This window comes from Castor canadensis, chromosome 3 (assembly GCF_047511655.1).
Source record: "Castor canadensis chromosome 3, mCasCan1.hap1v2, whole genome shotgun sequence".
NCBI lineage: Eukaryota > Metazoa > Chordata > Mammalia > Rodentia > Castoridae > Castor > Castor canadensis.
In genome coordinates, this window is record NC_133388.1 from 111342179 (window position 1) to 111486357 (window position 144179).

At 38.6% G+C, this 144179-nt stretch overlaps 1 protein-coding gene and 2 pseudogenes across 1 annotated transcript; all 3 read left to right on the plus strand.

Annotated features, from left to right (window-relative positions):
• The first annotated feature begins 30494 nt into the window (after nt 1-30494).
• Nucleotides 30495-30939, plus strand: LOC109684739 (non-histone chromosomal protein HMG-14 pseudogene; annotated as a pseudogene).
• Nucleotides 30940-35388: 4449 nt separating this feature from the next.
• On the plus strand, nt 35389-79924 carry LOC141421647 (carbonic anhydrase 5B, mitochondrial-like). The gene is given in 10 exon segments (XM_074068509.1): nt 35389-35556; nt 45859-46052; nt 53105-53320; nt 63223-63341; nt 64449-64544; nt 65875-65937; nt 66417; nt 67015-67169; nt 78607-78774; nt 78911-79924. Coding segments are annotated over 9 exon segments (975 nt in total). The 5' UTR covers nt 35389-35556; nt 45859-45910; the 3' UTR covers nt 78926-79924.
• A 4204-nt stretch (nt 79925-84128) lies between these two features.
• LOC109684753 (U2 small nuclear ribonucleoprotein auxiliary factor 35 kDa subunit-related protein 2-like) lies at nt 84129-106343 on the plus strand (annotated as a pseudogene).
• Nucleotides 106344-144179: the final 37836 nt, after the last annotated feature.

A 144179-nucleotide genomic window follows, 5' to 3' on the forward strand; every position in this document is an offset into this window, starting at 1 on the left:
TTGTTGTCTATTTTTGTCCTGAGTTCATTTATCCATTTATTCATTGTGTTCTCTCTTTCACTTTGGTGTTTATACAGTGCTTCTATGGTTTCCTTTATTTCTTCTTTTGCTTTTTCAAATTCTCTATTTTTATTGTCTTGGAATTTCTTGAGTGTCTCCTGTACATTTTGGTTGACCCTATCCAGTATCATCTCTATAAAATTCTCATTGAGTACTTGTAGTATGTCTTCTTTTAAATTATTCTTGTGGGCTTCATTGGGTCCTTTGGCATAGTTTATCTTCATTTTGTTGGAGTCTGGATCTGAGTTTCTGTTCTCTTCATTCCCCTCTGGTTCCTGTACTAACTTTTTGCTGTGGGGAAACTGGTTTCCCTGTTTTTTCTGTCTTCCCGTCATTGTCCTTGGTGTTGTTACTGTCCCTGTACTGTGTGTAATTAAGTATTTTCTAGCTTGTAATAATAACAATGGTAATATTTAGAATGGAAGAGTGAGCTGAGATGGAAAGCAAGAAGTTAAAGAAAAGGGGAAAACAAATATACAGACAAGAGGGAGAAAGCAGAACAAGGTATCAGACAAGAGAGTTTCAAAGGTATAAACAGGGAGTGTTAGTGTACTAATTGACAGTAAGCTGAACAGACATTAGAGAGACAGAGAGAGGATTGAAAATCAAAGATAAAAAAATAAATAAATAAAAATAAAAATAAAAATAAATAAAAAATAAGTAAATGAAAGTAATATCTATATATAAAAATGAATTAAAATAAAATGGAAAATAGAAAATTAAAAAAAAAAACTAAAAAACTTCCAAGTTTATATGTAATGCAGTTTCAGTCTTAATAATTTGGGTGTCCGTCTCAATCTCCAGTCCTGGAGTTGGTGCCTCAGATGTTTTTCTGTAGTTGTCTCATCAAAGGGGATGCATAAAGTAGAACAAAACTACACACTCACTCACACACACACTCACACACACACACACACACACACACACACACAAAAGCCCCACCAAGTGTCCTCAGTTCAAATGCAATACAGTTTCAGTAAGTTTTTCGGCTTGCAGGTGTAATTCGGTTGTTCTCTCATCAAAGGTAGGGAGAAAAAGAAAAAAAAGCGTCTGGAGGCAGTTCTGAGAGTGGTATCTGCAACTGTGGCTTGCCTGCCTGCTGCTCTCAGCCTGTAGCTGGCAGCGTTATTTATGCAGATCTCTGGGGTGAGCTAGCACTCACCTGGTCCCACAGGCTTTGTTTGCTCAGAGTTCTCCTGTGTGGGAGCCTCTGCTACAGGCTTTCCCCTTTCCAAGCACTGGGAAAGGTGCCACTGCCCCGCGTTGTCAGGCCTGCATGTTTATTTACAGTTCACGTGGGAGGTGGGTCTTCCCCCCTCTCCTCTGAAGTTTTCCTCCCACTGCCACTTTCAGAAGCTTTCCTGCTCCTGCTTACTGGGCGGTGCTACTGCTCCTGCCAGCCGCCATGTTTGTTTACAGTTCACGTGGGAAGTGGGTCTTCCCTCCTCTCACAAGCTTTCCCGCTCTTGGTTGCTGGGTGCACGTCCTGCTCCCGCCAGAGGCTCTTCGGCCCACCTGGCTTGTTTATTTACAGTCCCAGAAAGGATTCCCTTCCCCCAATCTTCAGCGCTCAGGGCGCCCCACCCTCTTTCCAGCGTGTCTTAACTGTTCTTATTGCTTATTACTCAGTTTCTCTTTTTTCCCCGGGTGGAGGTCAGTCTGTCCAGGGGGCTATGCTGCTCTGGCCCAGGCTTGTCTGTGGGGGTATCGCGGTACCGCAAAGCTCACCTGGTCCGCGTCTTCCCAAGCCGTATGGGCGCCGGCCACTGGTGGCCCCGGGGGCCCTCCTCGTTTCTCCATTTAATGTGAAGTGGAGACTCTCTGCGCCGGCTGGAGATGTGGAGGGGTCAAAATTATGCCTTTTCTCGGTGATTATGCCTGCAAAGTGTGTCTCCAGCGTCTCTCCAAGATTTCACTATAGGAGGGTCACTTTCTGCTTCCTACCTCTAGCTGCCATCTTGGGATTCTCCCCTCACCAACTTTAAATGATGTATTATAATCCAGAATGAAAAGATAGACCACTACAGTATTATTATTTGCCTTAAGAATGTTGGGATCAATGCAATGGTAAGATAAACAATACTTGAAATATAGGATTGTTACGAATATATTTTAAATGCTCTAAAACTGCTGCAACTACCACATGCAGCACTTGAGATGTGATTAATGCAATTGAAGAAAAGAAGTTTTAATTTTGTTTAATTTCAATTCATTTACATTTCAGTCTAAAAACTAATATTCAATTGAGTTGGAATTTTTTAAGAATGTTTATAACCACTTCGGTATGTGTATATACACTTTCAAGTGTGATTTTTTGAAATCTAAATACAGTTCAATATTTCTGATGAAAATTTAGCATCCAAATTGAGATGTGTTGTAAGTATAAAATATACAACAGATTTTCAAGACTTTGTATGGAAAAAATGTAAACTGTCACATTAATAATTTTTAATGTTGGAATAATTTTTTAGTATATTTGGTAAAGTAAAATAAATTATTAAAATGAATTTCACCTGTCTGGTTTTTTTTACTTTTCAATGTGGTTACTAGAAAATTTTAAATTACTCTTGTGGCTTGCATCTTATTTCTGTTTTTAAGCACTGGTATGAAAGGGGGAAGGCAAATATCTAAATAAATAAAGGCTAAAATGTGTCATTTCTAGGCTCAAGTGGTAGAGCTCTTGCAAAAGACCCTGAGTTCAAACCCAAAAAAAGAAAGAAAAACAAAAAAGAATGTATTTTCAGCAGAATGAAAGATAAAGGCAAACAACTGTGGAAAATGATCATCAAAGGTTGTAATATTTATGAGTGCTATATGACTCAATATTTGCTAAGTGCTTATTTTATCTTCCCAAGAGCTCTCTGATGGCAGTATTATTGTCTCCATTTTTCAGATGAAGAAAGTGAAGCCCTACAAGGTTAAGTGCTTTCCTGTCAGGTCACACAGCTAGCTAGCTAATGGAAAATTGCACATTCCTAGACCATACTCTTGTGGGGCTTCTGAGCTCCTGGCTGAGTGCTTTGCGGGCACTTGGGATTTGTATAATCAGGTATGGTAAAACATGCAGACGTGGGAATGACTGTCACAAAGGAAGGATTTTGTTTTACTCACAGATCCCTAGAAGCAGGAGGCATGGCATACCATGCAGGGCCACATGGAGGAGCACAAGGATTGGTCAGGAAGCAGAAGGAGCAAAGAGAAATTGTGGGCATCAGCCTTTCTTGTGGTCTCCATAACAAGGAACAGGCAAGACCATGTAAGCAGCTTTAGGATTTAGCTGGTTTTTAGAATTGCAGCCTTCTTTTGGGCATAGGACCCTTCCCCAGTTAATCTGATACCTGGCTTTCAGATGATTTAGGGGAAAGGAATAGGGCCAGGACTTGGATTGCATGTAAAAAGTGCACTCCCAGTTGTTTTTTCTCCAGGAGTTAGCCACCCTTGGGAGTGACAGTTTCCTCATTTATCAATAGGCCCCAAATGTGAAAGCATCAAATACAGGAGCTAAACAACTTAATTTTACCAAAGCTCCTGGAACATGCCTTTGAGTACTCCTGCCTGCAAGGAAGGCTGAGCCTTCCTGTACTTAGATTTGCTGAGGGATATGATACAGGAAAACAAGTGGAATTGCAGGCACCTTTGCCTACAGACATATCCACAAGCAGCCTGCTCATCTGTTTTGTGTCTAATTGAATTCAGCAATATTTATGACATCCTCTATAGCCAGTCTAAGTACATTAAGATTGTAATTTGTTTTTAGATAATCACCAGGTGGTTGATTTTAATTCACATTCCATTCCAAATCTACAGCAAGATGTCGATTGTTTTTAATAATTTCTCATTTGTTTTTCTTTACCTACATAAACAGCTAGAATACTTTGCCATCAATTAATCATTAGGTAATTTTTTTTGCTAAATCACTTGAAATATGTTTTGTGCTTCATCTCAGAGTAGAGCCATTAACAAGGCATGCTGAGTCAGTAAGTGTAATTAGGTGAACTATATTCAGGTTCTCTTTCAGCATTACTATAGAAGGAGACTTGCCATGCATGGTGCAGTGTTAAGAGAGCCCCTGGCCCTGGGTCACACTGTAGGGCACAGAAGTGATTGTGTTGGTGGGCACTGAGCTTTGGCTTTGCTGCCATGCTGCTGAGGACTTGGGGACTTAGGAACCTACTACTGCTCCTTTGTTCCTGACATAGGCTCCTTCTAAGTTGTGAAAACACACAGAGCAGCCCTCTTTCCTCTGGCTCCCTCCCACAGGTAGAGTGAGAAAAGTTCTATAGAAACTTGACCTGTCTGGCTGTAAAGAACATTTCTTCATATCCTTTGTCCAACTCCCAAGGTGAATTGTTTAATATTGAGAATCCCAAAGAGGGTACTCCATGGAAGTCTGTGTTCTTTTCTTTCTCCTTCTCTCCCTCCCTCCCTCACTTTGCAACTCTTCTTCTCACCCCCCAAATCTCTCTCTTTTTCCCTTTTTCACCTTAGTCCAAGGTTCTGGCTCCTCCTGATTCATACGGCATTTTGTTGCCTCTTTTTTTCTTTTTTGGCAATACTGGGGTTTGAACTCAGGGTCTTGTGCTTGCTAGTCAGGCACTCTACCCACTGAGCCATACTTTTATTATTTTTTGCCCTGCTAGGATTGGAACCCAGGGCCTCAATGATACTAGTCCAGGATGCTGGCAGCTCCTGGTTTGTACTGCATTTTAAAAGAATGTTTCTCAGTCTCTCTGAGACTGAGGATAAGCCTCCTTGTTCACGTAGCAGCTAGTACCTAATACCTACCTCCCAATAATCCTCAGAGAGAGCCTGCTGTGAACTCACTAGAACTGAAGGGAAAAAAATGCTTTTTGCTGTTTTCCCAGTGAGGAGTATCAGAAATACACAGCATGATTCTGCCTTAAACAGTAATGATTGTTCCAGAAGCTGCCAGGGTATCTAGAGCTCCCATGAACCATTGGACCTGGACACCCTCTGAGAATCATGGCCTATATTCTGATTCCTGGGTGACTAAATAATGCCTCTGTGACCCCTTTTCTTGGCAAGGATACCCTTGTGGAATTTGGGTCATTCAGCTCTTCCTGCCGGATTATATTGGACCTCCACAGGGTCTCTGACTCCCCTGCCCCTCTCCAAGTCTGTTTACCTGAATCATTAAGTAGCAGCTGGTAGAGGTTGATCATGATGGGATGTTTCCACATTTTCCATCTAAGAAAATTCTAGTCTACCTCCTTTAAGACAAGACTTGGCTCAAACTTTGACATCAGTTTTAATATCTTGTAATGCTTACACATTTTTATTAAAATGTGCTGATGTTTGGACATGAATTTGGCTGAGTCTTCAAATGAACTAAGAAGAATTAAAACCAGAATTTTTTACTTGTATTCTTGACAATGATCTATGTTTTACAATGCATGTACTGTGTAGAATCTATAAAAATTAGGACACATTTAAATGGAAGAGTGAAGGGTAGTAATGGATATGTTCAAAACCCTTTAAAATCCTGAAGGGAATTTTGCAGTAGAATTTCAGGCTAAAGAAATAATCCAGCCAGGTGCCAGTGGCTCATGCCTGTAATCCTAACTATTCAGGAGGCAGAGATCAGGAGGAACTCGGTTCCAAGCCTGCCCAGGCAAATAGTTTGTGAGACCCTATCTCAAAAAAAATCCCATCACAAAAAAAGGGCTGGTGGAATGGCTGGTGTAGGCACTGAATTCAAATCCAAGTACCACATGCACAAAAAAAGAATCCAGCAATGACTATACAGAAATTTTTATGTAAATCACTTGTTTTGTACTTGGGGTGGTGGTGATCACTACATCAACACACAAAATCCTGTTAATTCATAAAGTAAACTATAATAATAGCTGCTTTTATTTCTTCATGTTGGCTTTTATTGATTTTTTTCACAAGAACAAAAGCTTCCAAACTTTTATTAAGCCAACATAACATTCACCAAAGATTGTATGCTTCTGTTCAAAAAGTTAATATTCAACCACCATCTCTGAGAAATAATTACTAAAAAATAAAAGCTAAACAAGACATTAGAACCAAAATCCAGTAGTGTGTTAGAGAAATTCTTACTTTGTAACTTGGAATAAGTAACATTTACTCCAGTAATGCAAAGATGGTTTGGGTTCAGTTCTAAGAATCATATAATTAATATATTTTATCCCATCGGCAAATATGAAGAGAAAAAAATGGTATTATTATTACCATAGATTTCTGAAACATATCTGACAAAAATTTTCTATCCCTTTAAAAAAGTTTTAAGCTGGGATATGGCTGAAGTGGTAGAGCACTTACTTGCCTTGAAAGCGTGAACCCCTCAGTTCAAAACCCAATACTGCCAAAAAAAGTGTAAAAATTCGTTTAATACAGCTAGGCACGAGTGGCTCACACCTCTAATTCTCAGGAGGCAGAGATCAGGAGGATTGCAGTTCAAAGTCAGCCCCAGTAAATAGTTTGAGAGACCCTATCTCAAAAAAACCTGTACAAAAAAAGGGATGGTGGAGTGACTCCAGGTGCAGTCCCTTAGTTCAAGCACCAGTACCGCCAAAAAAAAAAAAAAAAATCACTTAATACAGTAGAAATGAGAGGAAAATTCTCTAACTTTTTAAAAATTAATCTCAGCTCAAATATTAAGATTGGTGCAGAAAGAATATAATAAATATTCAATTGAGTTAAATTCTAATTGGAGTCAAAGGTAGTTCAAAAAAGATAAAGAACATAAGCAAAAACAATGAAAACTGCAGAAATAAAATGGTTCAGCAACTAGTGGAGTACTTTGCTAACTTATGGAGAATGAATTCTTTTGACGTAACTCACAATTGAAGACATAATACAAGAAGGAAATTACAATGGAAACTGAAAAACTAAAATACCTTTCAGTAAACAATATGAAATGCAAATAAGAAAGCTAAAACACTCCTGATGAATACAAAAGATGAATTAACAAAATTCCTATCATGTTATTAGATATAAAAACATCATAAAGACACTTTTGGTATCAGTTTCCCTTGAGTTGTGATCTCATTGTAATACCAATTTAATTTTGACCTCTAGAGTCCATGTGGAAAAGCACAAATGGCCATAAATATTCATTGAAATTTAATTTTTAACCAATATAAAAAAACATAGCATTTGTAAATAGGTGGTACCATGCAGTGCTTTAATATGTGTATTCATTGTATGATGCTTAAATCAGATTGAACATATCTATGTCCTCAAACATCTATCATTTCTTGCTGGTCGGTGGTGGCTCAAACATTCTTTATGGTAAAAACATTCAGAATTCTTCAGCTTTCCATTAGCTTTACCTATGGTCACCCTACTGTGCAACAGCACACCAGAATATCTTGCTACTATTTAACTATAACATAGCCATTGAGCAAGCTTTCCCCATCCTCCCAACCCCCTACTCTCCCAACCTCTCATAACCCATTCTACTCTCAATTTCTATGAGATCAACTTTTTAGATTCCACATATGAGTGAGATTATATAGTACTTGTCTTTTGGTGTCTGGTATATTTCACTTATAATCTCCAGTTCCATCCATGTTGTCACAAATGACAGGATTTCATCCTTATGGCTGAATGTTATTCCTTGGTGTATGTGTACCACATTTTCTTTATACATGTATTCATTGAAGGCCACTTAGGTTGTTTCCATTTCTTGGCTGTTAGGAATATTGCTATAATGAAGATGTCTCTTTGACATCATGATTTCATTTCCTTTGGATATATACCCAGTAGTAAGATTACTGGATCATAGGGTAATTCTATTTTTAATTTTTTGAGGAGTTGCCATGCTGTTTTCCACAATGGCTATACTAATTTGCATTTCCACCAGCAGTGTGCAAGGGGTCCCTTTGCTCCACTTCCTTAACCAGCATTTGTCATCTTTAGTCTTTCTAATTTTAGCCATTCTTACTTGGATGAGGTAATGTCAGAAAAAAATGTAAAAAATAAAATGAGGCATGGTTAGACCCTCAGGTTATAAAGCCACAATAATTAAATAATATGGTACTGGCACATAAATGAAAACAAAAGAGAAAAATAGTAAGCTCAGACATAGGCCTAAATACATACATGAGCGTTTAGTTTACGAGAACACTCAGCTCAGTGTGGGAAAGATGGATTTAGTAAAAGGTGCTGGGAGACAATTAAGCAGGTTTGGGAGAAAGTATTATATACAAAAATATATTCAGATGGAACTAAACTTTAAAGGCAAAAAGTACCAAAAAAGTACTAGGATAAGCATAGGAAGATTGCTTCATAACTGCAAATGTAGAAAGCTTTTCTATAAATCAAAACTCATTAGTCATCAAGAAAACAACTAGCTATAATATATGGTGAGAATTTTTGTGAATGTCACAATGTACCCCCAGTACAACAATAAATGATAATAAAAAATCTAAGGAAAAAAGAATATTGTTTTTAGTGAAAAAAACTACCAAATTAGACTGCCTACAATGTTTTTTCTTAATCCTACATGATGAAAATCACCATATGCAAAAGACAAAATAAATGGGAAATATTTGCAACCCTGTTCACTTGTTCATGCACTATTATTGAGTGTCTATATATGCCAGCTACAGTTCTAGGTGTTTGGGACACTACAGTGAACAAAAGAGACAAAGGACTCATTGCCCTAATATACAAAGAATTCCTAGAAATTAGTTTTTAAATGATTAGCAACAAATTATATAAACAGTTTACAGTTAAGGAAACACAAGAAACTCACAAATTTGAAAACCATTTCAACCTCACTTATAAAAAGGGATGACACAAATGAAGTTACTACAATGAAATACCAACTTTTACCTGTCAGACTAACTGAGATTCCAAAATTTGATTGTGTCTGGTGCTGGTAAATTGTGAAGAACGGGCAGCCTTGTGCATTGTTCGTAGGTGCTAATCGCACATGAATAAAGATATAAATTATTGAATAATAAACTTAAAAAGTGGGTTGGGGAGCTGGATGTGGAGGAACACATCTGTAATCCCAGGTATATGGGGAAGCAGAGATGGAAGATCACACTTGGAGGCCAGCCCAGGTTAGGGGTAAAAAAAAAGGTACTGAAACCCTATCTCAAAAGCAAACGGGTCTGGGTGCCGGTGGCTCAACACCTGTAATCCTAGATATGGGCAAAGATCAGGAGGATCATGGTTTAAAGCCTGCCCAGGTAAATAGCTTGCAAGACCCTATCTCAAAATAAAAAAGCCATCACAAAAAGGGCTGGTGGAGTAGCTCAAAGTGTAGGCCCTTAGTTCAAACCCCAGTACCGCAAAAAAAAAAAAAAAAAAAGCAGAGCATAATGGTACATGTTGTAATCTAAGCTATAGAAGAGGCAGAGGTAGGAAGATTATGGTCAGAGGCTGACCCCAGTCAAAAAGTGCAAGACCCTACCTGAAAATAAACTAAAGCAAAAAGATTTGGGGGCATGACTGAGCAGTAGAGCACCTACCTAGCATGCTTGAGACCCTGGGTTGGATCACCACCACCACAAAAATAAATTCTGAGGTAATTTTTATCTCTAGCAATTACAATAACAAAGGAAGGTTAGATGCTAAATTGGCACTACTGCAGCAGCTACCAAATGGCATATAATCTTTGAAGAGCAGTCTGTCCTGCACTTAACTACTGACCTAAACAATGATATATATTGTTGCATCATTGTTTATAAACAACCTAAATACCAGTCATCATTATGGCATTCCTCACAGTAAATTTGTATCCTCAGTCTAAATCATGAGAAAACAGCAGACAGAACCAAACTGAAAAAGGACTTCTATAAACTGTCTAGCCAGCCCCCTTGAAAAGTATCAAGGTCTGAAAAACAAGACAGAAAAACTCAAGAGTGGAGGAGTCCAATGAGGGATAGATCTGGAACAGAAAGAGGACACTAGCAGGAAAACCAGGGTGATCTGAATAAAGTCTGGAGTTTACTTAATAGTATTGACTCAAACTAATTTCTTCCTTTGATGAATGCATCATTGGGTGAAGGGTCTCAATGTCAGGACCACTGACATCCCCTGCCAAATCATTGTCTGTTGTGGAGGCTGTGCTATGAATTGCAGGATCTTTAGGGGCACCCCTGGCGTCTACTCAGTGGAGGCCGTGGAACACCCCCCCCAGTGACAATCAAAAAATATCTTTAGACATTCTTTAATATACATTGTGAACTCACCTATGGCTGAACACCAGTGATATATACTAATCTTTAACATCAACTAACCAGTGAAATCCTTTTTCTCTTGGTGCATGAAAAGGAGAAGAATCAGATGTCTTCCAGGTCTGTGAGAACTTAATTAATCAATATATGATAGCAAGAACTGACAAGTGAAATTGCATCAAATTAAAAAGCTTCTGCATAGCAAAGGAAACAACGGAGTAAAGAGACAGTATACGGAACGGGAGAGAAATCTTTGCCAGTTATTCATCCATCTGACAGAGAATTGATATCCAGAATTCATAAAGAACTCTAGAAAATTCAACACCAAAAAATAGAGTTAATCAACATGTTGATCCACCAGTAGAAGATGTGTTTAGAGTTCATTCACTTATACTTCCGTGTAGGTCTCCGGAAGGCTGTGGTTTTTTAGAGGCTCTTTAGCTACAAACCAGAATGACACCCAGTAGGTTATATTGCAAAAAATATGTGGAAAATTCTATAGACATGGAAAGGAAAAATATATTTTAAGAAGTCCACACTCAATGGCATTAGACAGTTCACTCCAGTGCCATTACTATCTTAAAAAGACACCTCGCATTTGTATGAAAAGTCACTTCTATCTTGAAAACTGTCTTAAGAGAAAAATTATGCCATAAGAATATCTTTGTTAGACTGGCGCTGGTGGCTCACTCCTATAATCCTAGCTACTCAGGAGGCCAGAGATCAGAAGGATTGAAGTTCAAAGCCAGCCTGGGCAAATAATTTGCAAGACCCTATCTGGAAAATACCCAACACAAAAAGGGGCTGGTGGAGTGGCTCAAGTGGTGGAGCATCTGCCTAGCCAGTGTGAGACCTTGAGTTCAAACCCAGTGCCACAAAAAAGATTATCTTTGTTTTCAAAATCACATGGAGGAGGGGGGAACCATTCCTTAAACAAGGACTGGGCCAAAAACTGACTTCACCAAGGAGTGGGGGTGGGGTCATCACTGGCTGATCCCACCTCTGTGGCCCAAAACACTAGGCCCCTCAGAACTCAGAAATCTGATGCTTCCTTATTAAGCGCTGTAAGCTGTCTTCACCATTCAGCCTCCCACTTCAAACTGGGACCCCATCTTGAATTTGTTGCTGGCTTCTCCCTTTTGCACATTTACATTGTAGCATTCAGGACAGCTCACTAACTTCCTTATACACATGCTTTTGAAGGAAATGTTCTCAAGAAAAGATTGTTACCACCACCTTGAACAGACCTCCAAATTTAAGCACTTCAATCAATTACCCTAAAACCCTTGGACGCTATTTTTTTTTCTATGGTTTTAAAATCTTTTTTTTGTTGTTTATTTATTTACATGTGCATACATTGTTTGGGTCATTTCTCCACCCTGCCCCCCTCCCCCACCCTTACCCCCGGACACTATTTTTGAAGTTTACATTTTCAAATGTTAGTGGAAAGTGTGCCTCATTGGCATTAGTGTTCAGAGAAGAAACCACCTATATGTGAATGCATAAAGGCCGAAAATTATAGCAGAGTCCATGTGAAATCAACGATGCCAGCGCTGAACATAAATCCCGATGGCTTTCTCCATTTCCTAAACAGCTAAGTTGCAAAAAGTGGTGTTAACATCCATCCTGAAAAATGAACATCAGTCGCCTTTACTGAAAACAGTAAATGAGTTATTTGTTTTTCCATAAAAAAGCATCCAAGTGTATTATGTTCGTATTTACAATAATGAAAGAGAGCGCCCTTCTGTCAATAGCTGCCTGCAGAGTCCTCATATTTTCTCCCTCGCAGTGTCAAGTATGAAAGTCAAGGCAGGTGCCAGGCCCCTCTGCCCAAAGCTAGTGTGTGGGACCAGCAATGGGAAGGACAGAGGCTAGAGCTGACCCTGTTATCCAGATGGCATGGGGGAGCTCAAGCTGCCGCTGCGCCCCTTGCTGTCCTCATGTCCGCGGGGCGCGGGCCTGGTGGGTGCAAGACCCCGAGGGCAGAGGGTCCCACGTGTCCCGAGCCCCACGTGCTTTGCTTGCAAATCGATGCCAACCGTCACTCGAATCTTGTGAGCTTCACCTTCTGTCACGTCCACAGACGTCGAGAACGAGATACCCATTCGAAGGCTCCGACCCCGCCGTCACCGCGCTACCATGGGCAGCTACCTGAGCAGCTACCTGAACAGGTACCTGGGCACCGACAAGGCCCCGCGGCCGATCTGGCCCCAGAGGGCCCGCCCTCGGAAGCCCAGGCGTCGCAGGAGTCTCCTGGGCATCTACCTGGGCAGGTTTCAGAGGTGCTTCCTGGGCACACGCAAGGCCGCCCGGAAGCCCCGCTCTGTGAGGCCCAGGCCCACCCGCCGCAGCGCCATCCTGGGCAGCTTCCTGAACGCCTACCTGGGCAGCTTCCTGGGCCCACGCGAGGTCGTGCTGCGGTCCTCTACCCAGGAGCACCACTTTGCCAGGCCCGGGCGCCCCCAGGATCCCAAGCTCCTGGTGAGCACCCCACGCCTCCCTACCGTGCAGCCTGGCATGAACCACGCCAGAGCCTCGGGGTCACTGGCCACCAAGGCTCTCAGGCACCCTCTCCGCACCTTGCCCATCTGGCTCGTTGTGACTCCCGGTCCTCTGGGCAATCGCTACCATTTCCCGAAGCGCAGGCGTTGGGCAGCGAAGTACATCCGCGGGCACCAGCGCGGGATGAAAGGCCTATTCTCCTCTGGGTGCTCAGAGAGCCGCTTCAGCTGCCCACCCCCTGAGGAGAAGCCCGACCCCTGCGCCAAGGAGACTGTGCAGAAGGCGCTCAGCCAGTGCAACAAAGGGGAAAGGAAGTTCGACGGGCCGCTTTGGTTTGAGGTCCCTGACCCCAGTAAGCAGAGCCCTGCACCCACGCTATCTGCCTTCAAGCCCATAACCGGAGTTGGAGGGCCCAGGCCTTTTGTGCCCAGGCCTGGGCGACTGAAGAGAGGCGTCGGCTCCCCCTGGGTGAATGGAGTTCCTTCCAATAAAGACTTCCCTCAGCCTGCCCAGCCTGCTGCCCCACTGGCCACAGAACCCATGGCAACCCAGGAACCCAGTCTCAGAGCCTCAGCTGTGGAGCCAGCAGCAGATGCAACCCTGGACAGGGGCTCAGGCCCCTAGCTTCTGAGCACACCCAGCCTGCTGGCCCCTTTTGGCTTCTAGGAGTCAGCTTTGCCTCCTGACATTCCAAGCCACAGTCCTTGCAGCCTACTGACTGCTGCTTTACCACCCAGGAGTCACTGAGCCACCACTTCACTTCCTGCCCCTTCAGTTGGCGGGTCTGCCACCTCCCAGACCACCTCTCCTTACCCGGAAGAGCCCTTAGTGAAAAGACTTTACTGTTATCAAAAAACTTGCTTTGTCCCTGCCAGCCCACACCTGCCTTGTCCCTGGGAACAGACTTATCAGGAAGGTGGGCTTCCCTCACCCCATGTACCAGTTTATATAGTTAAATGTTTGTTCTTGTTTTATGTGATAATATAGACAGTTTGATTATTCTAGAGATTGTCATTTTCTTTCTCTTAAAGACTACACCACAGCTCTGCATGGGGCCCTTCACCGGTCATCCCAGCACTCTGGAGGCTAAGGCAGGAGAATTGAGAATTGGAGGTCAGTCTGAGCTAGGTAGGAAGACCTTGTCTCAAAAATCCAAGGGATGGGGGTGTAGCTCACAGGTATAGCACTTGCCTAGCATGGGCAAGGCCCTGGGTTCCGTATCTATCCCTGAAAAAACAAACAAACAAACAAATGAAAGACTACAAGTTGGTCTCTCCAATTTGGCACTGTTGATGTTTTGTCCAGATTATTCCTTTGGGTGAGGACTGTTCTCGGGAGTGAGGGTATAAACAGCAACCCTTGCCTCTGAGCAATAAGTGCCAGTAGCACACCCACAGTTGTGACCATCAGCAGTGTCACCAGGCATGGCTGAGTGTACCCAAAGAACAAAATTATCCTCCCACCCGCACACACACTCCACCCCTACATCCCATCCCAGTGGAAACCACTGAACTAGAGCTACATTTACAAAAGAAAAGCAAGTTAAATCTCAAAGACATAAAAAAATTATAAGTAGAATATTATGTGTAGCACAATGCCATTTGCACAATTATGTACTATATAATTATTAGAAAGAATAATATAATTTCATTCATACTTATATTTTATAACTACATTTATATAGTATAGGTATTATCCTATACTATACAGGTGTTGTCAGTTAAATATGAATTAAATTATTTATTAATAAATTGACTTAATTATTTTGAAATATTGATATATTAATCATATTTTGTTAAGTTTAATGCAGTTAGTAGTCTATTATATAAATTATATAAAAAGAAATACAACATAGCATTTCTATCATTGTTATTTATTATAAATTTTTTAGCATTTCTATCATAAGAGCAGGTCATGTGGACACTTGGCCTATGTTGTTCTTTCCATCTAAACCTCTTTACATACTATTCAAGGATGAATTTCATGGTATTCCCCATTAGAGAGTCAGAGAATACAGCTGGAAACAAAGCAAAGTCCCTTTTTCCATGGAGCTTGCTTTCTAAGTGGGTGAAAACAGAAGATAAGCAAATAAATGAATACCCTTGGGTGGTGGGGATGGCCAGTGCTCTAAAAAAAAAAAAAGTAGGCCTGAGAATGCAACTCAGTGGTAGAGTGCTTGCCTAGCATGTGCAAGGCACTGGGTTCCATCCCCTGACAAAAAACAAAACAAAACTCACCTATCTCTGGGATAGATCACTGTAGTGTAAATAAGGTGTAAGAAGGGACTTGAACTCTTGAGTGCATCAATGGGGATACTTTAGGCATTTCGAATGGGACCGTCCTGAGCCTTGGACCACATTATCTCTTCTGCCCATCCTCTTAAGTGCTATAGCATTTTGTAGTCATGGGTATAGCTCTAAACCCTACCTCCCCATTTCCCAACATTCACCGGTTGGAGTCAGTAGCACGCCCAGGTAAGAAAAACTTCTACCTCTTTAACATTTGTGTTCCCATTCCATTTGCCTACTTCTTACCAAAAATTGTATCTTTTTGGCCATATGTAATTAAGGAAGACCTGCCAATCATTCTCTCATTCATTTGTGTGGGCTTTGTATTACTTTCTTCTTGAGTATTATTTTACCTTTAGAAGTTTTATTCTTTGTGTAGCTTTATTTATGTACTTATTTATTTATTTTTGTAGCACTGGGGCTTGAACTCAGGGTCTACACCTTGAGCCACTCTTCCAGCCCTTTTCTGTATTGGATATTTTCGAGATAGGGTCTCACGGACTGTTTGTCTGGGGCTGGCTTTGAACTGCAGTCCTCCTGATCTTTGCCTCCTGAGTAGCTAGGATTACAGGCATGAGCCACTGGTGCCTGGCTTATTTATTTTTTTTTATTGTTGTGCTGGGTAGGAGTATATTGTGACATTTACAAAAGTTCTTATATCAAATATATCATACTTGAATTCACCTCCTCCACCTTTATTTTCCCCTCCCTTCATTCCTGGAATAGGTTCAACAAGTATCATTTTTCCATTTACACACGTGTGTACACAGTATTTGCACCATATTCACCCTCCTATACCCTTTCTGCACCTCTTCTCCCTTCCCACTGGTACCATCCCCCCCAGGCAGGACCTGTTCTGCCCTCCTGTTCTCCAATTTTGTTTTGTATTACTTTAGAGTTTACAAAGCAATTAGTTCTTTGAAATGCTGTCCTGCTTATTCATCCCGAAGTTCCCTTCTACAAGACTTACATTTCACTTGTCAACTGATTAAAATATAATAGGGTAAAGTTTAATTTCTCTCCCCTGGGTGTAAGGGCCTAGAGATTCCTTCTGTTACTATTTAAAAAGGGAAATGGGAGATGCTCCTGATCCAGGGGATCAATGTCTTGTGGACATAATGTACCCCTGACATCTGTGAATAGAAGTTCTCCAAAGAAACCACATTTATTGTATGACCATCACTGATTGGAGCATGGTGACCTCATAAAGAGATAGAATGCTATAGATCAAGAACTGTAAGTTACCCTGGACTATTTTTAGTTGCTTTCTTTTTTGTTTTTGTTGTTGTTGTTGACAGTCACTATATAGCCAAGACTGGCCGGGAACTTGAGATCCTCCTGCCTCAACCTCTTTACTTCTGAGATTACAGTGTATACCACTGTGCTCAGCCTCTAGTCCCTTTTGATTGCCATAGCCATTTATTATCAACCTCTGTATCTGACCTAGTATTTTACTAGCTAAGACTCTTGGAATGTATTTTAAGCATGACAGAACTCTGGCCTCTACCAACCCTAAAGCTAAGGATGTAATAAAGGTAAAGCTGAATCCTATAGAAGATCATACCTACTTGATGACCCCCACCTACTTCTTTTGTTCTGTGACTATAAAAGTTAGTGTATTCTCTTCCATGGCACCATGTCATTCAAGGATAACCATGTCATTCTGGATAACTTGAGCTCGTGTTACCAAGGCATGATCACTCATCTTTGCCTCTGAATAAACTATTTTCTTATGTAAGAGTTATTTTATGTTAACATACCATAGGTACTCAGAAGCACACTTCACCTCTCATTTTCTTCTCCAAAAATCCTTGTGCTTTGACTTAATTATGAGGAAAAAGAACTCCAAACACTGTCAAGTTGAGGACTTTTACACAATATCTCACCAGCCCTCTCCAAAAGCAACAAAGTTATGTAAAACAAGGAAAGCTTGAGAAACTGACACAGAGTCGGGGAGACTAATAAAGAATAAATCTTGGAGGCCTGACACCGGTGGCTCATGCCTGTAATACTAGCTACTCAGGAGGCAGAGATCAGAATGATCTGGGGTTCAAAGCCAGCCCCGGGCAATAGTTTGAGAAACCCTATCTTGAAACTATCCATCATAAAAAAGAGCTGGTGGAGTGGCTCAAGTGGTAGAGCACCTGCCTAGCAAGCATGAGGCTCTGAGTTCAAGCCCCAGTACTGCAAAAATAAATAAATAAATAAATAAACAAACAACTCAATCAGTCTTGGGGCTGAAAAAGGACATTAGCAACCTAGAAATTCAAATAAAGTCTGGAGTTTACTTAATAGTATTTATCCAGTGTTAATTTCTTAGTTTTGATAACTGCATTCATTAGGTAAAATAATAGCATTTGGGAAGGTTAGCATTGACATTTAGGGCTGACTTATTGCTGTGGAGGCCACCCCATACTTTGTAGGAAGTTTAGCAGCCTCTTAGGCCTCAACCCACTATGTGCCAGTAGCACCTCCCTTCCATAGGTCTCCCAACAATACCTCCATGTAATTTCAAAAGTCCTGTGGTGGAGTTGGGGTACAAAGCTGCCTCAAGTTAAGAAATAGTATAACACAGGAATTTTCTGTATGCCTGCAATTCTTTTTAAAATCTGAAATTATTTCAAATTAAAACATATATATGTATATGTATATATTCATAACTGGATATGTGGATATACTTTAGCAAGAGCTAAGCAGTTATTTTAAAAAGTTGCCTAGGCACTGTCAATAAACTACAGATATGACACAAAACAAAGCAATGGTTAAATTACAAGTTCTGATTGGCATTGATAATGGCATAACAGAAATACACTTTGAAAATAATGAGATGTTTTCAAATCCAAGATGTAAACACCCAGACATAAATTATAAGAATGGTCTTAATAATTATGTAAAATTTTTAAAGGCAGGCCATGGGGAGTTGTTTCTACCATGGCATTGAGTATCATATCTGCCGTGGGAGCATCTTCCCACTATACAAAGGTAGTTGAAAGGGAAGAGAGATGGGTGGGTAGGGCACTGTGTTCTTATGTCCACCATACCTCAACAGGCCCTTGGTTTAAAAGCCAAGATGTTAAGAATGTCCCATACACTGACAAACATTTACTAAGTGCTAACCTTGATTAGTCAACATGATTAGGGATGGTTAGGATGAATTTCTACTACAAGGGCAATTAGATTCCATGAACCTTCCCATAGTACCAGGTACAAGACTAGCAATGCTGACATCCTTGAAGTTCAAGGCCAATGTCTCAAGCCCACCAGAACATTAAAAACCAAAGTAGAAACCCATAATTCCCAACATGCCAGAATTTGCACATAGTTCCTTGCCCTATCTGAGAACAGACCTAGGACATAGGGAGGACAAAGAGCTTCTACAGTTCATGTGGCTTGTCCAAAGTCTTTGTCAGGAGGAACTCTAATCCATGCTCTGCTTTGAACTTCATGGTATCTGAGCAAAGAACACCCTTTTTAATTTTATTACCTGCTGATCAGCTGCAGGCTCATTAGGAAGACTATGAAATAGTTTCTCCACTCGCAACACAACAGACTTCTCTGGGTCTTGGGTCATGAGGGCAAGGAACAAGTTTGTCCTGTGCTATGAGTTCCTGTACTCTTGAAGGATGGCCCATGTGGTACTCGGTGATTGTGAAATGAGTAGATGGATGTAATGAAGCTAACATCTCATTGTTTCTGGCGTTTGTCTCTGAAAGACCCTGAGGGAGCAAAATTGAGTAGGGGCTACAATAAGAAATAAGAGATTGAGCCGTGGCTCAAGTGGTAGAGAGAGCACCTGCCTAATAAGTAGGAAGCCTGAGTTCAAACCCCAGTATCACCAAAAAAGAAAGAAGGAGGAGGAGGAGGAGGAGAAATAAGGGAGGGAAAGAGGAGAGAGATAATTTACCAAAACTTACCCTACCCAGATACAAATGTTCAGAGACATGATAGCACAAAGACTTTGAAGAAGAATCCTGAATATACTGTAAGATGAGAGAAGCCAAAGGAATTGTAAATGTGAGGAAAGTCAGTGATGAAAAGGAAGTAACATAAAGATTTATTGTAGAAGTTCAATAGTTAATTTACTAAAGTATCAAGGACACCACTTCCTTCCAATTATAGATTTGCAATCCTGTTAGCACAACTAAATACAAAATCTTCATTTCCAAGATGTTAAATGCAGATGGATCTGATGAACTCACTTCAGCAATAATTTTGACTAATTTTAATCAATAAATTATATTAATATCTACATTCACAAGTGGCTTCTGTCAGCAGATTACTAAAAAGCAGTAAAAATGTTCCCTGACTTTCCTCAAGTGTGAGAAGCCCTGGTCTGAAGGTAATTCTCTTAAGAATTGGCTCCACTGCCATTTGTCATCAATGGGACAGCCAGACAAGGCCAGCAGTATCCAAGGGGTAGTAAGAAACAGCCTCTTGTTTCTTGAAATCAAAAGGACTAAATGGGAGCTGGGCTGCTGTTTTACAAGCACAAGACTGCTAATCCCCTTAATTTACCATGGATAAAAGAGCATGTTGTTCCCTTTTAAATTGCAAAATTCATTCTTAAATAAATCAGCAGAGGAAAAATCCATTATATGATCAACACCATTTAACTCAGAAAGATAAAAGCACATCTGAGTTACACCTGTACCTCTTTACTGAAAGTGGTAAGTTATCTGAAGCTAATACATGACTAAACTACACAGATAAATTTCCCAGTTTGCCTGGGAAACAGACAAAACTCTTACAGTGTTTATAAGATGAAAGTCATAGTGTCTGTAGAAACTACTTTCAACTTTTTTTTTTTAGCAAGACTGGGGTTTGGACTCAGGTCTTGGCACTTGCAAAGCAGGTGCTCTACCGCTTGAGCCACATCTCCAGTCCATTTTGCTCTGATTATTTTGGAGATGGGGGGTCTGTGAATTATTTGCCTGAGCTGGCTTCCAACCCCAATCCTCCCAATTTCAGCCTCCTAAGTAGCTAGGATTACAGACGTGAGCCTCTGGCACCTGGCAACTTTCAACATTTTGAAATTCTCATGAAGTCTATGTAGGAGATTTCTTCTAAAACCTACTGTATATGGTTGAAAACACCTGGTTGCCATCTTTAATCCAAATCCCAAGAAAACCTCAAATACATGACCTATAAAAATCACAGCCTTCTATACTCTAAGTTTTTATCATCCATCTTATATTCTGCTTTAAAAAAATCAGCAAATAACAAGAGCATTTGATATCAAGATTTATAGCCAGGCACAATGGCGCATGGTTGAAGTCCCAGATTGAGAGGCTGAAATGGGAGGATAACTTGAACCCAGGAGTTCAGAACCAGACTGGCAGCATAGCAAGACTCCATATCACAAAAAAATAAATGTATTATAATTTCAAGGATATTGCCTTATTTCTGTCACATTTAGTTCATCTTCCTATAATTTTTATCTAGGCTAATTTCTTGGTCATAAGAATTGTGCAGTCACATGGATTTATTCCCTTAAGAGGGCTCCATCCCTGGGTTAATACTCGGCTGAAATTCTTTTCTTTTTTTTTAAATGGAACTGGGGTTTGAACTTCAGAGCTTTGCTCTTGCAAAGCAGCACTCTACCACTTGAGCCATATTTTCAGTCCATTTTGCTCTGGTTATTTTGGAGATGGGGGGGTCTCTCGAACTACTTGCCTGGAATGGCCTTAAACTGCAATCCTCCTGATCTCATCCTCCCAAGTAGGTGTGACCAATGGCATATCTACTTTGCTTCAAAGTACTTCACATATACTACTTAATTTCATTCAATAGCAAAATTATAGATACGTAGCTTTTTAAAGTCAGATGCACTCTACAGACTAAAAACATATATAACATTGCAGCTTAAAGATTTCAAAAACACACAACGTTTTATTGTTGAAATTAACTTTTATGACCTATCCCCTTGCAAGCCAGACTAAGCTCCTTTAGTGTGAGACCATGGCCTTTTGTAGAGGTCAAGAAACTTTTCCAGAAGGGCCAGATGCTAGAAATGTCAGGCTCTGAAGGCATGTGCCATCTGTTCAGACAATCCAACTCTGTTTGTAGCAAGCAAATAGCCATAGACAATAGATACACAAATGCCTAAGGCTGTATTCCAATGAAACTTTATATATGGACATGGAAATTAGAAATTCCCATAATTTTCAGGTATTGCAAATCTCTTTAATTTTCAAACTTTTTAAAATGCATAAACTATTGTTACCTTGGGAGCTGTATAAAAATAATCCTTAGACTGGTTTTGGCCCAACGCTGAGGTTTGCTGACATCTGGTCTTACCCATCACTTTGATCTCAGTATCCAGTACATAGCAGGCTTTCAATACAAGTTACTCAAATCTGTGGCTCCAATCACAGACAATGCAGCTCCACAGGTTGACTGCATAGAGCACAATGGAGGAAGACACTTATGGTCCTCACACCGTTGCCTTGGTCGCTCTGTCAGCTCCTTCCTCCTCACTTCTGACAGCATCTGGAACAGGTGGTGGAGCCTTCAGTCACTTCTGGCTACTACAGAGTACCTGCCAGTCTAGTCACACTGCTCTCCTGCCTCTGACATGCAACTGCTCTCCTTCCAGCTGTCTGACCCTAGTGGGGCCCCAAATGGTGGGCTCCAGCCTTTTGCCCTCTGTGCTGCATTTGCGCCCCATGCACCCTGCCCTACCCTATGCTTCATTCTTGCTCATCCTTAGATGGAAAAGGAGATGGAGGGATCAGACAGATGAGAAAAGGCAAAGTTCTTGTCCTTGGTTAGAGCCCTCTGGTTCCCCCTTGCTGTTAGTGGTCCTTGGTTGTGCAGGTGCCCAGATGCTCTGTGTTCAGAGTGCTCCTGAGGGGCTGTTGGGGGCCCCTCTGGGGACCTCGGCACTGCATCTTCCCTTGATATGAGTGATGCAGTCTGACTGACTTCTGTCAGTCTTGGCTCTGCCTCCAGCCTTAACTCTGCACGCCTATATCCTAATCTCCTCTTCCTATAAGAACACCTGTGATATTGGATTAGTGCCTACCCTCATGGCTTCATTTTGCCTTAATTACCTCATTGAAGACCCCGTCTCCAAATACAGTCACATTCTAAAGTACTGGGAGTTAGTACATCAACATATGAACTAGAAGGGGACACAATTCAGCCCATAATCCTAGAATGCACTCTGCACATATTGGCAAAGGGCCTCTAAAAGGCTGAAGATTTTAAAACTGACGCAGTTGCCATGTTGGGCAAGTGTATTCCATCCATCCACCATGTTCAAAAGAGGCAGCTTCTCTGCAGATATTTTCAATCCTATTTTGCCTTGTGTGGGTCCCTTTCCCACGGGAGAAGGCTGTGCTTCGGGGGATGCAGCCTCCTTTATGGCAGTGCATGTGGAATCCAGCCCAGCATTGAATTGCATTTTAAACACATCCTGCTTCATTTAACAGCCCTCATTACTCATCCCCTTGACAGCAGTGTTGCTGGACCCATCCAGCCTGGCAGCATGATCAGCAAGTCCCTCCATCCAGGGCATCCTGCCAAGAACCAATTCCTCCTGCCTTGAACATTTTTTGGCTCCTTGTTAATCCAGTGTCGGCTTAAACGGCACCCCCGCAGAGAGGCCTTCCCCTGACCACGTAGCAAGCCTCACCATAGCACAACATGATCAAGGAAGTCACTAGTTATTTTCCTTTATGTCTACCAGCAATCTTTCCATTGGTTTACAGACCCCATGAAGAGCATTTCCTAAGGATGTTCACAGTGGTCAACCAAGTGTTCCAATTTTGGCTGGGGAAATTTTGTGTGCCATATGCCTAGCAGCATGTCATTTATGTTTATGTTTCTGTGACCTACACAGTTTGCTGCTGCTTTTTCCTGAAATGTCACCCAAGTGAAGGTGTAAGTATGTAGATAGCAGTGGCCCCAAGGCATGGTCCGGGAAGTCTTTAGCCCATGATCATTTCCATCAGCACTGCTCTCACAGCTACTTCATGTAAATATGAGATCCCAGTAAAAGAGGAGCATCCTGTCAAAAAGTAATTTCAACACATGTCCCCTATAGCCTTCCTACCCATCAACAGAAAATCAGAAGCCATCACTGTATCTGAGATCTAAGGATAGGCACTCTGATTGACTTCTGGAAGCCAGAAGGAATGGCTCCTATATCCTTAATGGCCATTTTGCTCAGAGAGGGATTTTTTCGGTGCTGGGGACTAAACCAGGGTCTTGTGTACGCTAGGCAAGTACTCTAACACTTGAGCCATGCTCCCAGCCCTTTTGTTTGTATTTTGTTGTTGAGACAAGGCCTCGCTGTTACCTTTGACCCTACTGGCCTCAAACTATCCGAGCCTCTCAAGTAACTGGAATTACAGATGTGCACCACCATACTTGGCAAAAGAGTGATTTTTGAAAGTAAATTCTACTACAGTACAACAACTCCCTTGAGTGTGAAGGAAGAAATTGCTTTGGACAAACTCCCTTGTACTTTATAATAACCTCAGACAGGAAAAATATGCTGTGTTTGACACATAACAGGTACTCAGTAAATGTATAAAATTGAATTGAGCACAGCTCTATATTCCACAATTAAATCTATTAAATTTAATCTATGGACTAGATACTTGAAGCAAAACCATTTTATTAACACTTTACCTTTTAATCTATTATTACTTTAATGAAACATCAGAGTGAAGTTTTTCAGACTAATTTATTCAAGCTTAAGATAGCTATGCAAAAGGACCCATTAATAAAGAAAGCACACTGTTATTAGAAAAGAAATTTTTAAAATAAACATGCAAGTGCTCCATTTACCACTTTACCTCCCAGAGCTGGCCTAATACTAAGTAAGTCTCACTTTAAAAGCATTTTCTTGTAGGGACTTGGTTTTGCTCAGCCTTCATAATGTTGTGAAAGTCAACATTAATGATGTATAACAGTGCTAGCCAATGGAATTTTCTTCTGTGATGGAAATGTTCTATATCTGTACTGTCCCATATGGCAGCCACTAGACATAAGTGGCTACTGAGCCCAAGAAAGAGCATCAGATGATAACAAAATGTGCCAAACACAGTCAAATAAGTCCTAATATTTAATGCAACTGGAATGACTAGAGAACAGATCTACAATTATATGGCCCCAAATATTCCCAAAACTTGGCCTTCACTCATTTTAGATGGTTTAATATTTTCTTTCCAAACTTATGAAACAGTCACAGGATCAAATTTCAAGTGTCAATATGCCTGCAGACTTAGAGAAGTAACAAGTCCTTTAAGTCAAAGACTTGCACTCAAACGACAGAAAAGTGTTAATCAGCTTTTGGTTTCAAGACTATATATGAATCTGGTTGACAGAGTTCCACATAAATAGTAGTCACCAGAAAAAAGGCAGTGGGGGGGAAGGGCACAATATTCTTTCAGAGTAGAAACACAAGGCAAACAGAGAAAGAAAGAAAAACAAAACAAACCCTCCACTTAATGCTGCCTGACCCATTGTGTTGCACCATCTGAAAAGTTCATTAAGGAGCATCCATCACTTGGACTAATACCTTCATTGAAGTAGCCCATCTCCTGTCAGTTATTTGTGGAAATATACAGATTAGTTTTTTATTTCTTTTCCCCAAACTCTACCTCAAAAGAATGTTCTCTGTTGACTCAAAGTCAGATTCCTTCCCCCACTCCCCCTGCAGTTGTCTGATTAAAGGCATGGTGGAAAGATTTGAATCCTCTCTGGAAGTTTTTCTTGGCATACACTTTCTACCTTTTAGGGCAGAATTGTCTGGTTCAAGATAGGCTATCTTAATTTAGGGAGCCAATATCACTGCTTTCTATCTCTGGTTAACAAAGGGTGTCCTTCCTAGAATGTCCTCACCCGAGTCTCACCTTGGCAGGTAAACACCCTAGGACAGCTTCCACTTCGAACAAGGGGATGTGTTTGTTTAGCTCTGACATCTGACAGTTGTCTAAAATCAGAATTAATGATATGGAGCAGCGCTGCCCAGTGGACTATTTCATGATCATAAGAATGTTGTGCTCCCCAATATGGTAGCCACTAGATATATGTGACCCTTGAGCCAGTGTTAGTCATTGGCAGCAATGTCTTGAATTGGCTGTCCCTTTCCCAGCTAGACTGACTAACACTGGAACCTCGATCTCCACCACCCTGAGCCACCCTGCATTTCTGGTCCTCATAGTCAAAACTGAAATTCTAACAAAACCCAAAGATGCTCTGAGACTTAAGATAATGAGTGTAAAAGACTCTCTGCTGCTGGGCATCCCACCAATGATGCCAAGAGAAGCCCCCAGGGCTCCATGCTAGGGCTTTCCTGTCTCCCATGCTGCCTCTTCATGAATTCAGTCTCCAAATTCCACAAGACTAGATTGGGTGACCCTGATGTGAACTAAGAAATTTGCATCTTTAAGGCAGCAGTGAGGAAAATATCAAAGGACCTTTTGCAGCACCTTGAGAGATGTATCATTTTCCCCTCCTAGTAAGGCTGGGATTTTACTGAAGATGACCCATTTCTGTTAGCCAAACCCACCAGAAGAAGCCTTTTCTCGTTGCCTTCAACCTTGGTTGTAAGGACAGAGTCAGGAAAGGCTGTACTAGAGGGAGAGGCAGCCAAGTCAGCCTGGCGATTCTAGCTCTGTCACTGTTAGGTGCAATGGAAATTTCCTAAAAGGAAGAGCTCACTTAACTACTCTCTCCCTGAAAAAAAAGTCAGACTAGATGAAGTTATCTTGGGAAAGAAAAGTCAATACACACAGGTAGAGATTTAACAAACATTTTATTTGTGTTAAGGAACAAAGCCACATAGAAATCTGTTTCAGTATACTTTTAGCTTTACACTTCAAAAAAGATATCAAATATCTCTCTTTTGCTTTTATTTAGCTAGTTATATGACTAGGATGGAAGATAACAAAATACCGAATTTTAGGGGAAGTCGTCCATTTAAGAAGAAAACACAATCTCTTTTGAATTATGATTTCTCAGTTTGTAATCTCATTTTAAAAAATACTAGAGAAATTCTTTCTAGAAATTACCGAGAATCAAAAAGTAGAAAATACCTGGAACTCCACCAGCTTCACTAACCAGTGTTAATGCTTTCTAAATATTAGGAACATATTTTTAACCTTGTGTTTTCTATTATGTGTATGTTTCCAAATGCAGATACATTTCTTCTTTAAAATAAAACTGGGAGGGGAGATAAGAAAGAGTAATACAGATGAGTATGATCAAAGTACATTGTATGCATATATGGAAATATCACAATGAAACCCCTTTGTACAATTAATATATGCTAATGAAAAACTGGAAGCTGGCACCAGTGGCTAATGCCTATAATCCTAACTACTGGGAAAGCAGAGATCAGTAGGATCCCAGTTCAAGGCCAGCCCAGGGCAAATAGCTCGAGAGACCCTATCTCAAAAATATCCAACACAAAACATGACTGGTGGACTAGCTGAAGTGGTACAGCACCTGCCTAGCAAGCGTGAGGCTCTAAGATTAAATCCCAGTACCACCAAAAAAAAAACCCTGAATTTTGTTATCTTGCTTCTAGAACTTAAGGTGTATTTTGGATGTATTTTCTCATCGTTAAATATTCTTCTATAATATAGCTTTTAATGATTATTTAATATTGCATTCATTTTTGAATCACATTTCTTTTTCACTATAATAAACAGTACCATTATATTCTTGAATGGAACAATGTTTCAGACATTTCCATTAATACCTTTAGTATGACTTTATATTTGGGTTTAAAAGGTATGCAAAATGGTAAGATTTTAATACATAATTTTAAAAATTTAAGTAAATATTTAATTTTTTTGGTGAGACTGGACTGGGAACTCAGGGTTTTGCACTTACAAAGCAGCTGCTCTACCACTTGAGCCATACCTTCAGTCCATCTTGCTCTGGTTATTTTCAGGATGGAGGTTGTTGAGAACTATTTCCTCTGGCTAGCCTTGAACTGAGTTCCTCCCTATCTCAGTCTCCCAAGTAGCTAGGGTTACAGGCCTGAGCCACTGGCACTGGCAATTTTTTAAATAAATTTTTAAATTTTTTTCGAAAAGGCATGTCAGTGTGCATACTTTTTGCAGTATATGAGTGTCCATTTTCCAGTATTCTTCACTAGATGTAATTGATCCTCAAAACAATGGTACAGCAGTACATAACTCCTGCATTGATTCCAATTCTTTGTTTCATAGTAAAGCCGAACATTTTTGTATATTGAATGGCCATGTGCATTTCCTTTTTTTTCTACAAATTGCTCATTTTATCTTTTGCCCTTTTTTCTACTGAAGATTCAATGTTCTCATTTTTTATGTGAGTTTTTATGTGCACAGATATTTCTTGCCAGTTGTTACTTCACCTTTCAATTTGATGTATGATCATATCTTCCATTTTTCTAAAAAGCAATCCTGTATTTCATGTCATCTCTACATACTTTTAATCATCTATAATAATTGGCCCAATATTTTCTCAATAATTAAGGGATAACAAAATGATTCTACTCTCTTTTAAGTTATCATACATATGTTAAGGTGCAGTATTAATATACATTTTGTATTCACATTTTACCTCCTTTAAATAGCACCCCACCCTTTGGCAGTACTCAGGGCTTTGAGCGCTTGCTACGTAGGCACTTTACCACTTGAGCCAGGCATTCAGCCCTTTTTCTCTGGTTATTTATTCTATTTTTTTGGCAATACTGGGGATTGAATTCAGAACCTCACACTTGCTAGGCAGGTGCTCTACTACTTGAGCCACTCCACCAGCACCTTTGTGGTTATTTTTTGAGATAGGGTCTTACTTTTTTCCCCAGGCCAGCCCGGACCACGATTCTCCTATTTTAGGCTTCTGCTATAGCTGGGATGACAGGCATGTGCCACCACACCCAGCTTTTTTCTGTTGAGATGGGATCTCGCCAACTTTTTTCTCAGACTGGCCTGGAACTGCCCTCTTCCCCATCTCAGTCACTGGCATAGCTGGGATTACAGATGTGAGCCTCCAGCACCTGGCTAAATAGCCCCTCCTTAAATAAACATTTCACTGTTCATTTCAAAATAGAAGATAGAAATTCTTTATAAGAGAAGCCTAGCTGTTTACAATACTTTCGCCTTGGGAACAGTGGGTTGATTCCCACAAATATTGTGTGAGGAAGAAGCCACTCTTCCCCACCCACTGTCCCCACTAGGGTCCTACTAGCCCTCACTTTTCATGCCATTCTCCAGGTTATTATAATGCAGCTGTTTGAAAACTCCTTTAATTAATATACTTGGACACTTGGCAATATCATCCAGTCATCATCTTGCCCTAGTACCTAGCACTTAGCCCTTGAATGTGATAAGGGCTCAAAGATTATAATAATAAATATAATAATGTTAAATTACAGGTTTTGATGGAAATTTGGAATTTGTGTGGTGATGGATGGATCACATGGTTCCAAAAAATCTAATTAGAAAATAAGAATAATTGATTATGGAATTTAAAAATTCTTACTTATGTAAGACCTGCATTCATCTTAATCATTTTTTATTTTAAATAAGATTGGCAAGCTAGAGATGTAGTTCAGTGGTATGGCACTTACCTTGCATGTGCAAGGTCCTGGATTCAATCCCCATCACCACAAAAAAAATAGTAGCAATACCAATATTTGTTAAGTTTGTTAAAGGCTGAGTGACATATAATCTAAGTATGGGCATGGGTTGGCTATATAAGAGCTCTCAGAGTAACTTCAAGACAATAGAATCCAGGAAAAGAACTGCTTATCTCAGCTTCATGTGTGAGTGACCTGAGGAGTAGCCCTTCTTACAAAGTCTCGCTTGGTGTTACTTAACCTATGACATGGGGCTAATAACACTAGCTACTTCATAAGATTTTGTATCAAATGAGATCTGTATGCTATAAGCTTATATAGTTCCTGGCACATAGGAGGTATTCAATGAAAACTATGATAATATTAGTGATAAATTATACTTCACATTCTCAATCTAAAGGAAAAATGGAGAAAATTTTGGTGAGGAGTAGAAATCAAAGACAGACTAGTGAAAGTGAAGTCGTCAGTCTGCATATTTATAGCAAGGCACAGTGATCCAGGCTAAACATATAGATATGTGTAACAAAACCATCCCAGGGAACAGCGATCCCCACACAGCCAACTCCTGTTATTCCACCACAGGTAAAGAACTCCTGCAAGAACCCAAAGGAATAGACAGGCTTCTCTTCTGAAGTAGTAATCTACAGACTAAAACCTTGCTAAGTCCTGGGTTGTTCCCTTTTTTTTTTTCCAGCTGCTCCAATTTTGATCTCCTTGGTAAATGCAGAGAGCTAGTCATAATGCAAGAACTACTTTGATACAAAGTTAGGCTCGTTCTTATTTAAACAGTCATGATGACGTTCGGCTTGTTCATCATAGCCTCAAGCTTCTACTACTTTAGGTCTCACTCCAAGACCAATAGGCTCACATTGAGCCTCCATTATTAAGTATCTGATTTTGTCAGGCACTTACTCGGAGTGTTATACACGCTAACTGAATTTGATCGGAAATATTCACTTAGCATCTGCTACATGGTCAGAACCATTTCAGTCACATGGGGTGAATATCTTTGGGAAGCATAATGTATGAAATCCACAAATAAATAAGGACAATATGATTTTTATTTTTAAAAGTCTGGGACTGAGGGTGTAGCACTTGCCTAGCATGCTCAAGGCCCCAGGTTTGAGCCCTACCACCACAAAAGAAAAAAATCTGTCAAGTATCAAAGGAACACAGAAAATACAGTGTCTACCTTGGATTTTGGAACATTGGTGAAAATTTCTGAAGGAACTGATGGTCAGACTAAGTCTTGCAGGACAGGCCAACATAGGAGAAGAGGGGAAAGACAACCCAAAGGAGGACATGCATTGAGATACAGCATGCAACATCCATATGTTTGGGATGGCCTTGGCATGGGATTGGAGTGAAGCGACTGTGAGAACCTGGAGAAGCAGGGTGGGGCCAGGGGATGGGGGCTTTTACAGGCTCCACAAAGGAGTTTGGCCTTCATCTAGAGGCCAATGAAAAGCCAGTCGAGGTTTTAAGGGAAGAGAAACACACTCAGACTTGCTTATAGGACAGCACAGCACAGGTGGAGAAGGAGACTGGTGCCAAGCTATAGCCGTACCCAGTTGGAGAGAGTCCAGGAGAGGATGGTAGTGCCTGAGGAATGACAATGGCTTGTGCAGAAGCAAAGTCAGTCTGGAGAAACCTTTTGGAGGTAAATCCGCGGGACTGCCTGCTAGTGATAGTGGAGAAGAGAAAGCAATTAAGGACCATTGAGGTTTCTACCTCAGCTAAACTGAGTGAACAGAGACAACCCTACCTTGTTCTCGGAATACAGAAGAAGGGGCAGGAGGGAAAGGATTGCAGTGTGGCCAGTTGGAGACATGTTAAGAATGAAAGACTCGCAGGGCAGTGAGGTAGAAGGAGGCAGCTGGAATGCTCAGCTCTTCCTGTGGACTTTGAATCCACTCATCTATTCCAAGTCAAAACATGTTTCAGGCCGCGGATCTTAGCAGCCAGGCAGCGTAGCTCCCCAGACCCCAGCAATCGCACGCGCCTCCTGCACCGCCACCATGCCCAAGAGGAAGGCCAGCTGGGCCGAAGGCGCACAGCGCAGGGAGAGTCCAAGAGGAGGTCGGAGGTCGGCCAGGTTGTCAGCTAAGCCAGCGCCTGCAAAGGTGGAGTCGAAGCCCAAAAAGGCAGCGGGGAAAGAGAACTCTTCAGACAAGAAAGTGCAAGCGAAAGGAAACGGGGGGCAAAGGGAAAACAAGCTGAAGTGGCTAACCAAGAAACTAAAGAAGACTTACCTGCAGAAAACGGAGAAACTAAAAACGAGGAGAGTACAGCTTCTGATGAAGAAGAAAAAGAAGCCACGTGGGACTAACCACGAGCCACATCTCCCCAGCGCTCCTCGTCTCCCTTCTTGTACAATCCAGAGGAATATTTTTATCCATTTTCTAAATGCAAGTTTTGTAGTAGCTCTAAAACCATTTTTTAAAAGGAGGGAATCCCACCTCATCCCATTTTTTAAGTGTAAATGATTTTTTTTTTAAGAAGTGAAATCATTCGCTGGTTTATTTTTTGGTACAACCAGAAAACAGTGGGATATTGAATTGAGGAGGCTTTGGCTGACTGGGGTGTTGGGGTAACATTCCATAGGTGGGCGTTAGTTGTATATCCTACAATACAAAGCACACTAAATGGCAATTTGGGTCACAGTTGCGCATTTAATATGTCTTGAATATTTTAAACTCTGGTCCTGTGTTGTTTTCTGGTAGAACTGTTTCTTAAAGAAAATCAAGATCTTGGCTGTCAAAATTGTGTGTGCTCTGTAACATTTGGTCATGGCAGTCCAGTTTTCCTAATTTGTTAACGTGCTGTGAAAGATGGAAAACTTGAGTATGTGGTGCATGTGAAACAAAATTATGAATCAGTGGAAGTAAAGTAGCAGATAATCAGCATTTGAAGATACGGTATTGTCCTCAAGGAAAATTTGCCTCCAAGTTTGAAGCTGGAATGTCACTGGAATAAAGAAACAATACTTTTAAAAAAGAAACAATACTTGGCTTTAGATTTTTGGTACTTGTGTAAAAAATTGTGTACAAATTGAAAATGTGTGCTGATCCTCAACAATAAAATCTCAATTGTGAAAGAAAAAAAAAAAACACGTTTTAGAGTCTCCTGTATTGAAATTTTGTGGCTCTAGAGCCGGGCACTGGTGGCTCATGCCTACAATCCTAGCACTTGGGAGGCTGAGACGGGGAGGACCGCAGTTTTAGGCCAGCCCAGGCAACTCTTTCTTGAGAATCCATATCCAAAAGAACTAGAGAAAAATAGCCTGGAGGCATGGTTCAAGCAGTAGAGATCCTGCTTTGTGACTTCCATGTTCCTTCTTCTTGTCATTTACACTGAAGCCATTCCCACACTCCTATCTTCACTAGCACCCCAGAGCTAACATCAGAGAATCCAAACACTGTCCTCTAAGAGCTGAACCAACTTGGCTTTCAGATGTCTCCACACCAAGGCCCCCTCTTCCATTTTCTCTGAGCAAGTCTACCAGTTAGTCCTTGCAAGTCCTGCAGGTCTGACCTCTGTCCTTTGTGTGCATTTGTTTATACATGATTTCTTTAATATGAATCCTGTGAGCTTTCATTTATTTTACCTTTAAACATCTTAGCCATTATTCCGGTCTTTCTTGACTATCTCCTGTGAGAAACCTTTCCTTTCTTTTGCTTTTGTTGTACAGTTTTATAATTGACTCGTCCAATCCACTAGCTTTTGATTTTCACATTTTCTGTGTTCTCAGAGCATCTTACTTAAATTCTTACATGATTTATTCGCAACATGATCTACATTTCTGTGGTTCAGAATTGAAACTTGCTGGAGGGTAAGGACTATATTTTGACTCATTTTTGTATTTCTCATATCCTATAAATATTTGATCATCGAATATAATTGAATTACCTAATCTTAGTCACAAACTAGAGTTCTAAGAAATCCAAAACTATTGAGAATGAAGTGTCTTGAATTATAATACATTTTTCTTCATTCCTGGCCAAGAAAAAAAGAACTCAACTTCCAGGATTTATCATAAACAAAGAAAGTTGGGTTTTGGAATATTTTCATCTTCGTCCTTACATTTTATGCCCATTTAAGATGAGACAATCTTCTGAAACTAGCACATTCAAAAAGATCATCAAATTTTTGTAGGTTAATAAATAGCATAACAGTTATGAACTTTGATCTTTTTTCCACAGGCTAACATTTTTTTTGTTTCAGAGAAAGTTAATCGCTACTGTTTGGAAATAAAAATTAACTCAAACTGAGTGAGTATAATTTTGTAAACATGATATTCCTAACAAATTCAAAGGATAGTTTCTTAAACAGAGGGGTAAGTACGTGTTTGTGAATCAACACCATTAAGTCATAGTGAGTCACATACAGTTACAGCAAGTCTGTACTGAATCTTTTGATACTTCTTCCTAGTTGTTCAATCATTTACATTGTTTCTGGGGCATTATATTGAAATTTTCCATGGTCTTGGCATATAATACTTGTTTTTCTAGGCTAAAATTCTCACAGCCGTGCATGGAGGTAGGAGATAGAATTTGGAGTCGTTAATCACTAATTTCACTGACTGTTGGAGTTTACTCAAATGTGTTTAGCCCTGCCCATACAAACTTCCTTTGCCAGCCTTTATAAAAGAGGTGTAGGGGCATTTGGTCATGTACCACTTTGGTTAGATGCTGTCATTTTCATAACAGAACATTAAATTACTTTTCTCCTGGTTGATATACAAAGCATATAAATTATTCAACATCTCAAAGTTTCTGCCTTTATGGTTTGGTTATTGATAATGTCTCTATCATGTTGAAATTACCAGCAGCCTATTAATACAAAATTTTTGAAGGATAAGGTCTCTATTCCTACAAACCAGAGATGCCAGGTAGTTTCTTGCAGCCACTCATCTATCCTGTACCCATGGCAGGCATTGTTAGTCACAGCAGAGTTTATTCAGACAGCTGCTATGAATGGATCAGAGTTGACATGCGAGTTGAAGCATACTTGCCATCCCGGGGAACAATAATCTGATTGCTACACTGAATCAAGCTAATGCAACTGCGCCATTCTGGAACTGTGTACTCTAAATTAAATGGGAAAGTTTGGAGGGTTCATAGAATAGGCTTAATGCAGGCTGGAGGTGTAGTTCAAGTGGTAGAGTGCCAGCCTATCAAGGGTAAGACCCTGGGTTCAATTCCCAGTATTGCAAAAAGATTAAGACATTATTTCCTTGAAAGGAACTGTGTATAATTCTTCAGGATCCTTTTTCCCCACTTAGCTCACTCTTTATAAGGATTCAGGATTTTTCTTTGTCCCACCTTTGACAAGGACATTTTCTTTTATGTTTAGAAGGAACAAATTCAGGCTTGTTTACTCAAGTGTTTATCTTATCACTAGCTGCATTATTTTCTCTTTTAAAAGATTCCCCTTTCCTTTCTTCCTTCACTATTTCTTTTATCCAACATTATCTTTATTTTTATAGGCTTCCTCAAATCATTTATAGACGAAGGTGAGTGTAATATTAACACAGCAACTTATATAAGCTGTATTTGACCCCATTTCATGTTAGTTTATTTTTTCAGGCAAGAAATGACTTACATGTTGAAACACATAGTATAAAGAAGGCAGAGTCCTCAAGGTCAAGGTGAAGTGAATAAAAATGTTTTGTTGAGAATTGTTATTTTCTCTATGCTCCTTCTATCTCAACATTGTGAAGGCTCCCATTGTTCCCAAGCAGAAATGGAATGGAGGGTGGGAAAGAAGGGAGCTAATATGTGATCCTAACATTTTTATTGCTGGCATATGAAGAATTATATGCAGCAGATCTCATTGCTTATGAAGGGGGGTGTGTGTTCTATATGCAAGTTAAACAGGATATGTACAAGGAAGATTTATTTTGTAAAGGACTATAAAAGTGGCTTCCTGTGTTTCCTGTCCCAAAATATCTCATCAATCAGATCAAGAATTCCTGTGATTACAAAGTCCTTTTCCACCTATGAACCCCCTTTACCACACTTTCACTTTGTCATTTATTGCTTTGTCAAAACCCAGGTTGGGGCAACTTCAGACTGTAAGCTCCTTGAGGCTTGTCTTATTTGTCACTGAGATATGATACTCAATAAATATAGTTTGAATGAATGAGTGACTGAGAGGCTAAAGGAGAATGCCCTTCCTCCAGGAGTGACCATTCAGAGATTCAGAATCTCTGCTTTAAAAAAAAATATGTGGACCAAGAGTTTTTAATGGAGGCAGCAAGGATAACAGACTACTTTCAGAGCACATAGCTACAGTGAGAGTTTCAGTGTCAGTGGGGTGATGGCAAGACAGGCCGGACAGGTGGCCACAGAAAATCATCAGGAGGAGACAACAGGCAATACAGTGTGCTTACTCCACGAACCTGCCTAACATTTAAGGTCGGATAAGGCCAAAGAGCTAGAAGAAACATTCTGGTTTAGAGGGTATGAGAACTTGCTGGAAGGAACACAGACCCACAGTTCAAGTTCAGAGGATATTTAAAAATTCGGGTAAATTGGGCATGGAAGCTAGCGGGAAAGGACAGTCTAGTGTTTGTTTCCCTATGGAGTCACCTGTTCCTAGCACGACAAGTCTTGGTGTTCGGAAAAGGGGAGAAACCTAAGGAAAGTCACTTTTTAGACCAGGCAGAGGAAGGTGGGAATGGTTCCGCGGGTGGGGCAAGGGGTGTGGCCAGAGCGGAGCTCAGGGGCGTGGCTCAGGGTGGAGGGGTGTGGCCAGGGCTGAGGGCCGAGGCCGGCACGGTCTGGTGGGGCGTGGCTAGGGCGGTACATAGGGAAGCAGCGGTGCGCAAATGTCTGGTGGGGGGTGTAGCCTCGAGAGGGGGCGAGGCTTTGATGGCAGAGCGCCGTCCCGGGTCCTCAGAGGCTAGCAAGCTGCAGGCTAAGTGCTCCAAGGAAACCGTCAGGTAAGGATGGCGGGCCCAGTGGAGTGGAAGCCTCAGCGGGGACGGGCGGATCCAGAGAGGACCGAGACCCTCCTCACGAAACCGCCCCGCCGCTCCGGGTCTCAGAGCCGGGACAGCTGTTGGTGCTAGTGCTGCCTGCGTTCCCGCGGGGCGTCCCTGACTGAGAAGGCCGAATAGGGCATCATCCTCCCCACCCCAGCCCTCTTTCTCCACTATGGGAGTCGCCAGACGGTTGCAACTCCTTTATGGTTCTTTGCACTTGAGAGAATAGTTGGCCCAGAGAATTTGTCCGGGACGGGAGTTCCTTGGAAGAGCATGTTGCCAGAGTTGGTTGAATTTAAGTAACTCAGTAAAGTCCAACCTGCTATGAAATAGCTGGAGACGAGAGTAAAGGCTACAAAGGTTGCAATTCCAGAAACCGAGGCTCAGTAAGCTGGAACTCACTGGGCTCTACATTGTATTTCTTCCCCACCCCCACCCCTACTCCCACCCCACTATGCCAGCAACCGGGGACAGACTCACAGCCACCCTCAGAACAGGGGATCACCATCACCAATGGAGAAATCTGAGCTTTCTCCACTCCCCGGTTATTTCCTCTGGCCTTTTTGTTTTGTGCCCCGCCCTAGAGTTGAAGGAGAGGAACTCCCAAAATACAAAATTGTTGGTGGCTGAGGTTCTTTGCGACATTTATCGTAAAAATGCTTCACCACCTTAGGCTGGTAACCACTTGTTACTATTAATGCCGGTGCCCTCCCCTTCCATGTATTTTCACTCGGAAACTTTGAGAACTACCAGGAGTTAATTTGGATAGAACTTGTTCTCTTTCTCAGCCTCTGAAAGCCACATTGCTTTTTGCTTCCCTTTCTTCCTTTGCTGATAATCTGGCTGTTTCCAGGCTGCGGCTTAAAAACTTTTCTGGAATATGGAGTGAAGCCCTACTTCTCCTGTGAGAGAAGCTGCCACAGGCCCCTGAGCTGTCCCTGCATATTCCTGAGTAGCCATCTGTCAGGAAATCTGTTGGAAATGGAAACCCTTTAAGCCTTTTTGGACTTTTCCTTCTTTCCTCAGATCTTTTAAAACCAGTACCTCAACTAGAATGCACTGAAAGGCCAAAAGCAGCAAAGGCACCATGTCAGCCCTGCTCTCCCTGAAGCCAGGAAAAGGGCTGTGACCACTCACAGTTGGAAGCCAGTAAAGTTTTGGAACTCTGATGAAAAGGGGAAAATGCATTTCATCTCATTGACTGCCCTGGGGCAGTTAGTTGTAGCACACAAAGCAATTTTGAAACACCTCAGATTAAGACCATGCTCCCAGGGAAGAAGTGGGTGAGAGGAGGAAGCTAAACTTTCTCAGTCAAAATATGGCAACATAATCTCCAATTTAGATTTCAAGGAATTGCAAAAGGTCTGCTGCCTTTTGAAACCAGGAGAAAATGAAGGGTGAATCTGATAAATTCAAGGAATTTCTTTCAATGTAATCATAACCTTTAGTCAGAGTACTTTTTTTGCTGTTTTGAATAGATACAAATAGTTTAATCAGGCAGAGTTCAAACTACTTCCATATAATAAATGCTCAATTTTTAAAAATAATTTTAAGGGCTTTCAGAATTTCTTCTTTTTCCAGCCATTTCTACATTTGCAAAACAGCAGATAAGGGACATGTCAAGAAATTCCAAGGATATACATAAATAATCAGTGATAACAAATGGCATATGGCATTCAGAGCTTAGCTTCCTTGAGGCCCATCAAGCCCATGGATACATCTGTATGGACAAACTTAAATACAGACAGATTTTTCATGAAATACAATCATGTGTGCTAGTAGTTCATTGTTACGTGTTATTTGCAGTTTCACAAGCTTGGATATTATGGGTTCAATAAATTATTACTTTTAACAGAAGAGATTGGACTTAGCCCTGAATATTAAAAATCTCATGTAATGGTCTGGAGGCATGGCTCAAGTGGTAGAGTGTCTGCCTAGCAAACACAAAGCTCTGAGTTCAAACTCCAGTACCAAGGGGGGAAAAAAATCCTCATGTATTATTATAGGTATTGTAGTGTAGTGTTAGCTAAACTGAGTTTTTGCTTATTTGGATTTTCTTGGAACCCTCCTTACCCCTGACCTTCCATGTTCTGTTCCTTTCTTGACTCTTGTTTCTCCTCAGTCTCTTGGCATCTTTAATAGTTGTTTTTGTCAATCTCTCTTAGTATACCTGTAACTCATGGGGAGGGATTCTCCACCAGAGCTGCATTGCTAATGCTCCTAGGCCTTCCTTTTGTCTGTCCCACTGACATCTCAAATCCAGTATGATTAGTGGTAAGACCACCATCTTTCCCTTCCTTGTTTCTATGCCCGGTTCTATTTCTCTGTTCAGTCTCTCTCTTCCAGCATTGCTCCAGTCATAAAATCATGAGTCCTTCTTCTACTTTATTGAATGCCAAACCCATCGTTATTTTTTAATCAAAATGGCTCTCTCTCTCTTTTTTTTTTTTTTGTGGGACTCAGGCTTTTGCACTTGCCAAGCAGGTGCTCTACCACTTTGAGCCACACCTCCAGTCCATTTTGCTCTGGTTATTTGATTTGGTTTTTTGCTTGTTTGTTTGTTTTTGCTTTTTGTTGTACTGGGGTCTGAACTCAGGGCTTCATGCCTGCTAGGCAGGCACTCTACCATTTGAGCCACTCCAACAACCCTTGCTCTGGTTATTTTGGAGATGGGGGTCTCTCGAACTATTCGTCCCAGGTAGCCTTGAACAGAGATCCTCCCGATCTCAGCTAAGGTTATAGGTGTGAGACACCAGAACCCAGAAAAATGGCTATCTCTTGAACACAAAGTACCTTGTCCGTCTCTACTATCACTGCCCAGTTCAGTGCTTCATATCCTCTCATTTGGACTTTTGGAATTTAATTTCAAATTCTGCATGCCCAACTCTGACATACCCATTCAAAACCTATTTCATCCACTGTCTTCTCTGAGTTTATGGAAACTCTATCCTTCTAGTTGCTTAGACCAAGAATCTTCCAGTAATCTTTAATTCCTTTCTTTCACGTCTTACATCTTATATCTTTAAGATATATCCAAAATCCAATCACTTCTTAACATCTCCGTTGAGACATCCTTAGCTCAGTCCATGGATTATCCTAAACACTCTTCTTCTCTCCTGTTCTCTCCCATACGTTTTCCAAGAAGGTTTTGATTGATTTTGTTTTTGTTTTTCCCTGCTGGGAATTGGACCCTGGCCTTACACATGCTAGGCAAGCGCTCTACCACTAAGCTACAACCCTAACCCTTCCAAGTCAATTTTAAAATTTTAGTGTTTAAAAGACACTAAACAGTCTTTTAAAAATGTAAATCAGATTGTTACTCCTCTGCTTAAAAATCTCTATTTTCTCCACATTTCACTTAGAACAGTAGTTCTGGAGCAACTTCTTCCACCAGCAACATCTGGCAATGTCTGAAGACATTTTATTGTCACAACTCTGGAAGGTGCTAATGGCATCTAGTGGCTGCTAGTGAGTAGGGATTCTGCTGAACACCATACAACGTACAAAACAGCCCTTACAACCAAGAATCTTCTGGTCAACAATGCCCACGTTAAAAAACCCTGACTTATAGAGAAGCACTTATAATGGCCTAGAAATTTACTTGATCTGGCATCCATTGCCTCTGACTTCATCTACTACTTGTCTTCTTCCTGGTTCACCACTCCTGCACTTTTGGTCTCTTTTTTGTCCCTTCAATGTGCCAGATATGCTCCCACTTCAGAATCTTTGCACAAACATTTTCCCTTGCCTGGAATGCCCTTCCTCTATATACCCATATAATTAATTCTCTACCTCTTCTGTTCCTTTACTCAAATTTCCCGTTCTCAGTGAAGCCAAATATAGCGTTCCCTCCCCAGTGGCACTCCAGATTCATCTTATCCTGCTCTACTTTTCACTGAACATATTCGAATTGTCTCCACAACTGACTTATTTATTACATTTGTTGTTTATTAGCTGTATCTCCCTACTAGAATGTAAGCTTCAATGGTGGGGACTTTGTTTTATTCCTCAGTGAGCATAGAATAGTCTATGGAATTTAATCAATGTTCAGTTGATACCTTGAAGAAAGAAAGAATGAAAGAGTAATGGATTGAATGAAGGATGGTTGAAAGAGTCACCCATCCTTGACTTTTCTGGATCCACTCTTTGCCCACTCCCATCCATCTTGTGCTCTGCTGCCAGAGTCATCAGAAACCATTGGTGCTTCCCTCATACACACAGAATAATATTCAAAAGTCTTCCAATCTCTTGGGAACTCATAGTCCCTAAATTAATCTCAAATCTCTGTCAAACCCCATCTTCCACTTTACTACTCAGGCATCTGCATGACCAGTGCACTGACAAATATTAATAGCAGACTTGGAATAATGGGAAAGAAGTTTGGACATCCTTTCATCTTTGTTTGAAAAAAAACAGGTTTGGAATTTTGTTGTTGTTGTTTTGTTTAGTGAACAGGATGCAAAAGGAAGTCTGCAGAGTCGGGGCTCCCTACAGTGAGATCAGCAACATTCTGAAGGACTTTCATACCACTACAGGCAGTACACCACTGGGTGGTGGGTTTTGTAGATAAGTAGAGAGTAAGAGTGACATAAGCCCTTGGGAGCCTTTCTACCCCTTAGTCCTAAAGAGCCAGTCTGAAGGTATATAGAAGAAACTTTCTCTGGGCCAGATGTCATCATCAACCACCAGCCTTGGTGTTATTCATAGACAGTGTGATTACTGAGTGTGGGGCAGTCCCCAAGGTGTGACCAAGACTCTGACATTCATCCCCAGACTACCTCAGACTTCTCTGGGAGCCAGACTAACAGGCCTAAGACCTCCATGCAATTTCTTATGCAGGACGCTGTGCTCTGGCCATGTGTGTCCACTCTTACTTGTGTTTGTACAACTCTGTGGCCAAGAAGCATGCCCTTGGCCTTGTCTTATCACAACCTTCCATTTGAAGGCTGAGCCAGCACATCCCATCAGTTGAGTATACATTGTACCTGCGATCATCATCTTGGAAGTTACTGAGTCTCTCTTCCCAACAAAACTGTAAGCAAGAAAGGAGTCTTTATCTGTTTCTTTACCCACGTCACCCTGACACATGAATTGTTCACTCCAGAACAATAAGTTCTGCCTATTCCCCCTCCTATGAATTGTTTCAGATGCCTCTGCCCCCTATATTCTTATTATAGTAAACTGAGGCTGTCATCACACCAACTTTGATTAAGAGATATCTGTTCAGTTATGCTGAGTAAAATAAGTCAGCCACAGAAGAACAAATATTGTATGACTTCACTTATATGAGTTACTTAGAAAAGGCAAATACATAAGACATAGTAAAACAGAGATTATTAAGGGCTAGAGGCAGGGAGGAGCAATTTCTTGATGAATACAGAGTTTGTATTGGGAGTGATGAAAAAGGTTTGGGTATAGATGGTGGCAAGGGTTACACAACACTATGAATGTATGTAGTGCTGCTGAATTTGTATAATTACAATTGGTTAAGATGATAAATATTATGTATTTTTTACCAAAGTTTTAAAGAAAGCAACAAAAGCCAGGTGCCCATGGTTCACACCTAGCTACTCAAGGCAGAGATCAGAAGGATCGAGGTTCAAAGCCAACCAGGGCAAATACTTTGAGAGACCCTATCTCGAAAATACCCAACACAAAAAAGGGCTGGCAGAGTGGCTCAAGTGGTAGAGTGCCTGCCTAGCAAGCATGAGGCCCAGAGTTCAAACCCAAATACCACACACACACAAAAGAAAAGCAACAAAAAAGAGAGAAGTACTTGTTTTGCCTTGTAGATTACAAACTTTGGAGGGTGGGAAAGGGCATGACCAGTGCACTGCTGTATATAAGATAACTTGTTCACTGTTGCTTCAATTCAGGAACAGAAGGCAATGCAAAGGAAGCACAGAGTTGAAGCAAGTTTTCTCCATCTCTCTTGGCAATTTTTGAAATTTTATTTTAGTGTCAAATCAGTTTTATTAAAGGGAATCTTGACTAGTAGCCATTGTTATTAGCTTGAAAAATGAAATTAAAGGTCATCTAAAACTGGTTTCTATTTTCTTAGTTTTTGCATTTATACCATGGATAGCATTTTGGCATTTATATAATACTTACTAGCTTTTCCAGAGAGCTTTCTCATAGCTTGCACTATTTGAAGTCACAGAGAGTCAACTTCTTGGGCAGTGTTTCTGAACTATTTTTCCTGCTCCTCTGGTTCTAGATTCTTGCATAAAAAAAAGGATATATGTTAAGCCTTAACCTTAAACACATCAGTTGATATAATCCTTTTATTCTGCTGAACTACAACTATATGCATTTTCATGCTAAACATTGACTTTCCATTTAAAATACAAAGTTCTTAATCTGAGATCCCATCCAAGATGAAGGTGGGGACAGTGCTGGGTGCCAGGCTCAATGACTCACACCTGTAATCCTAGCTACTTGGGAGGCAGAGATTGGGAAGATAGTGGTTCAAGAACAACACAGGTGTTCAACGTCTGAGTTTCAACCCTGGTTCTATCCAATAGAGATAGATATACCAAGAGAGATGAGAACTGTTTACACTAAGGGTTAGGTTGATACTGAGTATGTCTGCTTTAGTTACTGGACTTTTTGCTATTTTTTTTTAATTTTGAAAATTTGGTAGTTTTTATATTCTGTAAAAAAATTATCGTATAGATAATTTTTTATGTAGAAGAAAGTATGAGTTAGGAGAATATTTTCCTATAAAAATGTAGTCATGGGTAAATTGATATGATATCTGAGATTTGCTTTAAAATAACCTGGGAAGCCAGGCGTCAGTGGCTCGCACTTAGTTACTCTGGAGGCAGAGATCAGGAAGATCGAGGTTCAAAGCCAGCCGAGGTAAATAGTTCACGAGACCCTATCTTGAAAATATCCAACATAAAAACAGGGCTAGTGGAGTGGATCAAGTTGGTAGAGTGCCTGCCTAGCAAGTGTGAGACCTTGAGTTCAAACTCCAATACCAACAAAAATAAAAATAAAGTAACTTGAGAAGGGGAGGTATAAGGAAAACATGATTGTCCATGGATATAGATAATTGTTGAGAAGGAATATTGGGTACATAAGTGGTTTTAATATAGTATGCTCCTCTATACAGTCCTACCTCAATCTGCAGGTGCTCAAGTCCTTTATATAAAATGATGTAGTCACAGTGTGTGTATGTATTAAAATATCACATGGTACCCCAAAAATATGTACAGTTTTATGTTTTATGTATAAGTAAAAAAGCAACTTTAAATTTAAAATTATTCAAACTGCAAAGAAATGGTACATGTTTGGGATAGATGTAATTCTTTTCTAATATTTTTGATCCATGGTTGGTTGAATCCACAGATGCAAAAATTCTGGATGCCCTCAATTGTTCCTTGGAGCATAGTGATAGCAAGTAACTCTGTTCCTGTTTTCACTGGAGCTGGTTTGCCAGGTGTGATTTTTTTTTCTCCTTTCACTTGGAGGTAGCCTTCTTTCCTCTAGCTCAGAAGGAGCAGGATCAAGGGCAGCAGTACAGAGAAGAGCCAGTTCAAAACCAATTAATAGCAGGGACATGCTTGAAGAGAGCAGAGAATGAAATCACTTCCTGTTCAGGATAATTGGGGATCATGATGTGTGGGTTTTATGTTTCCTTGTTTTTTTTTTTTTGTTGTTGTTGTTTTTGTTTTTTGTGGGACCGGAATTTGAACTCAGGGCTTCACACTTCAAAAGCACTTGAGTGATTCTCCCAACCTCAGTCCCCCAATCTGAGCCACTGGCACTCAGCATTTTTTTCCTTTGACATTACTGGGGTTTGAACTTATGGTTTCCTAGGCAGGTGGTGCTCTACCGTTTGAGCCACATCTCTAGTCCTAATTTTTTTTTAATTTTACACTTTTCTTGGGAAGAAAAATTCAAGTTTGTAAGGGAAATATGTCTTTAGTATCCCCTGAGTTTCTCTTTTGTGCTGTTGCTCCCCAATCAAGGCCAAACTTCTGACAGCCCTGTTTTTGACAGGAGAAGGCAGAATCTGAGGAGTTAGTTACAAGCACTCTGCTGTGAACTGATTTGCTGTGTGTTTCTCTGGTTCACCTTTTAAAGAAAATATAAACATTACTAAGTTAAAATTTGCATAATATAAAATTAACTTTTTAAAGTGGCATTTAGAATCTTCACAGTGTCATGCAACCATCGCCTCTATCTAGTTTCAAAATGTTTTTATCACCTCAAAAAGAAACCTGTACCCACTAAGCAGTCACTTCCCACTTTCCCCTTCGCTTAGCCCCTCACAACCACCATCTACCTTCCTGTCTCTGCAGATTTGCAGATTTGCATTATTTCACATGCTTGTTTTTTTTTTCAAGACAATGCATTTTACTTTACAGTAAACAACAACCTTTCCAATTTGTCTCAGTTGTGATATGTAGATAGCTTTAGATTGCTTTTTGGTGGTTGCCCATGCTGAGCAAGATTTTTTAATCTTTAAAACCCTCAGGACTCAATAGATGTTTTATATTTCATATCAAAAGTTCAAGTAACTTCCATTTTGGCTAGATCCCCTTTGAGATAGATGGGTAAAGATGAAGCCGTTTTCTTTAAAAATGAATTTGTTCACCACAGTCTCTTCATGTGACAAAAGCAGTTGATGATAGCACGTTCTCTTATTCTTGTTTAATCAGTAGTGGTAGTGGTGGCAAAAACTAACACATGCCTTTTGGGTGTGGCTTCTTTCACTCTGACAAAGTGTTTTGGAGGTTCATCACTTTATAGTATGTACCAGGATTTCACTCTTTTTTATGACGTTGGTTATCTTAGAATCACAGCATCCAACACAGTGCCTAGAACATAGGAAACAACAATAAATACTGAAATGAAAATGCATACTAGAAGAATTCCCATTCTTGTGAGACTAGGTTAGGTTCATCGTTAGGTTCTTTTAGATCAGGAAGAACTTTTGGGGTACTTACGGACCTATAAATAGAGATCCGAGACCTTCTTCTTAAAGAACAGGTGTTTAAAAGTATACCAAAATATAAGCAAATATACAGGTTGGGTGTGTAGATCAGTAGTTGAGCGCTTGCCTAGCATATTTGAGGCCCTGAGATTTCAACCAAAAAGAGGGAGCTAGGCTAACCTGGTGAGCACGCAGTCAGGAGAAGCTTTAAGGAAGAGGCTACCTTAAAAGATGGGCAGGAATTAACTAAGCATGATAGATAGAGTGGTCCAGAGAAGGAAGACTGTCTGCACAGGATTGAGGGAGCAGTGGGAGCTAGAGAAACTGAAGTCCCCAAGGCTGGTGAGAGAAAGGAACGAAAATGGACACAAAGCCAAGAACTTACCAGAGCCAGGGCATGCAACCTCACAGCCCCATCACAGTCATCATTCCTCAGATGGTGTTCCAGACAGCCGTTTGATGCATCTCAAGTGATCACACTAAACACTTCAAAATCTACAGTGAAATAAATGTGGAATCAAGAAAGAAATGTTTTTGTTTTAAATTTCAGAACTTATTTCTTCACTTGATACAGGGATAGGAGTTTTCAGGAAAAGTGGATGAAGCAATATTGGAGCAGGGGTGGGAGGCTGGTAGGGGAGAAGTGTTCAAAGTTAAGAGTACCATAATTTGGAAGCTCCATAATGAAAGCATTACCTTTTGAGACTTTCACTGGGAACGTATGACAGGTAGAGAGAGAGTTCAAGAGTAACCTTGTCCACTTTCCCCATGTTCCAGGGCCATAGTATTACATCAAACACTGGCAAAAAGCCACAGATTATATTTAAGCTTAGATTTCAAAACTGCCCATGACTATTTTGGCAGGATGTATCTTGGCTTTTGTTTTTTAAAGCAATCCAGAAGAAGATGATTATTTTTATTCAGAATGCCTGGAGGGAGTTTTAATCACTGGATTCTTCCTACAAGTAAATATGCTGAATAATTAATTGGGATTTCTGAGAGTCATTTTTTAATTTTAAGAAACTGTACAATAAATAGTCTTTTTATTCATGTGGATGAAGAGAATCTTTTCTCTGGGCCTTTACTATTTGCAAGCCCTGAGGGAAAGGCCAAACACATGAGTCAGTCCTCTGAACCCTGCCTGCCACTGAGGGACCAATGAATTTGAAGAACAAGAGCCAGCAAACTGTTGACTTGTTTGCCCTCCCCCAACCTCAGGGTGTGAGCTACCAGTCTGAATGTTGTCCTACTTAGACATTTCTACATGATTTTCAATCTCTGTCACTGATAGTTTTCCCTCCTCTGCCCTCCTCCAGGTTTTTAGGTCCTGCAAGTTACCTGGCAACTGACTGAGATTTCAAGTTAGAGATGGTAGTGATGAATCAACTGAGGGTGATTCTTCAAGCGTCTCCATGCAAATTGCTGTGGAGAAGGTTCCAGGTTCCAAGGTCCATGCCAGTGAGGCCCTGCAGTCTCTATACCTGCACTTACAGAACTGGGAACCGAGCCTGTGAGTATTCCATTTCCCTAAAGAGAGCTAAAAGGCTTGTTGAGTTTCTGACACTCACGTGTGTTAAGCATGTGCAGATATGGTGTCCTTGACATTCCAGTATGGGATTATATGCCTAAGAACTGAGCATGACTGTTTCTCCATTGACCCATTAAAGTAAATGTGGAAAGTCCTTTCTTGATGAGTTTTAGCATGCTAAAATGCTGCCATATCGAAACTGGGCAAGAGATGTCCAGTTTCAAAGATTTTGAAGTCTGTTATCTTTATTGTTTTTATTGACAATTGTTGATCCACAGACTGTAAATTATTTCAGTGAATCTTATGTTCCTGGAAGCTGGATATTAATGTTTTCAAACAGTTCAATAGCTTTGTGTTCTGGACTATTCCATCCTGAGTTACAAATCCCAGAGTTAATTCTAGCTGACCACCCTGCAAATGTGGACGATCAAGTGAGGCATAAGTTGGTCTTCCTCAAAGCTCCCGTTCCTCCCAAATATAAGTTACAGTCCACATCACGATGTTGAAGGGATTATCCATCATGACATTGACATAGGAGGTGGGTCATTCTGTGCTGGGGGTTGGGGGTGGGGACTGTCCTGAGTACTTACAGGATTTTTGCAGCATCGCAGTCCTTTAACCACAAAATACCAGTAGCATCCTTCTCCCTCAGTTATAAGAACCAAAAATGGCTTCAGACACTACCCAACAAGCTCTAGGGAACAAAAGTGTCCCTTGGTGAGATGATGGGAGAGGATAATGTATGCATTTGTGGAAGAATGAACTTGAGTTTATGGAAGATGAAATGAGGAAGGAGGGAGGGGATAATGGGAATATAATGGAAGGTGTGAACTTGTTTAAAGCATACCATACACATGTATAGAATTACTACAGTGAATCCCCATATATTATTAATGTATAGTAACTCAAAATATAACAAAAAATAAATATAAAAAGAAAGATGAAGTGGCTAAATATATCATTAAAGAGAAATTTTTCATATTTTCCATTATTTAAAAGAATTTGACAGTTTTCAAATGTTGGCCTACATGAGATGTAAGTTTCTCCATTTTTTTTATGTTTACTCTGACCCCATACATACATAATAAAAAGGATGGGTAAGAACTGAATACTTATAAACTAGTAATGCTAATCTAGCTAAACCCAAGGTTTTGAAACTGCTCCATAAATATATTTGAATTGTAGATTTATTTTCCTTCCTTCAACATTGACTGTATTCTCATCAAAATAAACTGGCCAGAGTCATAATAAATTTCTGGTTGTTGGGTGTGGCTTCCTACAAGCATGCCTACATCCTTTCCCCACTGACTTACTCTGAACTCTGGTACTTTGTGGGCTGTGGCTTAAAACAGAAAAAATTAGTCATATTTATCTAGTTACTAAAAGTTTCCTTTTTTTTTTTTTAACAAAAAGTTGAAAGTCAAACATCTAAAATCCTGTATGCTGTGTGTTTAAGACAGTTTGCTGCTTTTGGGGCAACAAAACAGTAGTGGCCTGAGGAGGTGGGGCTTCATTTGACTAATTTCCCATGTTGTATGACACGTTCTTGTTTCTAAGTTGGAAGGAAAAGCAGGGCACAATTACCATTTTTTTTGGCTTTTGGCATGTTACACTGTCCTGGCCTGTTTTCACTCAGGAGAATATTATGGTCCTTGCTGCCCTCCCCCCCCCAAGAATATTTCTCCTTTGATATCCCATCCTTCCTTGCTTAGTTGTGAAGACAATGCTCATTGTTTCTGGCAGCCCAATAGCCAAACAGAAGGCCCAATGTACACTGGTGACTAAAAATGACCAGAGGTTGTTTAGAGTTAGAAATTCAGTGTTGGCAGGTACTTTTAGCATTATGATTACCATCATCATCATTCTTACTATTGTCATAGGTTCAGCACCTGCATCAGATGTTCTAGTCTGCCCATAATTTTAAGGTGAACTGAAGCAGAGTAAGGAATAAATGAAGTAGGAGGTTGTATCCAATTAAAAAAACAACATTTCAGGACAGCCTTGTGCTCTGTGCTTTTACCTTCACTCCCTGCCCTCCCGCCAAATAATCATTGGCTGTCAATTCAAATTGCTGTTTGCTGTTATCTCAAGAAGCACTCCATCACTATTGAGGATGTATAGCCTGATACCTATTAATTACTCTCAAAATAAAATCAATTTTACTTAGAGTGACACTCTAATTGCCTAACTGTTACATTAAAATTTTATCTATTATTGCTGAGGGCTGGGTGCCAGTGGCTCACACCTGTAATCCTAACTACTTGGGAGGCTAAGATAAAGAAGATCAAAGTTCGAGGCCAGCCTGGGCAAATAGTTCACAAGACCCCATCTCCAAAAGTAACCAGAGCAAAATGGACTGGAGATTTGGCTCAAGTGGTAGAGCACCTGCTTTGTAAGCACAAAGCCCTGAGTTTAAATACCAAACCCACCAAAAAAAAAAAAAAAAAAGGGGTTGAGGGTATGACTCAAGTGGTAGAGAGCCTGCCTAGCAAGTGCAAGGCACTGAGTTCAAACCCTAGTACTGAAAAAAAAATTTAGACATAAGATTTTAGACCATAGGAAAATGAATTTATTAATTTAGTTATTCTTAATAAAATATATAAAAATATACTCTAGAATGGAAATGGTACAGATTTGTTATTACTTCAATGAACCATGTAGGTAATTCCATATTTTCTAATAAACACATTTTTAAAATACCCAACACGAGGGCTGGTGGAGTGGTTCAAAGTGTAAGCCCTGAGTTCAACCCCAGTACTGCAAAAAAAAAAAAAAAATTTAAAAAGTACAAATTAGTAGATAAAATGAGTTTTACTAATATGTTTTACCCAAGATATCCAAAATATTAGCATTTTAACATGAAATCACTGTAAGAATTATAAATGACAGATAGAGTCCCTATCATTATTCATTTATAACACATCTCAATTTCAACTAGCAGCATGGGGTAAGTGCTGACCATATTGAAAAGCTCAGGAATGGAAAGTAATAAGAGGAAAAATTTGAAACATCCTAAATTTAATTACAAAGGACCTAAGGATAGAAGGGAAAAGAGATGGGGGAGGGGAGGTTAATTGTTTCTCCTTAGGGGCTATCTTCCTTTCCCAAAGCTTTTCCTGCTTCAGGTAATCCTGTTCCTTTCATCTATAGTTCATGTTAGGTTCCATGTAAATAATTAATGCCTCTTTCCTCACACTTTCATTTTAAAGTACTCTGGTCTGGGGGATCCAGCTGCTATCAAGCCTTGTCCCAGGACCGCTCCTTTCTTTCTGGCTAACACCCATAATGGCCCAATAAATCCTTCTATTTCAGTCTTAGTTTCATCAAATTTTGGGTTGACAAGACAGTGGATACTGAGGAGTAAGAGCAGATGAAGGGATGCTTAACTTAGGGTGGGATTGTCAGGGAACAGGCTTGAACCAACCATGAAAACCTGGTAGAATTTTAAAAATGGAAGAGAAACAGCAGATTTGATCATGTGAACTGAGAGGGTATTGGGGGTAAACCAACTTGTCTGGTAGAGAGTCGATGGGTGTGTGGTAAGGTTGGAGAGTCTGGTATTGACTCTTTGGTTTTCTCTATCAGTGAAATAAGAATTTAGTGTCTCCTCTGTGCCTGGTACCAAGTTTAGCCTAGGAGGCTATAGAAAAAGTATAGGACACAGCCCTCATGGACTTGGAGTTAACACAGACCCTTGGAGCAGATAAACACACATTACATGAGGAATGGTAGGGTGCTAAATGGTGTGAGAGTTAATGTAGTGTGAGTTCAGGAAAAAAAACAAAGATCAGAGTGGTAGAAGAAAATGTCCTCACAGAAATAAGACAGGAAGCACAGAGATTTCCATAAGTGGTAAGGAGAATGAAGGGCATTTAAGCACAAGCGAAAATAGAGCTAACTCTGTGTAGGTGGGCAGTTGTAAGAAGAGTAGCATGACAAGAAAAGCAGCCAAGGGAAGATGAGAGCCTGGGAAGGAAGAGCAGGGATGAGATGAGTAAAGTGAGGTGGGCCTGCATAGGAACACCTGGGCACTTGGACACAGAAGCTACAGCTTGATGTACAGTCTTTAGCACGGACACAACATGATGAAGCTGGTAATCGAGGAAACTGCAGAGTGACAAAACACGGGCATGGAGGGATGTGAGAGAGGAGGGAGGGCTATCAAGGCTTCCTATGAAGTCTGGGGTATATAGGCCTGACCTGGGCAAGGGAAGGAAGAGATAACCCTGAAAGATCCTTGGGAAAAAATAATGTGGTGATCACTGAGGCAACAGGAAATAAAGTAAAAAGGAGAATCAAAGTGTTTTAGTGTATTTGGGCTGCTATAACAAACTCCCTTAGACTGGGTAATTTATAAATAACAAAAATTCATTTCTCACAGCTCTGGAGGCTGAGACATCCCAGAATAAAGCACTAGAAGATTAGATATTTGGTGGGGGCTTGCTCTCTGTTTTAAAGATGCACCTTCTTGCTCTGTCTTCACATGGCAGAAAGAGCTAGAGAACTCCCTAGAGTCTCTTATAAGAGCACTAATCCTGTTCATGAAGGTTCCACCTTCATGACCTTCCCCATGGTACTCTTCCTCTTACTCATTTGATCCACAAGTATTGATTGAAAGCCATCTGGCTTGCAAAGGAGTAGAGGAGGCAGATAATTAAGCACATCCATGTAATTATAACTATACCTGGGTAATAAATGTTGTGGCGAAAAATCAGAGTGCTATGATTAAAACTAATAATATAGGGAATCATATTATAAAAGGACAGTCAGAAAACTTTGCTAATGACAGGGGTAATTAAGCCCAAGACCTAAAGGTAGGGAGCCAGCCCTGAGCTGAATGAGCAGAAATTTATTTCTGCGGAGAAGCAGGAATTAAGGGGCTAAGGCAGGAATAAGCTTTCCATGTTTCAAGGGCTGAAATAAGGGACAGTGTCAAGGTTTGAGAAATGGGTGGTTGCAAAGAACTGGATGTCTGTGTCCCCTTAAAATTCCTATGTTGAAATCCTTACCCCCAAGATGATGGTTTTACTAGGTGGGGCCTTTGGGAGGTGATTAGATAATGAGGACTCTGTCCTTATAGATGGGATTAGTGCCCTTATATAAAGATAGTAAAGAGCTCCTTGCCTTTTCCACCATATGAAGGAAGACACAGCTGGAAAACAGCTGTGTATGAAACAGGAAACAGTCCTCACCAGACACTGAATCTACCAATGCCTTGATCTTGGATGTCCCAGACTCCAGAACTGTGAAAAATATATTTCTCTTGTTTATAAGCTATGCAGTCTGTGATACTTTGTTATAGCAGCCCAAACAGACTAAGATAGTGCCAAAGCACTTATTTAAGTAAAAGTAAGACCGAGCATATTGTCAGCATGGAATCTAAAGGGGTTTTGTAACTCATCGGCTACGGATTCTTTGTGTGTGTGTGTGTGTGTGTGTGTGTGTGTGTGTGTGTGTGTGTGTGTGTGTTGGCAGTACTGGGGTTTGAACTCAGGGCCTCATGCTTGCTAGGCAGGTGTTCTACAGCCACGCCACCAGCCCAAGGGTGTTTATTAGCATCTCTGCCTTCTGTCCACTAGAGGCCAGTAGCACCCTCTCCAGTTTTGTCATCCCAAATAGGCTCCAGACATAGTCAAATGTCCATTAGGGGCTGCATTGCACCTGTTGAGGACCACTGGTCTGCACACTCAAGAGAGCTCAATGCTTTGCAAAAAACAAAATAAGCCAAAAAAAAGAAAAAAAAAACAACCCAAGGCTAAGATCTTGACTTCCAGCTTTGGGCAGCTACCAAAGGAAGTGAAATGTTTCCTCCATACAAGTAAACCAGAGGCAGGTTTCTGAATTTTATGTAAATAGGAGAATGACCCTGACATATGCAGGAGATTTGCCTGAGTAATAAAACAGCTACTTTTAGCCAAATCCTTACAGTCATTCTTTTTTGTGTGTTTTTGTTTGTTTGTTTGTTTGGGTGGCACTGGGTTTGATCTCAGGGCTTCATGAATGCCAGGGAGGCGCTCTAACAATTGAGCCACTCCACCAGCAACTTAGACTCATTCTTGATGGTGGGACAAATGCAGAGGGTCTTTGCTAATGACTTGTACCAATTTATGTTCCTCCTACTTTTCCTGTTGGTCTTGATTCTACCCATCTGTGGTACTTCTAAAAGAGAGAATTGGACAACCCTAAACTGGTACATGTGGGTTCTATTCATCACCCGTGCATGTCTCAACAGATCTGTGCTGATATTTGTCAGGGACTTGCAGAGAAGACCTGGGATACTTATCTCTGAAAATCATCAGCAATGTCGTTAGTGCCTGTGTGGAACAGAATGTGTGTACACTACAATAGACCATGTCTACATTCTTATGACAAACTTTGAGCTTAAGGGACTTTAACAATGCTGATATTGGTACCAAGGTTTGCATGGTGACTGCCTAGTCCTTGGAGATGATTACATAGAAATGAACTCAGCATACACACCGACGTGGGATGAGCATTTTACTGGAGCAGGCTACACAAGCCTTTATTTCTACTAGCCAGCTGTTTGAAAACCAATGATACTAGATTGAAACCTTTCTAAAACCTCTTCCCTTGTTTCCTTTGTTAAAAAAGAAGTCTGTTAGTGAAAATTAAATTTGTCTTTGTATTTAAAGCCAGTTTTGGTGGTCAGAGCTGAGGAAATGAGCACTGAAACAAAGAAACTCATTTGCGAAAGCTCTGTTATCCATGTATCTCTAATCTGCACATATTGCACAGCTACTGCTGTGGCAGGACTGGTGGCACTGGGTTTAGGTGACAGTAGTGGGCAGACTGAGACGTGTTGACTCTGCAAGATGACAGGATGATGATCCCTGCAAGGTGCTCCCCTGGTTTTTTCTCTGTCCTCTGCTTTAGGCAGTGGTTAGGACCTTAAGTGGCTAATCCCTAAAACCTTTAGTTGTCCTTGGCCTCTGGGTTCTCCCCAAGTGGGATTGCCTAGTGTGATGCTAGGTAGTGAGCAGCCTTGCTAATTGCTCTGAACTGCTCTTTCCTAGTGCCTCCATTGTGGGAGAACTTGGACCTTGTTCCTGCAGGTGATCGGCAGTCACCCATCAACATCCGGTGGAGGGACAGTGTTTATGATCCTGACTTAAAACCACTCACCGTCTCTTATGACCCGGCCACCTGCCTCCACATCTGGAATAATGGGTATTCTTTCCTTGTGGAATTTGAAGATTCTACAGATAAATCAAATAAGATCAGGTGTTCTGGTCTACAGTTTAAAGGAATAGTATCTTGTCATCATTAAACACATCAAACTCCCTCCATAGTAGTATTGGCTGCTTTGTTAGCAATGTCATGCAACTCATTGGTCTTGCTTTGGGAATCTATGAATAAAGTCCTTTCTAGTTTTGTTTTGACAGTACTGGGGTTTGAACTCAGAGCCTCACACTTGCTGGCAGGTGCTCTACCACTTGAGCCACTCTGCTAGACTTGTTTTGTGTTGGGTATTTTTGAGATAGGGTCACCAGAACTATTTGCCAGAAGCTGGCTTCAAACTGTAATCCTCCAGATCTTTGCCATCTGAGTAGCTAGGATTACAGGCATGAGCCACCGGCTCCTGGCTCCCTTCTAGTTTTAATGCACTTTTCTTCTACTGTTGTAGGTAATATTTTTATTACTAAATATATATAGATAGATTTTATATTTGGTATAGAAGAGAAGATGTGAAATTGAAGCTTTATCAGAAGTTTATTTTGTATGCATATATTAAATATACACTAATTTTCCTCTGCTGACTTTACATGCACTATTATATGAAATAGTAATACTATCAATCATATTTAACTCATCAGATTGCAATATATTTGAAATGGGGCAAAAAGTATATGTATGCACTAGGTTACAATTTTAACAACTAGTTAAGACTAGTTATATATTAGAGAAGTGGGAACTTACATTATGTTAGTTTTGTTAAACAATATTGCTTAGTTTAAAAGAAACACTTTGAAAGGGTTTTTTCATTCAAATATTATATTGCTTTTGAAAGTTCTCTGTTATTCAGCCTAGTTGGATATAAACTAATGTGAATGATTTCAAAGTCTACCTGAAAGTGTTGATGTTTGTGGAAGGCAGAATATAGTTTATTCTATGCCGGTTTCTTCTTTTTGCTTGTTTTTGTTTTGTTTTGCTGGGATTTGAACTCAAGGCTTCATGCTCGCTAAGCAGGCTTATTTTGTCTTTTTAAACCCTATTTTATTTTTATTTTGCAGTGCTGGGGATCAAACCAAGAACTTTGTGCATGCTAGACGAGTGCTCTGTTACTGAGCTGTATCTCCCCCACCTTCTTTTCCCACTGAATTTGATGGTATCAGATATTCACAATTAGTTTGAAATTGTTATTATTTGAAATAATGTATCTAAAGTAGTTATTTTCAATCAAAAACAATTTTGCTACCCTCTTCCCTGTGTCTCCATCCCTCCTCCCTGGACTGGAGACTCTTGATAATACCAGAGGCATTTTTGGTTGTTACAATTTATGGGGAAGGGTACAGCTAGCATCTAGTGGATGGAGACCAGGGATGGTGCTAAAGATCCTAGAATACATAGAACAACACCAGTGATAGTCTCAAATATCAATAGAGCTTAGGTCAAGAAATGATTTCAAGGAAATTTGTTTCTCTCATGAATATGAGAGAGTCCATGAAAGTGATAATGAATGAAGTAAAAAGTATAATTTAACAGCATAAGTAGGATGGGTGCCAGTGGCTCCCTAGTTACTTGGGAGACTAAGATTGGGAGGATTGTGGTTCAAGGCCAGTCTGGGGAAATAATTCTCGAGACCCCTCACCCCCACCATCTCCAAAATAACCAGAGCAAAATGGACTGGAGGCATGACTCAAGCAGTAGAGTGCCTGTTTTGCAAGCACGAAGCCCTGAGTTCAAAAACAAACAAAAAACATAAGTAGTAATCTTCTCTCCTGCATTTATCTGGCTCTGGGATTCTCAACTGTACCTTTGTTTTATTTGTATTTTTGTAGTGATGTCCTGATATTTAAACATGGCTCTCTGGTCCAACTGCAAACAGATTATTCCTCCAATGGCCTTAATCTCACTCCTCTCTGGTTGTGTCCCCTCTGACATATTCCTCTGGTATGATTCAGGATTTTTCAAGTCTGTTTTTTATGGCTTAGGTATCTCCACATCTCCTATTCCCTGCTTTCTGCTTTATGGTATGACATGGTCCCCAATCCCTGAACATTTTACTTGCATATTTCAAACTAAGAAGGAATTGCTCCTATTCCTTCCAGATTCATGGGCATCTTTCTTAATTTCCCCAAATGCTAGAGCATGCCCGCATCTCAACTGGAAGCTCATAGCATTAACCTGTGTGTAACCTGTAGCATTAACCTGTGCGAGTTCCAGAAATCCTTGAAACAGCAAGCTAAATTCCTGTGTTCCCGATGGCCATCTTGCACTCTGGTGAACTCTACTTCTCTCCCTTGGAGCTCTACCATTATCCCTACCAGAGCTAAATGAATGGGCAAACCCAACTATGGAGCACCAACTCTCATGCGTTGCTGTGGATGAGTAATCCTTCACGTCCCAATCCTATCTAAATCCCTGGTAACCTTCCTATACTTCTTTTAAAGCCCTTGGCAGTCTAGCAGCTGGGCATTACCAATGTATCATTGCCACATTGTGTTGGAAATCTTAGAAAGTTGTCTAATGGGTTTTTTAACTGAGAGCTTCCAGGGTAAATAGCTGCGGGGGCAAGTTTAATCTTTCCTTTTCTTTTGAATAGTAGACTTAAGATTCTTTATTATTATTATTTAGAATTCTTATCCATCCATTTACATGGGTAATCTCAGATAGAAAATAACTGAACCATGCTTTCATGATAATAGCTCTTTAGGTACCTACAAATCTGAGTAAATCGTCCCTTGATCCTATCTTCTCTGGGTAAGTCATCTCTAGGTGAGTTAGTCATAGCTTTTTAAAAAATGCAAGAAATATGGCAGAGATGTTGTTTTTTCACTTGTTGGGTCAGAGAGGACTAAAACAGTCACTTTTTATCATGCTTTAATAATTATTTTCTATAGAATAATATCAGTCTTTGGTAAACACCTAACTTTCTCTATCCCTCTCTTTTTCTTTTCAGTGACTGCCTCTTATTTCCTGCTTTATTCTTCACTGCTATTTCTCCATACTGTTTCAAAATAATCAGTAGCATTCAAAAAGGGGGAAAAAAATAAAAGAACAAATGAACATAAAAAATAAAGAAAAAAGTAAAAGAAAGCAAAGACACTCTAGAAACAAAGAAAAGCAAGAAACAATTTTAGAAAAGGAATAATCCATCAACACCAATGTCTATGAATTTCAAAATACAAACAAAACAAAACAAAATACCCTAAGAAATGCTGCTACAGTGTGCTTTACACAGACCTGGAATAAAGTGAAGGAAAAGGAGCCAGGGAAAGTATGTGACAAAAACATACTATAAAGTATGGCTAAAGCAGTGCTTAGAGGGAAATTATAGATGAAAATGCCTATAACAGAGAACTTCCTCCCCTCAATAAGCCTAGCTTTCTACCTTAAGAAACTAGAAAGAGCAAATTAAATCCAAAGCAAGAAAAAAAAAAGACATTAATAAAGAACAGAGCAGAGATCAATGAAATCAAAAGTTGTTTCTTTGGGAAGATTGACAAAGTTGACAAACATGTAGTCAGATGGACCAAGAAAAATATGAGAGAAGACTCAAATTACTAAAATCTGGAAAGGAAGAGGATTCAACACAACCTCTTACAGGAAGAAAGAAATTTATAAGAGAAAATATTGGAGTATCTCGTGCCACTGTCCTCTTCTGGGTATTGTTTTCCTGGTTTCCTTAACTAGTTATGGATTTTAATGAGTGCATGTGAGCAATATGAACTATTGGGGGGGGTACTATATTATCCCTGGGCTGATGTGGTTGGTTTCTGTAAATTAATCTCCTTCCCTGAAATTCCTTTTGTTGTCAAAGTCAAAAGGCATTAGGGAAAAGGAGAGGTGAGTCCCATTGTTCTTTTCTGCCCCATATTGCTTTACTTTACACTTTTATAGGACATCAGCAGGCAGTGAGCCTAGTAAGAATGCTTTCACAAACACTGTAAGTTCTCCTTCCCTATTTTTAGGCCTCTGCATTTACTTAAAAAAAAAAATAATAACGGTTTTCAGTAAATTTACAGAGTTACACAATCATCACTACAATCCAATTTTACAATAATTCCATCACCCCAAAGAGTCCTCATGGCCACTTTTCCGTTTGTTCTGTGCACTACCTTTCTCTTCACCGTGTTTTCTCTGCAAGCTCCTTTACTTGCACGTTGAAAAGCAAAAGGAAAAATAAAAATTTTAAAAAGCAAAAGAATATTATAGAGATTGCTTACTGTAAGCCAGACTCTATGCTAGATGTTTTATATATTATCTGATTTTTTCCAAGTTCAATCATTTTTTATCATCTTAGGGCATACAAATAACAAAATAACACCTTCAAATACATAAATATTTATTTGATACTTCTGGCTATTTTTCTCTCTCATCTACTGTCTTCAGTCTCTCTTCTCAATTCTTGGATGAGTATATTTAAAATGAAACCAGAGTTTTGAACCCCACTCCCAAATTCCTGGGCTTCCACTTGTCAGGCCCAGCGCCCACCCGTATATCCCAGATAAAAAGACGTGACGAAGGACAGAGAAAGTAGATGTATTACATGGCCACAGATATGCCCAGGGAAGAGGCAGAGTGAGCACTCAGCCCATCTTCGGCCATATTTTGGGTACAGACATGAGCAATAGGTTTAAGTAGACCAAGAACTGGGGGCGGGGGAGAGAGGTATGCATAGTTAAACAGTCCCAGTCACAGATGTGGCCTGGTTGGTCATTATCTCAGTCATTGATACATTGATATCTCATTTATTTGATACTGAGAAACTAGGAGTCAGGAACAAGTCAGGCAGGTAGGGAAAGGGTCCAACAACAATAAAACAAAGAAGAAAGTCACAGAATGTTTTTCACTCCCGTTTCACCATCAAGCAAGTGTTCTAAAATGGGGCAGCAAAACAGGATAACCAAGACTCCCCTACACAGAGGGGAGGCAAGGGGCAGGAGGAGAAACAATTGGAGTACTATACCTGGGAGTTTGAGAACCAACCCTCTCCAAACCCACTGTTCACTCAGGACAAGGCCATAAAAGGAACCAATAAATCTGTATTAGTTCAATACATAGTTCGCATATAAAATTGGGTAACACCTTTGGTGAATAAAAACCCCTAGACACTGAGAGTCGTTGGTAACCCACTCAGGACCCCTCCCTTCCTGTGGGAGCTTTTATTCCTGCCCTTAACAAACTTTCCTACCTCTATGCTCACCCTTCTTTGTGAAGTTCATTCTTGGGCTTAGTGAGACAAGAATACAGAATGCAGACCTTCCCTCTGGCTAAATACCTAAGCCAGTAATGTTGAGTGGAGGCTTTCTGACCTGCACAAATCTCCCATTTCATTCTTCTTTTGACTGTTCTCTTCTCTCATTTACTATTTTCAGTTTCTTTTCCCCATTCCTGAATGAGTATACTTCCCCACTCATCTGTCCTCCACTCAATCTGTCACACCCCACCCTACCATTTCCCTTCACTTTTGCTGAGGTAACCAGTGACATCCCAACCAACTGACTGGACAGCCACTTTGTAGTCTGTTTCTTTAGGTCCTGGTTTCATTGTGGACCTACTAAGTGCCAAGCACTGTGCCAGGTGCTCAGAATAGAAAGAGGAAAAAGGGATGATCCCTGCCTTCAAGGAATTTATAGTGTGATGGGGTGACAGACCCTAGAGTGCTAAATGCTGTGGCACAGGGGGCTGGAGGAAGGTTTCCTGGTAAAGGTGACACTTAAGCTGGGTGCCAGTGGCTCACGCCTGTAATCCTAGCTGCTTGGGAGGCTGACATTAGGAGGATTGTGGTTCAAGGCCAGCATGGGCAAATACTTTGCAAGACTCCATCTCCAAAATAACCAAAGCAAATGGACTTGACATGTGGCTCAAGTGATAGAGTGTCTGCTTTGCAAGCAAGAAGCCCTGAGTTCAAACCCCAGTCCCACTAAAAAAAAAAAAAAAGAAAGAAAGAAAGAAAGAAAGAAAGGTGACACCTAAGTGATCTACCTGGAGGCAGAGGTGTGAGGCAGTGTGATGTTTGTGGTGTTAGGTATTACTGTGTGTAAAGTGTAAGAAGGAGATGGCATAAGGGCAAGTCCAGAAGTAGGCATGAGATAATTCATAGAAAAATTTGCAAGTCATGTTCATAGTCTGGGAATTGTGGATTTGAGAAGCTGTGCGTTGTAAAAAATTTACCAAGATGGTAGGAGAAAGTAAAGATTTATTAGGATGCCATTAAAAGGAATGTATAAAAATAGGATTTTTTTATTATCACATAATTGTTGTACTGGGGGTACATTGTGACATTTACCAAAGTTCTTATAGCATATCATAGTGAATTCATCCCCTCCATCATTCTCCTTTATCCCCCCCCATTCCTGGAATAGTTTCAACAGGTCCCATTTTTTCATTTTCATGCATGAGTACATAACATTTCTACCATAGTCTTCTCCCCCCAGAGCACCCTTTCCTTCTATTTTCCCCTCTCCCACTGGTGCCAGCCCCCAGATAGGACCTGTTTTACATTCCTGTTCTCCGTTTTTGAAAAAAAAATTTGCTTAAGATAGTTATACAGGGAGTTTCATTGTGACATTTCCATACATATATATATATATATATATATATATATATATATATATATATACTCTGGTTTTTCTACTTTCTACCTTAGTCCTCTTCTTATGGTGATTTTAACAGGTTTAAAAATTCTATATTCATGTTCATTCTTGTATAGAAAGTACATCAACCTTCTTTTACCCTCCCTGTCCCATTAGTGACCTCCCTGTAGCATGATTTGTTTTTCATAATATTGCTGTATTTGCATTAGGTCTATATTCCATATATGAGAGAAAACATGAGGCCTTTGGCCTTCTGAACCTGGTTAACTTCACTTAAGATGATGTTCTCCAGTTCCATCCATTGACCTGCAAACGACAAAATTTCATTCTTCTTTATAGCTGAATAAAGTTCCGCTTATCAGTAGTAGGGCATCTCAGCTGTTTCCATAGCTTAGCTATTGTGAATAATGCGGTGTCTTTATTGTAACCTGACTTAAATTCTTTCGGTATGTCCTAGGAGTGGTATTGCTGGATCATATGGCAGATCTATTTTTAGTTTTTGAGGAGCCGCCATACTGTTTTCCATAGTGGTTGTACTACAATCCCAGCAACAGTGTGTGAGGGTTCCTTTTTCCCTACATCCTCTCCAAGATTTGTTGTCTGTGTTCTTGATGACAGCCATTCTAACAGGAGTGAGGTGGAATCTTAACATGGTTTTCATTTGCATTTCCTTTATGGCCAGGAATGTTGAGTATTTTTCATGTGTTTTTTGGCCATTTAGACTTCTCCCTTTGAGAAATCTCTGTTCAGTTCATTTGCCCATTTTTTCACTGGGTCATTGATTTTTTTAGCAGTTTAGTTTTTTGAGTTCCCTGTATATTCTGGTTATTAATCCCTTGTCAGATGTATAGCTGACAAAAATTTTCTCCTATTCTGAGGGCTGCCTCTTCAATCTGGTGACCATTTCTTTTCTTGTGCAGAAGCTTTTTAGTTTCTTGTAGTCCCACTTGTCAATCCTTTCTCTTAGTTGCTGAGCCATTTGAGTTCTATTTAGGAAGTTATTGCCTATACCTATTAGTTCCAGTGTGTTTCCTGCTCTTTCCTGCACTAGCTTCAAAGTTTCAGGTATTATATTAAGGTCCTTAACCCACTTTCAGCTGATACTTGTACAGGGCAAAAGACATGGATCTAGTTTCAGTTTTCTACATGCAGATATTTAGTTTTCCCAGCAACATTTGTTGAAAAGGCTGTCTTGTCTCCATCATATGTTTTGGGCATCTTTGTAAAAAATTAGGTGGGCATAGCTGCATGGAGTCATATCTGGGTCTTCTATTCTGTTCTGTTGGTCTTCATGTCTGTTTTTGTGCCAGTACCATTCTGTTTTTATTGCTGTAATATAGTTTGAAGTTGGATATAGTGATACCTCCAGCATTGCTCTTTTTGCTCAGTATTGCCTCAGCTATTTACAGTCTTTTGTGCTTCCAAATGAATTTTAAGGTTGATTTTTCAATCTCCGTGATGATTGTCATTGGAATTTTGATGGGGATTTCATTGAACATGTAGATTGCTTTTGGTGATATAGCCATTTTCACAATATTGATTCTGCCAATCTATGAGCATGGGCGATCTTTCCATCTTCTGTTGTTTTCTTCCATTTCTTTCTTCAGTGGTTTATAGTTTTCATTGTAGAGGTCTTTTACTTTCTTTGTTAAGTTTATTCCTAGGTATTTCTTTTTTTTTTTTTTGAGGCTAAAATGGAAGTTTTGGAAGATATTTCATAAGTAGTCATTGCTTTCTTCACGAGGCTATTACAAAACTGTTTTTTAGAGCAAATTATGTAAGAAAAATTTAAAAACCAGTAAGATTCATAGCAGACCATTGTCTGATATATCCAGTGTATTTGGTCTTTGGAATTGTAGACTTGATTATTTGTGTGCATACAATTCAACTAATGATGCAATAAACTCTGAAAATCATTAAGTTGGATGGGGCAGATGGTTTCAATGTTATATTGGTTTGGCCATGTACTGATATTGCCAGGGTCTGATCAAATGGAAATAAGGAACTGATATGCCTTTGTAAATTCAACTCAAAGCACAACTCAAAGAGTAAGGAAGAATGACTTTTAAAATTTATTTTTTGCTGAGCACCAGTGGCTCACACTTGTAATCCTACTACTTGGGAAGCTGAAATCAGGAGGATCCTGGTTCAAGGCCAGCTCAGACAAATAGTTCTCAAGACCTCCATCTCCAAAACAGCCAAAGCAAAATGGATGGGAGGTATGACTCAAGTGGTAGAGTGCCTGCTTCCTAAGCACATAGCCGTGAGTTCAAACCCCAGTCCCTCACACACACACAAAATATTATTTTTTCTGAATATTTTTCCTGTAATGTATTGACTTCACTAGTCTAAGGAAAGTAATCTAAACCAAAAGTACTTATTATCTAACACTGCAAAGAAGCCAGTAGTAGTTGTAAATTGTGTGGATGGTTCACATTGAATACTGTCCAAATTGGGAATAGGTGATAATTTTTGTGGTTCTTTTCATTAATTGACAATAATCGTATATATTTGTGGGGTACAATGTAATGATTTGGTGTATATAAACGTAGTAGAAGCATATCCATCATCTCAGATACATATCACTTTTTGTAGTGAGAAGGTTTAAAATCTATTCTTTTGGAAAACTCAAAATATACAAAACATGCTGTGCAATAGATCATGAAAACTTAATCCTCCTGTCTAACTGAAATTGCGTACCCTTGCCAACATCTCCTGGGTGATAATTTTTGACTTACAAATTTCTTATTCCATTTCAATGAACGAGAAAGAAACAATAATGCCTTTAAAAGTTGAAAAGCAAAGTGTAAATAAAAAAGAGAGTAACAGGCCTCACATTTTATTCTCCAATAAATTGGTCTTTACTGAAACTAAAAAAAAAAAAAAAAAGAGAATGGGGATGGTGGTGCACTCCTGTAATCCAGCATTGAGGAGACTGAGGCAGGAGGTTCAGGAGTTCAAGGTGAGCATGGGGAATATTGCAAGACCCTTGCTCAAAAAAAAAAAAAAGAAAGGAAAAAAGAAAAACTTTGTAAAGGAAGTATCTTTTGTCCTCATATTTCACTTTTATCAGATTGAGATGCATAAATATGCTAACAGAAATTTGCATTTTTATTGTACACAAAAGAAAACTAGACATAGTAACTATAGACTATAAAGTAAATGAAGAATTGGCCTAAAACAATTGTATGTATCTTGGTATGCGATTAAATCCTGATATCACTTTGTCTTTTCCTTATACATGTACTAAATGCACTGAAATCAAGTTTATAAATATGTGTATATAATATAGTAAACTCCCTTTAAAATGGTTCATGAAGAGGGTTCACATTTTCCCCGTGTTCCCTGAATTGTTGGATATTCCATTTCAGTAATTGAGGGAGGACCCCTGGAACACAACTACTGATTGAAGCAGTTTCATTTTCACTGGGGGGCCATTGATGCCTGGGGATCTGAGCACACTGTGGACAGCAAATGCTACCCGGCAGAGGTATGTTGAGAAGGTGGGGAAGAGTGACACAGTGAAGAAGTGGGATAATTCTGAGATTTGTAGATCAAAGAAATCATCAGGGGTTGGAGGCATGGCTCAAGTGGTAGAGAGCCTGCCTAACAAGCATGAGGCCCAGAGTTCAGATCTCATATCACAAAAAAAAGAAATTGTCAGGAATAATAAGAATGAGAATTCTTATAAATGCTAAATAGCTGAGTCAGGAGCATAATTTGATTAGTCATATAAAATTACATACATCCTAAATGATATAGCTGGAATAAACCCTAAAATCCTGAAGCTGAATTCTGGGCTCAAATCATTCCCTAAAGTAGTCAGCCAGGCAGCAGTTCAGAACCACAATGTTGGATTAATCCAAGTGAAAAATGATGGGAGCCCAAATGAAGCCTATGGCGATAGAAATAGAAAGAGCAAGATTGTCAAATATTTCTGAAATAAAAGCAGCAATACTTGGAGGTGGGATCCTCCTTATGAGAGAAGGCAAAGTTTACCATGACCTGGAGGTGTCTCATTTGGGAGGCTGGGTGATAATGCTGTCATTTATGAATGATGGAGGAGGAATGACTTATAAGGAAATATAAAGAGAGCATAAGGAAATAGAATTTCTTCTTACAACTTTTCCCTTAATTTAGTTTTAAATGTTATGCTAAAAATGAAAACAAATTTTAAGTGGTCATACCTCCAAGAAGAAATTTGTCTTCAACTCCTGTCTAATTGCCATAGGGAGAATCTATTTCTCTTGATATAAACATCTTCTCTCCTTTAAATGCAAATGGATTTTGAATATTAGTATTTCATGCAAATCAGGATGGGAATGAACAAATGTTGATCCCTAAATGAAATGTTACTTTGCTCTATGAATTTTATTTTTCTCCCCAATCTCTCTCTTCTAAAATAATATTAATTGTTGCTCTTGTCAAAATTTCTTCCCATTCTTTATTTTCATCCTATTTCACATGAGATTGTCATGCTTTTCTCTATGGCCTTATTTTCGATAAGGAAAATACTGCATCCTGGATGAGGCTGTAAGTTTATTTTGGAGTAATCCTATATAGTCATGTATTAAACCCAATTTTAATGATATTTCAGCTGCACTTGGTGCATTGGAATGCAGTTAAATTTGAAAGTTTTGAGGATGCGGCCCTGGAAGAAAATGGACTGGCTGTGATAGGAGTGTTTTTAAAGGTAAAAAAAAAAAAAAAAAATCTCATCAACTTTAAGTGATGTATTGTAGAATGGAAAAATAGAACATTACAATAATGTTCTATGATTCTATTAACTGAATATCATTCAGTTATTTACTTTAAAAATATTGGGATCAAGAGGGGCAGAGGGAGGGGAGAGTAAGGGATGTTATTGGGAGTGAATATAATCAAAGTATGTTATGTGCATATATGCAAATACCACAATAAAATCTTTTATTATGTGTAATTAATATGCGCTAATATTGCAAAAGAATATTGGGATCCCAATTACTGAGCCACTGCTGAAGACTAAGCCGCATCTCCCTTGAACCCCTTTGCTTCCTGATGTGTCCCCCTGCCCCCAAGTTGTCCATCTTTTCCTGCTGCCACTGTCCACAATTGACCCCTTTGCTGATGCAAGGAATGGTGATGACCTGCTTTCTGCTGGCACTAAGGATTCTAGTCATATAAGAATCCAACAGAGAAACAGACAGGAAGATCCAGAGGATCATAATGATAATGATAGAAAGAAAGTAATGAAAACATTTAATAAATTTGCCTGCAATGGTACTGTAATTGAGCATCTAGAATATGGAGAAGTAATTCAGCTACAGGTTGACCAGCACAACAATGTGTGCCAGTTCCTGGTAGAGACTAGACTGGCTAAGGTCGTAAACCAAAGAATCTGGGTTTGAAGTGTTTGTGTGTGACTCACTGAAGCTGAAGTGAGGATTTCTTTGCAGTGTCTCCCTTCTGTCCTTTTGTCACAAGTTTAAAAACCTCACAGCTTGTATAATGTAACCACATGGGAACTGCTTCTAACTTGGACTAGTATAACTCCTTCATGCAGTAAACTGAAAAGACCCCCAAAAAGTATGTTGGAATCAGTACACTAGTAAAGATAAATAATGGTTAAAATACAAAATTATTATGAATCTACAAAATTATTATGACTCTATTTAAAATACAAGTACATAGTCCAGTAAAGTAGGCATAAGCCATCTGTGGTAATTGAGACCCTGTTTCAAAAAAATAGAAATGTGGTTAGTTCATGTACAGAATAATTTTTTATTTTAATTAATGTAAATTTCAACATGAGATGTTATTCAAAAGGGCCACACTAGCCTTGTCAGCAAACAGCCTGTTCATTTGTTCTGTGTCTAATTTAATTCAGTGATATTTATAACATTTTCAATTCCCAGCTTAAGTCTAGTTTTTGTCATGTGGTTTGTTTATATGTAATCACCAGGTGGTTAATTTTAATTCACGCTCTGTTACAGTTTATACAGCAAGATGTCCATTGTTTTAAATTTTTTCTCTTTGTTCTTTAGCTAGGCAAACATCATAAAGAGCTACAGAAATTGGTGGATACTTTGCCATCAATTAAGCATAAGGTAATTTTTCCCCCTAAATCACTTGAAATATGTTTTGTGTTTCATCTCAGAGTAGAGACATTAACAAGGCATGCTGAATCAGTAAGTGTAATTAGATGAACTGTATTCAGGTTCTCTTTCAGTGTTACTATAGAAGGAGACTTGCCATGCATGGTGCAGTGTTAAGAGAGCCCCTGCCCTGGGTCACACTGTAGGGCACAGAAGTGATTGTGTTGGTGGGCACTGAGCTTTGGCTTTGCTGCCATGCTGCTGAGGACTTGGGGACTTAGGAACCTACTACTGCTCCTTTGTTCCTGACATAGGCTCCTTCTAAGTTGTGAAAACACACAGAGTAGACCTCTTTCCTCTGGCTCCCTCCCACAGGTAGAGAGTGAGAAAAGTTCTATAGAAACTTAACCTGTCTGGCTGTAAAGAACATTTCTTCATATCCTTTGTCCACTTCCCAAGATAAATTGTTCAATATTCAGAATCCCAAAGAGGGTACTCCCTGGAAGTCTGTGTTCTTTCCTTTCTCCTCCTCTCCCCCTCCCTCCCTCACTTCTCATCTCTTCCTCTCCCCTACCCCAATCTCTTTCCCCCCCTTTCCCCTTAGTCCAAGATTCTGGCTCCTGATTCATGTTGCATTTTTTAAAAATTAATCAAGTAATTAACTTTGCGGTGCTGGAGATGGAACCCAGGGCTGTGAGTATGCTAGGCAAGCTGTCTAACACCGAGCTACATCCCTAGCCCTGTATCATATTTTAAAAGAACAATTCTGGGTTAGTTCCTCTAGAAAAAAAGAAGATTCTTTGTTTTTGTAACAGCCACTACCTAATACTTCCCAATAATCCTCAGAGCAAACCACCTGCTATAGGATTGAGGGAGAAAACATTTTTTGCTGTTTCCCCAGTGAGGAATGTCAGATATACACAGCAGGATTCTGTCCTAATTAGTGATGATTGTTAAGGAAACTGCCTGGGATAGCTGGAGCTCCCTTGGACCATGGCTGGTCCCTGGATACCCCCTAGGGCCTCATTCTGATTCCTGAGTGATTTTCTGCACTAAATAATGATTCGGTGATCCCTTCTTTTTGCTAAGACACCCTTGTGGAATTTGGGTCCTTTGACCCTTCCTGCCTGATGCCCAGCTGCCCAGATTACTGGACCTACTCTGGATCTCTGACTACCCCACCCCTCTCAGAGTCAGTTACCTGGATCATTAAGAAGCAGCCAGTAGAGGTCAATCATGATCAGGTACGTGGTCAGCACATTTTCCATCTATGGAAGTCCTAATCTGTCTGTTTAAAACAAGGTAGGCCTCGAACTTTGACATCAGTTTTAACATCTTGTCTTTAGATATGAATTAGGAGATGCTTCAGATTAACTAGATTTCTTTCTTCCTTCCTTCCTTCCTTTCTTTTTTGTGGTGCTAGGGATCGAACCCAGGGCCTCATACATGCTAGGCAAGCATTTGGGGCTATATTCCCAGCTCCAAATTAACTAGGACTGGAGGTGTGACTCAAGCAGTAGAGTGCCTGCTTTGCAAGTGCAAAGTCTGAATTCAAACCACAGTCCCACCCAAAAATAAATAAATAAATAACTAGAAAAGAGTTAAAGCATGAAAGAACATAAGCTATTTGCTATTGTAGTCTATAATTACATATGTATAAAATATACAATGCATAAACATAAGTATGAACCGCTATGTAAAATAAAAACCCATTTAAAGGGAAGAATGAAAGCTAGAAATGAATACGTTCAAAAACCCTTTAAGGAAGTCAGGCACCAGTGGCTCACATCTGTAATCCTAGCTTCTTGGGAGGCTGAGATTGGGAGGACCACTGTTTGAGGCCAGCCCAGGTAGAGTTTTCAAGACCCCATCTCAAAAATAAGCAGAACAAAGTGGACTGGAGGCCTGACTCAAACAGTAGAGCAGCTACTTTGCAAGTGCAAAGCCCTGAATTCAAACCCCAGTACCACCTAAAAAAAAAATCTTTAAAATCCTTAAGGGAATTTTGCAATAGAATGTCAGGAAAAAGAGAATCCAACAATGACTGTCCAGAAATGTTACTGTAAGTTATTTTAAACTTACATTATTTTAAATAATGTAATAAAATAAATAAGAGATTTATTTTTCCCTTAGAAAATAATAATTTGCGGTAGTTATGTCTATATACAAAATCCTATTTAATTTATAATATAACCAAGTATAATATTTGCTCATATTTACTTTATAGGATTTTATTGATTACAAAGCATTTTCACAAGAATAAAACCTCCCAAATTCTTTTTATGAAGCCAGGATACCTATGCCAACACCCACTGAAGATTGTCCCCCAAAAGTAAATGTTAGGCTGATATTTCTGAAGAATATAAAAGAAAAAAAGAAGGTAAAATTATTATAAACAGACTCCATCAGCACATTAGAATAAATATATACTTTCTCCAAGTAGTACATATTCAAGTAATGCAAGAAGGATGATTCTTTATTATATGATATTAATATAATTCATTGTATTAGTGAATCTTACCAGAAAAATCATTTGATCATTTCCATAGATTTTTTTAAAGACATTAGCAAAATTGTCTATTCAGGGTTTTTTGTTTCTTGGGTTTTTTTTATTTGTTTTGTTTTTAATGGGACTGGGGTTTGAACTCAGGGCTTTGTGCTTGTAAAGCAGGCACTCTACCACTTGAGCCACACTTCCAGTCCATTTTGCTCTGGTTATTTTAGAGATGGGGTCTCATGAACTATTTGTGTGAGTTGGCCTTAAATCTCAATCCTCTTGATCTCAGCTTCCCAAGTAGCTAGGATTACAGGCATGAGCTCTGCTGCCTATTTGTTTTTCAATAATTTTTAATAAAATATAAATAGAGACTTCCTTAACATGATAGAAGAGATTGATCTCAACTCAAAAGTAAACACAATTATCCCTTGGTATCTTCAGGAGATTGGTTCCAGGACCCCTCACAGATACTACAATTTGTACATGTTCAAGTCCCTTACAGGAAATACAGTATTTGCATATAATCTACACGCATCCTCCCATACACTTTAAATCACCTCTAGATTACTTCTAGTACATAATACAATGTAGATGCTATATAAATAATTATTCATGTATTGGTTAAGAAATAATGACAAGAAAAAAGTCTGTACATGTTCAGTACAATTTTTTTCTGATATTTTTGATTTATAGATGGGTTAATCCAAACATGTGGAACCTATGGATACAGAGGGACAATTAAGAAATGATTATTACCTATTAAATTTTACTCTGGAATTACCTGGGTGTGGTGGTACATACCCATAGTCCTATATACTCAAGAGGCTAAGGCATGGTCTTTACTCCCATTCTCTTTGTGGGGAACAGGAAATGTATCTTTTCTTCCCCACTTCTCCCTACTTTATCCTGTTGTACTAGAATAAATCCTTGCTAAAACTTAAAAAAAAAAAAGGAAGCTGAGGTAGTTTGATCACTTGCACTCAGGAGCTTGAGGCCAACCTGGGCAACACAGCATGCCTACCATCTCTTAAAGGGAAAAAAAAAAGGGTATATTCTGGAAGTAGCCAATACAATTATACCAGAAGATAAAAATAAATAAGGGAAGCCATTAAAAAACTACTGTAAAAATAAGACAATTTGGTAATTACTAGAATATTATTTTAATATATACAAATTGAAAATCTACATTTAATATATGTACATCACAACAGTTAATAGATAATGATACAAAGATACAATGGAAGCTGGGCACTAGTGGCTCATGCCTATAATCTTAGCTACTTGGGATGCTAGAGACCAGAAGGATCACAGTTCAAGGCCAACCTGGGGGAATAATTCGTGAGACCTCATCTCCAAAATGGACTGGAGGTGTGGCTCAAGTGGTAGAGTGCCTGCTTTGCAAGCCCAAAATCCTGAGTTTAAACCCCAATTCCACAAAAAAAAAAAAGATACAATGGCAGAAAGAAAAATGTAAAGCACTTTTGAGGGCAGATGCTTGCCTCAAGCTGTGCAAAGCCTGCTTCACAATCGAGAAGCCCTGAGTTAAACCCCAGTACTGCAAAAGAAACAAACAAATAAACAAAACCCAGTGAGTCAGTTTAACATGGAAATTTAATAAGAAAACTTAAAATGTTCCTGAAGGACCCAAAAGAAGATATGAATTACTTAAATTATTAAATTCATACCACCTTATTAGATAGGAAGATATCTTAAAGTCACCTATCATGCCAGTTCTCCTAAGCTGTTATTTTCCATGAATTGTTTATTCTCTATACATTTAATATAGTCCCAACAAATATACCAAATAAATTTTAAAAAGATATATTACTTCTAACTTAAGTAAAAACAGATAAGCAAGAATAGCTAGGGAAAATTCTAAAAAAGTAGATGAGGAGTGATTAGATTCACAAGGTTATAAAGCCTCAATAACTAAATACCGTGCTACTGACACATGAATAAAAAGATCAAAGAAAATCAAGGATCCACAGAAAAACAGAATCAGTAAGAGAGACCCTGACTTCTAGGGCTCTCTAGAGGAACTGAACCAATAGAATGTAGACCAGTGTACCACAGCATCCTTATGCAGGTGGGAAAGCAGTAGCTGCTGAGTCCAAGAAGCCAGAAACCTCAGAACAAGGGGACCAATGATGTATCCCCCATCTGAAGCTGAAAGCCTGGAAGCTCCCTGAAGAGTCTCTGGTGTGAATCCATGTTCAAAGGCTAAAGAATCTGGAGTCTGAAAGCCTCTGGCAATGGCTGCAGCAAAAACCACACCAGCTCAAGAAGAATCAAGCTTGCAAATGTGTGAGCTTCCCCCTTTTGCATTTTATTCCATCTGGGTCCCCAACCTATTAGACTGTGCCAATCCACATTGGCAGGTCTTCCCCCCTCGTTTGCTCACCCACATGTTGATTGTCTCTGGAAACACTCTCATGTACACACCAGAAGTGTGCTGTACCAGTTTTCCAGGCATCTCTCATGTTAACAACCAAGATTAACCATGACAGAAATACAGATAGGGATAGCTATTTATTTATAAGGTATTTTCTCATGCAATTATGGAGGCTGAGAAATCCCCTAATTTACCATCTGCAACCTGCAGACCCAGAAAAGCAGGCGGGGTAGTTCAAAAGCCTTAGATCTGAAAAGCCAATGATGTAGATTCTAGTCTTGGTCTGAAGGCCAGAGAACCAGGAGCCCAGGAGCTCTGAGGGCAGGAGGTTGATGTCTCAGTTTAAAAAAAAAAAAAAAAGTCCAGCAGAGCAAATTCAGCCTTCTGCCTTTTTGTTCTAATCAGTGGAGTGGGTAATGCCCACCCACACTGGGCAAGGCCATCTGCTTTACAGGGATCATCAATTCAAATCCTATCTTTCCTGGAAATACCCTCAGAGACACACCCAGAAATAATGTTTAACCACCTATCTGGGAATCCATGGCCTAGTCAAGTTGACACAGAAAATTAGCCATCACAGGAAGAAAGCAGTAAATTCAGAAATATGTCCAAGTACATATAAGGATTGATTTTATAATAAAAGTAGCATCTCAGCTCAATGAGGGGAAAAGATGGAGCACTCAGTAAATGGTGGTGAGGAACAACTGAGGAGAAAAAGTGGATTCAGCACTCCAGCTTAGTCTAGATACAGTAAATGTAAAACTTCCATCATTGGAGCTGGGTATAGTTTAGTGGGAGAGTGCATGCCTAGCATGCATGAGGTCCTGGATTCCATCCCCAGTACCAGTAAAAAAGACAAAACAAAACACCCAAACCATCAAAAAAGTCCTAGGGTAAGCATAGGAAAATCCTTTCATACTTCCAAATAGAAAAAGCTTTTCTCTCTCTTTTTTTAACTATAAAACAAAACCAGAGGCTAAAAGAAAACAGCTAGTACATTTCTGAAATTCTGTTATGATGAAAAACCACTATGAACAAATGACAAAATAAACCTGGTCTTTGTAGTGTACACATTTAGTCTGAACTATCCTTCATATTTAAAAATTGATATAAGACTGAAAATAAAATTTAGAAGTTAACCATAGAGTGGCTCATGTGAGGAATCTTTCAAATAAGTTTTCAAGGATCCATTTATTTACTTACAACAGCATTTAAAAAGGGGGGGGCGAACTTGCCCACTCTCCTTCAATGGAGTCCAGACCTGGCATTGCCCACCCCCCCCACCCCTCCACCCCCCACTAGTACTCCAGGGAACTCTGCACCCTCTGGGGACTAGGAAGCCGCCCAGGCTGGTCCCCAAGGGAGAGACATCGTCTCCTCAAAATTGTCAGCACTTCAGACAATTTTGGAGGATCTTAGAGGGGACAGTGACCAGACAGTGCCTTAATACCCACATCCAGGATTCAACCAATACTACCCTGTCGCCCTGCAACACAGGGAATCGGATGTCTTGAACAAAAAGAACCAAGCACAGTTGAGTCCAAGAACATGCACATGTTTCTCTGTATAAACCCACAGGTTTCACTGCAGCAGTATGGATCACACCTACTGTTCGCCCGGAAAGAGGGCTGGGACCCAACATGCACAGTCTGCTTTAGCAAAAAATCAAACAAATGAAACAAAAAAAAACCTGTAAGTTACAAGAACATGAGTAAAGTTCAGCAAACGGAAAAACAAAACAGCAGCCTGTGCCTGAAGCATCTCAAGCTACCCTGGCAGCCTCAAGATTGCTCGCAGCCAGATCCCCACTGCTCAAGCTGTCTTTGGAGGGCTCTGTGCTGGCCACAGCAAGAATGACTATTCCCAGCTCTCTTTGCCAGTCACTCTTCTTCCACACTGAAACAGGAGAGCAACAGCCAAGGAAGCACCCCTAAGGAGACACAGTGACAGCCAGGCCCTGGTGGCTCATGCCTGTAATCCTAACTTCTGGGCAGCAGAGATCAGGAGGATCACAGTTCCAAGCCTGCCCAGGCAAACAGTTCTCCTATCTCAAAAATACCCAACACAAAACAGGCTGGTGGAGTGGCTCAGGTGGTAGAACGCCTGCCTAGCAAGTGTGAGGCCCTGAATGAAAACTCCAGTAATGCAAAGAGAAAGAAAGAGACAGACAGACATTGCACTGTGGAGCAAGAGGCACCAGGAAAGGCCTGGGAAAGGAGGCCAAGGAGCCTTGGTTCTGGTTGGAGGCTGGGCAGACACAGAGCTCAGCCCAAAGTGGCCCATGGCACCTCAAAGGGTGACGACCCCAAGGTGGGTACACCTGGCCTTGGAATTGGGTAACGGTTCTGTCCTTGTGGGCTGGGTGAGGAAGCCATGGGCAGGAAGCCCAGGCAGGCTCAGTCAGCTGGCAGTGATGACCAAGACCCCAGCATTGGCATGATGGAGAGTCATTGCCTTCAGGACAATGTTGCTGGCACTGGACATCCTCCAGCATATACAGATCCTAGGCACCTCCTCAGGGCTGTGTGTCATGTGGTGGGACTTCCTGTCTGCTGAGGGGAAGTGGGAGAGGCCTCCAGGAGCTGCCTGGCCAGGGGCAGCCCTGACTCCCACTGGCCCATGGCAAGCAGTAGGTCTGCCACCACTGGAGACAGAAGGCCAGGCAGTGTTGGGCTGAAGTCCACAGACCCTGCCAACTCCACACAGGCAGATGACAGAGGGGACCTGGCAATCTTCCAGCTACGGCCCAGAGTCATAGACACCACAGTATAAACTCAGCATCAGGACACAGATCCACCTACACCTAAAAGGAACAGTTCCAAGGCACCTGGCCTGGCAGGTGGGTGGAGCAGCTCTGCAGGGTCAGAGGAAGGTGAGTGTGGTGGGGCTGGGGACCCAGGGGAGCAGGGAAGTTGGCAGGAGCCTCCAGGACATCACAGAGAAAGGGAAGCGCCACCCATGGAGAGTGCAGTTAATTTGTCAGCTAACATCCTGGTGGTGGAGCTGGTCTGGGACCTCAGGCTGTTTTCCAAGATGTGCACAATGAGGCTGTCCACCTGCTCCTGATGTGTGGTCCACCTAGTGGCTGAGCTTGCAGTTCTCCATCACCAAGTTTGTCCAGGTTCTGCACTTGCTACTCAGACCTGTCCATCACCGCAGATCCACAGTGCTCAGGGCCTCTTCCAGTGCTCTGGTCACCTGTGGCATGATCTTGGTCATAAGAACATGAGACACAGCACATGGTCACTTGAGGACAGGTGACAACACAGTGGAGCCCCACTTGATGATGCACTGTCTCCCCTCCTTCCCTTAATCATTACAGTCTGTCTTTGGGGTCTTGGTTATGGGAACTTTATCTTTGTCCTTTTTCCCAGTTTGTTTCACCGCCATGTCATTGCTGAGAGGAACATCTTCTTGCTGTGCTGTGTTAGAACACCCAGCCTTGAGCATTGTTCTCCTCCCCTCACTTGATCTTCATTTATGTTGCCATCACTTCTTCCTCAACAGTCTGACTCCAAGGGCTGCAAGGTGCAGACTCCTGGCTGTAGCAAGTGCAGGGCAGCAGGAGATGAGCCCACCTTGGCACAAACCCACTGAGCTTAAGTCTGTGCTACTGTGGGGGCTATCAGGCTGCCAGGCTGGGGCCCTCAGTCTATCGTGCACCTTCCCAGATGGCCTCTGGCTCCAGGACCCAGCACAGGCTGCCCCATGTGAGGAATTTTCAAATAAAATTTCAATACAGAAGAGCTGGGGACATGGCTCAAGCAGTAGAGCACATTCCTAGCAAGCATGTGGCCCTGAGTTTGAATTTCAGTACCACCTAAACAAAAAGACCCAAATAAAATTTCAACACAGAAAATTTAGTAAGAGCCAGGTGCCGGTGGCTCACGCCTTATAATCCTAGCTACCCAGGAGGCCCCAGCAAATAGTTCAAGAGACCCTATCTTGAAAAACACCAATCACAAAAAAGGGCTGGTGGATTTGCTCAAGGTGTAGGGCCTGAGTTCATATTCCAGTACCACAAAAAAAAAAAAAAGAAGAAGAAGAAGAAGAAGAAGAAGAAGAAAAAAGTTCCCTCCCTGTATAGGTATCTTAAACAAACAAAAATGTCTTTTTTCAAAAACAGAGGATGGGAAGGTAAAACAGGTCCTGTCTGGGGGTTGGTACTGGTGGGAGGGGGAAGATGTAAGGAAAGGATGTAGGAGGGTGAATATGGTGGAAATATTGTATACTCATATATGAAAATAGAAAAGTGAGACATGTTGAAACTATTCTAAGATTGGGGGAGGGAGGAAAAGGAGAATGATGGAGGGGGTGAATTCAGCTAAGATATATCGTGAGCACTTTTGTAAATGTTACAGTGTACCCTCATTACAGCAATAATATTATAATAGAAATAAAAAGCTCCCTGTCAGCTATAATCCTAGTCACCCATAATTCATTGATATTCATTGTTTGGGTAAATACTTCTATCTTTTATCTATATAAATGTACATAATTTTTGTAATGAATATACATAACTTTTGGTAACAAAATGGAATCATTCTGTACATACCATTTTGTTGGTCGTTTCTTTTTTTCTTGCAAAAACAGTTTTTATTTACCCCCATAATCCTCTCAGGTTTATAAATTGTCCACAAAGGCAGTAGTGATCAGTTTAACTTAACATAGGAATTCAAGAACGCAATTCTGGGAGACTACATTGACCATCCAATGGCAAACTCATGAACATTTCAAGAAAGGCAGTTATAGATTTTCCTTAGAGGCTTTCAAGAAAAACTATGCTTAAGAAGAGGGTACAAATCCTCCTCTTTTTGCCTTCTTTGGCTCCATAAAAGAGAACAACAGAATTTCAAGCCAAACTTAAACGATCTAGTAAATGTCTTTAATGAAGAGAAAACTGCAGCTTCAAATTGTAAATGACTTACCTAATGAGAGGGAGCTAATTTCTATTTAGTATAAGGATATAAAACCAAGTAGACACAGGTCAAACACTGCTCTTATCTCCACTATCACTGGTTTGTTTTGTTTTGCAGGAGTTAAGACACAAATTTAAATACACCATTGTCACCAGAAATACATTTTTAGCAGTGAACATCCTAACTGCTTAAGCTGGATTTTCTGTCTTGCTAAGCTACAGATACTTTAAACATTTTCTAAAGAACTGTGATGTGAAAGGTAAAAAATGGCCCTAAAACAAGAATCAAATATGCATACTTTACACGCAAAAGCATTATTTAACCAGATATCAGAAAATGCACCTGGGATTTTTTTTTTCTCAGCACATAATGGTGTACTTGCAAGACAAACATGTTGTCTTAATCATCTTTGTTTCTTTGTAACACCAAGTATGTTATTGTAAAAACACATGCATACACCTATGGTAAGTATGTACAAACATATATAGAAATTTTAAATGCAAACTTTTTCCAGGTAGTGTCCAGTACCTGGACTTCTGGAACCAAAAGCCACAATCTGCGAGACTGCTGGAAAGGAAGAAATGCATAGAGATAAGTAGTTCCAGGGAGGAAATGTTAACCTTTGGCTGCCAGGCACACCGACCCTAGAAGCTCTGGGCCTGAGCTAGTCAAATCAGTGGCCCAGAGGTTTGTGTGACAGACACCATCAGGTCCTTCCTAAGTTGGCTCTGATTTTCAAAGCGGTCAGAAGCAGTCGTCAGAGATGGCTGGGGTGTTGATTCTGGGTCATTTCAACTTCTTACAGGTCCCCAGGCAAGAACAGGGTTGCAAGGTGGTGCAAAGGCACAGGGGTTGGGGTGAGCAGGATTGGGCCCAGCATCTTGGAGCTGAGAAACTATTTGTGGAGCAAAGACAAGCAAGGCAGGCGCGGGCTGCTGCTGTCCCCCCCACCCGCCACGGTGAGCGTGGCCCAGGGATTGTCTATGTATCCCTGTCGAAGGCCCACTGAGCCAGGATGGGGCTCTCCCTCCCACGTAGGGGAGCACCCACTCCTCTGCTGGCCTACCAGGAGGCTGATTAGAAACTCCACCTTCAGGGTATCGTTGGAGAACCTGGCCTGGAAGAAGTTCATGTAAGAGGCTGCTTGGATCAAAAATTCGGGCAGTCGGGCGGAGTCGCCGTTAAGCGACTATGGACAGTGGGGCGGACGCACCTGCACCAGCAGGTTGGCTTTCTCGCACAGTAGGCGCCGCACCTGGTCCAGGAGCTCCTTGTTCTCCCTGTGCAGAGAATGGTTCTGGGTCCGGAGGTCCTGCATCATGACCGCCAGCGCATCCATCCCCACAGCCACACCGCCCATTTTGTTGGTCATTTGACTCAGTTGAAACACTGAACATTTTATAGATAATAAATATCTTCAATATCCTTTTTAATGGGTATATACTAGCCCACTTTGTAACATTCGTGCCATTTTTATTGGTACTTGGGCTATTTCTGATCTTTTGCAATCTGCTAAATAAAAATAAGTAGTAATTACTTATACAGCTTCCTAATTAATGAAGACATATGTGATTTTCAAGAACAACTCCTGTATTTGGTGCTTGCCTCTGCCTTTTCACCTCTACTTGGTCTGAAGTCTTTGTTTCAAACAGATTTTCAGCCTTGCCTGTTGTGCCCTCAGGCCCCCTCTTTGTTAGTACAGACAGACTGGCGGGAAATGTCACGAACAGATTTTCTGGCTGCTGTGAAATAAAGTGCTCCACAACTTGGTTGCTAAGAAAGCCAAGGGACTAGTTGCCGCAGCAGAGAACCGGCCCTTGATAGTTTGAGTTGCTCATCTAGGTTTGAGCTGTGTCACTCTGTGTAATAGTCATTAACCATTTATATTTAAATATAACTAAATTTAAATCAAATTCACTTAGTTTCTCAGTTACACGGCCTACATTTCAAGAGCTCGGTAACAACATGTGATTTGTGGTTACCGGTATGGACCATGAGTAGGACATTGCTAGCATTACAGAATGTTCTATTGGACAGCACCAGCATGGAACACCTCACTACTGGCTATGATGTATCTATTTTGGATGGGCACTAGTGGCTCATGCCTATTTTCTTAGCTACTTGGGAGGTTGAGGTCCAGAGGATCATGGTTCCAGGCCAGCCCAAGAAAACCATTCTCAAGACCCCATCTCCAAAAATAACCAGAACAAAATGAACTGGAAATGTGGCACAAGCCATGGAGTGCCTGCTTTGCAAATGTGAAGCCTTGAGTTCAAACCCTAACCCCACCAAAAAAAAAAAAAAAAAAAAAAAGAAAGAAAGGAAAGATAGGTCTATTTTGTAAATGAACTGCTCGTTTCTAAAAAAAAAAAAAAAAAAATCTATATGCATTGCTTTGCCCACAAGGCCCAGCTGCAGTGAGTAAAATTTATAATTCTATACTTTTTTATGTTAATGATTTAGTTAAAAATTTTAAGACATTTTTTACACCATTACTATAAGTATCATGACTTTCCTTTATTATCTGGCCGGCTATTTTGCTCATTTATATATGAGGTTCCAGAGAATCAAAGAGATGACGTAATCATCCTTGGTAAATGTCTAAGGTGTGGGAACAGGATCTTTGTCCCTAGTCTTCTGGTCCCAAGTGCCCGGCTGGCTTCCCTACCCTGCACCGCAATCCTCCCCACACAACAGTGGCAACAACATGACATTTTATTCCCTGTCAAGGGGTGAAGGCAATACCCAGAAATAAGTTTTCATTCTGACTTTGAGACGAAATGTTCTCGAATTATAAAAATGAAAGTAATTTATTCGTGTGGTGAAGCTGGTTTTCTGTTGAAATTATTTCCGCTTTCTGTTTCTATTTCCAGCTTGAACAGTTTTGGAGCCTGTTCTTCACTTCAGAAGGTGGGAAAGAGAAGAAAATGGTGGACAACTTCCATCCCCTTCAGCCACAGATGAATCGCACTGTCCGCTCATCCTTCCGCCATGATTATGTGCTGAACATACCAACGAAACCCAAGCCAGCTGCCAGCCAAGTGGGCTCCTAAGATGGTCACATCTAGGCAGCATCTTGCTTTAATACATACTAGCTTATAAAATATTATTAGACAATTTTAAACACCTGCATTTAATGGTATTCATAGATAAACTTTTCTTTCTTTGTCATTTCAGAGTTACTATCCTTAGCCAGGTGCTGGTGGCTCACACCTGTAATCCTAGCTACTCTGGAGGCAGACATCAGGAGGATCACTATTCAAAGCCAACCCTGGGCAAATGGTTCCTGAGACCCTATCTCAAAAATGCCCAACACAAAAAAGGACTGGTGGAGTGGCTCAAGTGGTAGAGCATCTGCCTGGCAAATGTGAGGCCCTGAGTTCAAACCCCAGTACTGCCAAAAAAAGTTACTATCCTTGTAAGGCAGGGAGAGGGAGACAGAACAATAGAAAAATAGCTGGTTGGTTTCTATCAGGTTACTTTAGGTCACCCTTTCTTGTGAAAAGATTAAGGTAGAGGGAAATTGAAACTGACCTTATTGGGCAATTTGACTGTTAGCTCTCTAATCCTGTTTTTAAAAGGGCAGATAAACAGTTTAAGTTTCTGCTTGGTTAAGTGGCACTTCAGTGTGAGTGACTTCATTTTGATTGCTAACTTGATCTGCTGGGGCCTTATACAGGAGCTTAGTCCAAAACAATGACTGCCTGTAGTTTTTATTTAACACTTTCCCCCTTTTGGTTAGACTCTCATGGCCTTAGGGCATTAGTGCTACTCTCAGTTACCACCATTTTGGGCTGCTGGTCTCCATGTGTCCTAGGTCAGAAGTGCATTTATTGGTGTGGGAGTGCTTCATCTCTCTTTGATGAAAGCTGTTTGGTAAATAAATTCATTTTTGATTGATAATAGTGTGTATAACTGGAATGCCAGCACGAGATACAAATTTCTCTTACAGTAACCCCTTGGCAATTGTAATATGTTTTACATCTAAAATTTTTGAGCTTTTTATGTTTCTCAATTAATGGCTCGATAGCATTTTAAGTAGAAGTTATAACCAAATGTTTAACTGGTAAAGACACAGAAATCGACAACACAGAACAGGCCTTTCAGAAAACACCTCTGGGGCCCAGACTGGTACCTCCTGGCTGAATATTGGAATATGGGAATAAATTAAGTGTATTTTATTTCAAACTATGAATGTGTATTCTTTTATTATGGCTCCTCATTAAGTGTATTTGCCCCAATCTTTACTTGCCATTACTAGTATACGATGAGTCTACTTATTATCAATTTATTATATAGGAAATATGTTTTGTAATTACAAGAAAACAAGGGCTTTTATTATCTCTGGCAATCCTTTTGCATTTTTGAAGATGAGATATTTCACTTAAAGGCTTGGGGTCATATAGAGAGCATAGGTAGAATATTTTAATAAAAATGAGTTAGGCACCCGTGGCTCACTCCTATAATCCTAGCTACTTGGGAGGCTGAAATTGGTTTGAGGTTTGTGGTTCGCAGCCAACCAGGGCAAATAGTTTGTGAGACCCCATCTCCAAAAATAACCAGAGCAAAATGGAATAGAAGTGTGGCTCAAGCAGTAGAATGCCTGCTTTGCAAATGTAAAACCGAGTTCAAACTTCAGTCCCACCAAAAAGCAACAGGAAAAAAGAAAAAAGAAAAAAAAGAAAAACTTAAAATGCCTAGAATGTAGAATTCTTTCATGGTACATCTACAGAAATACATTTCAAAGGACTAGTAATCTAACAGACCACAGTATTATTTTTGCATTATTTGTATACTGTTACAAATAATATAATGATACTCTCTGCACAATGATAGAGTTTACCTTCCCTTTAAAACTGTTTGAAACTTATTTTATTTGCTTTTATATTTTATATTTATATCAAGTTCTTTGTTAGGTAAGGTAATCAACTTAGTTCTCCCAGTTTCTACAGTGGTTTGGAGACTTTTCTTATAGTAAGATGGAGAGAAACTTGTCAATGTAAAAATCCAGATAATTCTACATATTCTGAGTGGTGCATGCCACTATTGCTCGTTTCTAAATATCTTAGCATGTTTCCAGCTGCCTCTAAGCTTGTGTTCAGACTCAATGTTGCATCAAACCTAGAAGTATTTTATTAATATGCTAGTCATCTAGTTTGCAAGATAGGATTGGATGAATATACCTAGCGCTACCAAACTATACACTTAAAGATGGCTAAGGTGGAAACAGTGTTACATCAAACTTAAACACTTATGCTCATCAAAGAAAGCAATCAACAGAAAGCAAAGAAACCCATGAGATGATTTGCAACAATCCTAATTATTGGGGAAATGCAAATCAAAATCACAATGAAATATTAAAGCACATTTATCATGATAGCCACTATCAGAAGAGAAAAAATGACAAGTGTTACAAGGATGCAGAAAAAGTAGAATACCTGTGTGCTGTTGGTGGGAATGTAACATGGTATAGCCATTAAAAACAGAATTACCAGTCAGGCGCCAGTGGCTCACATCTGTAATCCTAGCTACTCAGGAGGCAGAGATCAGGAGGATTGTGGTTCAAAGCCAGCCTGGGCAAAATAGTTCTCCAGACCCTATCTCGAAAAAACCCATCACAAAAAAGGACTGGCAGAGTGGCTCTACACCTCTGGGTAGATATCCAAAAGAATTTAAAGCAGGATCTTTGCACACCCATGTTTATAGCAGCAACACAATAGCCAAGAGTCGTGGTAGAAGCAACCTAAATGCCTACTGATGGATGAATGGCTAAAGAAAATGAAGTTCAATGGAATATTATGTGGCCTTGAAAAAGAAGGAAATCCTGTCACATGTACAATGTGGAGAAAACTTGAGGACGTTATGCTAAGTGAAATAAGCCAGTCACAGAAGGACACATACTATATGATTCCATGGAATGGGGACATAGTTCAAGTGCCAGAGTGCTTGTCTAGCATGCGTGAGGCTCAGAGTTCAATACTCAGTGCCACAAAAAGGGAGAGAGAAAGAGACATGACATCTAGCCCTGACACAACCATGGGCAATTCATCTACATCTTTCAGGCCCATATGCTTCCACTCATATGAAGTGTCTAACGTCATCAAAATCATAGCAACAGAAAGTAAGATGTGGTTGCTAAGAGGTGGGGAGAGAGGAGGGAGAATTCATATTTACTGGTGTGATGGTTAATCTTGATTATCGACTTGACTGGACTGAGAGAAACCTACAATTTTAGTAAAGTACACCTCTGGGTGAGACTGTGAGAGCATTTCCAGAGACAGATCATGAGGACTCTGATTCAATCAACATTCTGATCCATTGGTGGATTCAAAATTTGAATAGACTGTTGCAAGGTGGTGGAACTGTGGAAGGTGGGGCCTGGTTGGAGGAAGTGGGTCCCTGGGAAGTGTCCTGGGGGACTATATCTTGCCCTGGCCTCTTCCATTTCCTGCTCTGCTCTGCTTCCTGGTTGACATGAGGTGAAGAGTATTCTTCTACCACATCCTGTTGCCATGATGTACTGCCTCACTACAGGCCCAGAAACATGGAACCAGCCCACCATGAACTGAAACTTCTGAAACCATGAACCGAAATAAATCTTCCCTCCTTTAAACTATCTCAGGTATTGGCCACAGTGATGAAAAGTCTGATTAACATGAATGGGTAGAGTTTCAGTGTTGCAAGATGAAAAAGTTCTAGAGATCTGTTGAATGTGAATATACTCAACACTACTGAACTATAAGCTTTAAAAGAGTTTAGATGTGAAAAAAAAAAAAACAAAAAAAACAAAAAAATCCCCAGCCAAGTGTTGGTGGCTCATGCCTGTAATCCTAGCTTCTCAGGAGACAGAGATCAGGAGACTCTTGGTGCAAAGCCAGTCCAAGCAAATAGTTTGCAAGACCCTATCTTGAAAAACCCATCACAAAAAAGGGCTGGTAAAAAAAAAATAGATAAACAAATGAGTTTCGATGTAAGTCAGGTGCCTGCGGCTCATGCCTGTAATCCTAGTTATGTGGAAGGCTAAGATTGGGACGATCGTGGTTCAAGTCCAGACTGGGCAAATAGTTTGTGAGACCCCCCCATCTCCAAAATAACCAGAGCAAAATGGACTGAGGGCATGGTTGAAACCACAGTGTCTGCATTGCAAGCAGAAAGTCCCTGAGTTCAAACCTCAGTCCCACCAAAAAAAAAAAGTTAAGATGGATAAATTAAAAATATATCTATCATGCTAAATTTTTTTCCCAGCATTCAGAAGGTTGAGGCAGGAGGATTGTGAGTTCAAGGCCAGCATAGTGAATTCAAGGTCAGTCTGTGCTCCATAACCAGATTTTGTCTCAGGGGAAAAAAAAGGTAAAACTTATGTGTATTTTACCACAGAAGTAAATACAGTTTTTTTTGTTTTTTTTTTTTAAGATAGGTTTGAAGTTGTGTGTGCAAGTTTGGGGGATATCTCTTCTCTAACAATAGGTGGAGGTGAAGCCTTTTCCATGTGTGCTCTAAAAAGATAAACATAGAGGGCTGGGGATATGGCTGAGTGGTTGAGCTCTTGCCTAGCATGTGCCACACCCTAGGTTCCATCCCCAGCACTACAAAAATAAAATGAAATGAAAAAATAAACATGGTGAAAAGAAGTTTCTGTTACCTTCATGCAATTCATCTATTTCAAATTATAGTTACCTTTCAAAGGGTAAAGACACAAGATACACGTTTTCTAGGATGCACCACAGGCTTTTCTCCTAGCCTCTTGGAAAACTTGATCGCAGTGAGTCTTCTGATTGGAGCAGGAAGCAATGTACAGAATGACTAATGTAGAGATATAAAGGAAGTATTTATAAGGTGGCTGTGTGTCTTGGTTTGCCAGTCCTGATTTACTTGGATCTGGTGTCTGGTTTAATTATAGTGACATCCGCTTTCATTCTCAATCATGTCCTGGTGTGATAAATTCTTGCTCATCTTCCTCCCATGGATTCTGAAAACTGCTTTGAGATTCCTTCCATCATGCTTTTGTCACATGATCCATCAAGGGGCACTGTCAATTCCCTGGCTACTAATACACCACAGCAAGCAACTTTTTTATGTCTTTTATGCCTTCAAAGTGTTTTATGTATACCTTCCTAAATATGAAGGTGGAAAATGAGCCTAAAGTCTGTCAAAGGTCTTGAGAAAGAATTCTGTATTCAAATCACTGCTCATCTTCATTAAATAACATTAGATCAATAAACATTTCCTTTATAACAGCAATGGTTATTGAATGACTTTTCATTCCTGTTTATTGCTTTGGCACATTAGATGTCTGTAAAATTAGTGAGACACCCTTTAACATGTAGACCAGAAAACTCATAAGGGATTTACTAGAGGAGCAGTAACAGGAAGGACCAACCAATCTTCCACGCTCATGTCTTTCTGTGCACAGTGCAATGCACAGTCTCTTGCTATCATCCATACAGATCAAGCTGCTAGCCCCTTTCTTCTTTCCCAGGGCTACACGGTGTGGAACAGGTTCATTGTGCACTGGTCACCAATCTGTGACCAATCTGAGTCTGGTGAGACAGAACACACTAATATGCAAGAAGTTACACAAAGTAGATACTTACAGGTAGACAGCAAGGGACAAAAGAAGCCTAGGATCATTTGTGAGCTGGGCCCCCAAGGCTCGAGAAAACTTCCTTGGGTGGATGAAGTCTTAACTGCATAGGCCTCAGCTGCATTATAGCTGAGGAACCCCAAGAGGCAATCCGTCCCAGGTTTATATACATCAGGGGCTATGGAACTTACACGGCAAAACTTTTTAATGGACATCCTGCTTCCAGGGAATAGCAAAAGGAAGTCTGGGCTGTTTCAGGTGGTTTAGTTCTCCCTGTCTCAGAACACAGCATTCCCAGCATATTTTATACTCATTCTTGAGAACTATAAGTGAGAAGGAGGCGGGGACTGAGTTGGCTCAAAGTTACCTAGAGAACTGTCCTGCACTCAACTCTTCTGAACAGTGTCCTGTTAGTATAAAGTTGGCTATTCTAAAAGCAGTTATTTATTCCCCCCCAAAAAATTCTTTTACAAAGATGTCTTTCCTTATTGAATTCAAATGATAGTAATTATAGTTTGGAAATGCAATTGGCTTTTAGAGTTCCTTCTGTAATGAAATTAACTTGAGTAATTCAAGCTTGTTCATGAAAATGAATTCAGTGGTTCACTGTTGAAAATAAATGTCTAACTCCTATAAAAGGAGATTTACATTCACTTATAAATCATAAGGAAGCAAAAACTACATCTGTATCTTTTTTCAAATTAGGAGTATATTCCTAGAAGATATTCTTGCTGTTCTGAAGTGAAAGTCGGATCGGATACTTGAGAAATGTTACAGCAACCCAAACACTAATGCTTTCAGAATGGAAAAACTCTCAGCATAAGTTCTGGTCACAGAGAAAATTGATTGCAGCTATGCAATCAGCAGTGTCACTCAGCACATTCTGTAGTTTGGAGCTAACTGCCAAATCTCCAGCTTCAAAAAGTTTAAGATTTAGTGCAAGAAGTATACAAACGAAAGCAACATGTGCAATACAGTGTGTAGGTATGATAAAGCTGAAATACATGTGCGGGAAATGTACACACCACAAGTACCTAACTCCGTCTTAGAGGGAGGATCCAGAACTTTTCACCATGCTGATGATGTTGATGGTGCTGACAGCTAAAGTTACGGCCAGGCACTGTGTAACATGGGTTATTTTATCCAAACTTCTTTAAGATTGGAACTTCCTTTTAAAATGAGAACTATTACTACTATCTTGATTTTTATAGATAAGAAAACTAGGGACTAGCTGGGTACAGGTGGCTCAGGCCTATAATTCTAGCTACTCAGAGGCAGAGATCAGGAGGATCAAGGTTTGAAGCCAGCCCAGGCAAATAGTTCATGAGACCCTATCACAAAAACACCCATCACTAAAAAGGGCTGGTGAAGTAGCTCAAAGTGTAGGCCCTGAGTTCAAACCGCAGTATTGTAAAAAAAAAGTAAACTAGGGACTAAACATTAAAGAATTTACTCAAGCTCACAGAGAGCCAAGGGTTGAGTTTCCTGGCCTATTGAATTCCAACTCCAAAGCCTCTTTGTTTAGTTATTGATGTACTAAGCTGGATAAGGTCAATTTGGAGGTGAAGGGGGACATGTGTTGCTAAGTGCCTCAGAATGAGGGAGAAGGGTGAGGGTTTTGTGTATGTGTGTGTGTGTGTTCCCCCTTTTCGGTATTGGGGCTTGAACTTAGGGTCTCACGCTTGCTAGGCGCTCTACCATGTGAGCCACTCGGCCAGCCCCTTTATGTGTTGGGTATTTGCAAGATAGGGTCTAGTCCTCCTGATCTGTGCCTTCTGAGTAGCTAGGATTGCAAGCGTGAACCATCAGCATCCTGGGAAGGGTGAGGTTTTATGCAGGGCTTGGTCTTCAGCTGAAAGTTTCTAAGAAAAGGTTGGGAGAAAGCAGGGGTAGTTTAGTAATTGGGTATATCGGTAATTTTAATTTGAAGATGAGAGGAACAAAGTTAAGGGAAGGAAGTTATTTGGTCACTCAAAAGATGGAGATTGTTAATGTGTCCTTCGTAGAAACTTTTTCTTGGTTTTGTTCCTTGTCCTGTACGAGTACATCACAGTGTGATTATTAGCAGGACTTATTTTTACTTTCTCAATCTCTCATTGTGTTAGTTTAATTCCTCATCACCTCTCACCTGGATTCCTGTGATACTGTATTCCAGTTTTATCTTTTAATCCTTTTGTTACAAATCACAGTAATTTACGTATAACACAAATACCATCACAAACAGGCCAGCTATAGTTTTCAGTAGTTCCCATTGCCTACAGAATATAATTAAAGCATCATAGAGTGGCATAATAGGTCCTCATCCATAACCTAGCCCCAGACCAACTTCTACCGCTGGATTCCTTGATACTCTGGATTTGCACTTTAAATTCGAATTACAACCATAGAGTTCCCACTTGACTATTTTAGTAGTAACACTTAGAGTGGAAGGAGCAGTGTATTTACCTGCAACCTGTATTAACATCTTTTAGTAGTTGAAAACTGCTCCTCGAGAGGCAGGACATAGCATCAGGGATGAAAGGAAAAACAGGGCTGGTGGCATGGTCAAGTGCTAGAGCACCTGCCTAGCAATCCAGAAGTCTTGAGTTCAAACCCCAGTACCACCAAAAACTAATAAATCCGAAAAATAAATAAAATTAAAAAAGAAAAAACAAAGGCAGACTAGAGTTGTTGGTGCCCTTATTGTACTCCCCCCTGAAGTACTTAGCTACTTTACTTTGTTCATTTAATCTCTTATTCTAGCATACCTTAAAACAACAAAAAAAAAACCTCTTCCTCTTTTTCTTTCTCTTTTAAATCCTGTGTTAGCCAGTATTTGTATTGTGTTGATTTTTTTTTCCCCTTTGGAAGGTGAGTTCAAGTGAAGTTTCATGAAAAGTCAGGTAGATTGTGTCCCTTCACAGTTTAGTTCATTGAAAGATCTAGGTCCCTGGTCTGCTCAAGATCCAAGACTCAGTACCTGTCTAGTTTTGCCCTTCCAACTCAATTCTTTACTTAGTGGTACTTTATGAACACTGTGGATTATGAAACTCTGCTATTCATTGTAGCACACATTAGATGGGTAAACATCACCCTGTAATCCCAGCTATGTGGAAGGCATAGGTGGGAGGATTGCAGTCTGAGACTGGGTGGTGCAAAAACTACGAGACCCTACCTGAAAAATAACTGAAGCAAAAAGGGCTGGGGGTGTGGCTCCGGTGGTAGAGTGCTTGCCCAGCAAGTTAGAAGCCCTAAATTCAAATCAACAACAAAAAAGCAAGTTGTAAAACTGCAGCATGATTTTATGTGTGGTTCCATGTATAATAAGATATGTTGTATTTATATGTATCCTTGTATATTTTTTGTGCATTTAGAGGAAATGGCACACTCAGAAATGTCAGTGATCACTGCTGTAGAGTAAGTGGGCTTGTTTTGAGGGGGATGGGGACTTGAGTGAGTATCAACTGTATGTACACCTAGTACAGTCTGGGGTTGTACTTCTGTAAGTCAGTCATAACTTCTGGGCCAGGTTCTCTGACCCTTTATGAACATTAGATCATTTAATTATCTGAATAATTAGATATTATTTTATATGAGTTAGAACTTAAAGAATTTAGCTTTTTTTTTTTTTTGCCTATTTTTTTCTCTTAATTTCTTTTTTTTTTTTTTTTTTTCAGTACTGGAAACAACTCAGGGCCTCATGCTTACTAGTGCTGCCCTCCCCCTCCTTGCTTTTTGTTTTGTTTTGTTTGAGATAGGGTCTTGCTATGTAGCCCAGCCTGGCCTTAAACTTTCAGTGTTCCTGCCTCAGCCTCCCAAGTGCTGAGATTAAAGGTGTGCACCTCAACGCCCAGCATATTTTATTTGAAGTGCTGAAATAATATTTACTTAAGAAAAGCAAATTATTATAATGACTTAGGATTTTATGAACCTTTAGTTAGACTATACCCAATATATGTGACAAATAAAAAAATCATTTTCCTTTAAGCCTGAGCTTGTTACATTTCCTAAGATCATTTCTCTTCCCCTACATTTCTTTTCCACTGTCAATGCTTTTTTCCCCTCAAAGTAAAATTTTGAATGGAAAATAGAATTTTTTCTCCTATCAAAATGATTTTACCATGTTTTTATTTGAAAATATTGCCATGTGGAGAATGTTGAAAGAATAGTACAGTAAATATTCATGAGGGCTTCAGCTAGATTTGTCAGTTGCTAACATTTGGCTTTTCTCTCTTTTTTTTGGTGGTACTGGGATTTGAACTCAGGGCCTACACCTTGGGCTACTCCATCAACCCTTTTTTTGTGATGGTTTTTTTCACGATAAGGTCTTGTGAAGTATTTGCCTGGGCTGGCTTCGAACCACAGTCCTCCTGATCTCTGCCTCCTGAGTAGGTAGGATTAGCTACTCAGAGTAAGACATCGGCTCCTGGCTTACTTTCTCTTTAGGTAGAAAAATATGTACATATAAATATTTTTCTGTACCCTTTGCACAGCAATGGCAGATATCATAGCACTTCACTCCTAAATCCTTCAGCCTGCATTGCCCAAGAATAAGGATGTTCTTCCACAGAACCATAGTACCAAATTTGTACATATGTAAATGAATGATAATTCAGTGGTATGATACATAGGCCATATTGAAACTTCCTCAAGCCAGGATCAATTGTTTTGAAAGATCCAGGGTAGTTAACTTGCATTCTGGGTTACTATACTTTATTTATTTAGTCTGGCCTTAAATTCACTATGTAGCCCAGCCTGGCCTCAAACTCTCCTCTTGCCCCAGTCTTCTGAGTGGTAGGATAATAACTGTGTGCCATTACACCTGGCCGTAGACACTCTGTAAGACAAAATACTATAGAGTAAATGTTATAAACTTCTCATTGTATACGGTATAAGAGATGTAATGTCAGGTTGTTCCACTCCTGGTCAACAGATCACTCCATTGTAAGGTATATTTTTCCTCTTTGCAATCAGTCCTCATTTATAGGATGACATTTTGAGATGGTATAAATATCCTCTTCCCAACAAGCTTTTTCTTCCTACATTTTTAACATCTTTGTATAAGTTAGTTTTTACAGCAAAGTTTGCAAAATTGATGATTTTTCTATTTAAGTCTTTCTACATTTTTTAGTTGCCATTCTGCTGTAAACATGGATGTTCTGTCCCTTAGCACCACTATCTTTTTTAGTAACCATTAACTTTTTAATATGCTATGTACTACTTTTTTCATGATCATTTTATACCAAATTTGGGTGATTACAGTCCTTACTATTATAAAGTTTTAAAAGGCTTTTTACTATAATCATAAAGAATAAAGATTCTTTTTTCCCTTATAAATCTTTTTCCCTGAATTATTGACCAAGGATACATAATTCTCAGTTTAATAAGACATTTGAATTTCCTCAGGAATCTCACAGAAGGAAGAGGAAGAGGAGGGAAAGGATATTTTTATTGAAGAACAGCAAGTAGAAGAAGAAAAGCTGTTGGAAGAAGAGAGGTCAGTGCTAACTGAAACACTTAAAGTGAACTCAGTTATATAGTTTTTTAAAAATGTTACCAGCCTTTACTAACTAGTTCAGGTTTTCTGTATAAAATCTTATACAAAATAAGTCCTGTGGACTGAGGGCATGGCTGAAGTGGTAGAGTGCCTGCCTAGCAAACATGACATCCTGAGTTCAAATCTCAGTAATGCCAAAAAAAAAAGAAAAGAAGTCTTATAAAATACCCTGTATAAACTATTTAACTCTCTAGCTAATCGGCTGAAACCAGATGTTGTGTTTGTTTAAATGGAATTATATTTCACTATTTTTGATAATTGTTAAATGTTTTTAGAAAAAGAAAGAAAGAAAACCAAATATGTAAGTATATAAAGTGAAAGCTCTTCAATAAACATAACTTACCCAAAGATAGCCACTGTTAAAAAAGAAAGTGTAAGTGTCCTGTACATATTTATTTCTATAGTGGGATGATACTTATACCTATTTCTCTGTGAATTGTTTTCTTGCCAAACATGTAGTACGTATATTTCAGCGTTGATGCAGAGATCTAATTCAACCATTTTAATGGCAACACAGTATCTGTATGGATGTAGCTTAATTTATTATTTGTAATTTGTAGTTCTCAACTGATGGTCTTTCAGGTTATAATGTTTTTTACTATTGTATAAAAAGTTGCAGTGAGCATCCGTTCTTATATATTCTTGGTAATTACCCTGTTATTTCCTCAGGAAAATGCCTAGCTGGAAGCGTGGCTCAAGCTGTAGAGCGCCGGCCTAGCAAGCACGATGCCCCAAGTTCAAACCCTCGTACTGTAAAAAAAAAAAAAAAGCCTAGAAATGATATTGTTCAAATCAAAGGATAAGTCCATGTAAAATGTACATGGCTAGGTAGAAAGGACATCCTGGTTTACAGTTGCAGCCTTGTAAGAAGTGACTCATCTTTCCAAACCTTCCCTCATAGTAGACACTGTCAGTTTTTAAAACTGCTTATAGTGAAATGTTATATTTCATTGTTTCAAATGTATATTTCTGAATTAGTAAGGTTGAATATTTTACTATACATTTTATTGCTTATTTATAGATTGCTTAAGTTTTGCAGCTTTCTCATTTAGGATACCTGTTTTTTAGTGTGTTTTGTAAATATTGTTATTTGAATAAGGATAGTAGTCCTTTACCTGATGCATGTGATATACATTTATTTAATTTGTCATCAGTCCCAACTTGGCTTGTGACATTTCTTAACTGTGCTTAGATTTTCATGTTGTCAACTTTTGTTATGATATATGGCCTTGTTGCCTGACTTTAAAAGGTCTTCTGTGTCCCAGATGATGAAAATATTTTATTTTTTTCCTTGTAGTATTTTTCAGGGGGTAGCTTATTTATTTATTTTTTAACATAGCACACACCAATGTGAATGTCCTTATTGCCACTCAACTGTACACTTAAAATGGTTGACATGGTATATTTTATGGTTGTATATTTTATCACAATAAAAAATAAACTTAATTTTTGTTTTATTTTTATTTTTTTTTTTGGCTTGCTGATTTTATTTTATTTATTTTTTTTTTCATTTTTCTTTTATTATTCATATGTGCATACAAGGCTTGGTTCATTTCTCCCCCCTGCCCCCACCCCCTCCCTTACCACCCACTCCACCCCCTCCCGCTCCCTCCCCTCAATACCCAGCAGAAACTATTTTGCCCTTATCTCTAATTTTGTTGTAGAGAGAGTATGCTCTTATGTAACCAGGTATTTATCAAGTAAGCAGCTAGCCATGAGTCTTACATATTGCTTTGAGGAGCTAGGGAAGAGAAGTCTATAAACATGATTTAAAATGTCTTTAAATACTAACTAGGTAAAAATTTACTGACACATTGCAGGACTTCCTTTGCCTTACTGAAAGTTTGAAATTTCTTATAAATCCTAATTACTACTGGTCATGTCATTTTAGCTTCTGTTAAATATTTATGATGTTTAATATAGCATTTTTTATAATCATCAATAACTTAAAAACTAGGTCATGGTATATATGTTCAAATATACTACATATTAATGTTACTGAAACTATTATACAACTTTTAAATATTTTGTAATGTCATTTCATTCAATTTTCTACTTGAATAAAAATTCTATGCTATGTATCCTTTGAAGGCTTTCAGAAGATCTATGCTTAGAAAATCAGAACCTGAGGCCTTGTGTGATGTATGTGTGTGTGTCTGTGTGTGTATGTGTTTTGATTGTTACACATGAGATTCTTAACCAGAGAGACCATATATGACTTAACCTGACTCCCAGGTTTTCATTAGTCCTGTGTTTGCACCATTTGTAGGAAGCTGTGCAGAAGATACTGGATCAGGCTGAAAATGAGGTATTTAAAAACCTTTCATTAAGAATTTGAGACTAATTAACATTTCATTAGGAACAATAATTCCAGTAGTATTAGTTTTGTGTAGGCTGTTTAGATCACATCTGGATATCTGGAATCACTTCTGTGGCTCTTCAGGTTATATAACAACAAAAGTTTATTGATGAACAGAAACAAATGGTATTGAAATCACCCCTTGGACTGTTCTTGTTTAGAGTCCTTAAAGTGTGTGTGGGCAATATCACATACTGTTAACCTCAAATGGTTAGTTAACCTTGATTAAGAGTAAGCATCTACTTTTCTCAGTGGTGGCTTCCTATGTCCTTAGACCCTTTTCAGAATGGATGACACAGAGGAAAGTTGGGTGAATGCCCCTGGTATCAGTAGGGGTAACAGTAGTGATGCCTGATCAAGGACTGGGACTGGGAGCCAAGAAAGAAATACAGTTCTTGTCTCTGGACAATTGCTTGTAAAGTCTTGATTGCCTGCCGTAACTTAAATGTGAATGTTCTTAAAATAAACCATTATTATTTTCGATGAAAATATTTGAATATTTTCGGAAACATTTAGTCTTTCACGGGCTTTTACACCACCAGTAAAGTCATGGTTGTTTTCAACAGTTGGAAAATGGTGCCACCTGGCAGAACCCAGAACCACCCATGGATTTAAGAATAATGGAGAAAGATCGAGCCAATTGTCCATTCTACAGTAAAACGGGAGCTTGCAGATTTGGAGATAGGTAACTAATTTTGCTTTATCATGTCAGAATAAAGTGATTCAAAATGTCTAGATTTTGTAGTTTTCCTTTTGGAGGAGGCAAGGCATAGGTTTCAGTTTGAAATGTTCATCATAAAGTATGTGCTTCTCTATCTCCCTAGCTAGACATCCTCTGTTCCTTCTGTCCCTGTTCCCAAGGTAGACTTGGCTTAGAGCATCCTTTGCATTCCATTAGGAAGATCTTTTGTTTGTTGGTTCTTCCTGTGCATGTGTGACTCCATGGTAGACAACTTGGATGGAGAAGTAATATGTTCAAGCTGGGGGCCGGTGGATCATGCCTGTAATCTAGCTATTTAGGAGGCAGAGATCAGGAGGATCGTGGTTTAAAGCCATCCCAGGCAAATAGTTTGTGAAGCCCTATTTTGAAAATACTTAACACATAAATGGCTGGTGAGTGGCTCAAAGTGTAGGCCCTGAGTTCAAGCCCTAGTATTACAAAAAATAAATAAATAGAAGAAGAAGTAATATGTTCAAAATGATTGGAGCAGCTGGACTTTATCTTTTTAATGGCAAACACCAAAATAGGCTTTTCAAACGTGGTATGAGAAAAACAGAATTAGAGTGAGTAGAGAAATAGGACTATAATTTACCACTGTTGGTCAGTATCCTCAGACTCCGGAACAGACCCCTGGGCTCAAAAACTGTCATTAGTGGCTGTGGGAAAGTTATTTAAAGTCTGTGTCTTAATTCCTTTATCTGTGGAATGAGTATGAAACATAACATTACCCTTCTAAGGGGACTATGAGGCCAGAATGAGAATGCATGGCAAGCACTGGGTGCTGTTTTCACTATTCTTACTATTGTCACTAATCTCTGAGACTTCTTTATGAATGAACAAATGAAAGTAGGTAAATGATTCCTATTGGTAAGCAAAATCTGTCCAAGGCAAAATCAAATTATTACTATATATTTGTTCTGTGGAAGAGAAGATCTAATACAAATCTTAATGTTTTATTAATCCTAAAAAAGAATATGAATAGGACAATTTACATGTATTTAATGAGAAACTGTATGTCATCTCTCAGGTTTATTTTATTCATAAAATTATCCGTGCCATGATTTTTTTCCTTCTTTGAAAATATGAACTTTCTCTAGCTTTCACTTTTTCTTTTTTAATTTAAGCTTTCACACCATTTTTCATTTTTTAAGAATATTGGTTTTTAGGCTGGACGTATGGCTCAAGTGGTAGAGCACAGGCTTACCAGGTGCAAGCCTTGAGTTCATACCCCAGTACCGGCAAGAAAATAAAAAACCAGGCATGGTGTCACACACCTGTAATCCCACCTATTCAGGAGGTGGAGGTAAGAAGATCAAGGTCCGAGGCCAGGTCCAAGGCCAGCCCCAGGCAGAAGTGGTAGACCCTACCTGAAATAAACTAAAGCAATAAGGACTGAGGGTATGGCTCAAGTAGTGGAGTGCTTGCCTAGCAAGTGGGGTACCCTGAGTTAAAACCCTAGTGTAACCAAAAAACACAAAAAACAAAAACAGTGGTTCTCTCGGTGTATGATATTTGAGTCTTCTAAAAAGCTTTACAAATTTATCTTGCCAACAGATCAAGTAAATCAGAATCTCAGATTGTTGGGTGGCTTTAGCTTTGAAATGTCTCTAATGTGCCCTCAGATTGATATATAATATGAAAGTCCTTTTGTATTTGATGGTTGGAAGTATAGATGCTCAGAATACCTATGAAAGGACTCATAGCATCTGGTAACTAGTAGAAAACCTCCTCTTGAGGAACTGGGAGCTAAGAAAAGAAGACTTTGTTCCCTTTGGTATCATAGAAGCATTTCTTAAATGTATTTAATCTCGGGAAGAAATAATAATTGATTGGTAGAAAATACCTGTCCCTGCATCAAAGAAAGATTTCAGCCAGTGACCTTTTGCAGACAAACGAGACTCAATTTCAGTCCATATTTCCGTAGGTAGCTCAACCAAGTTGCCTTTAAGATTTTCTAGCTGAAGGATCCCTTGTTTATGATACGTCTCTAACACTTCCTTGAAATTCAAGACTTGTGGAAGCCTGATTCTGGATTCTCCTGTTGGGCATAAGTAAGAGAAGGGGAGATGTCTCAGGCAGTTTCTTGTGGAAAGGGGAATGGTGTCAGACTCTCAGGTACCACCTCTGGGAGTCATTTTACGGAAATATGGACAGTGGTCAAATTAATTTGGACCATTTTTTACTGTTTTCGTAGACATTTGAGATTTCACCATCACAACTATCAAAGTATGAAAGCGATTCGGGTATTTTCATTGTTCAAATGATGAGTTGTGACATTAAAATTTTGTGAAATTAGCAGTTATGAAACCCAGCACCATCCTTCCAGACAAGTACACTGTTCTCTTCCCCTTTTATGGAAAGCCTGGTTAATTGCTCCAGATAATGCAGCCATTCTTTTCTTTAAGGTTTGTCAATCAAACCTTAAAAGGAGAAACACTTCCTTTTTCCTTTTCCTTTCCTTTTTTTCTCTTTTCTCCCTTCACCCATGGGGTCTTGTTGTAGAGCCCAAGGTGGCCTTGAACTTGCAATCCTCCTGCCTCAGCCTCTTTTTTTCTTTTTCTTTTTTTTTATTTTGCATGCCCCAGCCTCTTTGAGTATCTGGGATTACAGACTTGTACCACTATGCCAGGCAGAGAAATACTTCCTTAACCTAAGCATTTCTTTAGGTGTTTATTTTTATAATTAGTATAAAATTCAATTCAAGAACCTTTCTAGAGTTGACATTTTCTGGAGTCAGAGCTTTGAGGGGAATCTTATTTTCTTTTTCCTCCTAAAAGAAAATAATCACTTGGACTCGGGGTATGGCTCAAGTGCTAGAGTACCTGTCTAACACATTCGAGGCCTGAGGTCAAACCCCAGTACTACCAAGAAAAAAACCATCACTGAGGAAAGGTAAAGCTTATTTTTATAAGTATTCATACATCCTACTTCCAGAAGTAATTTAAAGAAGGCTCATGATCTGTTAAGTAAGTTAAATAAGATAAATTGAGAAGGAGAAAGTGAGTTATTGTGAATATACAATGCTTCTGACTCTGGATTTTAATGCATCCCAGGCAGACAATAAACAATATAGTTCTTACCAAAAAAGGAAGAATGAATGGTAGGTATCTCTGGAGAGACAAAGATTTTTTTGGCATCAGATTCTAAGTGTATCTCCCATGAATAAAGAAGAGGAAGGTGGACCATAATTTGGATAGATGCGTTATAACAGTTGAATGTACTTTCATGAAATGTTTCTTTTTTCTTTTTGGTGGAACTGGGGTTTGAACTCAGGACTTCATGCTTGCAAAGCAAGCACGCTACCATTCGAGTACACCTCCAGTCCATTTTGCTCTGGTTATTTTGGAGATGGGTTCTTGAGAACTATTTGCCAAAACTGGCCTCAAACCTTGATCCTCCTAATCTCAGCCTCCCAAGTAGGTAGGTGTGAGCCACCAGTGACCAGCTTTATGAAATGTTTCTTACCCTGACCTTTGATAAATGATTACAGTCTAATTTCAGAGTACAATGCAGTGATTCTATGAAGGACAAAGGTAGTAAGTACTGGAAATGCTCCCTTCAGATGAGAAAAAAGAGGAATAGTCAGCTGTACCCGAAGGGTACTCACACCATATATTGGCATCCTTGGGCCAAGTGATGTTCAACTATGGTTTTTTTTGTTTTTTGTTTTTTGTGGGGGTGGTAATTAGGGTTTTGCACACAGGGCCTTGCATTTGCCAGCCAGGTGGCTCTACTACTTGAGCCCTTCCCCTATCCCTTTTGCTTTCATTATTTTTCTAACAGGGTTTTGCTTTTATGCCCAGGGTTAGACTGTGGTCCTCCTACCTATGCTTCCTGCATAGCTGGGATGACAGGTGCACACAACCATGCCCAGCCATTGGTCAAGATGGGGTCTTTCAGACATTTTGCCCAGGCTGGCCTTGAACCACAGTCCTCCATTGCTGCTTCCTGAGTAGCTAGCATTATAAGCCTTCACAACGATGTGTTTTTAATGTAATCTGATTTGATTCAAGTATTAGACTAATGGGTAACTAGCATGCCCTAAACCAGTGGTCATGAGGACCAGGTGATAATTGCTTGGAAAATATGGATTCCCTCCCCCTTGAGGTCTGATCACATTCTGGAGCAGGAGCAAGGAAATGTCACTTTTTCCTAGGTAATTCTAAGAAACACACAGGCTTGGTTCCACAGCTTTAGACTCCCTTTTCACATATTAACTTCTCTTAGCTGACTTCCACACAGGCTATAGGGCTGCCCTTTTGAATACACTCAGATTGTAGGGACTTCACTTGGTTTCTAGGCCAAGTGTGCATTTTCCCCAGACGGGGACTTTGGCTTTGTTGTAAAACTGACAAATGCTCTTTTGACACCCTGGGAACTAGGGCCATTCGGATGTAAGAATCCTGTGAAGAGAATCTTAACCTTGTTAACTTGATTCCTTGTTTAATTCTATATGTGCTTCATACTTGTAGAGTTTGGATTCACTGCTACAATTGCTGCCAGGTTGAATCCTTGCTTTTTGTTCTGTCAGTAGCAGTATTTGGGAAGATGAATCTAATTACAAGGTCCTTAATTGAGTAATACAAAAGGTCATTTGGAAAATAAAAAATTTTCATATTAATGAACATTGATACTGAGCAAGCTTGTGGTGTATGCTTTGCTTTCTGCATAGGTGCATAGATGTATATTACAGACGTGGAAAGTGAGTATGATTAAACATTTGGCCATTTTAGGGCCATTGTTTTTCAATACTTTCCCTATTCTTTAACGTTCTTTCTTCCTAAGTTCTTTTTTTCCTAAAAATTTCATCTTACTGATTTTTTTTTTTTCTGGTGCTGGGGTTTGAACTCAGGGCCTACATCTGGAGCCACTCCAACAGTTCTTTTTTGTGATGGGTTTTTTAGAGATAAGTTCTCATGAACTATATGCCTGGGCTGGCTTAGAACCTCTATCCTCCTGATCTTTGCCTCCTGAGTAGCTAGGATTACAGGTGTGAGCCACTGGCGCACTGCTCATCTTACTGATTTTTAACTGGAATCCTACCCAAGAAATTTTTGTTTATTTAGAACTTGGGATATGTATTTTTTTTTCCATTTTAGGAGAAGGGAATAAATAAGAAAGTAAACTTATATAAAGGATTCTTTAAAAACTACTGAGGTATAGCTGGGTCAGCTTAGGCTTGGTCCAGTTTAAATTATGAAAAGAAACTTGTTCTTCATAATGACTAACCACCTTCTTTAAATAAAAATTAAATTATATTTATTATGCTATATAATGACCAGGCACCAGATTGTAGGTTAGCTCAGATCTCTTGGGATCACCTCTTCCCAGCCGTGTGACTTGGGTCGGTTTGCTTCTCTAGTTTCAGCGTCCTTATTTACAAAGTAGGGAAAGTACTAGGACCAACTGTCTTAGCAGGTTGTAAGGATCAGAAGGGAAAAAGAAATGTAAAAATGTATGAAAACTATAAAATGCTCTATATAGATGAGATTAAAAATACCTCACGAACTGGAAATTCTTAAAATACCCCATTCTCTAAACACAGAAGTTAATTGAAGATTGTGTAGAATCCTGAGTTCCACATGTGGCATCTCAGGCCTGTCCATCACAATCTGTCACACCAGTGGGCCTTCTTTTTCCCTATGGTTCAGAGGTACCTAAATAGCATATGAACTTGTAAATCATACCCAGTCTTATATTTTAATGAGAAGTCAGTAGATTGGTTAGTTTTTGAACACTTTTCTCATGTGCTAAAACTCAGCATCTAAGTAGGGTTTATTATCTTACAGTTTAAGTCAAAAACAACTAAGGTAGTTGAGTCTTTATTCCAAAGTTTAAGGCAAGCTTTTTAGGTGTGATTTTTAACTATTACACTAATGAAATTTTTTTTTCATATGCAGGTGTTCACGTAAGCATAACTTCCCCACGTCGAGTCCCACCCTTCTTATTAAAAGCATGTTTACAACATTTGGAATGGAGCAGTGCAGGAGGGATGACTGTGACCCTGATGCAAGCCTGGAGTACAGTGAAGAGGAAACTTACCAGCAGTTCCTGGACTTCTATGATGATGTTTTGCCTGAGTTCAAGAATGTGGGGAAAGTGATTCAGTTCAAGGTGGGCATGGATATGGGAAGGGGACTGGTACACTTCACTCTCAAGTACTCAATGCACCAAAGAGCTGGGGCCTAAGCTGGCCACCTAGGTGGAGCCATATGAGCCAGTACTGCCTGGCCTGCGGTCAGACACGCAGGCACTTGGTAAATGTCGGTTTATTCTCTCTCCCTTTCCACCCCCGCTCTGGCTGATTCCATACAGATCCCATATGAAATCATAAGCATGTGTTAGCGAGATATTTCCTGAATGCCAGGGTCTGGGTTGGAAAGAACTTGTTATTTATTGAGTGCCTTTGTGCTGCAGCTCTCTTCAGCATTTGAATTCTCTGAGTCGGGTCCTCTGCATATAACTGTCCAACCCTTCACTTAGAGACTTCCTGTGATGGACAGTGTGCCCCTTCCTTCCTGTGTAGGTCCCTCACCTAGAGCTGTGTTGTACACAGTGACTCACCTCCACAACTGAGCATTTTGCTACATTATGTTGACAATTCCTGCTTGCAACTTCTGCTCAAGGTACACAGTCTTCTGGAGTTACACAAGAAATATAGATCTTAGATCTTGATTCCTTTTCTTTTTTTTTTTTATTCATTGGCTACTTTATTTTTGATGGGACTGGGGTTTGAACTCAGGGCTTCACACTTGCAAGCATGAATTATTTGCCTGAGCTGGCCTTGACCCATGACCCTCCAGATCTCCAGAATTCTGCCTCCCAAGTAGCTAGGATTGTAGGCATGAGCCACCAGCACCTGGCTTCATTGGCTACTTTCAATACTGAACATAATGTCCCAAACTCATGGTTTATGATGCAATATACTATGTGAAAAAGAGGTAATCAGATGACACATACTATTTAAAACTATTCCTTAAGGCAAGGGGAAGGTTAAATGTGATCTCTTGCTCCTGGGACCCATTAGTTGAATCTTAACAGAGAGAGGCCTTGTACCTTGTCTATGATTTGATCAGATCTGAACCTGAATAACTTTGTTATATCAGGGCAAAAAAAATATCCCTTAATTTGGAGAAAAAGAGAAATGAAGCCGTGGTGGTTTTTTTTTTTTTTTTTTTTTTCCCAGTAGAGTTGGAACGGCCAAGAGACAGAAATACTCATGAAAGTCAAGCCTATTCTTCTATCAACTGGTGTCAAGATTTTTAAAGATTTAAAAAAAAAAAATCCCCTTTAACCTTTTGTTTCTGTGGTTTGCACCTTCCTGTCTTTGTACTATTCAGCACAAGCTTTAGCCACTAGTGGAAATGTATGGTCAACGCCTGCACAATATCACATTGAAACACACGCTGAACAAGGAGGCAGTGTGGTTTGACTAGCCCTGTGCTCTCAGATGTGTCACTTTACCTCTGAATGCTGCTTCTTTATCCCAACATCGGAATTGACTTGTGCTACTGGTTTCCCTTATAGAGTCCCTGGATCATACTGCTTCTGTGAAGCAGTAATGGTGGAGTTGCTTTCAGGACTTCAGACTGGTGGCTAGGAATATAGCTCAATGGTAGAGCACTTACCTAGCATACACAAGGCTCTGGGTTCCATTCCAGCAGCACCCACTGTGGCAGCCAGCACCCACTAACCATGACTTGTTTGTTTTGTTTTGTTTAGAAAGCTGATAAGATGGCTGAGCTCATGCCAGTCACACTGGCAGTTACAAATGGAAAACTAGTTAATAAATTTATAGTAGAAAAAAATTCAAAACATTGGATTCAGTATTGAAAATTAATAACAGGTCCTTGGAAATCACTTGGTTAAATGATGTTCGAGCTTCCTGGTACAGTTCACATGGACTCCTGAGGCCTTTTATTCTTCCTTCTAAGGATGGTGTTACAAACTGTCATTGTGCATGGATCCTGTCCCTTTTGGATATGCTAGTAAAAATACTCTGAAACAAATTTATTACATTATCTTCAAAATGAATGTGTAAACACTAGTAGGGGATCTTTTTATAGGCCATTATACAAAAGCAAATCAAATTTCTCATTTTTGAAGGCAAATGTTTAAATGTTCAACATTACTGGTAATAGGAGCAGTGCATATGAAAATGAGGTGTTATTCACACCTACCTCATAAGTTATAAATTCTATTAATCTCAAAAGTATAGGTAAAGGATGTGTATTATATTAATAAAGCCACTTCAGACAACAGTTTGTCAATACCTAGTGAAGTGGAAATCGACAAATTGGCATGCTCCTTTTGGTTATGCAGACTAGAGAATCTTTCCACCCACAGAAATGTGCTCAAGAGTGCTGATGACGAAAAAAAGGAAAAAAAAAAAAGAGTGCTGATGACGGTAGTTTGTGGATGGAAAATTGGAAGTACCTTGGGTAGCCATTCCCCATGAGTAGATATATAAATTTGATAATTTGATGTATCTTGTATACGATAGTGAGGATGAGTCATTAAGTTTGTATTATTACATGTTGAAGAATATAAATACCATTTATATAAAAATAAAGTAATACTATATATTACCAGTACATATACATGTTCCTTTGCATATATATACATAAATGTGTATATATCATTTTGTATAATGTAGATTTTTGTGTGATACTTGTTTTCTGGCAGGTATATATCCATGTGTGTAGAGAGAGTTATGTATCTATATGTAGATCTACACACACATGCTTGTGTTTGAAACATGAAAGCTACACTCAGCCTCTAGATAGTGTTTACCTAAGTTATGGAGGAGGGAGAAGAATAGAATGGAAGGACTTCACCTTAATGTTTTGCTTATTTAAACATTCTGTCAAAAATGGAAATTTAAATCTGGGTAGTATATCTATGGGCTGATTAATATTCTCTGAATTTTTATGCATGTGTGAAACATTTTATATTTGTGGGAAAAAAAGAAAAAATGGACCTGGATCAACAGGGATCAGATAATTGGGACCTGAAATGCTGCTATGTGCTGAAGTGTGTCTTAAATAGACACAAAAATGGGCTAGTATCTCTATTTTGGAATCTGATCAGTAACTACTTTTGGTTATGTTAACCGGAACAAAGTATATCAGATGACTGGTTGGTTTCTTCAACTTCTTATGCTAGCATTTTTCATTGCTCCTTAGGTCAGCTGCAACTTGGAACCTCATCTAAGGGGCATGTGTATGTTCAGTACCAGTCGTAAGTATTGTGAACATGCTTGCCTTCGTGTTTTGTCATAGTATGGTATTTTGTTTCTGTTGATGTCTAGGACCTTCCCAATGGATGGATGGTTTTCGTATGTGAGGTATTTTTCAAAATGCAAATGTTAAGAGCTGATAAAGAGATATAGACAGGATTTGAAAATAATACATTTGCATTTCCTTCTTTGTATACTTGTAAAGTTTTGAACCATTTACAGTATGGTAATGCTATTATAAAATTTAAACTGAAAATGGATAACTACGATAGAGAATATAAAATATAAATCTAAAGAGACAGAGATGGAAGCCCCAAATAGTCTAAAAGTGCATTTGGGCAGCTAGGAGAGTAGTTACTCTGTTACTCTGTTTGTCTTGCTCTTTGCCTAGGCTGCACCATGGCTAATGGGTTCAATTAACCATTGAAATAAGAAGAACAGCAGTCTTAGCTGAGAAAGCATAGGCTGTAACAATGGAAAACACTTCTGCAGTTTTAATGGTACAGTCTTTTGGATTAAAAAGCTTTGACTCAACCCAATTTCCATACATCGAAACCTCTCAGAGGGTTAGTCAAAAAGGTTCCTGAATAAATTGTGAGCTATAGGAGCCTGAATGCTCTAATTAGGACTCCTGAAGCTGTACAAAAACTGTGAACTTGGTGGTCCTACAATTAATGAATAAAAGGATTGATTAATAATAGGATGACTAATAATAGGTTTAATCTTCTTGTTAAGAGTTACTATAAAGTACATGCTTTCATTTTTCATTCAAAGGAAGGAAGAATGCCAAGCAGCCCTTTCTCTGTTTAATGGATGATGGTACGCAGGACGTCAGCTTCAGTGCGAATTCTGCCCAGTGACTCGGTGGAAAATGGCAATCTGTGGTAAAGGACAATATGATGATTTCTCCTCCCCCCCCCCCCCCGCCGCATTGTCCCTCTATATAAAGGGATATTCTTTGACAATAAATAATCTTTTAAAGGGGTGAGGCATAGTTTTTTTTTCTCATGCAGATGACCAGAGATGTTAAAGGACACTGTAGATTAGATCTGTAACAGACCTTATAAGTCACTGTATGGATGAGGTGACCAAGTTCACAATGTATGGGTGACAGAGTTGGGGCTAGAATTTCAGTCTTTTGATCCTCAGTCCTGGGCTCTGTGTCTGACAGTTCAGGAAGCCCAAGAAATGTCTAAAGGCAGCCACATTGACCGTATCACAGTTTCAGAGGTGTTTTTTATTCATTGCCTCTCTTCACTTGAGTTGTTTGTTTCCATCTTTGCCCCTAAAGAATCTTCCATCATGACTGCCACCAAAACAGTACCTGTAGGCAGCATTTCCCACCTCACTTGAAATCGTGCTCTTGTGCATTAGGGACCACTGTTAGGTGTAGGATTAGTTTAGTTGTATGTTTGGTACATTCAGTTAGACTCATTCATCGGACAGTAGCAGCCAAACCAGGAAGTGATTCAGTGCTGCTCACAGAGTCACCAGCAGCTTCAAAGACCTAGTCATTTTCTGATTTCTAAAAATGGGATTAGCCAAACCAGAACAGTAGTTCCCCAGGTAAAAAGAGATGAGGCTCTTAATGCCTCAGGGATGTACCTTAGCTTTCCTTATATTTGGGTTTCTTTAACTTACACTCTCATCTGCTTAAAACTTCTTAGTAAAAAGTAGTTTGTAAAGTTTGAATCCTTGGCAGACTTGCCTTAATGGGTGCTGTCATTTTAAAACTATGTTGGGCCTTGTGATGCATGCCTATGATCCCAACATTCAGGAGCTAAGACAAGAGGATCACAAATCTGAGACCAACCTGGCCTCAATCAGTCAATCAATAAACCATATATGAAGGGGGGTGGGTGGGAGGTTATAGAATACCTTGCTTGGGAAAACATGAAGAACCATTATACCCCAAGTTTAAAGGCTTGGAAATGAAATTGTTTTCTCCATAAGGCAATTACTTTTGCCAGTTCCTGGGAATGCAGTGTGATTTCAGTGAGTTGCTTATGAGTGTGGCTTGGACGTCCCCAAAGCAGGAGCCTTTTTTTTTTTTTTTTTTAATAACTGCTTTGTTATTCTCCTTAGTGACTAATGATATTGAACTTATTGTGTGCTTATTATTGACCATTTGTATTTCTTTGGAGAGATGTCTCTTCAGATCCTTGACCCATTTTTAATTGGGTTAATTTGTCTTTATTATTGAGTCAAAGAGTTCTTAATTTTACTTACAAGCATCTGACCACAAATGTGATCTGCACATATCTCCTCCCATCATATGGGTTGCCTTTTTACTTCGTATGCTTTGAAGCACAAAAGTTTTGTGGCTTCCTTTTTATAATTTTTATTAAGTCCAACTGATTTTTTTTTTCCTTTTGTCTTTCTTGTTTGTGTATTTGGTGTCCCATCTAGGACTCCATTGCTTAGTGCAGGGTCACCAAGACTTGTGTGCTTTCTTCAGTTACAGATCATCTCTTACATTTAGGTCAGTTTGAGTGAACTTTTTAAAAAATTTTTTTGGCTGGTACTGGAGTTTGAACTCAGGTCAGGGCTTTCCATTTGGTAATCAGGCACGCTACCACTTGAGCCATGGTTCCATCTGAGTTAATTTTTGTATATATTGTGCTATTTCACTTTCAACTGTTTTATATATGTGGGGAATTTACTGCTTAAAATAAAGTTTGATAACTTCAAAAGGATCTCAGAGTAGTTCAAACAGATTTTATTTATTTATTTTTAGCTATCAAATGGACTAAATATAGGTTTTTGGTGGTTCTTTTTGGTGGGCCTAGAGTTGAACTCAGGGCTTTAGCAACACCCCCAATCCATTTTGGTATGGTTATTTTGGAGACGGGATCACATAAACTATTTGCCTGGGCTAACCTTGAGCCTCAATCCTCCTGAGCTCAGCCACCCAAGTAGCTAGGATTACAGGTGTGAGCTTAATCCAGCTTAATATAGTTTTTAAATATAGGTTTCATTGTAATGTTTCCATACTCAAAAAGATTTTAACTTGACCAGAGCCTTTCATAATAAAAGCTCTTTGTAAATTTAAGGCATTAGGCCAATGTTTATTACCTTTTTTTCTTCTTGAGGTGTAAAGAATTTATTCTTAAAGTATAAAGAAAATACAGCATTTTTCACCAATGGTAGGCCATCTCTTTTGACCAGTGGTTCTGTCTTGCCACAACCATGGCTTCAAAGCATGCTACTGCAGGGACCCTAAAACTTGGTCCTTCAGTGTTAATTGGGAATCTATAAATTGTCAATCAGTGGATGGTGGAAGTCCTAGAAAAAGTAATGTGGTCACCATTTGTTCAGTTAAACTCTGTTGATACAATATTCTGGTGAATTAAACCTTTCAGTTTGTTACCAGAGTGCCTTCTGTTAGAGCATTTGAATGTTTTTGTAATTCTGGGAACCGAACTGTGACATCAATTTATGTAAGCCTCTTTTAAATAATACACAGTAGTAAATAATTCAAACCTATCTGAACATCAGAAATGAACTTCTGAATAGGGTAAAGCTCCATCTTCAGAAAGCAGAATAATAACTGCTGTTATCACTGTACCATTGCAGGGTTGTTTAAAATACAACAGTGTCCAAGAGGGAAACACTGCAACTTTCTTCATGTGTTTAGAAATCCCAACAATGAATTTTGGGAAGCTAATAGAAACACCTACTTATCTCCTGATCAGACTGGCTCTTCCATTGGTAAGAGCTTGGAGAGGAGAGAGAGGGTGGGCCACCATGATGAATACTATGGCAGGCCAAGAAGAAGAAGAAGCCCTAGTCTAGACCACTCCTACAAGAGAAATGGGGAGTCTGAGAGGAAGAGGAGTAGTCACAGTAGACATAAGTCTCACAAACACACAGCAAAGAGTCGCAAGAGGCACAGTTCACGAAGCAGAGGAAGAAAAAAGGACCGCAGCTGGAGCCGCAGCCGCAGCCGCAGCCACAGTGGCAGCCATAGGAGCAGGAGCCAACAGAGCCAGAGCTAATCCACGTCCAGGAGCCATGGGGGAAGGAGGTCGGGGAGTAGAGACAGAACCACTCAGAGCCCCAAAGCCAAATAAACTCGTTTTATTCCCAAATGATTGTGTGTCTATTATGACTGCTACTCACCTGGATAGAGAGCACTGAGCTCAGATGGGTTTGCAAGTCTGGTCCAACCCTATGAAGCCTGAAATCTTTTCTTTTTTTTTTTTTTTTTTTTCATTTTTCTTTTATTATTCATATGTGCATACAAGGCTTGGTTCATTTCTCCCCCCTGCCCCCACCCCCTCCCTTACCACCCACTCCACCCCCTCCCGCTCCCCCCCTCAATACCCAGCAGAAACTATTTTGCCCTTATCTCTAATTTTGTTGTAGAGAGAGTATAAGCAATAATAGGAAGGAACAAGGGGTTTTGCTGGTTGAGATAAGGATAGCTATACAGGGCATTGACTCACATTGATTTCCTGTGCGTGGGTGTTACCTTCTAGGTTAATTCTTTTTGATCTAACCTTTTCTCTAGTACCTGTTCCCCTTTTCCTATTGGCCTCAGTTGCTTTAAGGTATCTGCTTTAGTTTCTCTGCATTAAGGGCAACAAATGCTAGCTAGTTTTTTAGGTGTCTTACCTATCCTGGTCCAACCCTATGAAGCCTGAAATCTTTTCTAAAAACACTTTTTGAAAATCACAAACTGTATTTAGTATAGAAAACATAAACATATAAATAACCTGAAAATTACTCCTGATTCTAACCCTGAGATAACCAATTAACACTGGAGCATTACTATAAGTCTTTCTTATGCACATTTACATTTTTTTTTTACAAACACTATATGTGGTTCTAACTGAACATTTTTCACATTACCATATTTCATCAAGCCCATTCTTGGCATTTTTACTCACTGAATAGTGTGCATCAACAGTTTATTCAACTACATCCCTATTGTTGGACTTAAAATGTACTGCTGAAGAATTCTATGCTGAAAACAATCCTGTAATGGATTGCCTTAACGATTTCCAACATTTCTGACCATCTCCTCTGGATAAATTATATCAAGGAAGGCAATCCAAATTGCCTTGTGTAAAGACTACAGAAATTTTTACTCTATTGATGATAAGCTTTGCTGCTCACATAGAAAGTTATTTTAATCGTCACTAGTTTGGTAAATTTTGTGTCTAAGGGTTTGTTTCTGTACATATTGGCTAGGCTGAGCACTTTTTTCTGCATTTAATGACCATTGAGCCAATCTTGTTTGCCCTTTTAAATCTATTGGATTTTTCTGTACGTAAAATCTAAACTTTTTAAAAATTCATTTTTTAAATTTTAAGTTATTAGAGATCTCCTTTCGTATATCTGCAGTCCCCCTTGAGCTGGGGACTTTCTGAGAGAGTAGGTATTGATTCTAATACCTTGTTGGAAAGTTCTTTACATAGTGGTAAAGCTTTTTGTCATTTCCAGGAAAACTGAAGTCATTGTGATGGAATACATCTATTGTTGATGCAATTCTGAGATAAAAATCAGGAGTGGTCACAGAAGAATGTAGAAAAGGTTTCCTGCATATTATCCCTAGATTTCAAATCATAAAATTAACTTTTCATTCACATACTTCAGATCTTGAATTCCAGTTATGTGGCTTTTGGCAGTTTGAGACTTGGGAATGAGAAAAAGATGCACAAAAGACTGAAAAGTTAACCAAAATGACCTAGGAAGCAGAAGGCCTTACAGATTGGCTCACGCCTGTAATCCTAGTTGCCAGGAGGCAGAGATAAGGAGGATAGGGGTTTAAAGCCAGCCTGGGCAGAGTTTGAGAGACCCTATCTTGCAAATACCCAGCACAAAAATAAGGCTGCTGGAGTGGCTCAAGTGGGAGTGCCTGCCTAGCAAGTGTGAGGCCATGAGTTCAAACTCCAGTACCACCAAAAAAAAAAAAAAAAAGTTCTTTGATCTGTAGTTAGTGTGTACACCAGAATAAACTTAAAGAATCCAATTTGTTCCAAACTAAACACCTGCTTCAACTCTGGATTTACCAATGCTGAATAATTATCACTGGTGCAGCATTTTTCAATACTTTTCTAACTACAGCAAAGGTTACACAATTAACTGTGGTATGCAAAGCTGGTTTCTTCTTTCCAATGCTGGGAATGGAACCCAGAGCCTCATGCCTGTTAGGCAAGGGCTCTACCACTGTGCTACATTCCCAGACCCAAAACTGAAATTGTATTTATTTTTGGCCGTACTAGGCATAGAATCAAGGATCTCACACACTTTTTTTTCCTTTTGCAGATAGGGTCTTGACAACTTTACCTGACTGGCCTGAACTTCATGATCCTCCTGCCTCTGCCACCAGAGTAGCTGGGATTATGGTAAGTATGCACCACACACCCAGCTAAACTTGAATATTCTTAGATTATGGGGGGAAAAAAAATCCACCCTAAGCTGAAAATAACTTGAGATGCTGGCTGTTGAAGCAGCTCAAGCGGTAAGTGCGCCTGCCTAGCAAGCATGAGGTGCTGAGTTCAAACCCCAGTGCTGCCAAGAGATATGACTTTTCCCTCAAATATTAGTGGGCAGGGAAAGTTGGGGGAGTGTAGTGGCGGGGGGGAGTTTATAAACCTCTTACCCGTTATCCTGATAGCCACCTTGAGTTAAATATTAAGGTGTCTATATATAACTTGATGACAAGTTTATCTGCATTGCTGGCAGAAGCTCACAGGTTTTTCATTGAATTGCTGCCTTGAATGGGCCTTTTAAACCTACAAATTTCTGTTTTTAGTAGACTAGCAATTGAATGTTATGGTAGTCCTTTCCTTGTTCTTAAATACCCCCATTTCAGAATGTAGCATTCCTTTGCCGCTGTAGGAGACCCCTTCACTGTTACAATCACTGAAGTTTTGATTTGCTGCTTTCCATTAAGCAGCAGTCTGCAATTACACTGGTCTAACACCTCCAGTCCAAAGGAAGACAGAGGAGTGAGATGGCGGGGATACCTTTAGATTACCTGGAATAATGAGGTATTATTCAGAAAGTAAAAAGTCAACTGCTTCGAGGTTTTATAAGCGGCATTTATTAATTGAAAATAAATGTTGATATGCTCTTGGTAGCATGGAATCTGTTATGAGCTTGAAGTACATGAAAATTCCTTAAATCTTCTTCCATTTTTCTTGTGTGTGCTTATAACCACCACCACACTCAAATGGAGGAGGGGGCAAATGGAAGGGAATTGTCAACATTTTATTGCCAAAAAAAAAAAAAAGAAAAAGAAAAATTCTTCAGCAGCTAAGTTTGACAACTCTTTTGGAAAGAGATAAAAACACACTACAGTGTTTATATGTTGAACATTTATTACAACTAATAGGCGATGTGATGAGACAGTGGTCACGTGACTTAAATGTTGTTTACAATCACAACAAAGCTTAATCCAGCCCAGGGTATACAAGTGAAAGTGTAAACCATGAAGACGTGTTTAGATATGTCTAAGTAAGTATGTATAAAAGTGATGCTGAACAATTATATAGCTTTAAAAAATATAGGGCCAACTAATGCCATTTTACTTCATTTAACTCTCACTTTGTTATATGAAAGGTATCTTCTAAATTTTTATAAGACTTCTGATAACTGGGCAGTGCCAAGGAGGGAAAGGAAGCTGTTGTAAAGTTTGCAGCACTTCTATCTGGAGGGAAGCAAAATAAATTTGGCTTTAACAAGCACCACAGAAGGAACATTCGAACTTTAAACAATGACTATGCAACACTGTGAACAGACCAACACGTTTCTGTAAGATACTGTTACGAAGAATTCCTGGGAAATTAACATTCTTACTTCATTTTGGGGGCATCAAAAATAATCCAAGCAAGTAAATTATTACGACCACAAAAAATTCAACTCAGCAGTCAAACATGCCTTGGCCTTAACAATTCATGTGCTCATTATTGTGATAGTCTTTGTTCCTTGTCCTATTAGTTCATAGTACTTAATATTTTAGTGTAAAACATCATTCCAATCTAGTCATCTAGAGTAATCTTTATTCCCTTTGTTTTAAGTTACATACTGTCCAATAGGAGACTGTGGTATAAATTTGGTTTTTTGTTTAACGTTGTAATAGTTAAATTCTCATTCATTTGATGTGGCATATCAATTCCCTTTATTCTTATATATACTGAATTGCTGCTCTAGTCTTTGGTTTCACAAAACCAGGTTTCACAGGGTAATTTTAAGTTTCCTTTTTCAGATACAGTAATGAATGTATTTTGCCAAGTTGTTTGATATACATGTATACATGTCATTTTCATACATGTACATTATGAGAAACTGACTTGTGAACCTTAAAATATCCAGAAAAGCTATCTTTTTCTGCATCTTTCTAGTTCATATTTAAGTCCCTTAATTTATCATTTGATTAACCAAAGTTCCCTTTAAAAAAAATTGTGTAGGCCTAAATGAAGCAGCTTAGCAAAACAGTAATACTGACAAGACATCATCTTACACATTAGCTAACATGGACATGAAGGCAGTGACCATTTACAGTGTGTGAAATGCCACAAGGAGTCATCAACAAGGGAGGAGAGTTATGTCAGTCCAATTTCTTCAAGAACACTACGTGGGGTTTCAGCTTCCTGTGGAGGGAAAATGTGAGATTCTGGTAAGCAGATCCAGGGAGCGAGTCTAAGAATGTGAAAAACTAACAGGAAGGACATGTGCTCATTCTAGAGAATAAAGCAAGCAATTCAGTGTTTTAGGTGCATCCTACTAATGACAACCTGTGGTTATTTAGGTCTTTGTACCTAAACACTACACACCACAGAAAGATGTTTTCAGCATTTATTAAATATCTACTGACTACCCACCAATGTGCTGGGCATTATTGCTGTAGCACAAAAAGCAATCAAGCCCTATGTAAACTCGCTAGCAATGTATGAAATCACTGCTATCCAGTTATATACAAGAAAGATTATTTTAGTATTAAAATTCAAAACCTCCTCCAAATAAAAAACAGTCCCCCCATCCCAAGTTCCTAATGTTTCACCTAATGTTTTCTGTGCTATTCTTTTTTTTTAAGTCACATGTATTTATAAAAATGTCTTCTTGGAGTTTTTTACTTAAATGTCCACAGCAGCAATGTTTTAGAAAAAGCCATCTTCCCAGACATTCCCTGGGCAACTAATGGCATCATTGGATGCCTTATATAGAAATAAACACTCTGGACAAAAGGCATTTTGGTCTTATGTGACAACCAATACTTGTTTCTAAATGTCAAAGGAAGACAAAATGAAGCAGCTATATGTAGAAAAAAAATTTTTTAATTTCTAAGTGTCTCATTTTGTACATCACAAAATTTGAGTAACCAGGTCAACTTTTAGGTATTACTAGCAATTTCATAATTAAAAGATAGTACTATATTTTAATGGAGGAAAACAATGTAAGATTTTGGTACTTAATAATAAACTTACTTTTGCATCCTAATTACGGCACAGCACAAAGCAAGGAAAAAATATATTAATCATAAATCCTTAGATTAGGTTCAGTTGTATGTAAGGTACTTCATAGTGTAACCTTAAATTGCTTAAGCTCTATGGTCTGTTCCCATGTTTGGAAAGCAAGAATACTAATACTTACCTTCATAAGCTGAGAATGAGTTTAAGGCTCAGTGCCTGATTTATAGAAAGTGCTTCAAAAAAACATTAGCTGATAGTTTACGACTGAAATATAAATTAAGCATTTAGTATCTGATACTAAGCTGAAGTACTACAACCAAAACTATTCACAGAATGACCTGTAAATATGTTTCTGTAGTATTGGAAAATGGGTGAAAATCAGATTTGAAAGAATTAAAATCAGATTTTTAAAAGGCAGCCTAATCTATGAAGTATACTTGTCCTCACCCTCAACTGAACTTCAGTCTAATCAGGTTACAGATCTAAATATAGATGGCAGATTAAAAAAAAAAGTTTAACATTGCCACAAGAATACAATCAGTGAAATATAGAATCTAGGAAACTATATGGCATTAAGTATTAAGTGAACTGGCAAAGGAAAAAAAGCAGGCTTGTTAAAAATTCGGAGAATTAGCTGGGCACCCAGGGCTCACGCCTGTAATCCTAGCTACTTGGGAAGCTGATACTGGGAGGATCTCAGTTGGAAGTCAGCCCGAACAAATAGTTCACAAGACACCATCTCCAAACTAAGCAGAGCAAAATGAACTGGAGGTGTGGCTCAGGTGATAGGAACACCTGCTTTGCAAGTGTGAAGCCCTGAGTTCAAACCTCAGTCCCACAAAAAATAAATACTTCAGAGACTTAAAATATATGAACTAGATATAAGGTGAACCTTGTTTGGAATCTGGTTCTAACAAATGAATTATAAAAAGGTGTTTTTTTGAAGATAATTAGGAAAAACGGAGTTAGGCGTAAGACATTAGAATTAATTATTATTAATTTTGTTGGCTGTGGTACTTACTTACTGTTAGGGATACATACTGAAGTATTAAAGATGAAATGACAGATGTCTAGGGCTGACTCTAAAGTACTGAAGCAAAAATAGATGGGGATGTGTTTGAGGAAACAAGTAGAGTGTTAGTTAAGCTGGTGGTTGCAGAAGTGGAGAGATGTGGACAAAAAGGTTCTTTATAGTATTCTCTGTAATTGTGTCTTGAAGTTTTCATAATAGGCTTTTAATAAAGTCTAATGGAAATGATGCAACACTCCCCATTGTGATATGTGCTAATCTCTTCTATTTATGTTTGGCCTTCTTTAACTAAACACACTAAGGGAATGACATCTGAATCGCCTATTTAATAACAACTTAAAAAATAATCATTTCTAGCCTGGCGCCCATGGCTTAAGCTTGTAATGCTAACTACATGGGACACTGAGATCAGGAGGACTGAGGTTCAAAGGCCAGTCAGGGCAAACAGTACAAGAGACCCCATCTCCAAAATAACCAGAGCAAACTGCACTGGAGGTGTGGCTCAAATGGGAGAACACTTGCTTTACAAGCATGAAGCCCTGAGGTCAAACCCCAGTCCCAGCAAAAAAAATAGTAATAATTTCCATTTAATATTAATTAAAAAACTTCATGCAACCTTTAATATGTTAATTAAAGGATGCCTACATTGAATTCTAGTTTATCTAGGTAAAAATGGCCCACAACTATTACATGGAGCTGATCAGATTTCTCCAATGTGCTCTCTGCCTGTGGTCTTTTATAGTGTTTCCTGAAGAGAATCATGTTGCTTTTTGAGTATATGTTATTTAAAATATTTGTCCTTTACACATTTTGTTCAAGACTGTACAAGTATAATTACTTTACAAATTATTTACAATATAAAATGTAATTTCACACAATTTGTATTATCTAAAATAGTCAAATTTACAGAAACAGAAAGTAGAATACTGTTTACCAGGACTTTGGGGAGAGCAAAATGGGGAGTGGCTGACTGATGGGTATAAAGTTTTGGTTTTGCAAGATGAAAAAGTTCTGGAGATCTGCTGTATAACAATGTGAATATATTGAACATTGCTGAAGTATGCACTTAGAAATGGTTAAAATGGTGAATTCTATGTTACATGTTTTTTTTTTACCACTATTTAAAAAATTATCTGGAAAAATGAAAATATAAAATGTTATTTTATCAAAAGGGATGGAGAAGAAAAAAGTCATTCACATGAGACTAAGTAACATGCAATATTTTTATTTTAGACATGCAAGAAAAGCTATTTCAGAATCTACTAATTAAAAGCAAGCAGCTATATATAGATAACAAAAAAAAAAGAACACTTCATTACAGCTCAGCACACAGCATCCAAAGCAAACAGGCATGAAACAATGCAGATTTAATGCAGCATTAAAACTAGATGAACATACTGCCTGGCAGGGGACGGGATGAAGAAAAAAAAAATGGAAATGAAATGGAAATGAAAGACCGATGTTTCCCAATGCTTCAAATGTAGTGCAATACAACAAGGGTGGTAAAAAAAAATGTATACCTGCCTAATACTAAGTTTGCTCAAAACACAGTTTTATAGGTCGTCTTTCAGTGGCAAACTAGTTTGACTTACTGCTTAATGACAAATCACTTTGGCTTTAAACTCTCTAGATACAAATGAATTATTTAGAACTTTTCGTTTTATAATAAAATATGCTACAAGTTTAAGTTTAAAAGCATATACAACATTGACCAATATTAAAAGTTTTTAGTATTCAGAAACATAGAGCCATAGTTAACACAGCATTAAGTATTTAAATGAAGACTCTATATTATAAAGCAATTAGGTATTGAAACTGAATATTTTGTACTATATAAACAAACTCAGTATTAATATTCTGAGAGGGCTACTACTGAACAGCAGATATTGTAGGACACACTTTTCTGAAGAAGCTTTCTGATAGATCTTAAAGGAATTGTTCAACAGTATTACATAGCACGAATGTGGCACTATAAAATTTATTAAAAATCTAATGTTTTAACCTTAAATACTATAATAGTATAAATTAGTTTTACTTTCTTGTATTATTTCCATATATTTTTATGTGATACATCAGAACATATAACTCATATAACTCATATATCAAGATCACATATAAAATGAAAATAAAACAGGAAAGAGGAATGTGAACAGTAAAGAAATACAATCATAAAGGTACTGGTTCTAAAATTTCTTCTATTTTATTTCTATTTTATAAAATAGTCAGTCAGCAAGCTGAGGATATTTTCTTTCATAAGTGTATCAGCTCTCTATTTCCTCTGTGAAATTCTGCATACTCGATGAGTAGTCATTTAGTACACAGGGACATTAAAATATTCATGACGTGGCTATAAAAGAAATGCATATATTCTTACACACAGTATACAAACTAATATAGACACAATCAGATTTCTACAATGTTTACTTCACAGTAAAGTTACCTAAAACTTAAGTTTTTGTTTGCTTTTGTTCTTTGGTTTATGGCTGAACATTTAACCTATTTAACAATGCCCAGTTCAGATTCATCCTTTTATAAGTTTATATAATGGTAAACAAAGTGATTATCTACATCCTACAAAATCCTAAAGCTCTTTATTTACGAATTTCAATGTATGTCGATGCTGAGTTAACTGAAAATTCAATTAGAATACTCCCTTCCACCAGTGTCTTAAATTCATTAGGATTTTATTATAGGAAGTAGAGATCCCAGAAGAAAATCATGCCCAAGAAAAAGTGAGAAGTAGTCACCCATATGGTATTTTAAGTAGCAATGAAGGCTTTTAACTATTCGCTCAGCTACAAAACAATAAAAAACAAATACACAACAACAACAAAAATCCAAAGACTATATCTTTGAGACTAAGGATACTATTTTTCAAAAAACCCTCAAAATAGATTCTAAAAAAATTCTCTATACGTATTTACTAAATGTCTATACATACAAATTTGTGTAATAAGATGTTTTTCACATCAACAAGGAAGAAAAGGTAACCTGAGGTGGGGTCTTAAACTGACCCTGAAGTGTCCCAGATAGATTTCTTAGAGCTCCCAGAATTCCCTGAAATTAGAGGCAAGTTCTATACAAATTTTCCTGAGGGGAGGGCTTATAAGCCCTCACATTCTCAAGGGGATTATATCCCCACCAAAAGGCTGTGACCCCAAGTTTAAAACTGCTTGTGTTTTGAAAATACCCTTGAATATCTGTTCAAGTTGGAACCGTGAAATATTAGGCTACCAAAGAATGTAAACTGTTTCAAAAACATTTTTTAATGTAAAACATTCTTAAATTCATATAACATTTTTAAATATAAAAGTATCTGAGGAGAAAAGCCAGTTATATTTTAATCCTCAGGTAATTCCTAAACATCTTAAAGAGATAGATGCCCTTTTCCCCCTCTCAGAATATAGTAAAATGAAAAATCAAGCAATTAAAATAATAGTATTAATAACAAACTCCAAATGCTTCATTTCCTTATAGAAGCTTTCATTTTCATAGGGCATTAGCAATTCACAGTAATTAAGAATGTTTTTTTGTCAATGAACCTCAACCTATTTTAATATTCTGTCAAAAGAATAAATTATAAAAAAGTGAATTGTAAGCCCCATCAATGGATCATTATCATTTCATTTCCTATAAAAGCATCAGTTTAATGAAATAATTGGGACCCTCCCTTGGGATTTAACATAATTAAGGCTTTCCAAGTAATGCTAAAATATAAACAACAAACTTGACACAATTATAATTACAAACTGAATTCACATATCCTACTACATTTTGATGCATGTCAGTACTCCAGCACGTATTCTAGTATGCTTTCTTACACCCAATGAAAATCTTCCTGTGATACATATTCTGTTTTCTGGAGAGAGAACAAGAAAAGTTTAAGTCTGTCAAATAACCTTCCACCTTAATACCAGTTCTTTGCCTTTATACTGTAGCTTTTAATCTTTTTACTTTCTCTCTTAATTGTGTATCACACATCACTTAAAAACCATCTACGGAGAGGTTTTTTCCCCATTAAAACAAAAATGAAAAGTGGTTTTCCAAACAGGGCTGAGTACGAAGTCATTTCTCCCTAGAGAAGACTTACTAATGAGGACTAAAATTCTATATGAACAATTCTGAAATGTGACTCCCCAAAGCATTTCCACCACTCTTTATCTGATAAGTCTTTTACTACCTTTGGGAAAGGAAAGGAAAGGATTGATGATAAGCCAAACTATTCTTTACAGCCTGTGGTCCATATTATTGTACTTAAACAAGAAATTAGCATCCATCAATTGTGAAGAATACTCTTCATAGGAGGAAACCCCTCTTCATTTGGAAAACATCCTTCAAGAAGAAAAGAAACCCTAAAATGCACAAAATGGTGGTATAATAAATGGTATCCTTTTGCTACTTTTAAGTTGCTATGATATGTATTAAGTAATTTCCCAGTTCAGATTGTTAGAGTCTGAGGAAGTTCTATAAATAAATGCCTTAATGACCACTTAACCTTTAAGGAGAACTTTTAACTAAATGATATAGATATGCCCATAATTAACCAAGAAATTTTTCTCTCATATAAAGAAATACAGTAGATTCAGTATAAACTCTAGTATTCTGGGCCCTCATACTACCAGTACATTTTTTAAGTCATAGAAAAATTACACTGAGAATTAGGTTTTAGTACCATTAGTTTCTTCCCACTTCTTCCTTCAAGTTTGTTACGTATTTTTCTAAGTTTGAATACTTACTTTTGAAATTAATAAAACATAAGCACATGTTTAAAAAAGGAATTAGGGAGGTGACAGTAAAGTCTGTCATAGCACACAAGGGACTCTTTGTAGCACAAGGCCTACTACCTTGCTCTTCCCATAGGCACCTTTTGATATAGTCAAGGACACTACTCAGCAAATGATGAATTTCTGAATACACCAAAATACCAGTGATTTAAATTACTCGGGAATAAAGGCCATAACAGTGAGGATAAGATTTTAATACAGTTATTGTATTATCACAAGTATAAGCCATAAATTGCCCTTAGTACAGATTCTTTTGAAACCATCTCCCTACCAGTACAGTGTACTTTTCCCTCTATTTCTATTTGTCATCACTCTCTCCATCAGCTCCTTCTTTTTCTTTTTCTTTTTTTTGCTAGTACTGGGGTTTGAACTCAGGGCCTCACACTTGCTAGGGAGGCGCTCTACCACTTGAGCCACTGCCAGCATCAGCTCCTTCTTAGTATACATGCAACTTCAACTCTTCTCTGTGCTAAGAATAATTTTGTTCTCAATCACCTACAAAAAAGGACCAGATGTAGTGGGAAGTACAGGATGACAAACATAGTAAGGGAAATCAAGTTACACTTGTTCTCAAAACCAACTACCTTCCTAAGAAAAATATTCACTATATTAATCTTATGACTCACAAACGAAACAACTGGAAAGCTATAACACTTGTAAGCTAGCAATTATTGATAGTTTTAAGTCTTATTGAAATAAGAAGTGTGCAAGTAAAATAAAGGTACTGGATAGGAAAACTGAATACCAAGTTTCCTGATTCTAGTGCACAATGTGGTAAAAGAGAAAATAATTTACACTTAATGAAAAGTAAATGTAAAAATGTGATTTCAAGTTATTTCTCTATTGCAGTTTTTTTTTTTTGTCAAAAGGGCTGCTTGCTTCCCTTACTACTCACACTGTTTGTCCTTCATGTTTTAGAACACAAGAGTCCTGCTTATTGTTTCTAACTGAATTCTATGGCAAAGCATGCAAGTTCTCACACTCAGCTCTGGAGCCCTATTCTTTGGGTGAAAGCTTGAAAGAGCTAGAGAATACCCAAATTCCCTAAGATCTATTTTGAGCAATGAATTTAAAAAAAGAGAATTGAAAACTTTATAAGCCACCTTTTAGATGATAGGGCTTATGGTGTCACTTGTATTTTATGAGTATTTGTAAATTAAAAACAATCACTAGATTTTTCTCAGTAAAGAAAACATTAAGTTAGCAATAACTGGCAAGAACTAAATGGTTGCTGCAGATGGTCAGTGTTTACAATGGTCAAGAGTAAACAGTGCTTTACTCTGTGTTGAAACTTTATTTTAATAAATTCTCCTCTAATTTTACCATCTGGAGCAATACAATGTATGCTCTTTCATTCACATGGCAGCATTTTTCAATCAAAAAAAATTTTTTTGGAGGTACTAGGGTATGAACTCAGGGCCTTGCACTTGCTAGGCAGGTACTCTCCTATGCCCCCAGCTCCCCATTTTTTTTTTATAACTATTTTGGTGGGATGAGGTTTGAACTCAGGGCTTCATACTGCAAAGCAGGTGCTCTACCACTTGGGCCATACCTCCAGTCCCCAATTTTTTTTAAATAATACTAAATACACACTGGTTTTACATTTCTAAAGAAAGGGGGAAACTTTAAATATTTCCACAGCTAACACCTAAGTTAATATTCTGATACTATATCTTTTCTCATTTGACAAAGCTTAAGGATCTTTTCATATCATTACAAAGAAAATTGACCTTATTTCTTTTACAGCTATGTTAACAGTTGCATGTATGACTGTGTAGTAATTTTCTTAACCTATTTCCCATTGATGGATAGTTGGGTAAGTTCCAATGGCTTAATACCAAGACACATATATATAAGTCTTGGTGCATTTGTGTATTTTTGTTGGATAAAATTCTTAGAAGTTTAACTAATGGGTCAAAAGGTATAGTGTTTCATTAGGAGATATCACCAAACTAATCCTTCAAAATAAAATACAAGTTTAAGTGCTCATAAGCACGAAAGAGTGTCTCTCATCCTTGCCAATCCAAGAAGGGACAAACAAAAGGTCTAGTTGGTATTTTAATTTACATTCTCTTAATAAAAGGTCCCTTTTTCTTTCATCTATGAATTATTTATTCATGTCCTCTGCTGTCCTTTTTACTGTACTATTGATCTATTTCCATTTCTTTTGTCTTAAAAATAATGATGGGATTTACTATATCTTATAAATGCTGTTCCAATACCTGTTAATTATAAGATTACTTTCTCTGGCAGCTAATTATACTCTTGAGATTAAAAAAATTAGCTTAGTAAATGTAATTTCAGTCTGTTAAGAAATATTTTTAATTGTTTTAGTGTACCTGTATTACTTTGCCTTGAAATGCTGTAAATTTAGCCAAGGTTTTTCAAACATAAAAGATTTTTTAGAATCACAGAATTTCAAACAAACTCTAAATATCTTTAATAAGTAAATTTTCTAAAGCTAATATAGTACAGAAGAATAACAAAAAGTTGTATTTATACAACAAAAGAAAAGTCTGTCTACAAATTCTGGTCACTTAATCTATTCTTTAAGAAATGACCAAATCCCTAAGGGGCAGGAGAAATGGGCAGAAAACTCAGAAGTGTTCTGCCTGCAGGGTAGACTCAATTCTGCTTCCACATAAAAACTCAATTACCTTAATAGAAGTGAATAGATCTGGCTGTTGTTGAGGAAATTAGATTAGGTAGTGACATCCCACAAGCTTTTCTGTAGGTTAGGTTCTAAAGTCAACCATAGATTATCTCCTCAGTTGCCGTTTATCAAGTAAAGATAATTTGGATGAATCATAGGGGTGATCTTTTTTTTATTGCCATTTGTGTTCTTTACACATAGGTCCCTCTTTCACAATTTTTAGGATTTTTTTGTCCCTCACCAATTCTTTTTGAATTTTTGATTAATGTTCAGCCAGTTGTTTATACTGTGGACTGCATATAATATTAAAAAGATGTCATAGTCTTTATTCCATGGTGTTAAATTAAACCAAGGTTTCTCAACCTGGACACAACTAACATTTGAGACTAGATAATTCCTTTTGAGTGTGTATGGGGGTGTCCTGTGTACTGCAAGATATTTTTATTAGCAGAGCCCTTGGCTTTTGCCTATTACATGCCATTAGTAACGTATTCCTGGTTGAGAAAACTAAAAATATGTTCAGACACAGCTCAAATAGGACTTAAATGCCTAGTAAAAGAACCTAGTTATTCAATTATGATTTTTAAAATACTAAGCTTTAAAAAGAAAATGAAAGTAAATGAAAGAAAACGAAAGTTCTTTTAAGCTCAGAATTCTGTTTGATGAACTTGGGGGCATCAATTTTCAGTGCATGTATTTACAGTTGGGTCTTGCTATATTCTTTCTTCCTTTTTGTTTTTGGCTTATACTCAAAGAGTTATTATTTTTTAGATAATTTTAAATTTTGTTATTTTAGTCAGTCTTACTAAAATATTCAATGCTGTATCCCTTAAACTCACATGAAACAGAAACAAATTTATATAAACTATTTGCAAAATCCAAACTATGTTTACCAATCACACCTGATCTCATGGGCTGGAAGCTGTTTCCCTTGCCCTCCTCTGATGAAATGACCAAGAGTATATATGAAGAAGGGCCGTACATGGCCACTATAACTTTAATCAGACATACATTTTTAATAAATAAGTTAAAAATCACAAACATTAACTCCATTTTAATTTTACACAAAATTGTTAAATTTTCTTTAAAAATAACTAATTCCTTTAAATTCACCTTTTAAATATTTTACATTTATTCAGTCCTTTCCATTATAGCCAAGGTAACTACTCATCAAAATTTCAACAAAAAAAATTCACTAAACTCACTTTAAAATATTAAAGACCTACATTTGTCAAAGCACAATGGTGGGATGGTGAAAATGGCTCAAATAAGAGAGTGCCTGCCTAGCAAGCAGGAAGTCCTGACTTGAAAATTCCTGTAATGTAAAAAAAAATTAATGATAATAATAATAATAGTAGAAAACTAAGAAACAATCAACACATTCTTGAGCACCTAATTAAGAAGGAGTTCTAATAAACTATCTTATATTTCCATTCTTTTCTTCCAAATTCCTTTTTCCAACAAATGCAAACAATAAAGTAAAATAGATGTATGAACCTCTTAGCATTCATGAAAATTATCTGCTAAAATATATACCAACAAAGTAAAATATAAACCTTTTATTTAAAAAATTCTGCTACAAAAATTCCATATATTGATTAATGAAAGTATTTTGTGAATAAAAATCAAAGTTAGTTCATTTTAACATTCATAGTTAGTTTACAAAAATATTTTAAAGCCTCTAAATGGACAAATGCATATTTTTAGACATTTTACCAACTCAGACAAACTTAGAGAGATGCTAACTCCAAAAAATAAAATAAAAACCCAAAAAGGTTGGTGACAGGGTTTAAGTGGGAGAATCCTTTACTCTGTGTTAAAGGTCCTTAGTTTAATCCTGGATAGTGCAAAAAGAGAAAAATGAAAAAAGAAAAAGCCCTGAAAAGAGCTCCTGTATTATACGTGCCCCTTAAAGCATCAAAACCAGCAAGAACAAGATCGCTAAAAGCTCTATCTTCTCCTACTCTTACTAGCACCACAATTTTCCAGGGTCTCACTGTCCACTTCATCTAATCCTAGCCATGAGACTCTTCTCTTCCATCTCGCAGATCATCCACAATCAGATTCTACCTTATCAGCTTCAGTTTTGTATCCCTTCCTTACTTAAATAATTCCCCACTTAAACAACTCCCCATAAAGTTTCACACAAATCAAAAATAAATAAAATATGTCTCCTAAGAAATAACACAAATTACTAAATAATAATACAATTGTATTTTACTACTTCTTTAACCCACATGTTTTAATATAAAGCTGGGCTTAAATGACTCTCAAAAGACCTGAAAGAGTATTAATAAAATCAAAGCTACTACTTTTAACTTAACCTTGACAGATTACAAATCACTTTTTCAGTTGACTATACTTCTAAATATAAACACAAAACTTGTGCAATTACTAAGGATTATGCTGATGATATTTTGGTCAAAGAGCCATAAAATTAGTAAAAAAAACAGTTATGGATCCCAATATAGACCCAAATTAAAATGATCAGTCTAAGAGTATAATTTTCAACTTGAGAAGTTACATTATTACCTGTGCCATTGAAACAGGTACATTAGACGACTAATTATTTTAAAAATTAAGCATTGCACACTTAAAAAAGAAAAATCTTAATCTCTCTCTAGGACAACTGAAAAGAACATTAAAAATATATTAAATCAAACTTAACTTTAAAAAAAAAGGACAAACATCTTGAAAATGCCTTTCATAAGTCAGGAAACAACAAATATTGGTCACAAATTATGAAAAGAGATAATAAAAATTGCAAAGCAAACTCATATTCAAAATTAATATTTTGTCCTTTTGGATTTTGACTAACAGAAACATAAGTTTTGAACAAGAAAATTTTAAAACAGAGGAATAGCAAAAAGGAAGTCCTGATATTTAGAAGTAAAGAATCCCAATATTAAATACAGATAAAAAATGACTATTAAAAACTGATGATGTACACATAGAAGAATGAAACAGGTGCCTTAACTCACACCCTCTACAGAAATGAATTTGAAATTAATTTAAAATAATATTGTAAATTGGAATAGATTGAAATAATTTGGGGTTTTCTGGGGGGTGGGCAGGAGTTGGGTTCAAACACAGGTGCTCAGGTTTGCTGGCAGACACCCTAACACTTGAGCCAAACTACTAGCTCCTAAACACAATGAGGAAGCCAGAGAAAACATTGTAACTTGTAAGTATAGGCAACGGTCTTATGAAAAAGATTCCAATTTCACAGTCAGTAAGAGCAACAACTGATAAAGAGAATGCAAAACAATCAAAACACAAAATTTCTGCAAATCAAAAAGTACAATTACCAGGTTCATGAGACAGCCCATAGGATGAGAGAAAATCTTTCAGTGATGATTCAATAAATAAAGGATTAATATTCAGGATCCACAAAGAGTTCAAAAAATTAAACACCGAAAGAATAAACACTTCAATGAATAAATGGGCAAATCAGTTGAACACACAGTTTTCAGAAGAAGTACAAATGGCTAATAAATATATGAGAAAAAGATTTCAACATGGCTTAGCCATACAGGAGAGGCATATCAATACTACACTCATATCCATTTCAGCCCAGTCATAATTGCAATTATCCATAAAACAAAGAACAACAAATCACTCATATGTTACTGGGAATGTCGAAAAATATGCATACATTCTTACTGGGAATGTCAACAAGAGTCAATCATACACTCTTATTGGGAATATAAAGGAGTGTCACAGCTATGGAAATCAGTATGGAAGCTCATCAAAAAGAAGAAAGAACAATGAAAGGAACTAAAAAGACCCATATGTAATGGCCCCGCTATACTGATCTTGACATGGATCCAAAGGATTTTATATTAACATACAGGAGCAAGAGCTGCAACCTACATTTACCAGAGCACTTTTCACTATTGCCAAGCTATGGAATGAGAAATGATGCAACAGCCAATGAAAGGATAAAGAAATTTTGTTATATAAATAGAGAATTATTCACTCATAATGAATGATTCAATTATGTCACATGCTGAAAAATGGATGGAATTTGGAGTTATCATGGTGATCACCACAAGTCAATCTCAAAAAGCAAAAAATCACATGCATTTGGTCAGATGTGGAGTCTGGGCTTACAGTGAATATGATGACAATAAGGTAAGAGTAGTGTAAAATAAATCAGTGGAGAAATCAGACCTGTGTTCAAACCCCACTCCTGCCAACCCACTAAAAACCCTAAAGCATTTCAATCTATTCCAACTTAAAATGTAATATTAAATTAATCTCCGATTCATCTTTGTAGAGGGTGCAAGTTCAGGCACCTATTTCATTCTTCTATGTGTGTAAAGCCACTTCTGCAGGAAGTCATTTTTTATCTATACTTAAAATTGGGACTCTTTATTTCTAAATATCAGAACTTGTTTTTTTGTTATTTTCCTCTTTTAATGTTAGGGGAAATCAGTCAGAAGATAGAGAGGGGAAAGGAGAAGGTACTTGTGGGCAAAGAATCTCGAGGTAGTTTACATATACCTGTGAAGATGGCAAAGTGAAACCTCAAAAACTGTATTTGAAAAATGGCAGGGGGAGTTGTAGAGGTAACTGTACTAATGGAGCATAAAAGAAGAGTTGAATGTGTTCAAAGTGTATTTTATATAACTATGGAATTATCACAATGAAACTCACTTATACTTTTAAAGTAAGCAAATAGAATTAACTATAGAGTGAACTTCACAGATTATCTAAATAAAAATTCAAAACAAATTACACCTCACGAAACTTAAGCCCCCTGTAAAAAACCACAAATACCTTCAAAAAATTGACTGATTCCTCAAAAACATAAGTTTAAAATCCGGGAGAGTGAAAAATCTAACAACACCAAAGAATCACATGAACTGAAGACATATTCCTTCTGCTATGAATAATGGCAAACCAAAACAAATGCCTCTCTTTGGAAAGATAGTGAGTCATCTACCTCTGATATGGGAGATCTTAAAGACTAAAGATGCCCAAGATTTCCCCAGATCTAGCCCTAAACATTCATTTTTCAATATCTTATTGAGAACTCAAGTACTTCTCAGTGTAACAGAAGTCATGATAAACTAAATTTATGTGTGTTGTAGCTTAATATTGTAAATCCCTAGATGGCATTCTAAAAAAAAACAGTCTCTCTATAAAATATCATCATTCAAATGTTTTGCTCCTTTCCTCACATATAGATATAAACATTTCAATTTCTTTCCGCAATAATTTCTCATTTAACAAATTGGCCAACTCCATTATTAGACACAAATATTTTCAAGACTTTAAGCACCACAATCCATGTAAACATCAAGCATCCCGTGTTATCCTTTGAGTCAAGTGAGTCCACCAAATAACAAATATCATAATGTTCCCAAAAAGACCTTATCAGAAACAATGCTCAGCAGTACCAGGAAGAAATTAAATGAAAAAATTCACAGACCAAAATCAGAGAAACACACTACAAAACAATAATAACTGGGCCTATTGTCATTCACTCATAAAAGCCAATACCCTGTTAAACACAAATCTAAATCAAACCAAAGCCTTCAATGACTATGGTAAGATATTTAGATAACTGGTACCTTGCTAATCACCTTATAATTCAGTTAATGTCCCAAATACCAAATAAAATACCTACACAAAATTCTAAGACAAATGATAGCTCCTATTCACTGTGTATTCCCTTTTTCCCATAATAGTTTGGTAAAAATGTTAGTTTAGTGTGCTTAGTTTCTATACTGTATTCATGTACATACCTCTAGTTTCAAATATCACCTTTTAACCAAATAAATATACACAGATATGCTAAAAACAAACCAGTATATTTAAAGTGTTTTGTATCAATGGTATAAAAATATTCCATTCTTGTTTAAATATGCCATAAAGCTACAAACTATAAGTAGGAACCAAATGCCCAATACAATATATAAATACTTTGCTAATCTAAAGCCCCACACAAAAATTCAATCTAAAATGGCTAATATCTGAACAGCAAATTAATTAATATATAGGTAATAAAACTTTACAAAACAACCTGCTACTAACACTATACAATATGCAAAACATAAAAATCCAATCATAATAACAACCACTAAATGGGCATCAAAACATATGCACTCTCAAGAAACTTTAAAATTTCTTCAATCACCTAAGATAAAAATTAACAATATATATGTGAAAATTATAATTGACTTGGAATGACTATAATATCTGTTTATCAAACAAAATCTCCCAACTAATTCACAATACCCCTTTATGATAAAAAAATCACAGATATAATGATTAAGTAATAGCACTGAAAGATTTGGTTAAATCCCTCACACTCATTATAAAAATGTTTTAATACTCATAACTACTAATTGGTGTGCCACTAATTAAATACAAAATTTTTTTTCTTCTAAAACCTCACTGAAAAGCTAATGACAAAAAATAATAGTTATGTAACAAGAAGGTATGCCCCTTCATAACACTAGGTTGGATAAGAAAATGTAATGTCACACTTCATTAGACACACAAATAATCCAAACCGACCTTACCAAACCAAGTAAATTACCAGAATTAAACCATAAATAAATAAGATGTGTAATGAAGAGGTATGATCACTTAGCCTCATTGTTATCTGTCAATAACACTAAAAAATAAAGCATGTATGATCCCTCACCATCCTTACTCAAAAGTCCTTCTATGAAATAGTTCAAGAGAAATCTCTCCTAAATTCAAAAGTAAAGATAAGAAAACCAAATGCTCCTCAAACTAAAATGTTCTTAGCTTTTTAATTGCTAACCAGGGAGCTAGTAATGCTCTCTTAAATCTTCATTCTGTGTTTATATCTGAAATATCTCAATGGCTCCTCAGTCCTGAAGGATCTGAAGAACCAAATCAATGCTATGTCTAATTGCACACATTGCATTAATGATTTTCTAAGAACATGTTTACTGGGGACTCCTGTTGAAAAATTATAATAATTGTTTTAATACTTACATTCCTACAGCTCTGCTAATTTTTATGTTGTGTTTATGTTATATTTTCCTCTCTGGTATATCACATAACTTCTTTTTTAACACAAAGCACACCAACTCCTGGTATCATCTTATCATGACAGTACAAGGTCTAAATTTTTCATGTCACATTTTAACAAACTAGTGTGATTGTCAGTACCTTGTTAGGAAGGACTGATGCCTGTTTTAAGCTGAAATATTGACAACAGACCACAGACCTTTCATGACTCCTTACTCAGGGGAAGTTAAGGCAGGATAAAGTAGGGACAAGTAGCACAGAACAATTTTAGGCCTGAATTATAGACATAATAGTATAGTACAAAATGTTGTACCAAAAAAACCTCAGAGAAAGCATTGGAGGTATTCTTTATAGCTCAGATCCCAATAAGTTATAACCTATACTAAACAAGAACAATAAAAGTTCCTCTAAAATTTCTCTGAACTTATCCCTGTTTAGCACTGTTTCTGAGAAAGAAGAATGACTGATGCATCAATACTTCAGGCATGCATGTGCCCTTAAAAGATATAAAATTTAGAAATCCATTTCAGAAAACCCTTTTTTATTAGTAAGACCTCCCCAGACACAGTACCATCATGCTTAGAAAATAATATCAAAATGTTTAACAAGAGCAACAACAAGAAGTTTACAAGTTACCAGGGAACTAATACAAAACCACAACTACAACATAGGTTTAAGCTGAGGTCATTAAACTTTGTTACTGCATGTGAAGAACCTTTTGTGTAAGAACTAATACTTCTGCCCTAACTTCCCAAATGCACTCCATTTGGTGTTCTATGTGTCATTACTTTCCTTCCTTACCTAAAAGGATCTTTGCCACACTTTTACCTCACAAATACTCTTAAAATTCTTCTGTCTGACAAATTCAAGAATCACAAAATCTGTGGAGAACTTTTTTTTTCCCATGTGAAAATTACATTAATTCCACTTCAGGGACAATAGTACAGTGCAGCTCAACTGATGATTATTATCCAGGGAGGTATAAGGGTACCTCAACTGGTGTTTTCATGTTTTTTTTTTTTGCAGCTATACTCTTAACATTTAGCTCTTGTGAAGAGAGAACAGGATGCCATATTCTGTTGTAAGAGGTCTTTGTAATTTCGAGATGTATAATTTTTAGAAGACACTTATTTCCTACCATTTCTTGCATGCATGCTTTTCATACCATAATTGCAACCTAATATGACTAGAAAGGGAAAAATTTTACTCTATGTTTGCTGACAATGTTACATTAAATCTTGTAGTGGTAAAGGCATGAAGAGAAATCCAGGTGATTTTCATTGTTTTCGCTTTGATGAGTGCTATGTGCAGTCCTATATTTTCCCTGTATTTCCCATTATGTGGTGAAAACATGAGCATTTTCTTTACATTTCTGTCAAGTGTTCAGTTTTTCATGTGTTCCTGTAGACAAGTAATATGTACTTACTTCTCACAGGGATAGCAGCTTAAGCAGACATCTAGTTAATATTCCTTGTTTTGATCACTTTGACATTGACTGTAGAATGCCTTCAGGTATCCAAGTTCAAGAACTGGTCATGGTTCCAGTCTATATATGATGCATATCCCTGAAATTTTGTATACTCTGAATTGCTCCATGAATCTAGTTACACCTTAAGTGCTCTATAATTATAGTTGAGGGAAAGGGAAGGGGAGAATATGTTGTGGTAGAGCAAGCTGTTTCCTGCATCATTAATTTATATGCTTTCTTTTTCTTATTTCACATTCCTTTCACCAAGACATCGCAACCATTACAAGATTGTTGTTGGATGACTTGTCATTACTAAGAATTAACAGTCAGCCCATTGAACAGTACAGACACTCTAATCTTAAATGTTCAGGTGGGTGAGAAGGTTGTAGCACACATGGTATTGCCATGTTGTCTTAATGATTTTTTTATGTTATGTCTTAGCATAGAAGCATGAGAGGATGGCACATTCAATGCTTAAGTTTGCTTATTCTCAATTGCACATCTGAAGGCTGTTTTGAGCACAATAAATTTCCACCTTATTAAGCATGAAGTGTTTTCATGCATGGAGTTTCAAAAGAATACACTAATCTGCCCATAACAGCAGTTCTAAGCCTAATATAACTGTAATCTTGATAGCAATAAATGCATATCTGACACAACTTCTAGAAGCATAAATCATCCATGTCCTTTTTAAAGAGTCCATATACAGATAAGCTTTGGGAATATTAGCAGGTATACTCTCAAGAGAGTATGATCATCTTATAAGTATTTCCCCCTGATATCTGAATGTCTTCGAGTAGTGTAGCTTGATCCTTTAATGAAGTAATGTCATTGTGAATCATGTGTGACATAAAATTTTTCTCTGATGGCTTTGTTGGAGACAAGTCACAATATCTCTGGGAAACAAAAATGTCATCAGGTGAAAAATTCTGGGTATCTAGATTGGTGATGATGTGTGTCAAATCTTAGTCTATAATGTCTGTCTTTACTATGTATAGATTAATATGAGGATTTTCTCAATCCTTCTTATCATTAACATTTGCTACTGGTGCTCAGGTAATAAATGACTGATCCTTTAACATTGGTAGTGACTATGTGTGTGTACTTTTTTTACGGTGGAAAAAAATTCACACTATTCCCATGTGTATTGGGCTGTGGTTGTGTCCTGGATCATTGTCGTTAGGCCTTGAGGATTTTTGTTAGTATAGGATACTTATTAGGCATTAGTGACAAATGCATGCAATGTTCAGACCGCAAAACATAACCTGAATTAACCCAGAAACACATAGAGTGTTGCATGGCACATCAACAGTCTTGGTGCTTGCTTAAACATAGGTGAAACACACCTGTGCAGGTTTTCTCATAGGTCCTCTGGAAGAGAATAGAGCATTTCCTGACTTAACATTGCTAATAATAAGTGACATGATAACATGGTCCAAGTACAGATTAGACCATCTGATATTCCACGTCCCTGATATTGAGCAGGGTTTGTGTGTCTGGTTATTGCCATGTGTTTTTGGTGTAATACAATATATGTCCTTCATAATGCACAGGTACCTAAAGGTGCCATAAAAGCCCATGAAAGCCTTCCTATTTTCAGGTATACATATGAAGAATGTTTTTGCATTCTTATATTTCTCCCTGTTTTTAGCGTGTATGCAATGAAAACATAAAAATAGGCCTCAATCAATACCATGATTTATTGTATTATTGCAGATAGATACTAATACTATTGTTAGTATTCCCAGAGATAGAGGCATTAGCAAGGATTCACATAATTTTCATATTGTGTACATCTGTGATGTTGATGAGGGAATAGCATTAGACATTGTACTGGAAAGTAATAGACCTTTCAAAAGTCTCTGTGGAAACCTGAAATTATCCAGTTGGCATAAGTAGATATGAAAATGATACAGTGTACTATGATGTTGCTGAGAAAACAGATTCCTTCAGGTATTACATAATTGGCTAGCATGATGTCTTTTATGGAGAGAGAGCACATGCCAACAGTGAAGCAGTAAAGTTCACCTGGAGCACTGCTGGTGTTTCTGTGTATGCTGGTGTGGGCTTACATGACAGCACAAATCTTCTCACTGTCAAAAACACAGGTAAATAATGACTGCCACCTTAAACCCTCCTGTCATGAATCTTCATTGCCCTGACTTGAAGCAATACTGACACTATGGTTATTAATTGTAAGAACAAGGATTAAGCACTTTAGTTACATAAAATGTTATTTTGAACCCATGAATATTGAAAGAATGATCACAGTGCCTTTCCTTGTCATTGCTGTGGTCGCATCAGCCCAGAAAGAAGCAGGTGTCCACACAAGAAATGAGAGTCCCCTTTATGTTTACAATCAGTTACACATTAATTGACTTTTCCAGGCAGAGTTGAAGGGTCCCTTAACAGTGATATTGTTCACACATCAATGCAGGTGTCCTTGAAGAGCAATTGTATCCTGAAACATATGCATATGTTTATTTCAGGTTCCCTACAGGAACAATAAAATAAAGCAGAAAAAATTCATGACAGAAGCTTGCTTATATACAGGTGAGTGATAAATTAGAGATAGCACAATGAAGATGATTTCATCTTCAACAGGAAGATAGGGAATTATGCTGCACCTATCCTGGTGTCTCCAGTGTTTTGTTCATGTTGCCTCATTTGATATGGACTAGAGTATAGGTATGAGGTGAAATCACATTTGCACATTGGTTTTCTAATATTTTCAGAGCATTTAATAAATCAGTATGGGGTGCTTCTATCTCCCCAAGCCTTTTAACCATACATGCCTTCATCCCCACAGCTCCTTCAGATTTCTAGGAATCATTGCATCTCATTGTGTGATAGCTGCTAAACAATGCTCATACAGGTAGAACATAAGAAAAGATCCATACAGTTTTGATTGTGTCCATCTCTATAATATTCAGGGTAGAATTTCATAGCTTTCTTCTCAAGAAAGAGTATTTTTACAAGGCTGTGTGTGTAGACATCTGCAGGAGTAAAGCTAGTATAGGTGAATCAAGAATTGATGCTTGGGAATTTTTGAATGTGTGGAAAGGAACTTGTAACTACTTTTTTTGCATGATGCCTCTCTCAGAAGCAGATAAAAGTTTCACATTTAGTCAAACATCAAGATTAAAATGGTTCCTAGAGAGTTGAGCACTGATAGGAGCCTAAATCACAATAAAGGATGACTTATCTTCATCTACAAAGCTGAGAATTGAGAGTGCTCTTGATCCCTCACTTAACATGATTCTGATACACCTGCTTTGATTATAACCTGTATAGTCCTAGCATTTTAATGAACATGAGATTTTACATTTTCTTTGCCCAGAAAATTTATGTGAAAATTTCATTTTTGAGGTAATGGTAACCTCTTTTATTGTCCCTTTTGGTGATCTTCATTTACAGGAGTAAACTAAGGATATCCTCCAATGTTTCCACTCTAGAAATGAAATGATGGTTGTTCCGGAGATTCTGTTATCTCTGAAGAAGTGTATCAATCTAGGTACAGTTTAAGAGATACTTTATAATGATCAGGCACAAGGGAAGAGGAACATGTTAAGGTACATAAATTGTACCCTGATACACTGTTTTTATGGGATTTTTTTCATTCCAGTCATGAGAATACATTAGATGACTGCAGTCAAAAAACTTGGTTAAAAGTAAGTGGCAAAGTATACATGAAAGTGGGCAGTAACTGATCATAAATATCCTGGTAGATGAGGAAGTAGTCCTCATGTGGTGTTGCTATGTTCACTCTGATTCCCAATGAAGATCATGTGGTTCCTGGAGGTAATGCTCATAAGAAGTCAGTCGTTATATGCAGCATGCTTTTTATCCCAAATCTCTTTTTGGCACATGCCTCAACCCTAAGGCACAAAGACCATTCCCATCTTGTCTGAATATAGTACATAAATGGTTGGTCTCCTAACACCAGGGCCTCTGAGCTCCCCACAGAGACAATCTGAGACACATGACAAAAAAACTTATACAACTCTGAAAAAAAATCTCTAAATATCAAGTTTACAGACCCCAGACATCTAACTCTCATGGCAGAAAGCTCTCCTTAGTATATGTTTTACTCTCCCATTATGGACAGCAAGAAGCTAAAATATAAAGTGCTTATTTACCTCCACCTCACTCCCCTTACATTCCTCAATCATTCCACTAACACCAAGCTTGTAAGTCTCCAACACAACAGCCAAAATTCCTTTTGTTCATTTTACTATGTAAAAGGAGTCTTGAGGTTACTTTCATTTTCGTTTAAGGGCTTACTATCTAAAAAAATTGTAAATTGCCTAACTTGTTTTTTCTATTAGGAATTTAAGTCATAAATTTGCCTCACATTTGCTTAAATTAAGAAACATTTTTAAACACATACTTTCTGTTTCATGAACTACAATTATATAATTTCTAATTCTTCAATGAACCATTTGTGTTCCAAAGCACATTCTTTAATCTCCATCATTTTGAAGGGTTTTTGAGGTTTTCCTTGCCATCGATTTCAAACTTCATTCCATTATGGTCATTAGTATATAAGGGATTATATCAATATTTTTGTTCAGCTTTGCTTTATGACCTTGGATGTGATTTATTTTCTAAAAAGTTCATGGGATGCTGAGAAAAATGTGTAGTATTCTGCCTTAGGACTATATATCTTTATTAAATTATTTTGTCTGTGGCATTGATTACTTTGAGGATATCTTTATTATTAATGTGTTGTCTGTATGTTCTGTTTAGTAATGAGTGTTGGATGACATTAAGCATTCTAAATAAAACCTAACACCTTAAAATTCACATTACAAACCTTATACATTTATTAATTCCTTTCTATCATAGCCAAGACAGCTTCTTACCACTGATTTCAAGAACACAAATACTTGCCATCATAAAAAACATACTCTCCCCTGCTCATTTCTTTATCTGGATGAAAAACATTTGCAATTCTGTACCTATAAACTCATCTCCCTAAATTAACTCTAAAGAGGTATATCTAATTAATAATATTGTTATAAAAATAGGATATTGTTAGAGTTCAAGCACTCTCTAACCTGAATTAATAATAATATCCTTAATGCCCAAGAGGGCCATATATCATTCAAGTCTAACTTGAATCATTTCAAATCAAACTCCCCTTTGACCATCATAACCCCCACTGTTTGTTTCATCATGCTTTTCTGCTAGACCCCTATTCCAAATGGCCTCAAAAATAGGACTAGGATGTCAAACCTTTGCAAGGAAAAGATGCACCCTCACCAAACTATAACCAATTCACTAAACTCACTCTAAAATATTAAGGACTTGCCTTGTCAGAGCATATTCGGTGGCTCAAATAGGAGAGCCGACTTGTGGATATAGTAAAAGAGCACCTGCTTAGCAAGCTTGAAGCCCTGATTTCAAAATTTCATTAACGCAAATAATAACAGTAATAGTAATAAAAATGCAAATAATGATTGGGCAATAAACAACAATATGGCATTGTGCACCTCATTAAGAAGGAATTGTAGTGAAGGGTCTTCTCTTGTCCTTCTTTTCTTCAAAATTCATTTTTCATTAAATGCAAGCAAAAAAAGTAAAACAGAAGTGGGAACCCCAAAATTATCAGTTGTAGTATATAATGTGAAATTAAATATAAAAAATTTTATTAAAAAATCTATAACAATAAAATGCCACTTATATGACTAAAAAAAGAAAGCACTTTAAAAAATAGAAGTATTGGCCTATGAGTAAAAAACAAAAAGTTAGCCCCCCCCACTCTTAAAACCAGGACCCAGGAAGACTCCAGATCCCAGCAGGTATTGGTCAATAGCATTTACTCTGGGCCCACCACACCAGTGTCTCATGGAGCCCACTACAAGCAAGTTTCTATATAACAGCCATGATGTAAAATCTAGGTCAACTGCTCTGGAAATAGAAGTGTATTGTTTGCCTGGGCTGAGTCATTTATTTTCTTCCTAGAGATCAGCTGCAGGGGTAAGTGAGCATTGTGACTCTGCCTGGATCCTCAGCTAAGTGGGTTCCAAAGACTTTGTAGAAGCCCAGTTCCCTGCTGACACAAGGATTTCAAGGGAGCAAGCTTGGTATGCTCAAGGGCAGGATCTTGATTTGCTTTAAGTAGTTCTTAAGGAGTTATTTTGGGCTCAGTCACAGAGAATAGTCTGTTTGATATCCAAGGAAAATTGTGAGGAGGCCTAAGGTGCTGCTTAACCTCTGCCCTTCTCCCTCCACAGATAATGATGCTGATGGACACCAAAAGCCCAATACCTCATGATCTCACTTATGTGTGGAATGTACCAGTGGAGCTCACAGAAGCCAAGTTGAAGGGTGACCATGAAGCATCAAGTGTAGGCTGGGGTTTGAGGAAATATTGGTAAAAGATGCAAAATTTCATCTGTATTGGAGAGGTAATTTCAAGAGATCTATTTTATAACATGGTGACTATAGTTAATAATGAGAAGTTGGATTTGAAAATTGCTAAGCAAGTGAATTTTAAATTTTCTCCCCATGAACATAAATCTGTGAAGTAATGAATATTTTAATTGGCACGGTTCACCTACTCCAATGTGCTTATATGCTTTCAAACATTAAGTTGTGACCATAGATGTACACAATTTTTATCTGTCAATTGATAAAATAAACTTTAAAGATGAAACTGATGGTTCAAGACAGTTTTTATTTAAAAATATAGGAATACCACGATCTTTTATTTTTCTTTTCATGGTCCTGGGGTTTGAACTCAAGGCCTCACACTCTCTAGGCCAGTGTTTTTCACTTGAGTCATGCTCCAGTCCTCACTTTACCCCCACTCCCTTTGCCCTCTTCTAAAATTTTGTTGAAGAGAAGATGTAAGCAATAATAAGAAAGACATAGTGGTTTTGTTAGTTTGAGATAAAGATAGCTGTACAGAGAGGTTCCTATCATTGCTTCCATGCACATGTGTATTAAAACCCAAATTAGTTCATCTCTACCAGACTCTTCACTATATCCCAGTCTTCTTTCCATAGTGGCCTCTGCCAGTTTAAGATTACTTTATTCACTCCTCTACAGTGGGCACATCAAACACTTTCAAGTTTTAGTTTCCCTTCCCTTTCTCTGTTCCTCCTGTACATATTCTCCCTTCAGCATGGGACCCATGTCCAATAATATTATTGAATTTGTTTTAGGTCTGAAGTCTATACATAAGGGAGAACATATGAGTTTTGCACTTCTGAGCCTGGTTAATTTAATTTAAAGATGATGTTCTCCAGTTCCATCCATTTTCTTGCAAATGACAAAATTTCATTCTTTTTTATGGCTGACTAAAATTCCATTGTGCGTAAATACCACATTTTCTTAATCCATTTATAGGTAGTGGGGCATCTTGGCTATTACCATAGCTTAGCTAAAGTGAATACCACTGCAATAAACAACTCTGTGCAAGTGCTTTTGTAATATCTTGAATCACATTATGTGGGGTATATCCATGGGAGTGGTATTGCAGTATCATATGGCAGATCTATGTTTAGTTTTTTAAGACGTGTCCATATTGTTTTCCATAGTGGTTGTAGTGGCTTACATTCCCACCACCGGTGTATGAGCATTCCTTCTTCCTACATCATCACCAACATTTGTTGTGGGTGGTGTTTTTAATGACAGCTATTCTAACAGGACTGAGGTGGAATCTTAGTGTGGTTTTAATTTGCATTTCCTTTATGGCCAGGGATGGTGAACATTTTTTTTTTCATGTGTTTTCTCATATCAGAAAGCTCTCCATTGTATCCACATTACTCTCCCTATGTTGATAGCAAAAAGTTGGAATACTAAGGGCTTCTTTATCTCCATCTTCCTCTCAATTTTGTATGAAAGAATTTAGTATGAATTTTCTTTGATAGGGTTACCCAAAGTGGCAGAATTCACCTGGTGACTCCTTTTTCCATTCTAAACCCATTGTTTCAAGTGTGAAAAACAAAGATGTGTTTGTTAGTGGGTGAGTTTTAGCCTTTTCTGATAAGGGCAATTCTTATATCCTGAATGAAACAGGGATGCATGGAATAACTGGAATGTACCATTATTGCTAACATACACTTCTGTCTTGAAGGCAATGAGACTTTTATATGAGACACACCTGAGGGACCAAGACGAGCCTACAGGTGTTCCCCATTGTACCTAGTCATGGTAATATCATGAACACATCTCCTAATTCAGTCACTGAAGAGTGATTCAAAAGTTTGTATCATTGCCTGGAGGGGAGAGGTGCAGATGGACTGGGAATGAGAGGGAGGTTCCAGATACATTTTTCCAGAACACTGAGGAAAAAAATGACCATAATTCATTTGCTGTCCTGGAGAGCCTGTTCAATCCTCTGCTGGTTGTGACTAGCCTCTGTGTTGTGTCAATTGCTCTCAAGACTGAGCTAGTTTGTGAGCAGCTATTTCTATGTACTTAACCATAACACACTGACAGCACACTTGTTATTCTAATTTTTCAACATACTTCCTTTGTGCTTATCAAACTTTAACTTACCAAATGGATAAAAATGATATATAATAAGGCAGATCATTGATACTGTGGTTAAAACAGTGGTTTTGATGACTTTTCCATATAAGATAAACGTGAAATACAACTGATATTTTAAATATTTGAAAAAAATTAATGCAAAGTTGTTTAGGTATTTGTTCTTTACTTTATCAAGTTTATTATTTAAGTTATCTACATAGTATTTTTCCATTTTGACAATAGAGATAACCTATTTTACATATCAGTCATTTACAATTCATTTTGCACTGCTGTTCACTGAGCCCTGTGGTTCTTCCTGACTGTTTCTACAGCACTCATAGTTGATTCTGAGAATCAAGGTCTAAACTGGGGCTGCTGTGATCCAAGTGAAACCTGTCAATATGCCAGAGTCCCACAGGTCTCTTCTCCATTATAAGAAGGCAATAAGTCCCCCATGATTTCCTCCAAAAGAAAGATTATGGTACCAACAATACAAACAAAAATGTAGGCATTCTCCTCAACACTAAGATGATCACAATGGTATTAGCTACCTGTAGAATATTTGAAAAAACAAGCCATCAGAGACATCAGCCTTTGGAAAGCAATGATCTTCAGTCACAGTGAATGGTACAAAGCAGTCCTTTAGCTAGTGTTATTTTGATCTAGAAACTTTAGTTAATTATTTTTCTATCTGTTTGTAATTCTTTAAAACTGAAATACCCATTCTTTGTAAGTTGTAAATATGAAACATAATCCTTAAATATATCCTCTCCTGAATACTGTATTACATATCTCATCAATTGGTTATTGCATAGGGTTCAAATTCATGATTTTAAATAATAGTCAGCAACCTGAAAAATTGTAATGATTCATTGGTAATGAAAACAGCAGGATAATCTAAAACATAAGGTATGATTTCAGATGTGTTAGAAGGTAACAAATGGATACAAACACATCTGAAAGAACTGACTGTACTACAAAAAATTGTAACTGGCTATTTCTGGAGCTCAGATTATGAGTGATTTTAATTTTCTTCTTGATATACTTTTCTGTATCTTTAAATTTTCAAATATGACCAGTTTTGTGCATAAGTACATAATAATAAATATTAATATTAATGGAATAAGGGAATACATTTTCTGGCTTTTTTTTTTTTGCAGTACTGGGCTTTGAACTCAGGGCCTTGCACTTGCCAGGCAGACACTCTACCATTTAAGCCACACCTCCAACCCCTCAGCATAAGTTTTCTGAATGTTTCTACCCTATATTGAGTAGAATATTCCCTACTTTCCTCAGGACTTTAACATTTTGTTCTTTCTATTTGGGACCTGCATCTTCCAGTCTTCTGGCTGGTAGATGTTGGAAGCTTTGTACTGAGGCCTGGCCTCAGTATGCCTTGGGTGACCAAGAGAAGTGGCCTTCACAGGGTTCCTTAAATTACAATACCATACTCCAATTAGAAGTTTTCTATAAAAGTAAAAAAGTAAACTGAGGTCCCCTATACAAATTTCTACCTTCTAAGCCACCCCAGTACTCAGAACCTCTTAATGAGTGCTTCCCTCTCCAACAGACAATGGTAGGAAGAGGGCAAATCATATGTCCCCTTGCAGTTATCAGATCTAAGGGAAATTTAAAAACATCTAAACAGCTGTACTGATGCCCAGACAAATACATTCAAGCCTTTATCTCTGTGATCCAAACCTTTCAATTGACATGAAAGGATATTTTGCTTCTACTAGACCAGATTCTTATCTCATTAGAAAAGCAATGGGTTCAGGCCCAGGCCACTCAGGTTGGAAATTATTATATGGCTCAAGCAGTAGAGTGCCACTTTACAAGCATAAAGTCCTGAGTTCAAGTTCAGCTTGGAAATGATTATATGGCTCAAGCAGTAGAGTGCCACTTTACAAGCATAAAGTCCTGAGTTCAAGTCCAGTACAGTCAAAGTAAGAAATAATGATAATAGTATTTGGGGCTGTGGAAGTAGCTCAATGGGAGAATGTCTGCCCAGCATGTGCAAAGCTCTGGGTTCAATTCTCCAGCATTACTAAAAAAAAAAAGGTAAAGAAGATAAGTGACATTAATGTCACTTCAGCCATCTCATAGTAGAAAAACGTAGTTTAACCTAGACCAGATCCCTCATTCTTCAAGCAAGGAAACTGAGGCCCAGAACAGTTCAGAGACCTGCTCTCCAGAGTGTCAGGTGTCAATGTAAAATAAGAACTTTTACTTTACAGCAACAACCTATCAGAAAGCATACCATGGTGGACTCAGAGTCACAGGTGAGTTAGATTCTCCTCAGAGATAAATTTCTAACAGTCCCAGATATTCATAAAAAGTTGGGACTGTGGCTGAAGGGAAAAGTCATTGAACCAAGTAATACAGCTAGCCATGTCTGTATTTATGACTATGTCTGTATGTCCGGGACCTTACTAACAGGAGAGAAAAAGATAAAAGACACCATGGCCTCATTGCTGCTCTCAGAGAGAGCCCCACCCAACTGGGACCTGTATCCTGAACTTGCTACCATGGTGGACAGGAGGGGAACTTCTGCAGAGAATGCTTAAGGGAGACAGCCCAGGAGACAGCCCCACCCCCAACCAGGACCCTGCCCTCTGCAAGAGTAACCACTGGAGGTCTAAGTGCCCCCGTCACCAGATGAAAGACGAGGTGCCACCTTCTATGGATTGATGGGTCCAAGCCTCCTGTCCACACTCCACTTCTTGGCATCAATGTTGAGGAGCCATAATGGCAGAAAAACAAAAGGCCATTTTCCTCCTAGACAGTGGAGTCCATTTCTCTGTTTTACCTTTTTCTCTTGGTCCCCGGTCCAATGACAAAAGTTATCGTTTGGGGCAATTCTGGCTAGCCCCTAGAGTGCTAGTTTACCTGGCCTCTGGCCTGCTCTTGGGGAGACCTGCTCTTCTGTCACTCGTTCCTTGCAGTACCTGAAACTCCAGTGCCCCTGATGGGACAGTATTTACTATCTCAATTAAAAGCTCAAATTCTCCTCCCCCCAGGCAGCTATCTCTGCTGCCCCCTCCTTCAGGAACAAAGAGATCCCACAGTGTGGACTGATGAGATGAGTGTAGGGTGAGCCAGGATGGCCCTCCCTATTCAAATAAAACTCAAATCCCTCACAGTTTCCACACCTAAAACAATATCCCCTCAAGCCTGAGGGACGATGAGGCCTTATGCCTATCTTAAATTCCTTAAAACAACAAGGGCTACTAATTAGTTGCTCCAGCCCCTATAATAAATTTAAAATTCTTATGAAAGTTAATTTTAAAATACAAGTTACAAAGTAAACAACTGGAAAGGATATAGATAAGTAATAAATGTATTTTTGAGAAGTTAAAGGAAAAAGGAATGTTTTATTGGATGAGAAGGGATTTTGCAAAGAAGGCGTTTGTCCTAAAGATTGTTTCAAATAGAAAGGATAAGGACAAACCATCAAAGGGTTTAGTATGTTGTATGAAGGTCTGAGTAAGTTCTAAAAGTGTATAATAAAAAACTTTGATGTGGGATAAAGTTAAAGTTGAATATAATCTAAGAGCTGCCTAAAAGATTTTTAAGGTCATGTCAAACTAAAATCAAATCCTCTATGTCTATGAAATAACAAGATTATCTTAATATTGTTCTGCTCTGAGTAACATCTACAAAAAACCATTACAGAGAAAGATTTTATAAAATAAATTATTTGTGTTTTCTGCTGATCTTGTCAAGCTTTAAGTACTACTAAGTCAGAGTTCATTTACATATTTGCTTATGTGTCTTAAATGACCACCTTGTAACAGTGTTATGTTATACTTTATCTAAATATGGTACAAACATTTAAAAGGTTAAAAGTGTCAATTTATATAAAATAATGAGCTAACGCTCTCTTTTATCTAAGAGTGTTACATTTAAACCCTGACAGCCCCTGACTCCCACAGGTCATCTACCTAGGTGTGGCCTTAAAGGGACAGACTCACTCACTGAGTCATAAATGCATCAACCCAATCTTCCATTTCCCAACCACCATACCATAAGACAGCTTACAGCTTTCCTGGCAGTTATAGGATTTTGCAGAATTTAGATCCCTAGGTATGTAGTCCCTGAACAGTACACCTTTTTATACTCCTCTTAATATTCCTATTTGGGTCTCAGATAATGTATGGCCACCATTTCTCTTAGAAAAACTTGCCTCCAACAGACACTGCTCCTCTGGCTGACTACCTGCCTTCTCAGGGAACTTCTCAGAAAGCATGCAAAACAGATCCTGCGCTACCCTATAACAATTTCTGTTAAACCAGGGCATTTTGTTCTCCAAAAAGGATATTCTACCCTCTCCATTGGGACTTCGATGGACCAGCCCTCATCTGGTCATTCTCATGACACCCGCTACTGTCAAGCTCAATGGGTTCCCCAATGGTGACACCTCTCAAGAAACAATTAGAAAATGGAGAAGGGAATTGGAGGACTTTTGAAATTTTCTAGGGAACAACATTTCACAGTGGTTCTCATGGCCAATGCCCATCCTAATGCCTATGTTTCTTGCTCTCCTATTCTTAAGCTTCCTCCCTTGTATCATACTACATGTCTGCTATTGCTGATCAAAAATTTAACCAGTTATACCTCCAGGGATACCAACCTCTCAAAAACGCCAGGATAGTTGGCTGATATCCACTATGTGGAGGTTGGAGGATTGGCTCAAGACCCTGTATGACCTATGGCTACAAGGGACCTTCATCAACTTCAGGGAAGAGGAAATCATTTTTGGAGCCTGGGTGTATGCCATTATGAGACTCACTACTCCTATGCCATCTGCCAACTAACCCTCCCTTCCCCTATGCTGCCCCTTGCCAGCTTGAAGAAGCCAGAGTGAACAAAACATCCCCCTTCCTTAACAAACAAAAAGGGAGGAATGTTGGCAATAATGGTGCTGATAGGTTTCGGTTCTTACTGCACCCTTAAGTTTCTGTTTTCCAGGGTCACGGTCCTGCATCCCAGGGTCACAGTCCTGCCTCAAGTCTAGCTTGAATCCTCCTTCTGCTCCAACCTCCAATCAGCATGAACCGTAAGATCCTAACCAATCAGATCATGCTGAGTCCCACTGAGGGGTATTTAAGCCCCTGCCCCTCTCTCTCTCCCTCTCTTGGCTCTCTCTGCTCTCTCCCTCTCCCACCCGGCAATAAAGAATCTCTTGGCCAGATCACTCCTCTCCACATGGTCACTTTTGGGGCCCACATTTCCTTAGAAAGACAATAGTTAAGGAGTATGATATGTAAAGATTCTGTTTCCTGATCACCAATATTTTTCAATGTAAGACATGGGCCTTAGATGTTAAGCATTCTGCAATCACTTAGAGTAGATGTCCGTGCAGCCCATTTAGCTAATTTTGCTTTAAACATCTGCTACAGAACACAATTGTCAAAAAAACTGCACTGTGACCCAACTACACCTGCAAGACAAAGTACCGAGACTGACCACTCACATTGAGAGACACTACTGACTGGTCACTCTTTCAAAATGGGAAATGCATTTCTCCAATTTTGTGTTTGTCTATTACATAACAGTCAATAAAGAGTTGGAAATATTGCATTGGCTTACATCACTGACTACATTTGCTTTCCTGGTTACTTCCTGCTTATGTACTTTTTGTATATTCATAGAGTCAGGTCAAATATTTGACATGTATATTACACCTTGTTTTAATCTAAAATTAAATCATAATGATTAAAAACTAATTATTTTAAACTGATAGAAAAAGTATGCAACAAAATGGTAAGCTGATGGAGGTTCTGTTTTTAATTTGGTAGTATCAATAAAGTCCTATTTTCTTAACCACTTGCTATATGTGTGAACCAATGGTTTGCTTAGTTTATTTGATGAATTTCCTACCATAGGTTAGCAGGTGTATTTACTTTGTTTACACAGAATGATACCATTTTTCTAAACTGTTGTAATTTTTGGTAGATGTTTTTGTAATACTTAGAACATGGCAAAGTTAATTTTTTTTTATTAGTTTTGAATACTGTTGCTGTTTTTGAAAGTTGTTTAAGTAGGTTAATTTATATAAGACTTCTAAACAAACATACTTTAGTGTATATAGTATACTATGTTTCAAGAGTTTTAGAGTGATTGCATATATACACATACAGATAAACACACACATATATGTGTATGAAGATAGATAAGTAGATGTCCTGCAAAAATACAAATAATCTTTCTAGAAATTAATATTAAATGAACCATGAAATGATTAAAAACTTGAGAATATTCCTATGTGTTATGCCAGAGTTTGCACAGTTTGGATAAAAAAATCAAAGAGCACAAATGTTTTTTAGTTAATGCTAGATAATGTCTTCCAATGAACTACGATATGTAGAGTACTTGCTGCTGTCTTTAAGAAGCGCATCACTGATGGGCATGGCATATCTGGCATCTCCCTCATGGCTTTTGTCTAATTGGTGGTCAGTAGTGAAATCCCACTATGTTAGGTAGATTCCATTATCCCCAAAAGCCTGGAGAAACTTTGTGAGCATTCTAACAGAATATTGCGATGTTTTATCTGTTCTGCTTTTGGTATCTATATTGAAAGAAAAATTTTTTGCTGTAATTCAGGAACTCATGTATGACTCAAGTTGTAGAGAACTTACCTAGCTAACATGAAGCTCTGAGTTCAAACCCCAGTAATCTCTAAATAATATATATCTGTTAATACTCTCCTGTGACCTCTTTTTCTCTGTATCTCTGTCTCTCTCTCTCTGTCTCTGTCTCTCTCACACACACCACACACCAAACACACACACACACATTCACCCCACATACCTATATTTAAGATTAATCTGCTCTTATTATACTTAGCACAAAACGACAGTACTCAAAATCCCAGCATGTTCCAGCACTCCAATCTCTGTCATCTCTTCTCATCCTGTTCCCCCTGCTACCTGTGTTCCAGTCACATCATCCTCTTTTTAGTCCATCATAGCGGCCACAGGATCTTTCATTTACTTCTTCTCTCAGTTAAGAAGCTGTCCACTTAATGAATATGTGCTTATCTTTTAAAATTTCGCTGAACATTACTTCACTTGAGAAACTTGCTTGCACCTCATGACTTTTTTTGATGTCCTTGAATGTACTTTTTATTCCCTTTATTCATATGTGCATA